At 43.2% G+C, this 120,080-nt stretch overlaps 1 protein-coding gene across 1 annotated transcript; it reads left to right on the forward strand.

The window, feature by feature from the left end:
• Positions 1–2,173: 2,173 nt before the first annotated feature.
• Positions 2,174–79,439, forward strand: ERCC6 (ERCC excision repair 6, chromatin remodeling factor). The gene is made up of 21 exons (XM_080822439.1): positions 2,174–2,268; positions 5,684–6,120; positions 7,972–8,092; positions 10,213–10,324; positions 14,127–14,844; positions 29,679–29,804; positions 34,886–35,044; positions 41,932–42,067; positions 51,906–52,076; positions 52,526–52,702; positions 56,978–57,094; positions 60,819–60,914; positions 63,517–63,729; positions 64,206–64,316; positions 64,703–64,822; positions 65,247–65,341; positions 71,616–71,761; positions 71,847–72,548; positions 74,092–74,296; positions 74,887–74,965; positions 76,103–79,439. Exons 2-21 carry the CDS (start codon positions 5,699–5,701, stop codon positions 76,520–76,522), a joined length of 4,446 nt encoding a protein of 1,481 aa, XP_080678565.1. The 5' UTR covers positions 2,174–2,268; positions 5,684–5,698; the 3' UTR covers positions 76,523–79,439.
• Positions 79,440–120,080: the final 40,641 nt, after the last annotated feature.

Raw genomic sequence — 120,080 nt, forward strand, 5'->3', positions numbered from 1 at the left:
AGACAGGATGGCTTAAAAAACAGAAATGCATTTTCTCACAGTCTGGAGACTCTAAGTCTGAGACCCAGGGTTGACAGGGCTGGTCTCTTCTGAGGCCTTTCTTCTTGAATTGTAGATGGCTGTTGTTTCCGTGTGTCTTCACATGGTCTTTCCTCTGTGCATGTCCATGCCCTAATCTCCTCTTCTTATAAGGATACCAGTTATACTGGATTAGAGCCTGCCCCAATAGCCTCATTTTAACTTAATAAAAGATTTTTAGTGTCTTTAGAGATCCTATATCCAAATACAGTCCCATTTGAGGTACTGGGATTAGGATTTCAACTGAATTTGGAGGGATGCAATCCAGCTCATAATATATGGGAACAGCTCCTAAAGTCTTGCTAGGCCCGGGGGTACTGTGCTATCTGGGTTGTTTTCCTAATCCTGCCCACACCTTTATAAAAGTTGTTAATTCTTGGGGCGCCTGGGTGGCTCAGTGGGTTAAAGCCTCTGCCTTCGGCTCAGGTCATGATCCCAGGGTGCTGGGATCGAGTCCCACATGGGGCTCTCTGCTCGGCAGGGAGACTGCTTCCCTTCCTCTCTCTCTGTCTGCCTCTCTGCCTACTTGTGACCTCTGTCAAATAAATAAATAAAATCTTTAAAAAAAAAAAGAAAAAAGTTGTTAATTCTCCTCAACTACTTAAGAGTGTACCACCTGCCTCCTGTCCAAATTCTAATTGACACACAGGCACTCACCAAAATAGTGCACATTGAAAAGGGGACCTCATTTTCTTTCTTTTTTTTTTTTTTTAAGATTTTATTTATTTATTTGACAGAGAGAGAGAGATCACAAGTAGGCAGAGAGGCAGGTAGAGAGAGAAGGGAGGAAGCAGGCTCCCTACTGAGCAGAGAGTCTGATGATGCCAATGCCAGGCCGGATCCCAGGACTCTGAGATCATGACCTGAGCGGAAGGCAGAGGCTTAACCCACTGAGCCACCCACGGGCCCCAGGACCTCATTTTCAAAATGGTTGGAAAGCACTGAATATCTGGGAGAAACAGCTTTCATATTCAAGCATTGAAACTAATATCTTACTAATGCCTTTCTGTTCACAATTATTGTACTCAGGAGATCACCAGAATCCTTTATTCCTTTAAAAAATAAAACCAAACATTTTTATGTGAGATGACTTGAGGCAAATGTAGATTGGTGCTGCTAACAAGAGAGATATGGTGGTATTACTATTACCAAGTAGCTTCCAAGCCCCTTTTCCTACTGTCTGACTTCAGGCTTCAAAATGAGGAAGGCACTTCCCTACCCAGGACCAAAGATCCTTTCCTAAAAAACCAAACCAAACCAAACTAAACAGAAGTGCCCCCCCCCCAACACAAAGGTCCTTCCCTCAGTCACTGCTACTCGCAGAGGACTTTCCGGCGCCGGCCCTGGAAAATCCACCCTCTTAGAGAGCTGGAAGCCCTGAGAAGCTGCCTTTTTGGTGAGGCTGACACCTATCATGGGCTACTGCTTCCCCAGGAGTAGCTCAGTTTCCTCCCTCCGTTCTGAACCTAGGTGTGGATGGATAGTTTGTTTCTTCAAAAGCTCCAAGCAAAAATTCTCATTTGGCTCAAAATCCTTCTTACCGCTTTGATGTGAGGACAGGTATTAAATGACTCACCAGTGCAATCAAGACATTCATGTGGGTCCACTATACACACACATCCTCCCCTCCCAGATGTGTGTGTAGGAGTTGGAAGGGCAACAGGCATAAACAAGGCCTCTCCCTCTTCTTTGCGTGCTAACAGCCGTGCCAGATGACCAAGAGGGAGCAACAACGTCCGCCGCGAGAGGCTACTGAAATGTGACATCCCAGCCGGCTCCCCTCCCCAAGCTTATTTTCTTTGGGGTTCACGGCACACAGTACCTCTCTCTCCCTCTCTCTCTTTCTTCCTGAAAACATGTCCTTTAATTCTTATGATTGTCCTACTAAAGAGGTACTTTTTCACCAGGACTGAAGCGCGGGACCCAAGCCACACAGCAGATCACCAGCCCATACAACCTTCACACACAAAACGCAGAGAGAAAGGCGGGGCTACACGCATCCGTCCAATCACGTGGCCGCGCACGCTCTTCGAGGGCCTTCCGGCCCTTGCGCCGTGGTTAGGTCACGCTTGGAGGCGGTGCTTACGACGGACAAAAGACGCATGCGCCGCGGCTACCCGGGTCGGGCTTCCACGGCTGCGGGCGTCGGTGGCATCTGCGTTTCCGTACTGGTGGCCGCGGGGCCCTGGGGTGAGTGTTGGGGCGGCCGGGCTGAACCTCGAGCTTGGACTCTCAGGAGCCCATGGCCTCGCCTTGGGCATCTGACTGCCTTGAGGGAGCCCATCCGCGGGGCTGGCCAGGAACTGGCCCTTGAGTCGGGCGCGCGCCTTCCTTGCCCGCGCACCTGCGGCCGGAAGTGACGAAGTAGCGCTCTCACCTGGGGCGACGGTGGGTCCCAGCCTCGGGCCGGCGGTAGGCTAGCGGGCCGGCCCCGAAACTTGAGCTTCTGGGCTTTGCGTCTGCCCCGGAGCGCGGGATCAGCGCGGCCCTGTTCGATTTCGATGAAAAAACTGGAGTTGTTACTTGAAAGAAAGCATCGGGGTAAATACAAGTCAGGCGCTTTGGGCATTGATACTGTCAAGTGGGATTGTGTAAGGGATTGAGCAGTTCATATACGAATGCTGTGTAGCATCCATCTTCAGCCTGTTCCAAGCTGCAGTCGTTTTTCACCCGTGTGTCTCCCGTCATATCCTTGTACTGTTTCTTCCAGTCCGTTATCCATACAGTAGCCCAGGTGGTCTGTTAGGAAATTCAAATAGGTCATGACATCATCATCCTGTTTAAAAGTCTTCAAAATCATTCCACTGCCATTGGAATGAAATCCAAGTTCATGTTTTACCAGGTCCTTTTTGATCTTGGCTACCCCTCCATCTTATCTTCACTTATGCCCCACTCCCTCCCCAGCTAGGCATGTTTACAACCGAATGCAAACCAGAATCCAGTTCCTCCCACAGAAGTCCCAGTGCTCAAAGGAGAGAACAGTGAAGATACTCTTTTCCCAGATGATTACTCCTTGCAGAGTGTTAGAGGATAATCTGTAAGATTTATACAATGAATGGAGTCCTTATCAGCAACTTTAACTCAGTTATGCACATAGTGTAAAGTAAAAAATTCTCACTGTGTTCCATCCTCCTTTCATTTTCCAAGTGCACCAGCTCTTACCAGCCTTAGAAATTACACGTTTCTTTGCAAAATGTTCGTTCCAGTTTTGGCCTGTTTAATCCTTTTCATCCTTCAGACACTGGCTCAGGTATCACATTATCAGAGAGGTCTCCCTCCTTATCCCCAACTCTGCACTGTCAATTAGGTTCCTCTATTACTTTGTCCTAAAGAATCCTGTACTTTTATAGCGGTTACCATAATTACATTTGTGGGTATAATTTATGTATGAACATGTTTAAATGTATAAATATGTGTATGTGTATATAATTCTTAAAATGTATGTTTTTCCCAAGAGACTAAGCTCTAATGGTGACAGAACCTAGTACACTGTCTGGTATAATTGACTATCAAGTATTTGTTAAATGGATGATTTATTTCACTTCTGAAACTGTTTAGTTTCTGCTGAGAACTTCCTGATTTTCAGCTTTCATTCTCAGGAAACTTGGCCCTTTGGTCCATAGTCACTCTCCAAGTGGCTTCTTGATGTCTCCCTTTCTTCTTCCCTCCCTTCCTATCCCAGTACCTTCTGGCTTCTTCTTCTTCTTTTTTTTTTAATCTATCCCCCTAGGACCCCAAGTTCAGTTACTTGAACTACTCTTCTCTTCAGCATCTGTACCCATGCGCTTTGGTCCTTCTGCTGCTGCTGCTCTGAAAACTCTGAACAGTGACATTTCCCTGGACTGTTAATTACCGAAGGAGGAAATTGTACAGCCTTGGGGATTGTTGGCAATCTGGTTTTGGGGGGCCCTCCACACATGTCACCAGTGTTTGTTCCCCATCAGCTTTTCCCTTGTATAGGACATTTTTTCCAGATTTTTATTCTTCTCCATCCCCTCCTTCTGTTTCCCATCTGCTTCCTTTTTGAGATTCTTATTTTTATGGCTGAATTCACCAGTGACTCAATTGTCCACATTAGACTTGTTATTTTAGACTTCTCTCTGAACAGTACTTCCCTTCAGGATATATGGGGTGTCTTCAGTGGATCAGACCCTGGATCAGGGGTTCACATCTTAGCTTGTATAAGTTTCTTTAGTTCCAGGTGGCCTCTTGTTGGTGCCTCTTCTACAGACCTGCCCTGCTTTGTTGTTATTGACATGTTTCTCCTCCCCTAGAGAATGAGCTACTCTGGAAGGGATGGTGCTAAGTTCCTGGTGTCTTTGTATCCTAGTGCTTGGCTGCCAGGTTGGTTTTATTTAATGAGAAATCATTGGGGCTTATTGGGAGAACTTCTGGTATATTTATATAAACAAAATTTCCGTGGTGAAAGAAACCTTAGTTTATTCAGTTAAATAAAAAGCAAGGCTGTCTCTTGGTTATTGCGTTGCTTTTTAATGTATTTATTAGAGTTACACAGGCAACGTAGTGAATACATTTTACTGAAGGAGATCCTGAGTATGTGGAGTGAAATGTGAAGTCTTCCTTTATTCTCCCCTATCCTGCTTCCTCCTCCCTAATGGTTGGAGGTTTAGTGTGTCTCTCCAGATCACTTTGAATGCATTCCATACACACAGATGCAGATAGAAGTTTTTTTATCCAACATAAATGTGTTCATACTCCGTGATTTCTTTTCAGTTTACAAGCCTTTTGAATCATTGTCACTGAAAATACTTAATGCTTATATGCTTATATTAAACTGTTGACATGCTACAGTGAACAGCCTTGCGTGTATGTGAGTATTTCTTTGGAATACATACCTGGTCATGTGCATTTTAAATCTTGATAGATATTGTTAAATTGCCTTCCAAAAAAGCTTTAGTAATTCATATTGCCTCCAGCATTGTGTGAGGGTGGATCTTCCCTGTCTGCTGGACATAATCAGGCCTAACCTGTTTTTGCCAACCTGATTGGCAAGAAATTGTGTTGCACGTTGGAATAGGGTTATTTTTGAGAATTTTCTCAGATGCCAGATTTTAGTGGTGATACTATATCTCGTTCAGAGTTTCTGCGTATTAAGTAGCCTAAGTTTCTAGTGGTCAGATTCGTAGAGAAGCTTGTTGCTTACTTCACTAAATTTGTGTATCACAGTTCATCATGCCACTGTATTTTGAAACTTTCATGCCACAATGCAGTGAAGATGCTAACTTGGAAAGTAGCAGTCAAATAACGTCACTTGATTTGGAAAAGACTCTTAGGGTGCCAGTCAAGATTTTGGTTGCCAGTTTTCTTACATGGCTCTCCAAATGTCTTTTATTGTTGATGCTGTGTATTTTCCTTCTTGTCTTTTTTTTTGGTTAATATTTCTTATTATCAGAACTCAAGAAGCTGTATAGCTTTTGCCCTTTTTAAGAGAAGTAATACTTGCAAACTCGAATTTATCTAATTGGAGGATTATTACTTGATCTTTTGAAAAGTCAATGTTCTTTAATTATAAAAATGTTAAGAAACTATATAAATATCAATTCTTTATAACCAAAAAGGTTTATTACATTTTTTTTCCCTTTAGGTATTCTTGTGGAGGATGCAAAATACGAGAATCCCCAACTCAAGTCCAACTCAGGAGCAAGACTGTTTGCAAAGTCAGTATGTCAGTGATAAACAAGAAATAACAATCAAGCAAGAGAATGATGGCAACGTGGAGGTGGAGGAAAGCCTCCCCTCTTGTTCCTCTGCTAATGGACCATCCAGTTCTGCCGAGGGGTGTTCATCGGAAGTTTCGAGGAGGGGGCCGTCCCTGCTGCACATCAACAGACATCACATACAGACGGTGGAGCCGAGTGCGCAGGCCCTTGAACTGCAGGGGTTGGGTGTGGATGTGTATGACCAGGACGTGCTGGAACAGGGAGTGCTTCGGCAAGTGGACAGTGCCATTCACGAGGCCAGCCGTGCGGCCCAGCTTGCCGATGCAGAGAAGGAGTACCGATCAGTCCTGGATGACCTCACGTGAGTGTGGACCGTCTTCTCTGATTGCAGATTTTGTGTTTACATGTGATGGAGAAATGCAGGTAATAGCCATGGTATTCCAGAAATATGGGAGATTTATAGAACCTCTTATTTGGAGGATGGAGTCAGTTAGGGCAGTCCTTGACCATGTGTGTGTGAGCTTTAGTCCTTTCCCTCAGGAGCAACATTGAATGTGGTAGTCAGGGTCTCAGGCTAGCTCACAACAACCTGTTTATGCATAACATCCTAGAGAGAAACACTGCTCTGAGTAGCCCAGAACTCACAACCATGTGCCCAGACTGGTTTTCAGGAGAAGGTAACCTAAAGGTGTGATGTGTGCAACTTGAGACACCAGGAGCACATCACGCCCTTCCCCCTCACATTTTTCTCTTGCCCTTTAGTTTCTTTTCAGTTTCCTGTGTCTAAACCCAGTGTCCGTCTTTTGATAATTTTTCAGATTTGCATTTCGAGAAATAATGTGAAACAACTCCTTGCTTTTCCTTTCTTCTGTCCTACTTTTGACTCAGTAGAAAAGATGAAGTCCCATGGAAACTTCATTTGTGTGTTAGAGGAGAAGCAGCTCTGGACTTGGGCTGGAAGGGTGGGGCAGGTGACGGTTGAGCTTCTTCACTATTGCCGGTCTGCCCTGTCTTGGCCAGTGGTCCAGGCTGTGTCAGGCAAGCATGAAAGAGAAAACGAGTGGGGGGAGGAATGGTGCAGTCTCAGATGGGGATGGCTGGGGAAGGGGAGAGGAGGGAAGAATGAGGAGCTATTGGCTACCCTTGGTCGGGGAGACTGTGGTGCAGATGGCTGTTGGAACTTCAAGGACATATTTTCTGCTAGTGGCTTCCTCGTGTGTTCTCTTGGCCTCCTGAGTGGCAGGTACTCTGGAGTACTTACGGTATTCCCGGTGTCAGGAGCTCGATTCCTGATAAGGAACACACCTTTACATTTGACTTTGGAAATGTGCCTCCTGCTTGCTTCGGTGACATCTGAGTGCTGCAGAATTACCACACGGGTGAACACGAGATCCATGGTGACATGTGGTTAGACTGCCAGTAACTTGCATTGATAACATCTTTAGTCCTGATATCCACAAAGGATACAAATAGCAAAGTATACAAATGTCAAGATTAAATTTGTGTTTTGAAAACTGGGAGTTACCATTCTACTGTGTCTGTTTTAGAAGCGTCATATTAGAGATTGGTTTTTTCCCCCTTCACACTATAATATATTATGCTATAACAAATAAGTATTCGAGTAGTATGAAAAAAATATTGTCACAGGTATCTGACTTTATAAAAAAGTGTCAGCATTTTTAGTACTTTTGCAGACTTGGGGTGACTTCCAAAATGGGCTTTAAAAACCCATATATGGGTAGTTGATAATGAAGAAGCTTGTGTATGTTTGGGGAAGGGATATATGGGAGTCTCTATACCTTCCTTTCAATTTTGTTGTGAACCTAAAACTGCTCTAAAAAACTAAAATCTTAAAGAATCAAACAACGTATATGCATTTTATTTTTATTTAAAAGGACAACTATTGAACATTGTTTTAGCACAGTCTCTTGAATTGGATAGACACTTAAAATGCTTGTAGAATGAATGAAACAGCTTACAAATGGGAATGTGCCTGATTTTAATCAGCCAGATCAAAGAAAACACTAGCAATTACCTTAAACTTCTAATAACCTTTTAAGTATGTGGCAACAAGAACATGCATTCTGGTTTAGTTTCTTTTATCTGTCAGTTAATAAGAAGTAAAAGGACATCTTTGTAGCATTTCTGTCTTCACTTACACTATAAAAAATGTTACCAGAGTGGAAAATAGACATTTTATTTTATTTTTCAGGTCATGTACAACATCCCTAAGGCAAATCAATAAAATTATTGAACAACTTAGCCCTCAAGCTGCCACCAACAGAGACATCAACAGGAAACTAGATTCTGTAAAACGACAGAAGTATAATAAGGTGATTCCAAATAACATTAAGTATTACATTTTTGAAAAAGTCATCATTGCTATTCATTTAAATTTGGGAAGTGTTCTGAAAAGGAGATGTGAAGGAAATAGCTATGATAGAAAATATTGAGTTCCTTTTTCATGTTTAATATTTCAGCTGTTTCAGTTTAATATGTTAAAGAATATCTTTTAAAATACACACATACAGGGGCACCTGAGTGGCTTAGTGGGTTAAAGCCTCTGCCTTCAGCTCAGGTCATGATCCCAGGGTCCTGGGATCGAGCCCCACATCGGGCTCTCCGCTCAGCGGGAAGCCTGCTTCCCTTCCTCTCTCTCTGCCTGCCTCTCTGCCTACTTGTGATCTCTGTCTGTCAAATAAATAAAAATCTTAAAAAAAAAAATAAAATACACACATACATCACACATACTTGAGAGAAGTTTCTCTTGCTGGCTTTGCATGCTGCCTTGTTGATGTTGATGATGATAGTCTTCCTTGCTGTGCCATTTTCTTTTACCTAGCTTAGGCACCTGTTTGGCACATGGGCCTCACATCCATCTCCTTGTGTTGTGTGAATTTTCTTTTTGTTTTTTGGGGGTTTTTTTTTGCTTGGCTCCTGGTTGTCCTGATTATCGTGTTTCCTGTGGCCACAGCCATCACCCCTCACACACTCATTCATGGTCACTGCTCTTAGGTATTATGGTCACCACCCAGACACACGGGTCTGCACTTAGGGTTGTACAACCTCAAGGTAAGGAATATCTGTTACTTATGACACTGTTTTTTTGAGGTTTGTAACATTTTTTGGAATTTATGCTTTGTGAAAATAGATCAGAGTAGAGAGGAATGACTGGTTTTGATCATTTGATTTCGGCCATCCAAAATGATGAGCAGATATCCTTGTGCTGGCAGTTGACCCACTGTCGTGAGTGAAGTCCTTGCATCTTTTATTTAAACTTCACTAATGATGTCTACAGACTCAGTGCTTCCTTTTGCTTTCCACTCACCAGTCTGTTATCTTCACCATCCCATCTTCTATCACCTACCTCCAGAATAGCAGCCCAAAAATCAGAGTTAGCAGTGGCCTCAGGCAGCTGAGGTCTCCCCAAAGCAGAGAGAGGACATCTGGCCTCTTGTGGGAGCATGTGAATGGATGTGCAGAGACCTCTGACCTTGGGCTTCTGGTGGGCTGAGGTTTCAAGGAGCAGTGAGGACAAGACTTTGGGCCGTTTTACTTCTAAGTCAACTGTAGATTCCTATCTTTCTAAAATAGCTCTTTGATGGTTAGAGATAGACTATTCAGAGAGAAAGGCTCTGTTTGTTTCTTTTTAGAAAGGCTGTTTAAATGAGATTAAATGAGGGAAAACTGAAGGAAAAGGAATTGTAGTTTAGTATAACGTGGCATTTATACTCAGCATTTCTCCTCATCCCACTCTCATATTTGGTGTTTAAACATTCTTGACCTTGGGAAGAACAACCAGGTACCATAGGCCTAGTTAATTGAAGAGGCCCTAGGAATGCTGCATAGCTGAGCTCTGGTGATAGAGAGGGAGACAAGACAAAGGGGCCTGGGGTGGGTAGGGTAAAAGAGTATATTCAAATGTATATTCCTTTTAAAGTCTAGTAATTGGATAGAATACTGTAAAAGACTGTAAAGGACAGTTGTAAATACGGTAGATGATCAAAGGTGCTTTTTTAGGCATTTGAACATTTGTGTTTGTTTCATCTGCCTACAGCCTATTGACCTCATAGCCTGTCCATTGCTAAGGTCAGAAACAGAAGTTTAGTCATTTACCCAGTGTGCAGTGGGGAAACCTAAGTAGAGCAGTTCCACCTCCTAGAGCAGTGTCAGTGCACATGAACTTCAGTGCTCAGGCACATAGAAAGCTGGGCCGCCCACAAATGGGAATGTGCCCCCAGTGGGTGGGGACAGGGATGCCTGCCCGATGGGAGTGCTTTCAGGCCTACGTCCTACGTCCTTTGGCAGTTGCTCAAATAAGGTTCTTTATAATAATAGTAATATATGGAATTTCTGTTTTATTTGCCTTGATTAAAGTTTTTAAATTTATCTTTTGTATTTAACAATAAATCACTTCATTGCTGTTTTCTATATTCAATATTTACCACTCAAGGAACAACAGCTAAAGAAGATCACAGCAAAACAAAAACGTCTCCAGGCCATCCTTGGAGGAGCGGAGGTACAAGTTGAAGTAGACCATGCCAGTCTGGAGGAGGAGGATATAGGTGAGGCTACTGGGAACAATGTCTCCTTGTTCTTGAATTGGTGCCTGATGCCTGTAGCGGTGAGGGTATCTCCTCAGTCCTGGCCCGGGTTTCAGGAAAAATCCCTTTCTTTGCCTTACTGTTAAAACAGATGAGGAAGATTTTATTCTCTACACCTGCAGAACCAAATCTCTTAAGTTATAAGGGGGTATTTGGAGAATGAAAGTAAATGCTCAGCTCCATCTACTAGAGGCTGCTGGTGTACATTTGGTATTAGTTTAATAAATTAGGGAGCTTAGCATTCTTGTGTAGTTAATTTTGTAGAGACAACTGACTTCTTGATTGAGTTACGTTTTTAAGCTCAGCATCATTAGTCAGCATTCATAGACTTGCTTTTACATATGTTTTTGGGTTGTATTTGGCAAGCTTTCCAAGCGTCATCACTTCTTTTAAGAAAAGCTATCTTCCTTTAGGTTATACTATGGCTCCGATTTTGTTTTTATTACTGCCCAGAATGGGTGTCTTCTGGAGAACGTTTTGAGAAAATGCATAAGCTCCGAAATGAAATATCTTTGTGGTCTGTGCGTGTGTATGTGTAGGTGTGTGTTTAGAAATTGTTGGTAGCTGCTCAGTCATTTAATATTTGAAATATAGATTAAGGCTTCTTAGCATTTAAGCTTTTCAAGCAGATATTTTCTACTAGTTCTTGAAGTTTATTCTGTAACATGGGAGAATTATTATGAAGAATTAATTGAGGCAATAGAAAAAATATCAGTGAGATGAACTTTTACATTTCAGTCTCTCAGAATTTGTTGGGCCTGCGACCAAGGCTTTCTGCTGCTGAGAGGCCGTGTTTCTTGTTCCTGTCTGGCTGCCTAAAACCTGCTACTGCATTTTACCTCCTCTTGCTTCCTTGGTAAAACTTTGTCCAGGATTAGTGGTTGCTTCCCCAATTCCAGAAGCTCCTTTTCACCCTTGCGCCACTTGGCCTGGCTGTAACAGCAGATACTTCTGCGCCTTCCAGGATCCCAATCTCTCCTGGTTTTCCTTTTGGCCCTCTGACCATTTCAGTGGGTGGTTTTGTTTGTTTTTCTTTTCTGAGGGAGAAAGTCTGGGGTGGAAAGTAGAGGGTGAGGGTGGGGCATCAACAAGCTGATTCTGAAATTGATGTAAAAATGTGTTGGGCCAAGAAAAGTTAATCTTGAAGAGGAACAAAATATCGAGACCTGTTATCAAGCTGCAGTGATTAAGACAGGTATGGGCACAAGGAAAGACAAATAGACCAGTGGGACAGAATATAGGGACCGGCAAACAGACCCACCCCCATGTGGTTACTTGGTTTATGACAGATGCAGCAGTGCAGTGCTGTGAAGAGGTATCATCTTTTCAGTAAGTGGTGCTGGGTTCATTCACACCAAGGTAAAATGAACCTTGGGCCATTACACCATGTACAGAAGTAAATGAAAAATAGATTTTAAATATAAGTGTGAGTGGTAAAACAAGGCTTTTAGAATATAGCATAGGAAAGTATTTCTGTGATCTTGGGGCAAAGACTTAATGAGACATAAAAATGCTCATGGTAAAGGAAAAGTTGTGAGTGAGCTATCTCACAGCTCCTGTTGAAAAGAGAGCACTGAGAGAGTGAAAAGGCAAGCCGAAGAGTGGGAGAAGATTCTTGCAACACGTGTATTAATTGAAGGACAGGAATCCGGAGTGTATTAAAGAACTCTTGGGAAAGGGCTAAAGACCTGAACATTTTCTTCAAAAGAGGCTATTCAGAAGGTCAGTGAATCTATGAAGAGGTGCCCTAGTCCATTAGTTCGTAGGGAAATACAAATGACAACCACAAACTGGTACCGTTGCATACGCACTAGAATAGCTACAATGCCAAGAATGTAGACCCATCGAAACTCTCAAACATTGTTGGTGGAACTTAAAATTAATAGGACCATTTTGAAAAACTGTTTGGCAGTGTCTGCTAAAGCTTAACATACCCAAAGAATTACGTATACACGCATTACTGATGGATGTGTATTGGAATATTCATAGCAATGTAATTCATAGTAACTAAAACCTGGAAACTACCCAAATGTCCATTAACAGTGGAATGGAAAAATTACAGTGTAGCTATGTGATAGAATACTAATAGCAGTGAAAACCAGCAACTGCAGCTATATTCAAGAATGGGGATGGATCTTAAGTGTAATGTTGAGCCAAATAAGGTGACGCGAGTATACAAACATTTCCATTTACATAAAGCTCAAAGCCAGGGACAGCTTGTTTGTAGTGTTAATAGTGTGGTCGGTCATTATTCTGGGGGTGGAGTAGAGACTGGGACGTGCCATCACAGGTGCATCTGGTGGTGCTAGCAGGTTCTGTTTCTTGATCTGGAGATGGGTGTGCAGTGTGTTTTTTTGTGAAAAGTCACTGAGCTGTACACTTGGCATTTGTGCACTTCCTGACGTGTATTTTTCTTCACTGCAAGTTTAGTGAAGAACCGGCTGCGGTGTTACTGCACCGCGAGAAACGTAGATTGTGGAATGTGGATTCCTCATGCTCAGCCCTACTTACGTTGGCATTTCGGCTCTGGGTGAAGTAGTGCTGCCAGAGATGAAGTTCAGAGATTTCCGGGTGACTTTATGTTATTAAGACTGAACTTCCCATTTACACCCTCCGTTCTGTCAGGCGCACATCTAACAGTGCTGTCCCGTAGACCTGCTGGCAGTGATGGCAGTGCTGTCTGTGCTGTCCATTGTGGTCGTCCTTAGCCCCACCCGGCTCATCGAGCACTTGAAATATGGCAAGTGTGTCTGAGGATCTGAGTTTTCAATTTAAATTTAAATAGCCACATTGTGTGGAGCAAACATTTAATTTTTACCTGTTCAGGTGCCTGTTGATTCTTTATACATTTGCAGTTTTGCTGTTTCTTGCATTTTAAGTCTGTGCGGGTCCTGGTATTCGAAGTGGCATGGAAACTTGGGAGAGTGCTTCCTTGGGGGCTGTTCTTCGATAAGGAAACAGACACATTTGTCTGAACGTTACATATAGGTAGGTCTGTCTCTGGCTGCATAGAGAGTATATTTATAATGCATTATTTTAGAAAAAGTTATTGAGAGGGGCAACTTAACCCACTGAACCAATAACTTTACCAACTTTACCAATAACTTTTTATTGGTTCAGTGGGTTAAGCCTCTGCCTTTGGCTCAGGTCATGATCTCAGGGTCCTGGGATCGAGCCCTGCATTGGGCTCTCTGCCCAGTGGGGAGCCTGCTTCCTCCTCTCTCTCTGCCTGCCTTTCTGCCTACTAGTGATCTCTCTCTTAAATAAATAAATAAAATCTTAAAAAAAAAAAAAAAAGAAAAAAGTTATTGAGGATTCAGCTTTTTGACTCAGAGTATATTGAATTTGGCGTGACGAATGCTATAATAAATTTTGTTCTCTTCTTTATATACAATATGCTTTTGTACATCCATGGTATGTTTTAATTTTTTAAAAATTTTTATTTTTTTTAGAGAGAGAGCACACATGTGAGTGGGGTGCGGAGTAGAAGGGGAGGGAGAAGGAGGGGGGAAAGAATCTTAAGCAGACTGCACTGAGCGCAGAGCCCGCTGAGGGGCTCAATCTCACAGCCCTGAGACCATGACCTGAGCTGAAACCCAGAGTTGCAGGCCCAAAAGACTGAGCCACCCGGGTGCCCCCATCCATGGTATGTTTTTAAAATGTGAGTTAATCATAGTTGCTGTTTGTTGGAGACGTGACTATTTGTGTTGTGCTCTTGGAAAGGTTTACGCTAGTGCCCAATGCCCTGTCATCCCTCTTTCAGAACCGGGGCCATCCTGTCTCGGCAGCATGCTTATGCCTGTCCAGGAGACAGCTTGGGAAGAGCTCATCCGCACGGGCCAGATGACACCTTTTGGAACCCAGATCCCTCAGAAACAGGAGAAAAAGCCTAGAAAACTAATGCTCAATGAAGCATCAGGTTTTGAAAAGTATTTGGCAGATCAAGCAAAATTATCTTTTGAAAGGAAGAAGCAAGCTTGTAATAAAAGAGCACCTAGAAAAACCCCAGCCTCGGTCACTTCGGAACTGAGCACAGCACTCCATGAAAACAAACCAAATGAGCAAAGCAAAGTTCTCTCGAAAACAGATAAGCGCTTGAAAAAGCACATGAAGAAGCTCCAGAAAAGGGCTCTTCATTTCCAGGGGAAAGTGGGCTTGCCAAAAGGAAAGAAACCTTTGGAGTCTGACGTGAGGCCGAAGGTGGAGGGCAACTCTGAGGGCGAAGAGTCCGAGTACTTGCCCACGGAGGAGGAGCTGGAGGAGGCAGAGGGGGCCGAGCTGACGGCAGAGGGCACGGACTATGAACTGAAGCCCGTGCTCAAGCACCGGAAACGGCCCAAAAAAGTCACGGGGCAGGAGATCGAGGATGACTTCCTTCCAAGTTCTGGGGAAGAAGCAGAAGCTGCCTGTGGAGGAAGAAGTCGGAAAGTAGTGAGATGCCGAGATGATGGAGATGAAGATTATTATAAGCAGCGGTTAAGGTCAGTCTGCAGGTTGTAAACAGATTGTGCTCTTTGCTTTCTCTTAGGCTGCAGGTTTATTGAATAAGAATTCTAGATTTGGCTTAATGTATTAGACCCTCATTTATCCAAAGGTTGGACTTCTGCAGCCTTAGCCTCCTCAAACCAGCAGAGCCCTTGAATCCCCAATGGAGCTAATCCCCAATGCCTCTAACTTTTGTATCTTCGTTCAGATTTGGGGCAAGTCTCAGAAGAAGAGCTTAGGGGAAGGGCCCAGGCAGGAGGCATGCAGAGGACTGAAGCATGAGCCGTATGCCTTCACGCTCAAAGAGGACCCCGAAGGCAGGGTCAGGAAAAGGAAAACACTGCCTGTGTCGTGCATGTTGCGTGGTTGGTTTTTTTCTTTTGATGCAGGAAAGTAATTGTCCAGGACTTTCTTCCAAAAAGGAGCTGAAATTTAAGCTTTAGTGTATGAAAGAATAAACTTGTTTTCTTAAATCCCTCCTTCCTTGTCTTGAGAAAGTAGTCCCCTGCAGAATTACAAACTCCCATCATGCTGCCAGAAAGGCATTTCACGTGCAATCGCCTACCCTTCCTTTTCACTTTTCATTTTTGATGCTGGACACTGACTTTGGCTTTTCTTTCCGTGACTCAGTAGATGATGCAAATAAGATGAAAGGGAAGGTGATCATGTTCCTTCAGGAAGTCAGTTGCCACATATTTTTTGTGAGCCCTGAAAAATGGTCTGGATGCTGTGGGTACCTGGTGTGCCCACCAAGCACGACCCTGCCCCCTCCCCGGCCTCCTATGTGAGCTTACTCAGCACTAAGAAGGTCCAAGGGAAAGGGAATCTGTTTAGTGGATTCATTTTTAAGTATTTGCTCCTGGGCTGGCCTTTTTCCAGTCCTCAGTAGTTTTTTCTTGTTTTCTATGTAGGGAGACCTCATTTATCATGTTCCTTGTAGCTTTGAATGCAGACTATCCTGATAATTTTTTTCCTTCTGTTTAGAACTGATTACCCACACCCAGACTATCACATACATTACCTAGTCTTTTAAAAGCAGATGTGGCATAGTTCTTTTCACAAAGAGGTTGAGGACCTGTGACATGAATCCGGTTCTTGAGAGCTGTTACACTCACACTGTGGTAGACCACGTGTAGCATAGTTGAGGAGTGACTTACATTTGTTACTTCTCATTGCAACTTTAACTTTATTTTGCACATTTAATATCTGTAGAGCTGTTTGAGGGATATGGCTGGATACTCTTGAACCTTGAGCACTGTCATTCTCTTAACTAACCGTAGAATTAATAAAAGTGTTAATCTCAATATATTGATTGTAAATGGAACAATATTTTCTTCTCATTCAATATTTATTTTAAATGTATTAGTATCTTGAGCAGAAGTGGTTTATTTTGATTGAATTTTAAATACGAGTTTAGTTTAAATTCATGGCAACACGTTTTTCTTAATAATCTCAAGACTGTAGAACAGTTATTTCCAAAGCCATATCAAAGCCAGTTTTTTGCTGAAGTTACAGTAAAATCTCAAATGAATTTCAGAAATATCAATAACTGTAATTGCCACCAAAATACTATAGCTTTTAAAATTTTATGGCTACAGTTATTAAGGCTGTTAAACTGCAGATAACACATTGAAATGTTTGTATGACATCTCCTTTGGTACTCTATGGTTTGGGGGATGGTAAAAGAAAAGACTGGGTCTAAGAAGCATTAAGAACATTTTAGAACTGCCAGTTGCTTTTTTATTTTGTTGCTTGTTGTTGCTGATCTTTGTGTACATATTGAAATTGTAATGAACAACAGTAAAACAAAAACAAACAAAAAAGACTTATCTTAGCAGTGGTTTGATGACAGATGATCAGAATAAAGCCCCATAGAGTTTGCAACATAGAAAATGAGTTTTCTTTTATGGTTAGAACTTAGGAATATGTACCTAGGCCAGGCGCTTTCTTGTATTGGTTATAGCCCTATTAATTATAATGCTCATTTAGAGCATTGTGGTGTTTAGAAGTGAAAGTAAGTCATTCCTAGAGATCTTAACCCCTTTATTCTCTCAGCTTGAGCATCAGAGTTCTTTCCTTAGCTCTAGCTTAGTCCCAACTATGTATCATTGTTTTTAGCTATTGCCAAGTGGGAATTTCCTATCAAGCCTTCTCTAGAGCTTAACCTTTTCTGGAATAGGATAATAGCACTTAGGATACTACTTTCTCTGACTTAGCCCAAGACCTCAGAACAGTCTTGGAAGTGTTATCCATTGTTTTAAACTGCCCATATATTTTTCCCTTTCCACATTTGTATCCTGCTTCTCTTTACTGAGTTGCATTTGGAGGCTGTCTGTGTCCTTAGTGGTGTTCCCTGATTTTCATACCTCTGATAATGTACCAGGACAGATGAGCCAGTTCTTAGAAGTACATATTCTGTTGGTTCTTACTCATGTCCTTAGTATGCATAGCCTAGAAAACATCCATGATTTTCTAATTTTCATTTTGTAGCAGCAGAGTATCTATTAGGGTATTGCTTTTAGTTGTGAGGTTCAGCTTTTCTTAAAATACATTGCTGCTTTACAAAACTAGGGTCCAGGAGCTCCAGGAGCCAAATGATAGGAATGACACACATTCAGTGTTTGAGCGGTGGGTGTCTCTGGTGAACACTTACATGTCACTTACCTCATCCAGTCTGTACAGCCAGAACAGGTCAGGGTGGCCTAGAAGACCAGACATCTGTGCACCTTTCCCCTCAAGGTGATCAAAGATCAGCAGTCCTTGTTACCTCAGTGTTCCTGATTGATTTCCAGATGAGATAGGAGGTAACTCTCATTGCTTCCTCCTTGTTCTCGCTGCATGAATGCGTATGTGTGCTCTAGGACCAGGACTAGGGTTTCCAACAAGGAATTTGTGATCTTTTATTAGGGGACACAGGCACCAGTAGGCCCAGTGTGAAGGGAATAATGAATTCAGACAGGGAAGACTTTGGGGAGGAGATTCATTCCGGCACAGGGCCTTGTCTATTGAGTAGTTCAGATATTTTGAAATAGACCTTAGGGTGCAGGTTACAAGAGGGAAAATACTTGCTTTGCTTTGGAGGCACATTATTTCTCATTTGGATTGGTGGGATGGTTGCCGTGGTGTGCAGAGATGCCTGGCTTCTAAGCCATCCGCTGCAGGCCAGGCACAGGCCCTCGCCTTACCGAACAATTCCCATCTTGGGTAGTGGCAGTCTCTTGGCGGAGGGGGTGGATCTGAGACCCTGTTTGGACTCTTCAGGAAAGAGTGGTGAAGTCCATTAGTGGTCTCTGCCATGGGCATGGGGGCCTGGGGGAAGCAGCAGCCTTCATGCCAGCTGTTTGCCATCCTTGAGATACAGCACAAACAAAAAATGCCACCAACTCTGGCCTCCTTCTCTGGCAGCACTGCTTGGGTCAGGCTTGGGCTGTAGGTCAGGTTCCATCCTGAGTGAGAGGATGCATTTCCAAATACGCGTTGTCTCCTGCTGGCACAAGTAGGGCTAGTGTTTAGCCTTTGACTTAAACCCATACCCTGAAGCTCTTCTTTCTGTTTCTGTTTGCCAGACGTTATTATTTAAGTTGCTGACCTGATGGGCTGTATTTCCTTGGCAGTGAGTGTAGACTAAAGTAGGAGTTCCCGGCCTGAATCTGCAGAATCACCTGGGAGCCCTGCCGTTGGAGGTGCTAATTCAAGAAGGCTAGCGTGGGGCTACCAAGCAGTAATATTTAAAAGCTTTTCTAGGTGGTTTGATGCACTGTCAAGTTTGGGAAGTACATGTTGTGTATAAATAGATTTTATATACTGTTTTCCTTTTTGAGGTTGTGGCTTTTGGCAGATTCAGTTTGCATTTGTTTCTCTAAAATCCTTTATATATACCCTGCACAAGTTTGTTTATATAAGGGAGGGCTTGAAGGGGAACTTTGAGGTTAGTTCATTCAGCTACTTGCTGTACGTAATAGATCATTTCCTTCCTATCAGAGCATATGCTTCAGAATCACGTGGAAAGCATCTTCCAGACTCAGCCTGGAGCGTCTGAGGCTGCAGGTCAGGGGTGGGAGGAGCTGGGCACTACGTGGGTACGTTGACTGAGCTCCCGCTGGTTCTGAGGTGAGGTTGGTGGCATTCCTCATCATTACAGGCCCTTACTGTGTTCCCACTGAGGAAGCCCTTGAGGCTGTTGGAAAGAACTGTGGGTAAGGATGTTGGGGTTTGAAAATGAAATGCTTTTTTTCCCTACTCTAGCCCAGAGTCAGTTTGGTATTGCTGCTGGAATAAATCTGCCCCCTCCTGCATTCCACTGCCACCTCGGTGAGTGGCAGTAGATTTCCCAGACTCTTGAGTAGGTGGTGCCCAAGTCTTCTCAGTTATCAGGTCCCCGGGACCAAGCTGCAGAGATCACAGCCTGAAACCAATTTGAGTTGCTCCCTGTGAATGGTTTAAAGGCTTTCCACGCTCCCCAACTTGCACTTCTGATGATTCCTCCTTGTTTTTTTTAAATAGTGAACTTACGATAACATTAAGATGAAATAACTACTTACATCTCTGTTTTTCGTGTTATTTGTCTACATTTCATTCCAGGCTTTGATCCTGTGCATACATATCTTTCAGTTATTAAAGTTATAGTAAGTGGTTCAAACATTTGATCATGTCCTGTTCAAGTTGATCAACTTGCCTGTGATCTCACTGTTAAGAGATAGAGCTGGGATTTGAAGCCAGGACAGAGTTGTGTAAATGTCATTTTCCTTCCGTTTGTGGGATTGGGTGGAATGTGCTATATCTAGATGTGACCACAAGGTGGCGCCAAGAATCAGTACATAGCTGCCTTCACCTCCCTGTGATGGAAACAACCAAAAACCTTAGCCACTTGGATGGGGACTTGGGGAGATTGTAGGGAGTCTAGAAGACTTGACAGATATGGTGTCGATGGGGATAGCATTTGTGTCATATCTTGTATAACCTGCGTCTGTAGTCATGATACCCGTTGGTGTAACTGGATTCTAATCCATTTAATAAAATGTCTTTAAACCTTAAAGATTTTTCTTTTTAGCCCCCCTTTTTTAAATTTTACTTTATCTTATGTGACTAACTTTGAATGGCTTCATTCATTATGTAAATCTTACACAGTGTCTTCACACTGCAAGGCTTAATCATCTGAGTAAACAGTATCTCCGTTGTCCTTCCTCTTGAGCACTGGGCCCCTGTGGCCAGGGGTGAGTTGGATCCTGGTTTGGAGGGTTTGGCTGTATATACATGAAGAGAAAAAGAAAAAGAGACTGAGAAGAGAAAGGCTGTCAGCGTTTTCAGATGCTTACTGGGTTCAAGCCAAGTGGGATAAATGTTGAAAAAAGTCTCTTGGGTTTGGAAATTTGGAGGCTTTGATGGCCTGAGCAAGGGTGGCATGTGGGGGATGGAAGGAGGTTCTCTGAGAACAACTATAGCTAGCATCACTGAATGCATAGTACTTGGCAGTGCTTCATGTCAAGTGGGCTCGTTGGTTTAATCCTCACAACCCCGAGGAACTAGGAACCTGAGCCCAGAAAGCTCACATAATTTGCCCAAGAGAGCATAGATAGAGAAGGCTGGGGGAAGGGGAGGGGGTCTGAAGGGGATTGGGGCAGGCGGGAGTGATTATCGGCTTGGTCAGTACAGTGGACTGAGAAGAGCATTGCTTCAGCAGCAGGGTTCTGCCATCACTTGATGGGGACCACCTCCACATTTTTTGTGGGTCCCGTTCCTAGGAGGCCATGCCTCCTAGAACCACTCTGCTAGCTGCGTGTCTCCATCTTACTGTCCTCCCAGAGCTGCCTTCTCTTTGCCCAGAGCTGGCTCCCTTTGCACTGCGATTGTCTCATTTATTCTTTAATTGGATCTTTGTTTGCCTTGGATGATGATTTAGCACATACGGGAAGGAAGGCCAAATTGCATTGTAGAGCTTGTAACTTTAAAAAAAAAAATCATTTGTTCTCTAAAATCTGAATTTATTAGAAGTTTAATCTAAATTTGATCAAGACACCTAAACCTAATTTGATCAAGAAACCTAATGATTTGAAGGTTGTTCTTATCATCAGTTTCTGGGAGTTAATTTCTCAGGAAATAAACCCATGTCCCTCTCCCCCCTGCCCCAGGAGTCTGTATTTTAAAGAGAGAAGAAAAAGTTACTCCCTTACAGAGTTTTCTCAGAGAGAATCTTGGCTTCTTTTAAATGACGAAGCTGAGACACAAATGAAGACTAATTCTGCTTCGTGTTCTGCACACACCTCTCATTCCCAGCTCCAGCGCCTAATTGTGTGCATCAGTCTTAATTTACTCTGTGAGATCTGGACTCCTAACTGAGGGTATTTCATCTGCTCACATGTGCCAATTAAGTCCACCCAGATAGACCATAAAAAGGCAGATAAGAAAAGTAAAACACTGAGTATCTCAATTTAGCAAATTAGACTAATCTGTAAGGGATTCTTAGCTGTCTGAAATAGAAAACCTACCGCACTACAGAAAAGCAAACAATATTAAATACCCAGCTTGGTGCCTTGAATATATTTTCAAAAATCAAATTGTGCTCATTGTGCTTCTGTTGTAGAATTTCTTTCTTGGATATTGCAATAGTGGAGAATGAGCCCGAGATTGAAATTTCACCCCATACTGAGAATGATTTAACTATACGGTGTGTGACTTTTTCCTCACAGTGCAGATCCAAACTCTGAGCCTGGTGGCCTTTCCAATGTGAAGATGGAGGCAGAGCAGTTAGGTCACTCTTGAGTTTCAAGCAGCTCAATATATGACTTCCTTGGAGCTTTGGAACGGGCACGTTCATTTTATTACTGTATGACCTGAAGCTACTGATAATTGACAGTTCTTATTGTTCGGTGTATTTTGCCCCTTTTGTGAGTTGGTATAGACACTGTTTTGTCTGTTTATTAAATGTATCCTGTGAGTTTGTTCAGCCCAGGTTATTTGTAGTGAAAGGAATCGCTAAGCTGACTTTAGTGTTACTTGACAGAGTTGGCAGGTGTGCCGTGAAGAATGAGTTTTGACTCGCTCTGTGCAGTACTGAGGTAGGGAAGGACATCTTTTGAGACAAATTTGAATTGAAGCTTTAGAAATTGGTTTGCTCTTGTACAGTTGTTTTCCTTGTATAGTGCTTAAAGAGGCGAGTATTGATTCTTTAGCTCACACTATAAGAAAAGTGGTTTGAGGTAGTTTGAAAAAATATTTTTGAGAGGCAAGATATGTAACAGGAGTACAGACTCTGGGGGCCAATTATCTGGGTTTGAATCTTCATGTTGGTGATCTTGGCCAGGCTACTTCACCCTTTCCCTGCCTACTTCAACTGTGAAAAAGAGATTAAAAATAGTATCTGCTTCATAGGCTTTGTAAGGATTAAATGAATTAATACTGGTAAATTGCTTAAAACAGTGCCCAGCACACAGTGAACATTGGTAACTATTCTTGTTATGACTTAGTATTTGTTTTCTGACTCTAAATTAAAAATACACACACACACACACACACACACACACACACACACACACACACACACATATATATGGTATGGATGTTTGTATGTGTAATTTCCCAAAACACAGCTGGTCCAGAGCCAGCAAATGTTACTTAGAAGGTGGTATGTCACATAGGGGTTAGAAATTACAGGCTGTGGAATCAAATGCCAGAGTCTTACCTAGTAGCCGTGAGATTTTCTACATCTCTTCATCTGCAAAATGGGGATCGTAACAGTACTTTGTTCAGGGGTGGTGTGAGGATTGTAAAAGATAGTATATCTAAGCTATTGGGCATATGTCAGGCACTCAGTAAGCACTAGCTATTCTTATTTGCATGCCCACTAGCTAAAACATTTGCTACAAGGATTTCTTCAAGCCAGTAACAGGGTCTGTGAGAATCATGAAGAGCCCATATATATTGATATATACGAAAAGGTGTCCTCTTTCCAAAGTAAAAGGCAGTTTACAGTTAGTATTAGTATGCATAGCCAGATCATTAGCTATTATAATACTTAAGTTTTGTTAATGTCAGGCTTTTCTTACCTCTTTCACATTTTTTTATTAACACGATAAGGTCCACTTTGTGATAAAATATCTGTACAAATAGGAGCACATTATCCATAGTTTGGGGAGAAATAAAAAAAAAATATTTCTCCTTTGAGTGCACTAGGGGGCACTAGACCTCTGCCCAGGGGGCACTCTTCAAGTTTCTTAGCCTGCTGGTCGGTTCTAAGTGTGTGTAAGTCAGGCTTACACTTGGGTTCCTCACGGTGTTCTCTGTTCTCAGGTCAGTGTTCTGGATTATTCTGTTGTGTCTTGTAAGTCTTGATTTCCATACTCCTTGCTGACCTAGATGAGCAGGACATCGTTTCCCAAGTGGTCTGTGATAATCTTATTCTTGGCTGATGGCATAGGTGGACTAGCACAAGGGCCTTCTAGACTTGGGGGCTACATCTGACTCCTGCCTGCCCAAGATTGCAGTAGGTGTTTTCACAGTCGTTATTTTTTATTCCTATTTAACCTATAATTAACTAAAATGTTTCAGTTTTACCTTTTTGTATAATCTCCTGCCAATAATTAATTGTGAGATGGGGTCTGGCATGTATGCAGTGTAAAAAAATAAGTAGTTTCCAAAGGGTGTAGTACATATATTATCATGTAGTGCTGTGAGAACCTCTTATTTGGCTCCTTTCTTGGCTGAGGAGACAAATGCAATGATGTTGAATGATACTTCTTTCTTTTCTTTTTTTTTTTTTTTTTAAGATTTTATTTATTTATTTGACAGAAATCACAAGCAGGCAGAGAGGCAGGCAGAGAGGGAGAGGAAGGGAAGCAGGCTCCCTGCTGAGCAGTGACCCCAACTCGGGGCTCTATCCCAGGACCCTGGGATCATGACCCAAGCCGAAGGCAGAGGCTTTAACCCACTGAGCCACCCAGGCGACCCTGAATGATATTTCTAAAGTTTAGATCGCCCCTTGCCAGTTATAGACCTGAAATTTAGCTCTCGACCCACATCTAGTTTTCACTTCTTAGTGGGACTCTGAAATCTGAGTTTTTTTTACTGGGTTCTCCTCCAGTGGCTGCCACCGAAGTCTGAGAAACTATCAGAGTTAGAAAATCTCCCCAGTGACTAACATACTTCATTTTATTTGGTTGCAGCTGTGACAATTACATGTGTGGATTAAAGAAAAACATGAAGGTGGGACCATCAAAAGCATTATTTCTTTTCTAGTAATGTCACTGTAGTTTAGGGCTAGTTAAACTTTTTTCCCCCTCTGTCAGAAGATGAATTCTTTCATTAAAAAAAGTTGAGGGGCGTCTGGGTGGCTCAGTGGGTTGAAGCCTCTGCCCTTGGCTCAGGTAATGATCTCAGGGTCCTGGGATCGAGCCCCACATCCAGCTCTCTGCTCAGCGGGGAGCCTGCTTCCCTCCTTCTCTCTGCCTGCCTCTCTGCCTACTTGTAATCTCTGTCTGTTGAATAAATAAATAAAATCTAAAAAAAAAGAAGAAGTTGAATCTTTTGCCCTCCCTTTCACACCCATCCTAGGGAAGCTTGGACCCCAGCTCAGGGTTCCTGATTCTTCCCAAGGACTAGAGTGTAGAAACAGTGTTGTTGCAAAGTAAATCTGCTCGAAAACCTAAAAAACAGAACTCAGGACTTGAAAATAACTTAAAAAATTTTTATTACTCAATATAATGAGCTTCTTCTCTTGTTCTTTTTTTTTTTTTTATAAAATTGAGAATTTATCTGATTTTGCCCTTGCTATGTCTTATTCTTTTTTGTGGACCTTAACCATGTTTGTCCAGTGGATTAATCTTAGAGTAGTACCTTAACATACGTGTGGAAAGAGGAGGAATGCAGCAGGAGGTAGGCTGTAAATGAGACAGAACAGGAGCATTCTTGAACCCATTTTTAAATGACCTACTTCCACCATTCTCAAGCCATGCTCCTGTCCCTGGTATCTTCCTTATCTTCCTTATCTCCACCCCAGTTCTGAACCTCATTCATTGATTCATGCAGCATTCACTGAGTATCTGTGTTAAGGTGAACCATTGTACTGGTCTCTGGAGGTATGAAAATGACCAAAACAGTCTCTGGGCTCATGTGGCTCCTGGTCTAATGGAGGAGATAGATATGGTTTTCAAATGATGCTGAACACTTGGTGAGTGCTCTAGTAGAAACACTAGGTGTGTCCGTGGTGCCGAGGGGTTGAGAAGAACCTGGAGGACAGGTCACCTTACTCGGGCTGGTCAGAGAAAGGTTCCTCCTCTGAAGGGACTGCCTGAGCAGAGCTCTGAAGACCCCGTGGGGGGTGTGGATGTGTGTGTTTGCGGGAGGGAGGCTGGGGACAGTACAAGAATACAGATGGCACAGGAAGGAGGAAACCACGAGGCAGTGGCATAATGACAGCTAGCTGTGTTTTCCCACTTAGGTATTTTGAACATCCTTGGCATTCTGGAAATTTTCCTTCGAAAATAAGTTGAAATGGTGGCAGCTAGCTGCCAGGTGTATTCTTAAGGTTTCATTGATAAGGTGGTGTGGCACCTGGAGGAAGTGTTGTTCCTGGTATGGTTCAACTGGTTATGCTAAGCATTGTTGCCGGCGGCCCGGCCCTAGGTCTGAGTTGCTTCTAACAGATCATTATTGTGGTCTCAGCCCCAGGCCCCATAGCCTGGGCCAGGTTCTCATTCTTGCATGAATGTAGCCGAGCCGGGAGCAGTTTCTCTGCCTGCATCTGATTGGAATTGTAAGTTTATGTTTATTGCTGGGTTCTTTTCTAAGTGGCTGCCAGTGGAGTCGCTAGCGGGCTGATGATGGCAGGCATGTGAAGTTAGAGACGCTGCCAGGGAACACCGGGCCCACTTGCTTTTATGTGGCTGCAGCTGTGATGATGACATGTGTGGAGGTCTTTAAGTGAGAGCACAGAAAATATGAAGTTGTTCTTTCTTTTCCAAAATGTAAATATTGACTGTCCCCTTCCACTTTTAAAATCCATTATCTGGCTTATTTGTTGAAATAACAGAATTTAGACATTTTGGGACCGTATCTGATTTTTATGATTTTCAATCACTGGGGTCCAGATCTTAATCTTCACCCACCCCCAACCAATTTTAAGTCTTTCTGTATCTGTTTTTTTGTTGCTGTCAGTTTGAAGGCAGCCATACTTCATGACAGCTCCCTGTTTACACACCTACTACAGAATTTTTTAAAATGGAGGTGTTCCAGCAGGGACCTTCTGATGGGAAGGTGTGTTTACTCACAGTGATCAGTGATCACATTATTCATAACAATTTTCTGAGCATCCATTTGATTCACAAGATTGGTTTTTGCTCAAATGTACGTGTTCAGGTCGTTCTGTCAAGGCTTATGGTGCATTGGTTTATCGCGGGCAGATTGTATTGTATGCATACTGCCTCCGCTTCCTTCTCTTCTCGGGAACAGAGTAACAGTACCAGCCTCTGAGGGTCATGTGTGAGCTTGGGTGAGGATTTCAGTGAACAGATGTGATTATGCAGAACAGTGTGTTTATTCGTTGAGTACTTATAGTCTAGGCTCATGCTAAGTGCTTTCATGTGACACCTCATTTAATCCTCCCTAAATCTGGGGAAGTACATGCCATTGTTCTCCCCCCCTCACACGTGAGGAAAGGTAGGTGCCATAGAGGCTGAGTGACTTGCTGAGGGTTAAAGAACTGTAAGAAGCAGTCAGGACTTGATTCTAGACCGTCCGGGTACCGTCTTTGCGGGCTTTGGCTTGTGCCGATGCCATGTGGCAGACCCAGTTTGTCCATAGCGCAGAGATCTCTGCACACCTGCTGGCCAGACAGATTGCTCAGCCCGCCAGGCTGCAGGACAAGCGGTTAAGCATACAAAAGAGAGCAACTTTAAGACCCTTGATGGCATCTTGGATGGGAAGGGCATATGTTTCTCTCAGTTCAGGTGAATCTGGCGCTCCTCCACCTCCCTGGTCTGCCATGGCGTCCTAATTGTCCGTCGGCACTCAGTGCTGCACTGCCTTGGTGGACGTTGTTTAGGTGGTCAGAGGTCTGTTTTGGCTACAAGCCACACGAGGAATTACTGCTTTATATAACAGAAGGATGTCTTAGCCCGAGCCGCATATGCATGTGGTTTTATAACCCTGGTATTTTCTGTCTCTAATATGTGTATATGATTCTACTGGGGCGATTTGTCTTCACAGTGGTACAGATGCTTGTAGGCAATAATGATTTTTCCCTACCACCTTTAGTCATCCTTTAGCCAGACTGAATAAATGTTCGGCTTCTTCTCATCTTTAAGAAGCGGAAAGCACTGGAATGCAATCATTTCTGCAGTGGCTTATGTGGTTTCCTAGGTGCTGTGTTCTGTGGTGACATGATGCCTAAAGATTTTAGAAGGGAGAAGAAGGAGGAAGCTGAAACCCTGTTGACTCAGAGTGATGCAGTGGGAAATTGAACAGCCACAAAGACTTACTGGCTGAGTCTGAAGAAATAGCTATCATCTATCAATGGAGTTTAATATGTGATACTCTTTATGCAAAATATTTACTGACTTTATGCTAAACTTCTAACACCAGTATCTTCTGGTGTTTTTCTTTTTCTTCCTGTAAAATCATCTTTGCATAATTGCAAAATGGAGTATTTTTAAGTGGATAATGGTAGTTTTTGTGATTCTTCTGAGTTTTGTATTAGTCATAAAATTGCTAAATACAAGTATCTTTTGTTTTGCAGATGTTTGGTTTTGAGTTCTGATGGTAAGGAGTTTGGATACTAAGGAATATCTTATTATGTGAAATTGCTTGCTTACTAAATCAGATAGAAGGTAGCAAGAATCCAGATATATACACCAGGAAAATTTATGTACATCATTTTGGTTTCTAAGTTTCAGGAGCGGGTCTACTTACACACCAGGGTTTTTCAGCCTTGGCACTATGGACATCTGAGAACAGATAACATTTTGTTGTGGAGGCCTGGCTTGTACATTGTAGGGTGTTTAGCAGCATCCCTGGCCTCCACCTGCTGGAGGCTACTAGCATATCTCCCTCCCCACAGCTGTTGTAACAACCGAATATGTCTCTAGACATGGTCAGATGACCCTGGGGGTGGGGAGGATGGCCAGACTGCCCCTGGTTGAGAACCACGGCTGTGTACCATCGCATGTAACTCAATTTGGAGATAATACGAAACTCAGAAGAATAGTAAAGACAGTTATAGCCACCAAGAGGTACTTCATTTCATCAGTTGCAGAGATAATTTTTAAGGAAGGAAAAAAAAGGGAGGAAGAGATTGCCTTTAGAAGTTAAGCACAGAAAGGTCATTAAATATTTTATACAAAAAGACTATCTCATGGTTATATGACAGCTATTTTCTTAGGCTTGGTTATGTACTGTCTCTTACATTAGCTGTTCTTCTCTGGAAATTACCAACAGTGCTTATTTATAGGGACTCTTAGTAGCCTGAGAAGCATCTGCAGATCACCAGCGACTTCTCTCTTATCGATTACAGTTAGACCTCAGGTAACCCTTCCTTTTGTTCCTGTAAAGAGCTGACATTCTCAAGGCAAGACTCTATCGGAGGACGTGCTTTAAGGTCCTCCGGCAACTACCCCGATGGGGTTGCCTGTTGCTCTTGTAGTTGGCCTCTGTGCTGGTGTGGTCATTGATACTGGAAAACACCATTGGTCTAACCAGGCAGCATGTATGACACTATCCTTCCATTTTCTCATTTTACCTTCCCCCACACATTCTCTTAGTGTTCTTTTATGTAATCAGTGGCAGTTACATGTCTTCTCATACATGTTGCTATTCTCATTCCCCTCCTGTGAGATTTTTACTTAGAGGGCATTTATCTGTATTGCTTTATTCCCTTACCACCATTTTGTGAAATTCACACTGTGAGCTGCATGCATCCTGAGAAAGGTCATCCTTTTATTTTGGAAGGAAATGGAAGGTGAGGCTCTTGAGTTTGTGTGTGTGTGTGTGTAAGTTGTACACACAGCACACACATACACACACACACATATTAACTGATGACACCGGTGTCCATTATGTAGTTATTTGGATGCAGAATTAGTCTGTTTAAATGACTATATCTTCCCAAAGCCTCAGTGTGTCATTATTAAGACTTTCAGATCTTTAGACATTTCTTCTGGTATACATACATGGCATCACCTCTCTGAAATGTAAACTCTCATTTTATATCTGAAAAGCATCATATTACTAAATTTATAACTTAGATTTAATTTAGTGAACACATTTTTTTCTAAGTTGTTTACTTATCAGTCCTTTGATATTGGTGATGCCCTCCATTAAGTAAACAGTATGTTAATCTGATATATAGCAATTTTGATACAAAATTTGCTTTATGTTCAAGGTACTATGCTGTTTTATGCTATGACTATCATATCTTTAGCACAGAAATAATAATGATAAATAAAATCTATTTTTTGTTATATTGCCATTTTGGAGATAGTTATATTGAAATTTTCACTGAATCTTTTCTAGAATTAAATTCATATATCTTAGGAAGTAGCAGAGAAATTTCCCCTCAGGGTAAAGTCAGAAGAGGCACAAGTAGTTTTGATAATGAAATGGGACCTTACAGAAATATTTCTAAAGCAGATGTAATAATTCAAAGAAGAATTGAGTTGAAAAGGAAGGAAGGAAGGAAAAGAGAATTTTTTTTCTTTGACTATCAGTGTTTCGGGTAATGACAGTAGCAGAAAGCTAAGAGACCATTCTAATTTCCTTCTTTTTCCTGTGCATTATCTAGAACTATATTTTAATCTGTCTTGTAACCAAAGTAATGGAAATATGATTTTTATTTTTATGGTAGGAGATGGAATAAGCTGAGGCTGCGGGACAAAGAGAAGTCTCTGAAGCTGGAAGACGATTCTGAGGAGAGCGATGCAGAGTTTGATGATTTTAAAATGCCGGGTTTTCTGTTCAAAAAGCTTTTTAAGTATGTGCCTGTGTTCTTTCCTTTATATCTGTCATCAAGCCATTGTGTACAAATTGGTATTTTAGATATGACACGGTAGTTACCTATGGGCCCTTAAGGTACTTGCAGCAGTTCATTGCAAATATAGATACTGTCAAATGAAATTTTAGCCACGTGCTGCTCATTAAAAGTAGATGATAATAAATTGACTGAAGTGCGCATGGGGCACGTTTGGAAGCTGGTGAGTCTATGTGGACCTGTCTCGGCCGGCTAAAGCAACACGTTTAAAAGCCATCTACACTGAATTATTTTTTTGTTCTTAGTGATTCTAAGGGACCAAACCTCTTAATTTCTTAAGTCAGATGAATTAACTCAGAAGAGCTGTATATTAAAATCAATATTGGGGTGTTTTTTTTTTCTTCCGTGTAGAAATAAAAACTATTGAGAGTAGTTTGAGTGTTTTATATTGTACCTAAGGGTATAATACTTTTGAGCTGACCAAATGTGCATCTAAATATTTTATGTAGATCTTGTTCTAATGTCAAAAGAGAAGATCAAGGCAAACACCTTCAGTATTAAGTTGTTATTTGAAACTGACTATTTCATATGTGAAGTGGCTGAGTGTTCCAGATAACCGGAAGCTGTGTGATAGATGCCGCTAGCCTGCGTGGCCTGGGCCAGTCCCCCGTGATGAATGAAAATACTGAGGCACGGCTTCAGTCTCATCACTCCTGGGATTTACTTAACAAGATACTTTAGGAAGGCTTCTTGATGCATGCATATAGGAAGTTAAACCATTAAAGAGCTACTTTCCGTTTAGTAGCATCACTTGGTAATTGGCTGGAGGATGTTTAACTTCTTTCTTTGAGACGATTATGCTTATTCTCCTTCATAGATTCGGTTGTCTGCCATCCCTTAAATTCGTGCAAGATGTCTATTTAAAAATAACATGCTTTTTATATTTCCCCTCAGAGGGCTTATATTACAGTTTTAATTTTTACCTCAGTAAGGGGAGGGTGGGCAAAAGGAGTTGGGAGTAGTTAGTTTATCCCGCTAAATATACAGGAAAGCTGAAATCCTAAAAATGTGAAGTATCTTGGCGGGGTTGCCATCACGGGACAGAAGCCGACCTATGTAGAAGCTCAAATCTGAATCGCTCTAGTAATTTTTGCAGACAAATCACTTTGTAGCCCAGAGAGGTGGCTACCTTGTTTACTGCTTCTTCCCAATGAAAATTAATTATGGAAGGGTATGTAAACAACATTTATTGACAATTCTTTTTATCATCTCTAAAGTGATTGCTTGTTAAGGAGCAGTCCAAATAGTATCAGTGTTGTACTAGCAAAAGGAATATTCACATTATAAATTAAATTGATTTAACGAAGATGGATACTTCCGCATATGTAGTAAGTTGGTATGTATCCTCAAGAGTCAAGTTGAATGTGCATTGTTGTATAAGTGTGAGATTTTCTGCTAAAGAAATTTCGGTTATTAGAACCAAACTTTGCTTATTAAGAGTATATAGGATTCAGCATATTGACTATTAACTTTTAGTGTAGTTATATTTATATAGTTGTATAAATATGTAGTTTATATAGAGGTGTATATATATATAAATATATTGCTTATATAGTTGTATTTATATAAACATAAATATAAATACATGTCAGTTTGTTTTAATTAGTCTTAATTACACATTTCTGGAAACTATTTTGTGTTTATTTCTCAAAAATGGGTTTTTAAATATTTCATAAGTGTTATTAAACTTCTGTTCCTTTTCTTTCGTGGTATGAAAAAAATTAATAGGATTGATAAGTTTCCATTTTTCTTTTATGATTAAGTTTTAGCCAGGCCAGTTTAATGTTAAACCATAGATATATTTTTTGCTGTATTTATTGCACTCTGTGGAATTAAATTAACAGAGTATAGTTGTACACAAGGGAGTCAGAAGGTACAATTATCCATTTAAGTGCTATTTTCTGCAAGGTCATGTTTAACTTTTAAAATTCTATTTTGAAAGTTTGCCCAGCAAATGCATTCATCTGTGTAATTTAGCAATCAGATGACAAACTTCAATCTTTGACCTTACATTTAGCCACACTAGCAAATGCAATCTTGGGTTAGTATGACAATGCCAAGATATACCAATTATTTGTGGTTATTTTGTGTACTTTAGTCTCATGGGGGAAGCAGAGTATCGTCATTTTTTAACTATTGTACAATAGCTTGTAAAAAAATCTTTACAAGGAGTAATTTTTTACATGCTTTCCAAATTTTCTGAAAACTGTGTTCTGTAACCTGCATTTCATTGTTTACAGTATTTATTAGGAAATTAATGCAGCAAAACCTAAGTCAGTCAGTGGCACTGCTAAAACCAGAACCCAGGCCCCCTAACGCCTCCTCCTCTAGTGACACACACCTGCCAGCCAGTGTGCTGATGCAGTTTGAGGGCCATTGTAGAGAGAAAGAGCCGCTCTTTACCATCTTTGTACAATGCCCCAGTTATTGGGAATTTCTGTGTAGTGATGTGATTTACAGGGCCACTTAGTAGATAATTTTCCTTAAACCATTTCTTTAGTGTTAATCATTTTATAAACATACAATCATATGCCCTTGGAGATTACATTTATAGAGGAGGAGACACCCATCACACTATTATTGCCTCTCCTGGGTCACATAGGATGCAGCCGTCTTAAAGCCCTTCTAAGCTCCCTTTGGGATACTGTGCAGGTTGCTACTTTTTATTCCTTTCATGGTTTCTCAAGTGCTCCTCTGGATTTTCCCCGCCTTCAGTTGATTGGCTTCAAACAAAAAGAGGCATTGGACCCATGTTGGGGAAGCAGTGTGCTGTAGTGGTGGAACACTAGAATGATCTCTGGGAGATTTTGGTCCTTACTCTGCCTGGAGGAGCTGATCCCATAGTTGTTCTCCACTTCAGTAAAAGGAGGTTGATTAACTAGTATTTAGTGCTTCTGATCATACATCAGTTTGTTGCACTATATCGTTATCTACAGCTGAGATTGGTCTAGTGTAGTGGTTCACAATCAGCTTTTAGTCTAGATCAGGCGTTCTCACCCTCAGCACAGCTGAAATTTTGGACAGAATAATAATTTTGTTGTGAGGACTAGTCTTTGAACAGCATCTCTAGACTCTACCTGCTAGATAACAATTGTACTTTACCAGTTTGAACGACCAAAAATGACTCCAGGGATTGTGTGATGTCCCCCAGGGAGCAAAATAATTCCCCATCAAGAACTGCTGGTCAAGATTATCTCCAAAGTAGAGTCACTTTGGAAGGAGAGGCTCTGGATTTCAGTTCTGGCTTGCTCATTTTTTCCTAACAGTGTGACTTTTGGCAGGTTACTTAACCTCTGTCTGCTTTCATATCCTAACTGTAAAATGGGTTGCTCATCTTTATGTAGGGTGGTTTTGAGGCTCTATCCAAACCATGTGGCCATTTGTTTCCCCAGCAGTTGCCTTCTTAAGGAGTTGGTTAGCCATTATTCTCTGATTATGTACCATGTGTTAATAGAACTTGTACTTCTTCCTCGATTTAATGATCTTTTATCCATACTAGACTTTACTGTGTTTTGATTTTTAATCCTCTTCTTCAGGATGCATAGTCAGTGTGTATAATAGCAAACTTAATAAGCAGCAACATTCTTTTTTTTTTTTAAAGATTTTATTTATTTATTTGCACAGAGAGAGAGATCACAAGTAGGCAGAGCAGCAGGCAGAGAGAGAGGAGGAAGCAGGCTACCTGCTGAGCAGAGAGCCCGATGTGGGGCTTGATCCCAGGACCCTGAGATCATGACCTGAGCGGAAGGTAGAGACTTAAACCACTGAGCAGCAACATTCTTATTCAAAGTTTTCCTTATATAATAGTAATAGCAACAGCTAGAGGTAAACTTTTGGAATTGATTCTGGGGAAACTACTGGGGGAAATTAATTATAACACATAATTAAGAGATGAAATAAAACTAGTTCAACAAGGACTAGAGTTCACAGTGAGATTTTAGGTTGACATACCACACAGACTGGAGCAAATATCAGGCCAGTAAACCAACAACAAAACCACCTGTGTTTAAGATGGGAAGCTCATCAGCCTTGATATTTTCTTTGGAAGAAAAAACATCTTTAGATTTCATGGTCTTTTAAATATTTGTTGCCTTAGATTTGTTTTTAAACTGGGCATATAATTTTCATACCATTCTGTGATATTGTCTTGCCTTCATTCTCAAAATGTTTCTTGCATTATTCCTTTTTTTACCTTCACTTTTTGATTATAGATTAAATATGCCATTGATGGAGAAAGGAAAACACCAACTTTGTTTTTAGAGGGGAAAATACTATTTTTCTTTGTCTTGTACTCCTTATTTAAAGTTTTAATAGCTCTAATCTTTCTGTATCTGTGATAAAGCCCCTGAATCAAGTTCTGCTTTAAAATATTAAAAAGGCTTTTTGTATTGTTGAGTCTTTAAACTGTTCTTTTTTGCATCTGCTAATAATATGAGAGAATCATCTGTCATATACTAATTTTGTGAGCAACCCTTTTATTCAAACTTGTTTATGGCCTTAAAATTCAATTAAATTTTTCCTATAAAGGATAATATAATTGTCAAGTGACTTTTCTACAGTATAGGCTGTAAATTGCGTTCTGTCTTTTGCTTTTTGATGCTGCTGAGATAGAAAAACTTAATGCTTCTTTTTCATAGAAAAAATGTTGGAACTTTATATAACTAAAAATATTTGAGATTTTTTTCCGGGAAAGATACTGAATAAAAGATAATAAATTTATGCTTGTTTACCACGCTATTTCTAATGTTGAAAAAGAAATGAAATAGTCCTTAATTACCCCATCTATCAGTTTAATTAGAAATGTGTTAACATGTTCTATAAAGAAAAATTTGTGATTTTATGCCTAGGTAATCAAAAATGTATGACCTTATAAATATAATACTCATGTAAAACACACATCCGGCATGTTTCTCTGACTGGTACTAGAACCTAGCCAAATGATTAATTCATGAGTACTTTCTGTTATGATCTGTATTATCCACCATTTGCCATTTTCTCTTTCTTGTTGGTGTTTGTTGTTGTAGGTACCAGCAGACAGGTGTTAGGTGGCTGTGGGAATTGCACTGCCAGCAGGCAGGAGGAATTCTGGGAGATGAAATGGGATTGGGCAAGACCATCCAGATAATTGCCTTCTTGGCAGGTCTGAGCTACAGCAAGATCAGGACTCGTGGTTCAAATTACAGGCAAGTGCTCCTCTGCAGACTGTCAGTCTGTGGAGCTCAATTAATATTTCATCAGATGTATTGCTGTGGAGGAGGGTCTTGTGAATTATTGATGACATTTCAATTACAATATTCCTTTAATTCTTTTAGTGGGGGACATCAAAGGAAAATTTTTACGAGACAATGGAGCTGTAGGGCAGGAGAAATTAAACATGTAACACTTTTAATGAATTCCAGGCACTGATGCTTCATTTTGCAGATGAGCCCCACTAGATATTTTGGGTCAATACAGTGTCTAAGGTTAGCTTCTACAAATGGATTGTTTACAAACTCAATTATGTTAATATCGATAGTTTACACAATATGGAATTTTAAATTGGGCATAATACCTTTAGTTCCATTTATTAAATTTTACATTAAAATATTTGTTCTGGCAGGAGACCAGGTAAGCATTACAGTAAGTACAAAGTCTCTTCCTGGGGAAAGTTGGAACTCTGGAGAAGCCATTCTCCTGAATTTCTTTTATAATCATTATGTGTGATAGCATTTATAGATAGTGGTAGTGGCTTTTTTTTTTTTTTTTTTGTAACATGAAATTGTCTGCTCGCTATGCTTCTCTCTCCCTCTCCAGTCTTCAAGAATTTTATATCAATCTTAAAGCCAGAGCCTAAATGATTGCCTAAAATGATGGAAAATTATGTTTAGATTGTGATCTTTGTTCTCTTTAGGAATTTAGTTGAACTATTAAAGCTGTGGTATTCAGAAAGAATAGCATTTAGATTGTGTAAGTTCAGTATGTTGGGACTGAAGTATTTTATCGTGAAGTACAGTGAGCATTTATTTCCATACTGAAGCTGTAAATCGGCTTTATGTAAGTCAGCATTGGTAAAACTAATATGAGGTGAATTATACAGGTTATTTAATCTTGAACCCAGATAATCTGAGAGCTCCTTGGATTCCAGTAGGTTTATCTAATGAATAACAGCAGTATATTTACCAGGTGGTTATGTTGTAACAACCTCAGATACTCACTAAATAGGGTTTGGAGATCTTTAACAGTGTGATGTGCCTGAAGTCAGCAACTGCAGAAAGTGACTGTCCTGTAACATGGGTTTAGCCCCAGAGAAATGTTTAGTATGGAGCCAAATGCAAACCATAAACTATTGAGTTAAAGAATTTTTTTTTGATCTTTAATAGTGCTCTGTTTTAATTCCTTACTTTTCCATTAATTTAAAAGATCACAATTCTCATGAGTATTTAAAGTTCTAGACTATTTTGGGAATATTTTACATGATGTAGGAAAGGGAAAAAAGCATTTGAAGCTTTTAAAATACCATATTTTTTGTTATTACATGGAAGTTGTATTGAAGCAGAGGTTTTCCTTGAAATATTAGAATTCTATTGTATATTTTGTTTGGAACTGTGAAAACAGCCCAGCTCAAGGGAAAAGTCAGAGCTGAAAATGAGCATTTAGTGTTTTCTTACCTATGAGTGTCATTAGTTTAGCATTTTAAAAAGTGCTTTCTCTGTTCTACATAAGCTCTTTGATTGGCTTGGCTCTGCATCTCTACCTGGGTATTTTTTGTTTGTTTGTTTGTTTTCTTTTTGGATAACTGGAATGCCCCAGGCTGCCCCAGATGGTTTCTAGGACTGTCTTTCTTTCCTTAAATGATTTCTGGGATTTTCTTATTTCCCATCTCTTATCTTCCCTTCCCTTCCTATTATCATGAAACTTGTGCGGATTCTATTACTCTGGGCCTATGAAAACTCAAGTCATCCCTGCAGTGTAGTTTTGATCTAAAAATTAAAACATGCTCTCCAGAGTGGTGGCAATCCTACTAGGAGTGAAGGCAGGGCTAATAATGAGCAGCAGCTGTAATCAATTAACCATCAATGCTCATATCCTCTTTTCCATAATGAAATAGTGTGGCATGTTGGACAATAGCCCAGATTGTCTTTATTAAAATAGTACTGGTAGAAGTGGCTTCCCAGAATGCAGTTATGTACCAGCCAAACAACCAGGTTCTTTATGAATAGAGGTGTGCTGGGGGAGCTTGGTCCCCTCCACTTCCATGTGCCAGAGCACATTTTGTAATCAGTTTTCTCACAATTTTATAACCTGTCCACCTCTGCAACTAGATGAACTTGGAGTTCTTGTCTGTGTTTATGTCCTAAAGAAAAATAGATGAATGGTCAAATGAAGTTCTCAGTGGGCTGACGTGGCTCATTTTGGCTGTTTACATTTCTCTGAACACCTGTGAGCTTTAGATTTGGGGGTCCTAACTTGTGTTGCAATTTTATGGTCCATGATCACTGAAACGGTTTAAGTCTCTGGGATACCAAAAAGAAACTTCACTTTAAAGAAGTTTTTTTGGTTTTGTTTTTTAATGTGTTTTGCATGTGTGTTTTTAAAAGAGAGAGAAGCATATTACAATGTACCTGTAAAAGTCTATACTGGTTTTTGTGCTCTCAGTTCATCATGTGTATACTGCCTTCTCTTCCCTTGGCCATTCTTATTATAATGCTAGGTCCCCTGAATTTCATGATGAAATAAATTATTTACCTTTCAAACTTCAGTTGATAATTTACTAAATGATATCCAAGACTTTAAATTCCTGGTTACAAATAAAGTGGCTTGAAAAAATTAATGAACTTTCAGAGGTTAATATTTTACTTTGTAATTCCTGGTAAGTCCTAGCCTGTGGATAGCAGGATTTCCATACTGTAGATTGAGGTATTTGACCGTTGGAGCTAGTGGCTTGTCCTAAACTCATTAGATAATCAATGCTAACCAAAGATGAAAGGAATTTTAGCCAGTTTGGTAATTGATGCTAATCACTCTAGTACATTTAGCCATTTCTTATCCTCATCTCACTGGTTTTGAGGGTTGGAAAAGGGTGGTTCAGTTGATGTGACTGTTAATGGATTTGATTGCCCCTCCTGTGGTTCAGGAACAATCTAGGTCTGCTCCTAGATTTCCACTCAGTGTGAAAACCTCCATAGTCTTCTAATAGGGGGAGAATGGCACAGTGAAAGGGCATCGTAATGACAGATACGTGTTCAGCTAGGATAAAGTGTTGGCCCTAGATGACACAGTGTGAGTCATCAGTGTAGCAGTTTGCAGAAAGCATGTAATAAAAAGGAAAAAAAATGCTATGTAGCTGAATAAAGCATGTATATATATTTATGCTTATTTGAAAGTGACTTTGTTTGTAAATATTTTAAACAGGTTTTGATTGGTTGTTTCCTAATCCCTGCTAAGTGCGTATTGATAATAACTCTTGTTCCCCGTGGAGGGTATAAAGAAGCTGGTGCATTTAATCCTTTCAGAAAGAAATATTGTCATGGAAGGGGCCAGACCAGAGTTATGCCATCCCCAGGGAGCTTGAGGGGGCGCCTGCCTGGGCCCTGTCCTTAGTTAGGAGCAGGGCCTCCTTGGGAATTCTTTGGGAAGTGTCAAAGTCTGCTGTAGTCCTTACTTCTTGAGCCCTTAACATGGAGCAGTGGGCTGGGGCAGTAGCTGTAGTTGAAGGGTGAGAGGCTTTAGAAGTGGGTGGAGGCTTGTGTCACGTTGGAATATAAAGGTAGCCTCATTTCAGTTATGGCTTGTTTCTGTATTAGAACCTCAGGTATTTTTGAGTTGTGCGGAAGATTATTCTTAATATTTCAAGCACTGTGTGATTTACTCTGCTTGACTTACAAAAAATTTTTTAAGCTCAGAATTTACTAAGCTGTAGCAAAAAAATAAAAATTACCCATGATTCCCTAACTCAGAAATAATCTCTTTGAACATTATTTTCTAACAACCTTTAAGAAAATGTCTTCATTTAATAAAGTTCATGAATAAATATTAATGAACTACATCTTGTGGTCCAGGCATCTGAAGAAAAAGCTACTCCTACCCTTGGGGCTTAGAAAGGATCTAACACACAATTACAATACAAGTGATATGTGTATGGTAGGGTTAGTATGGGGTCCTAACTAGTGTGGGTATGCCAAGGAAGGATCCTTAAACCATTTGGAGAGAAAAAGGAAGACTCTGTAAGAGAAGCTAGGGGCTAATGCTCAAGTAGATGGCGGCTCGGATAAAGGGTAAGAAGGGACAAGGGGAATGCCAAGACATGAGAGAAATATGCACTTTGCAGGGACTGAAGACAGTGTTGGCAGGTGGAGTGCCGAACCACAGAAGCAGATGTTGGGATGGGGGCAGTGAGACAGGTGAGGCTGAAGAGGTGAGCAGAGGTCAGTCCTTTTGGTTTCATAGGCCAGTTTAAGGTGTGTAGATTATTCAAGAGCAGTGGGCAAACATTAAAGCCTTTCAAGCAAAGGGATGAGGCATTCAGATATTGCATTTTTGAAATGTCTGTGCTAAAAGGTGCAGTAACCTAGGTAAGATGTGATAGGGGCCAGACCTGGAGTATCAACAGTGTAGATGGAGAGACAGGGTGCCTTTTGGAGGAGGTAGACGTGATATGAACTCAGTGTAGGTTGAGTAGGTAGAGAACAAGAGGGACAGATCAGTGAGGAAGCATGGATTTCGAATTTGGGCCCCTGGACAGTGGGTGACAGTGCTTTCCATTGGGTTTGGAAACCTGGGAAGAGGGTAAGGTTGGGGAGGGTGATGTGTGATGCTGTGGGTACATCTAAGTGGAAAGCCAGCAATTAGACATCCAAGCATTTGGTGCTTTGGAGTTTGAGAAAGAGATCTGGGCTGGGGACCTGGATTTGGTGTCATGTGTGTAGAGAGAGTAATTGCTACTATGGAAATTAATGAGGTAGCATGGGGAAAGTATGTGCAGTGTGCATCTAGCTTCAGATATTCAGCAACCCTGTTGGGCAGAGAAAGGTGGAGCAGGGGGTGAGTGGCAGTGATTGTGCCCCAGAATGAGTGAAAGGTAGGCCACATGGCCTCAGTGTCCTCAGTCACTCTTGGCTCTCAGTTGCCCCCTGTAACATGAGCTGAGTGTGAGTCTAGTACTGAACAGATTCCTGTAGTTAGTCTGACTTTTGCTTAATTTTTCATCTTATGCACCAGCTGGGACCCAACTCCCAGCAGAACTGAAGATGAATTGGCCCCAGTAATGGGAGCCTGGATGTAGTGGGGTGTGGGCTCCTAGGCACAGGCAGAGGGATTAGTTACACAAGAAGGGCATGTGTTCCACTGTAATGGGGGGAAGGAGGGCAGGATGGTGCAGTTTCAGTCAGTTACCTGTGGTATGCAGTGTATCAGGATCTTTTGGCTGCAAGTAGGCAAAACCTTACACTGAGTCAGATATTCCCAAATGTGTGATACACTTAGGAACCTCCAGAGGAGGTAGGCAGTCGACAGCGTGATCTGCAGCTCAGTGCTGTCATCAGGGACCCAGAGACTTCCGTTTTCTCCCAAGGTCAGTTCCCCTTATAGTATCAGATGTCCTTGCACTGTAGCCTAACTGCCCCGCAGCCACTGGGTGATGTTTTCTTGTTCATGGAGAGACCTCGAGAGAAAACTCTCCTCCAGCCTGCAGTGGAAGTCCTTCCTTCCCTACACTGAAGGAACCGGTCTTACCAGGCCGTAAGTGGGAGAGTGAGTGGTACCAGGCCACGGTGGGGAGAAGGGGTACTGTGCTCTGACAGCTGTGGATGACCCGAGTTCCTGCTTCTCCCATCTCACCGCCGCAGCCAGGCAGTGGGCAGAGTCCCATCAAGTACAAGTGTGGGACGGAAGAGGGGACACCTACACAAAGTCGTGGCTCTGTTAGGTAGGAGGGAGAGAGAGGGAGGGAGGGATGTTGAGATAGTGGCCACCACGACCAATCTCCCAGCCCTCTGTGAAAGTGAGTTGGAGTGATTCTGTAAAGTTTTGTTTTTTAAGACTTCTAAGGAGCATTTCTCCAGGTTTTTAAATATTCTTCAAAAGTGATTTTAATGGTTCTGTGATATTCCATCTTATTTAACAAGCCCTTATATTATTTGCTATATGGCACTGTTGTTCTGAGCACTTTATAGGTATTAACTGAATTAATCTTCATTTAATCCTGTGTGATCAGTACTATTATTATTCCCATTTTAGGATGGGAAGCTGAGGTTCAGAGAGGTTAAGTAATGTGCCCAAGATCATGCAGTTAATGTGGGCAGAGCTAGAATTCAGACCCAGGCAGTGCTCCTAACGACGAGCTTGTGCTGAATTAAAGAAATGGAATGGTTTATCCAACTCTTGTCTTCATGGATGTTTAGGTAGCGCCCATTTTTCCACAGTGTAGATAATGCTGCAGTGGGTATCCCGGTACATCAGTGTGTGTTTGGGACTGCTGGGTCAGTGGGAGACTGCCCTTAAGACTCTTGCTGTGTTGTGCTCTGCTGCTTTCCACAAGAACAGCACAGCTGCACTCTTGGTGTGGGCTTTCCAGGGGAAGTGGTCACTGTGATCACCCCCTTCCCCCCGCCCCTGACACACACACACCATGGAGAAGCGAGCCATACGGTGTCAGGAAAGCAGGCCGTGGCAGTTCGAAGACTGACTGTAGACATTGCGGCGTCCACTGGTAACCACGTCACCTTGGGCCTGCCAACCTTCAGAGCACTTCTGTCCTGCTTACCTCCCACAGCTGGGAGGTTGGTTGAAATTGTGTGGGTGGAAACTCCTCTAAGATTCTCCTAGGTTTGAAGAGCTATGTAATACCTTCCCTCACTTGGAATTTGTTAAGTAATTTTTGCTTCATTTTCTTTTATTTTACTCTGGATTTCATTTACTGGGTGTTAACTTCAACAGCTTTTTCTTTACAGAAGATATCAATAAGTTTCCACAGCTAGGCTTTTTTTTTTTTCAAGCTGTTACCTTTCTATTTATTTCCTTTTTTGTTTTTTGGTGGTTACTCATCCATATGCTGTCATTCATGGTTGTGTTTTCTTGGACGTTTTGGGTGCAGGTTCAAGGGATTGGGTCCGACTATAATTGTCTGTCCAACGACAGTGATGCATCAGTGGGTGAAGGAATTTCACACGTGGTGGCCTCCATTCCGAGTGGCAATTCTACACGAAACTGGCTCCTATGCGCACAAAAAGGTAACGCTACAATACTTCAGTACCTATTGGTTTGCTTAGTTTTAAATTTCTCCACTTTACGTATTTTTCCTTTGATCCCTGTATTTCTCAAGTGTATGTTCCTGTGTGCTTTTACGCATTAACTTACTGTTACTGATTTAATTTAGAGCTCTGTGTTTTCAAAACAATACGTGAATGTAGGCTTTATCATTCTAACAGTTCATAGCGCCTTGAGACGTGTTTGTTGTCCAACAAAACACAACTGGGCACAGACTGGGCACCACAAGCCTGCTAGCATGAGTGGGACCATACACTGGGGGCTTCCAGAATGGTTAAGTAGTCAGATTTGGGCCATTAGCAGCTTTCCACAGTTTTAGGAAAGTAATGTAATAACTCATCATTGGTAAGTACATGCATTTAACATGGTTTTCAACATATTTTTAATGAACAAAGGAACAACCTCTACAATAATGAGAATTTCTTAATTTGTATTGTTTTTTAATTAAATTGCTTTGTGTTCTCTGAATCCTTGGTCATTATGTAAGCCTAACGACTATATTTTGAAAGTTGGATTTCTTCACTTATTTGTAGTTTTATCACATGATTAAAAAGGAGGTTTATTTGTGCTCAGATGGGTAGCATGGAGAGATTGTATTATGCTTTTTGAATTTTCAGCTTTGACCATCCGGACTGTGTGCTGTATGAAGTGCCCATAAGCGTTTGCTGTTCCTGTGGGTTTGCAGGTTACTTTTTTGAGATGAAGTGGTAGTTTGTTATGAGTTCTTTCTTTCCTAAGTCTTTGGAGCTCTTGAGTGAGCCTTGTGTACCCCCATGAGAGCAGTGTGCCTGAAAAAGCTGCTGAATGTTTGGCTCACTGAGTTAGACACACGTGAGCCCCTGAACTCCATTGTTTCTGGAGTTTGACCCAGTACCCCTTTCCTCCAAACTCCCATTTTATTCACGATTATGAGTAAGTGGAACTTTCGATAGTAGTGAATCAGGAGTGTCTGTAATTGGGTAGCTGAAGTTTGGTGAGGTGGAATCTTGCTTATACTAGCTGCTGTTAAAGCCAAGTGACTTTGTCCCGAATTTTAAATGATAAATGAAGAACAAACTGAGTTAAAGTAATGAAGTAGGGTTAATGCTGTGATCAAAACGAAACAAAACAGTGATTTTTAACAGCATGAAAATAACCATTTTGATTGTTTTTCTAGTCAAACTAAATGGTTGTAACTATCTTTTTGATACCCTTATTAAACGTTTTTGATGCCTTTTTTCACTTCCATCATCTGTTGACATTTCTTAATGTTTTGTGTTGCAAAATCCAGCAGGATTCCTTATTTGATGTTTCTCTTGAAACGCACATTTTTCATAGGTTCTCTTTATCTTTTTATTTTCTTTTGGGCTACTGAAGGGTACATATTCAATTTCACCTTTATCATAGATTACCTACATTTCTTCTTTTATTATAACCTGAAAAACTATCTTCATGTAAACCAAATGTCTCTCTTGGTGCCTTGCTTCCTTGTTTGGAGGGTAGAGCTTTGGAGAAGAGATGCTTCACTTGTTCGCAGGGAGTCCATCTTCTGAGGTTGTTTCATGCACACAAGCGCATGTATACATGTGATTTTTCATAATTTTGTTTGATGCTTTACAGTTTGCTAGGACCTTAACTTGAAGTTTCTTATTTAACTTTTGAGGAAAAGCAGTAGACGTGTGTTTTTCCTCTGACCCTTAATTAACTCTACTGTTTCTTTTTTCTTTTTCTTTTTTTATTAACATATAATGTATTATTAGCCCTAGGGGTACAGGTCTGTGAATCGCCAGGTTTACACACTTCACAGCACTCACCATAGCACACACCCTCCCTAATGTCCATAACCCAACCACCCTCTCCAACCACCGCCCCCAACCCTCTTGTTTCTTTTCCATTATAAAGAATCCCAGATCTCTAAATACTTAAGTTGTTATGCAAAAGACCAAAAAGATGTTTGTTTGCATCTTAAAAATCATACTCTCAACTTAGAAACACAGTTTATTATTTATTATTGTTAATATCAGTTTATTATTTGTGATGAGGATATTGAAAATACATTAAATCTTTTGCATAGACCTTGTTAGTAACACTTTCAAGATCAGAATTCCAGCTGCTAGATTAAAAAACCAAAGTGACATTTGATACTTTTTCTCATTCCTTTTAATATTTGTTCATGAAGATCTTTGTCACGACCCCTGCACACCTGTTGACTTGCAGGTAATGTGTTAGATTGCAGTTAAATATGTTTTTTATATTCATATCTCAAATATTCTGTCAGTGTCTGTCTGATCTCCAACCCAGCATCTAATGCCTGACTTCCTTTCTATCCTTATCAGCTAGGATTCTTTTTCTCCATGGGGGAGCTTTCTGTGCCAATGGGCCTGTCCAGATAACGGTGCTCTGGCATAGGGACATTCAGTGATGGAGAAAATATGGAAGTAAAGAGAATTTTTCTTTAGAAAACTTGAAAGTACTGATTCAAGAATTGTTCTGCTATCATTCAAGTAGATTGTCTTTATTTTCCTAATGATTTGTTGTAACTGATATGACATAAAATTTTGAAAATTAAAGTTTCCATTTAGAGCACAGTCATCAGATGATCAGTTTCTGAAGGGAGCGCATCCGTCATTCTTCTTCCTTACATTGCCTTTTAGCTTCCCACCTCTCGCCACGTGACCCTGTATTATCTTTGTTAATACTCTCTTTGATTGACAACATAATTTAGAATTATCAAATGCGAACCCAGCAACCATGCAGAAAAATATGTGGCTGGTATTTCAACCAAACAATCAAATCAGATACAGACATTTTCAGTCTTCTGGATCTTCTTTTAATGGTCAATTGAAATCTCATTTCATAGGAATCTAAGATTTTTCTTTTTCTCATGTTTTGTGATCCCTTTTTTCTAACACAGAGAAACTTGATATGTGAGTTGATTAACACTTATTTGTTGAGTAACTATAAACATGACATTGCATTTTTATTGTCATTGCATTGCATTGTATTTGAGGCTGTTAGGGCTCCAAAAAATGGATATGGTGTTTTTAACTGACCTTGAAAATCTAGCCATTTTCTTGGGGAAAGAAAATGCCTGAAAAGATAATAAAAGAAGGAAGTTTTGTGGTACTTATGCCATAACTCACAGTGGGTGGTGGCATCTTTAGCTACTGTGTTATGACGTTTATTTAATTATTAAGGACCCTTTTTTCAATTTTTTGGAAGATGTTTAATGAGAAATGTCTTGCTTATATTTTCAAACAGTTGTCACTTTGTCTCTCCCACCTTTCCCTGCTGTATCCTACAGATATAGTAATTCTGTGGAATATTTGTGATAATTCAAAGAGTTTTATCTCATTTTGACAAACTCATGGCATTTAGAGGGAATCGCAACAATAGCATAAAGGTTTCAAAGCATAGCTTTTGTCATGACCAGACCAGGGTTTGAATCTTACAGCTTTGTGACCTTGGGCAAATCACTTAGCTTCTCTGAGCCTAGATTGGTCTCCCCAAAAATGAGTATTTTTGGTAATTTTGTGCAGAGTTGTTGAGGTAATAGGTATGCACGAGAAGCTTAGTGTCTCAGGTAATTCTTTTACTCCTTCATTTACTCAGGTAATTCTTACTGTTAGAAACAAAGAATGTTGTAGACCCATTCTTCTGTGGTGGTCAGAAGAGAAGATGCTCTGCTCTTGCTGACTGATTCAGTATAAATACTTGCTAGACTGAAGGTTCACACTTGCTTTATCAAACATGTTCGCAGGCATTCCCGTTAGACCTTTTTTCCTCACATCCAGATGCGTTTGGCCCCAAATGGAAACAATGAAATAGCATGTTAAAGTTCTTTTGGTGAAACACAAGTTGTGATTAAAGAACAAACCATGGAAAACATGGCTGTTTGATGAAAATGCCATCATGTGTTCTTTAAAAAGGCCCGTTTTTCTGGAACACCAGAGTCAAAGGACTTGGCTTTTTAAAGAGCTGGAAGGGAGTCAGGAAAAAACATAAAAATTAAAGTAGAAAAGGGCCACATGGTCCCTCAAGCATCCTAAATATTTCAAACCCATTCCAAGTACACAAATTATAACACAAAGTGATGTAATTCCTATTAACTTCAGAGACGGTGTATACACCTGATACAAGAAATGATAGATGCTATGCTTGTTCTGTGAGGTATATTGTAAAATTATGTTGCTGGAGCCCTTTTTTTCTTCATTGTCAGCACAAATCCTTGTTTATTAAAGATTTAGCTTGAAGGAAATTTTAATTAATTACAGGTGCAGTAAATCCTGCCTGGGAAGCTGCCGTGCTGTGTTTACCGTGAATGGCCTTCATGTGCCTGTGCTCCACTCCGCTCTCCCCGCTGCCTGACAGTGTGATTTATGGCTGTTGTTTTCTACCAGTCCACTGTTTGCCCTCTAGGAGGGATTGGTCTCCTGAGCCTCCATAATAACAGCAGCACTTTCACAGACATCTTTTAATGACAACAGCACTGCATTCAGTAAGTCAGGCTAATTGCAGATGTACCCTATTAATTGCAAAAACTAGGAGAGGTTACATATTTTACAAGCTTTTAATTTGAAACCGCCCGAGATGATTTGTCTTAAGTGTTTGGATAGAGACGTCCATAATATTCAACAATTCGCCATTATTGAAACTCTAGTCTAGGCAGTTATAGAATTCTGAGATTGAATCAGGTGAAAACAAAAAGTCTTACATGGTGTTTTTTACCCAGTGGCTGTTAAGTGGAAGTTACATTTTCAATAGGACATTTAAAAAAAATTTCTTACGCTTCTTATAAAAGTCTTTTTGATTTTTACTCATCATCATACATCTTTCTGAGTATGGTAGAAATTTTGTATTTCTGTGGCTTAACATTGTAGAATTTTCCAAATGAACTTTAGTCCTTATTGAACATGCAGAAGAAGGTGACCACAGTGCCAGTGCTGTGTATTTGAGAGGGTTGGCATCTCATTTGTTCTCCTGTGGTGAAGTAACATCCAGAATCCAGCTTGGGGTGGCATTCCTTGGCTGGGTTTAAGGGAATGGCCATGGCGAGTCTTTGCATCCAGCAGTTACAGGAGTTCAGGGTCCCAAGCAAGTGGACCCACATTTGTAGGGCTTGTCTATGACCCAGTGGACATTTTATAAACGTGGGTGGTAATTTGACCCCCTTTGGTTGTGAAGCCCCAAACATTGGTAGTTGTTTTCATCCCCCTCTTGTCTCTGTGTATGCACAGGGTTCCAGGTCTAGAGGGGAGTTGGGCATGGACATTCTCGGTTTCAGTCTGCTGCCTTCTCGGGTCCTAAGTGCTTCATGAGTTCTAGTAGCCACTGCTCTTTTGGTGGGGAAAATGGGGTTAGAGTTGGTGGCAGCTGCCTGTCCCCAGTCTCAGTGGAAAATTGAAATGCAGAAGAGCTCTTAGGATCAGCTCTGGCTTCTAAAAGTCACGGGACTTGTGGAATGAGGCGATCGAGGTGGAGCAGTTTGTCTTTGGACAGCCCACTTTTCTACATGGGCACTGGTAGCTGTGGCGGGCCGGTGGTGGTGGTGGATAAGCAGTGTAGTCAGGGCAAAAGGGAGAGAGGCGAGTCCTAGGAGAAACCTGTCTGTGGGTTTGGAAAGCTGTGAGCCCTGAGGTTTTTACTGTGCATTCACCATAAGGTACAGAGTTGGGAAATGGTTGGTCAGGTGTGGTCTTCAGTGTAGGACTGTGCAGGCATTGAAAACCGTGAATAGGACAGCAAAGTAGTAGTCAAAGTAGTAGTAGATAATACAGCTCTCCCTGTTGAACCTTTGATGTGTACTGGGTATCGTAGTTTCATGAACTGGGAAGTTTTAAGTGTGTTACGACATGAGAAAGTCATTTTTCCCACTTTGTTTATCTCTTTCAAAATTTTTTTGGCTCTTATTATACCCTTTTATAACTCTGTTGAGTTAAAAATATTTCAGTCCTAGTTTATTAACATATTAAAATCATTTTTGAAGATGTTGAATTTTTTAAAATTTGTATAATTGTGATTACATGAACTACTGCGTTAGGTTTCTTGATATTTCGCTCTTATATTACTGTGATGGGCCTTATTAGGTTAATATACAGCTAGGTTTCATTTATAAGTAACGGATCTCTGCTAGGGAGTACACGTGTGTGTTGTGTCTGTTAGTTTTGAAAACGGGGTTCTAGGGGCGCCTGGGTGGCTCAGTGGGTTAAGCCTCTGCCTTCGGCTCGGGTCATGGTCCCATGGTCATGGTCCTGGGATCGAGCCCCGCATCAGGCTCTCTGCTCCATGGGGAGCCTGCTTCCTCCTCTCTCTCTGCCTGCCTCTCTGACTACTTGTGAGCTCTGTCTGTCAAGTGAATGAATAGAATCTTTAAAAAAAAAAAAAAAGAAAGAAGAAAACAGGGTTCTGTTGGCCTTATAGTAATGAATTGAAATGCGTCCTGTCTTTTCCTGCATTTTGAGATAGGTTAAACAACGGGATGGATTTCTACTTTGCTCATGAAACCCTTTGGGTCTGGTTGGCTTTTGGTGAGAAGAACATACCGTCTTTTTCAAGTTCTTCAGTAATTGGTCTGATTGGTTTGTCTCATTTTTCTTGGTACTTTATTTTGGTACTTTATTATTATTTTTTTTAACAGTTGTCCTCTGTCAAAGTGTTCGGGGTTTTGGCATTAGCTCACTAGTGGTGGTGGAGAGAAGACACATTTGTGTAGTGTCTCCATCTGGGTTCTGCTCTTTCGACATTCTCAGGCTCTGTGTCTGAGTCTGCTCTTTGGGCTGACTTGACAGATCTTTGTCTGTTTTGTTTGATTTTTTTCAGTGGGCTATTTCATTTTATGGTTTTTCAGTTCTGCCAGTTTTGTTTTTTTAGGGTCCCCTGAGTTTTGTTTTTATCTTATTCTCTCATTTTCCTTTTTTAGCAGGTTGCGCTGACTGACTGCTCCGCCTGAGTTTAGCGTCAGTGGCGTGTGAAGAATGAGTATTCTTTGTGTGGTCAGAAACTGCTGATACTATTAAAAGGAGCTCGGGAATGGTGGTGCTCACATCATTTGTATCTTAATTTTTGACCTCTTGTTTTCTTTAATCTTACTTTCTCTCTTCTGGTCTGTCAAACTCTGGGAGGCTGTGCCGGGTTCCCTGCTGGCTGTGGATATCCTGCTTCATCAGCACAGCTCTGACGGCTTTGCGCCCCGGGTTTGGTGCGGGGCTCCTTCTCCGGTGTGCACTGTCTCCTTTAAAATTTAAAATATCCCTCTTTTTTTCTGTTCAATTCTTTCTGTCAGCTATTTGTATTTCTAGTCCTGCCCCCTTTCTGTTTGCATTTCTTAGGTAATCCCCATATTTTCAGCTTTCAGTGCCAGGTTCGTTTGGGTCTAAGGGTTGGGCCGTGTTTACCTGCTGGAAAGTCTCGCTGCTAATAACCCACTGTCATTGTGGAGACTCCTGGTACATTTCGTCTGAAACCAGCAATTATATTTTCTATTTTCCTGATTTTTTTCTATTTTCTATTACTTTTTTCCCCTAGAGTGGTTTGACAGTTCTACAGTCTGTTTCTTTTCTTGTATTCATGTGGAAGTAGCAGCTGTGGATCAGTAGATGGGCTTGTTTTTTTACAAATATAATCCAACCTGTTTTTCTTTCACAGTTAAAAAGTAGACAGTGTCTGTCATCTCTACCCTTGGACAGGGTGGGATTTTTAGTACACGTATTTCTCCTGTTGTTATTCAAGATTTTGTTATACTAAACTAGAATTATAGTGACAATTAAAAATATGTCCCCCCCCTTTTTTTTAAAGATTTTATTTATTTGAGAGAGAATGAGTGAGAGCGAGCACAAGCTGGGGAAGGGGCAGAGGGAGCGCAGACTCCCATCTGAGCTGGAGCCTGATGTGGGGATCAGTCCCAGGACCCTGGGATCATGACCTGAGCCGATGGTGGACGCTTAACCAACTGAGCCACCCGTGCGTCCCCAAATATATCCCTCCTTATATTTTAGATTTATTATTAATGGTTTCATTAATATTTAAAGCAATGTTTAAACATTTACTTACTGTTTTAAAACAGATTTCCTTGCTGTCCAAAAGTGGAGCATTCCTACAAAACCTTCTCGTACCCTGAAACGGCTTGAAGTGAAGAAGCACTTACCATTAATTTATATGGAAAAGTTCTTGAGCGTTCCCTACCCAAACAGTAACCTCTCTTAGGGTTTTCTGATACTTTAGGATACATCTTGCTAACACGCACAAAATAAATCGAGATAATGGATAGATGCTTATAGATCTGGTTCAAAGCTACGGCGCTTGCTGCCCAGATGCTGAGTGTAGTTCTCAGGGAAGGAGCTTGGTGGCGCCCCTCTCGTGCTCTGGGCGTGGGCTGCCTCTATAAAGGCTCGCTGCACAACAAAGACGGAACGCTGCTTTTGCTTTTCACCTTTTTTATAAAAGTGAAAATCCTCTTTGGCTTTCTTTGGGTCAGCAAAAACGGGCACTAATGTAGGTCTTTTGTAACAGCGAAGAAGCTAACTGAACTTTGGAAAGCAGAGGATACCTGTAATATTTGAAAGAACTGGTGTACATATTACATGTAATTTACCCTTAAATTTTTTTTTCTTTCACCGTTAGGTATGAGGCAGCATTGCCTGATACTTAGTTAATACTAGCTTTGCAGTTAGCTGCCCGTCTACGTTCACATCATGACTCTACCACTTACCAGCTGTGTGACCTGGTATATTATTATAGTCTCTCCCCATAAACCAGGGGTTCATAAGGACTCTGTCCTTTTTCAGGGAGTTGCTGGGAGTGCTCTGTCTGCAGTGAGCATTCTGGGCCTGGGAGCTCTGCCGTCCGCTGTTCTGCAGAGTGCTGTGTGTTCTGGGCACACTTTCTTCTGCCCTTGGAAAGGGACCGTGTTCTTTCAGTGACCACACCTGGCTGGATATATTGTGTACTATACCTGGCCTCTCTCTGGCTGCTTTATTTTCTGTTTTTGCCTGTCTGGAGGTAGAATTTATTTTTTCTGTCGAGCGTGACTGCTAGTTTGGATCAGTGCAGAATTCCAGGGTCAGAGTGTTTCCCCTACAATTATGGAAAGTCTCTCTCTTTGCTTTCTGACAGTTTAGTGTAACAGAAGAGGTGTCCAGCTCAGGTGGAGTCTTTTTCCTCTGAAGGGAATCTTCTGTTTTGTTCTGACTAGAAGCTACAGCATTTTCTCTTTACTTTTGGAATTCTAGTAGGTATATTCCTAGGGATAGGTCTCTTTTCAGTGTTTCTCCCTGACACTCCATTACTTTTTGCTCTATAGACTCCTGTTTCTCCTCAGAATTTTTTTCTGTCTTTCAAAAAAAATTATTGTTTTTATATCCTTTTCTGTTCTCTCCTCCTGGAATTCATGTTCTGCATTGGTAAAGCGCCTGAATTTGTCTTTCTGGTCTCTCTGGCTTTTCTCTCATTTTCTTTTTCTGGTTTTAAACTAATAAATCACTTCCCATCTATCTTGTTGTTTTAAGTTTAACAAGAATTGACACAAAGGATATTTTAGAAAAATAAATATTGGATAAGTGTTTACTTATTGTAACTTTTTCTAGTTTTCTTTTGAGGGCCCTCCTCCTTAAGTAGATCTAGTAGTCAGTGTTTACAGAGTAATGAAACATAAACTTCCAGTGCTGATAATGTATAGTTGTAATTGTATGTATTGTGATTGTATACATATTTTAAAAGTGCATTAGATTACATCATTGAAAGATTACCATTTAAAGAATCATGCTCATTTAGTTTATTTAAATGAGCTTATTTAAAACTGGTTTTACCATTTTATCATCATTTTAGGAGAAACTAATTCGAGATATTGCTCATTGTCATGGCATTTTGATCACTTCCTACTCCTACATTCGGCTGATGCAAGATGACATTAGTAGGCATGACTGGCACTACGTGATCTTGGATGAGGGACACAAAATTCGAAATCCAAACGCTGCTGTCACCCTTGCTTGCAAACAGGTATGAGCTTTTATAACAAGGGAGATTTCCAGGTGGAAAATAGTATTTAATTGAGAATAAACTCCGGTAACACATTTATTGACTCTTTTGCCTCTGCATAAGGAATTTGAAATACATGTTTTGCCTTAATGCAGAAAATTCTTTATTCTTGCCCATAATCATGGTTTTAAAAAATTCAAATTACTCACATTACTGACTGTGTCTCGTGGGGATCAGTTGTTAGACTGTAATCCAATCCAACTCTCATTCCTAGTATTCAGCTTGAACAATAAGAAATAGTCTTCCCTCTTTATTTTTTCTATATTGCGTAAAATGTCTACATTTTGGAGATTAAATTGATATGTAAAAAAGTTAAATAACCAGGATTGTGTGGACATATTTTGGGGTAGGGATGGTGATCATCTCTTGAAAAACGGATTTAACAAAAAGTGTTTTCTTTCCCCAAATAGTTCCGCACCCCTCATCGCATCATCTTGTCTGGCTCACCAATGCAAAATAACCTCCGGGAGCTGTGGTCGCTCTTTGACTTCATCTTCCCGGGAAAGTTAGGCACATTGCCTGTGTTCATGGAACAGTTCTCAGTCCCCATCACCATGGGGGGGTATTCAAATGCCTCTCCGGTGCAGGTAATGTAGTAGGCAGCTGACACTTCTAGGCGTTTTAATATTTAAACTGTTCCTACTTAATACTGTACTTTGTAGCAAAGTCATTCATAATATAAGGGAAATGGCCAAGCTTATAAACTGTTATCTGCCCCAAATCACAAAATTATTTTTGCTTGAGAGCTCCTGTTTTTCCAGATGAGTTTTAAAAAATGACCTAACGTATTCAAAACCGGTCAGAAAGTGTGAAACAAGAATGAATCAGTTCTGGACACTGTATATATAATTTAGTATATCTCATAAGATAGTGTAAAAGCTTAGAGAAGGGAAAGCCAGGGAGGATTGAGTTCAGAGAGGACTTAGTGCAACACTTAAATGCCCCTTAACCCAGTTCTGGGAAAACAGGCCAAGAAGAGTGAGGGCATTCTACATCAGGGCAGTGGTGTGAACACAGCCATATTGTGTGGCCATGGGCTACAGTGAAGAGACATGCCTGATTGCCCTGGAGATGCTTGTGAGGTAGCTGGGAAGGTGTGGGTGCCAGAGATGGGGGCCTTGAAAGGGAGGCAGAGGCTCTCAGGCAGCGAAGAGCCACGGAAGGTGTCTGAGCAGGAGGCTGAAAGATGGCTGCTCTTCCAGGGTCACTCAGGCTGCAGGTGGTGATGGGACCAAGGCTGGCTTTGAGGGACCTCTGGGAATTGTTAGGGGTCAGGGTGGTAAGGGTGGTGAGGACCTGGACCTGAACTTGGGTGGTGGTTCTGAGAAAGAAGGTGGGGAGCAAAAGTTCCAAATGACATCTTTTCCCATAAAACAAACAAGACGTGGGGCCCCCTAAGATAAAGGAAATGGGGTAGAAATTATAAAATTTGGAAAAATTATAAAAAGAACTCCTGTACTCTTTTACTAGATCCACCAGTTATTAGCATCTGCTAACATTTTGCCACATTTGTTTTATCTTTCCTTCCTTCCCTACTTCTGTGTACCCATACACACAAATTTATACTGTTTGTTTTTCCTGACTCATCTGAGAGCAAGTTGTAGACATTATGTCCCTTTATTCTAAATCCTTCAGTGTGTATTTCCTAAGAACAAGGACAGCCCCCTACATAACCACAGTAAAAACATCCAAGTCAGGAGGAAATTTAACACAATACAACTCTGAGGTCTAGTCTGTAAGTCACCCACATTTTATCAGTTCTTCCAGTAGTTTCCTTGTCTCTTTAGTCTTCCTTTAATCTGCAACAGTTCCTCTGTCTTTGTTTTGCCTTCCATGACTTTCCAGATGACAGGCCTCGTATTTTGTAGAATGTGCCTCCCTTTGGGTTTGTCTTCCACTCTCTGTGACTTGTCTTTCTTGGTGTTTCACTTTAGGAGGCACGTGCTGTTGGTTTATCCTTCATGGGTAGTGACAATTGGTGGTGTCTGATTACTTGGGTGAGGTGGTATTTACCAGATTTCTAAACTCTTCGAATCAACCACTTCCTTTGGAATTAGTAAATCATTTGTACAGAGAGACTTGGAAACCCTCTAAACATTATCTCTTTTTCCTTGACGTCCTTGTGTTAGAAGTCTGTGTACTTACCTGTTTTCCCTTTGTAGGTTATAAGGTCTTTGGGAGCAGAACTTTTGTTTTTTTGTTTTTTAAAGATTTTATTTATTTGAGAGAGTGAGACAGACAGAAATGAACCTGAGCAGGGGGAGTGGCAGGCAGAGGGAGAAGCAGGCTCCCGACTGAGCAGGGAGCCCGACATGGGGCTTGATCCCAAGACACTGAGATCATGACCTGAGCTGAAGGCAGATGCTTAACTGACTGAGCCACCCAGGCGCCCCAGAGCTGTTGTTTTTGTATTTGCTTTTTTGTTTAAGTCCGTGGTTGCCATGAGTTACTGAATCCCAAGAAGATCATCTGTCAGCAGTTATTTATTGTGTCAGGCTGGGGCTAAAATGATGAGAGGTAGCTGGCAACCAGAATCTTCCCTCAAATTGTGTTCTCAGTCCAGCAGGATGATTGTAGTACAGAATAATGAGGACTATGATCAGGGAAGATATCTAATATCAGAGCTTGTGGGAGTCAAGAAAGGATTCCTGGAGGAGAGATGACTGTGCTAGGCTGAGGAAGGTGAGGGGGGAGAACATTAATTACCAAGAATATGGCCTGCTTCTTGGCTTTGCATGTTAAGCTTAGATTTTAGAACCGAAAAGAACCTCCTCATTTCTTGCTCAAGGTTTATTGAGATTCCCTGGTTTGGTGACTGGCCTAAGGTAAGGTCTCTCAGCTCTGGAAAACGCAAAACTGGTGAGTAATATCACTCTGCCTTGTCAGGAATAGGAAGGAAACATAGATGTTCAGTTGGTCTCCATTTTCCATGGCACTGGGAAGTTGGTAGTGATAGTTAAGAGAAATACAGTTTTGGATCCCTACCATGTGTGTAGTCAGAGAGACAGGGAGGCAGATGGGAAAGGAATGTAGAATCCACGTTATTGCCTAAAGCACAGGACTGCCTAGGAAGGTTGGACTGAGAACGTGGCTGAACATCAAAGTTAAAACTAGGTTTCTTAGTCTTCCTTGCTCTCCTATCCCCACCACATTCCAGAGTTTCAGTTCTTCCTCTGAGGAGAGTTGGGTGTGAAAAACAGACCCATCCCCAGCCCCTGTGAGGTCTGACCCCTGTGAGTTTACCACAGTGGTCCAAGAACAGGGAGGGGTGGTGGAAGGAGAACTCTCCAGAGGGGTGGACAGGCAGGAGAAAGTGAGAATGAGTGGCCAGGTACTCACCAACCCAGCCCTGGTTTTCCCAGCTCACTCGTGCTTCTGGAGGAGATATACGTGAGTAGAGGTGGGGATATGGAGATGGTTTCCTTAACATATTGTATATATTTTTAGGAAGAATTTTAACAGTATACTTGCTTCCTTGGTGGGACTGTAATGTCACGTTAAATTTTGAAATTTATTATCTTTGTATTCCAAACCATAATATGTACCTGATCATCCTCTTAAGGATAATTTGTAATCAGTGGCTGAATGATAGTTATGAGATTACCTGTAACTAAAAGTTGTTGATTAATTGAACTTATTTGTTATTGTCTGCTATTCCAAGTAAATCCTGTTTTTTTTCTCTGTACGTGCTCACATACACACAGGGTGAACACACATATGTGTGTATACATGTATACGTACTTGAGTGGGGGTATTCTTAGGGTTTTTTAAAATATTTTTCACTTTTTTTTAAGATTTTATTTATTTATTTGAGAGAAAGAGAAAGAGCATAAGGGGGGCAGGGAGGGACAAAGGGAAAGGGAGAAGTAGGCTCCCCGCTGAGCAGGGAAACTGATGTGGGGCTCTGTCCCAGGACCCCGGGATCATGACCTGAGCCAAAGGCAGACATTTAACTGACTGAGCCACCCAGGCACCCCTATGTTAATTTTTTAACATGAATTTTTCTGTATGTGTTACATTCAAACTCTTTATTTTCATTCATTTTGCAGCTAATTTTGTTACACTTTGGTTAGAATTTTTCTTGATCCGTTAAATAGTAATTTACTAGGTTGTTAAGCCTATTCAGAATTTTTTTTTAAGTATCAATAATTTACTGAATTCTTTGTTTGCCTTTAAGTGAATTGCAGAGGGAGTGTTTCCAGAGCTGTGGGTCTTTGTTTTTCTACATACAGTTAATACCCATCTCATGTGGCTATGCTCCATTACAGAACCATATGCTCCATCTCAGGCTAGAGTGACCTTTCATTTCTGGGATCATAGGGCTTTTCTTGAACTTACTCTCCTAAGTCCCCAGTGGGCAGTAATCTCTGCTTATTATCTGGTTGCTCCCATAGCTGCAGCTTTCCCCCAGAGTTAGCTTTTGATCTTCAGTCTTGCAGAGCAGCACTTCGCTTGTAGCTTTAGTAGAATGCAAGATTATAAACAGAGATTCATTTGAAGGCCGTTTTTTTCCCTAGAGGGTAGTTGAGAACCGAAGAAATCTCTACTGTAGGGTCTAGCAATATAATAATAATAATTAAAGCAAAGTATGGAGGAGGAATTGGATACAAGATTACTAGTTCTTTTGTTGTACATTTTGGTAATAAGTTTTTTTAACTGATGATACCTTTGGAAAGGTACCACCTTCTGGAGTATATGGAACTTATCCTAATTTTTCCAAACTGTTTTCAACCATTTCCAGCCAATTATGTAAAACCATGGGTCTTTGGAAATTTTTTTTTAAACATTGGAATCAGTTGAGGGGTAAGAACAAATGCATTTGTTAAACATAAGTAATTGTTTGCCCTTTTCTCTTTTTAAAGGTTAAAACTGCTTATAAATGTGCATGTGTCTTACGAGATACCATAAATCCATACCTGTTGCGGAGAATGAAGTCAGATGTCAAAATGAGCCTTTCTTTGCCAGATAAAAATGAACAGGTCTGTAAATCCAGGAGTTACCAACCCACTCCTAATGTGTGGGTATACCTGTCTGTTTATTCTGCTTTTCACATGCAGAATTGGTAAGGCTAACAGGTGTGGTTGCTGTGCTCAGGGCAGCTGGTTTCTATCCGTATACACCTGTATGGGACAAGTGAGCCTGCTGTGGCACCTGCCCTCAGCAAGACTCTTCCTTAGTCCACAGGCTGTGATCTCTGTCCTATTTACACACAGGTTCCTGCGGCTGCACTTTTGAATTTCTCCGTTTTCTTCAAGCCCCAACTCATTCATGCCATAAATTGGAGGTGCTAGGCCTGTTCCTGGGAGATAGCAGTGAACAGAGAAACTGCTTACTCTCCTGGAGCTCACCTTCATTCTTAAGGAGAGGAGACAGTCACAGACACACATGCCACCTGGCAGGCAGCAGTAATGTGGAGGAAACCCTGAGCAGAGTCAGGGGGATAGGGCATACAGGGTGAGGATTTGGGGAAGTGGGCTGCTGCTGCTTTTTTTTTTTTTTTTAATATTTTATTTTATTTATTTGAGAGACAGAGATTTCAAGTAGGCAGAGAGAGAGGGGGAAGCCGGCTCCCTGCTAAGCAGAGAGCCCGATGAAGGGCTTTATCCCAGGACCCTGGGATCATGACCTGAGCTGAAGGCAGAGGCTTTAACCCACTGAGCCACCCAGGCGCCCCAGAAGTGGGCTTCTTAAAAGGGACGGTGAGATGTCTTCTCTCTGATAAACAGACCTTTGAGCAGAAGCCTAAAGAAGGTAAAGAAAGCGAATCATGGGGTTCTTAGAAGAACATTCCAGGTTGATGGAAGTGGAAGGGTGTTGGTACCTCCAAGGACCAGCAGGGAGGGCATTGTGGCCTGAGGGCAGGAAGAAGGATGAGAGTACTTGGAGGGAGAAGTCAGTTAGTTGGCCAGGTCACCAGGGCCTGCTGGTCGTGGTGAAGACTTCAGATTCTACTCTGAGTGAGGAAGCGGTTCACAGGTAGAGATGGAGCCAAGGAGTGACGTTATCTGACTCAGGTTGTAGAAGGGGCATCCTTTAAAGCCCATCATAGTGTTCTGTTATTGCAACAGATGACTGCACCCTCTTTTCAACATCGAACAGTAAATACATTGTAGATTCTCAGTGTTGAAACTATAAAGGATCTCGGAGATCTGTCACCAACGTTGGTTTCATCCCCACCTATTTTTCCCCCAAAACTCATTTCCAAAGTCAACCCTTGATCTCAGCATTCCCCTGACAGGTCTCCCTTTGCCACCAGTGTCTTAGGCCACAGTGCTCTGTGCCGTGGCCAGTTGGAATCCGTCAGTTGTTGTGCTGTTTTGTCCTTTTTCACACGCTCACTTTGTACCGCATCCTCTTAAATTAGTGCGGCCGGCGTCTGACGGTCTTACTGGCCTCCAGCTGTGGACACTCTCCACCTCACTCTGTATCGCACAGCATCGCTAGCTTTGTTTTCCCAGGCTCGTCTTCCTGCTGACATACCTTCATGACCCTCTTCCCATCAAGAATCCTGATTTAGCTTCTTTGCGCCAATTTATTTTCACTATGGGGTCCCAGAATGTCTCTTCTTTGTAATCCATGTGGCAGCCAAGGCAAATGGCTTGGAAACAGTTCCTGTTTTCCAGACTTGTGCCACTTGTCTTTCCATTTGCATGTGATGTTCCCTCTTCCTGGAGGTTTTTCCACCCCGCCCTCCAGCTTTCCCACACACAGAAGTTGTAAGATCCCACTAGGCTCTTGACTAGATCTCCTTGAGATCGGGACTTTGTGTCACCCACCTTAAAGTGCCACATAACACCTAAAACAGTGATTTGCAGACACTAAGCATCTGGTGAATGATTAGTTCAGTTAACCTTGTGGCTAACAGAGAAAAGGCTTTTCTCTGTTGGCGTTGTATTTAAAGACTGAAATACAAAATTTAAGAAGTGAGGAATTAGAAATACTCAGATTCATATTTTCAAAAGATGACTCAGGCAGCATAAGAAAGCATTGGAGGGGAAGGAAAGTGGAGGCAAAGGGATGAGTTAGGTGGTCCTTCCAGAGTCCACAGCGGGGTCGGGAGGGACTGGAGGGGATGGGCCTGAGCCGTGGAGGGTGTGGGGCTGGCAGGTGCTTCCCAGGTTCTTGTTTAGATGCTGGGATGGATCTGCTGACAGACACTTCAAAAGGACAGAACATAGAGGAGATAGTTGTGAGTTGATTCGGGTCGTTTGAAGTGTCCACAGAACATCTGCCTGCCCAAAAGGCAGTTATAGGTGGGTCTCGGGTTCTGAGGAGAGTTCTAGGCAGGGATGTAGTTGTGACCTCAGAGCTGGGAAGGTGTGGAAGTTATGAGCAGGGGTGAGGTTGCCCGAGGCACATACATAGAACAAGAAGAAAGAAGTTACAGCGGAGCCGGTATCTGGAGGGGCTAGCTGGGAAGACAGGAGGCCTAGGCAGAAAGACAGGAGGGAGTTGGGGGAAGTGGAAGCATGAGGCCTAGGGACTTGGTGTGGGTGGCTGCTAGGAAATCATTAGTGAGCTCGTTCATAGCACTTTCTCAGTGGATATGCCCTCCAGGCTTGTCCTGGGACCAGAAGAGGCTGGAAGGTGAGGATGTGGGGATGGTGAGCACACATCATCCTTTTAGGGAGTTTTCCCCCATCAGTTTTTGGAGAGAGTAAGGTGGTGGAGCACTGTCCAGAGGAAGAGGAGAGGGTTTTTAGATCTGGTGTGAAGGTCAGAGGGTTGTCCCAGTTCCCAAACAGGGAACTAGCTGTTCCCCTGAAAATAAAAAAAAAACCACAAAGTGAGGTAGATAAAGTAGATAAATTTTAGGGTGTGAAAATTAGGGAATCATGACTGATAGCTTTGATTTCTGTCTTCGTTGTTTGGTCCATTTTTTTGGTCTTGTTTTGTTTTTAAGAGTTTTATTGATTTGACAGGGAGGGAGAGTGTGAGAGAGACCACATGAGCACGGTGGGGGTGCTGGTAGGGGCAGATGGAGAGGGAGGCAGACTCCTGGTTGAGCGGGGAGCGCGATGAGGAGCTTGATCCCAGGACCCTGGGATTATGACCTAAAGGCAGGAGTTTGAGTCAGTCTTCATGTGGAAGTTTACAAGGCAGAAGTAGTAGGTGGCAGAGGGGTAGCTGAAGGAAAACGTCTTGGGTTTATGACTAGCCAAGGAACAGAGTGGACATGAAGAAGGAGAGGAGGATTGAGAGGCAGAAGGGAACATTCTGGCATGGAATAACAGGCAAAGTTGGGCTGGGAGGATGGACAGGTCTGGTAAACTCGTGGACCTGTGCTTTGACCTCTAGGAAAGGGGGCAGGTCAAGTGAGGGTAGGGTCCCTGGTCAGGTGTGCTGAAGTGAAGTGTGAGCGAGGGGCATGGGCTGTCTGAGCACTTGGAGGCTATAATGGAGGAGGGCTTGTGCACCTGGTCCTGAACTTTGTTGTGGGAGGGAAGCCATTCTTCAGGGACTATTGGGATAGTGGTGGGGACCAAGAGGTTGATGGATGATAGAAGTGGAGGGGCTGATGAGAAAGGGTGACTGTGTCTTTGTTTAGCTCTGGGATGGGGCACCATTTTGGCTTTTTAAAAAAAGAGGTACATTGTTAATATTGCATAGGTTGTGCTTTTTTGATTAGAAAACTTTGTTGATGTTTTAATTATTTTTTTTAATTCTCTGTTTTTGTTTTTTTTTTTTTTCTCTTCCCCATAGGTCTTATTTTGCCGTCTTACAGAGGAGCAACATAAAGTCTACCAAAATTTTATTGATTCCAAAGAAGTTTACAGAATTCTCAATGGAGATATGCAGGTCAGAAGTGAATTATAGAGCAGGGAAGTGGGGAGGAAAGGAAGCTAGTACTAGTCCTGTTTCACAGTTTCCTCTTGGGGAAAACTTGGGTGTGAACCATCCCTTAATTCAGAGCTGTTGCAGAAGTAAGACAACGTGCAGTTACATTTGAGCATACTTGCTTTTGTCTATATTGCAGCACCATTACACTTGAACCCCACATCATGTGGTCTAGCAGAAGCGTAGTGCTAGGTACAGGGTCTGTAATGGTGAGTCCTGCAGGGATGTCTGGTCCTAGCAGAACACATGGAAGTGGCCCTGGACTGCTGGGGTTAGCAGGGACCTGAAGGAAGAATTACTATCATAAGTGTTTGTGTAAGTAATAACATTTTAGTTATTGGCAATATTCAGTAATAGATGTTGGTAAAGGTCTGTTCAGTAAGCATATGTAGTGAGTTTATAATCAGCATATACTTTGAAGTTCCATATGAACTAATCAGTTTCTTTGTGCCTCAGCGTCCTAAAGTGTGAATTGTATTTTATTTATTAGACATATAAAACTTCTTAGTCTTGGGTCTGTCCTCACGGGAGGTATAGCTGAGTAGCAAGCATTTTACTCTCTGAAACACACTTCCTGCTTATACACAGAGGTTGCTAAAGAGATGAGTGTGGTGTCGTGGCTGCCTGTGTCCCATCATGTCTGCATGCTTTTTCTTACAGAGGAAGTCATTTCAGTTCTTTTGGCCATAGTTCACTGTTTCTCTTCTTTCATCTATGGTTGGCCTCTATGAGAGGTTCTTATATCATTCACATTTATTCATCTCTCCTAAGTCTGCCCTTATCTTCATGTGCCTTCAAGTTGTGAAGCTTCAGGTGGTCTAGATTAGCACTGACCTGTAGATACAGAATGTGAGCCGCATATGTGATTTTAAATTGTGCTAACAGTCACATTCGAAAAGGTAAAGAGAAAAACAGGTGAAATCAATTTTGGTGATGAATTTTATTTAATTTGATCTAAAATGTCATTTTTAATATATAATCAGAAAATTTTAGATTATTCGTGAGATATTTTACCCTTTTTTTTCCCTAAAACTATGTCTCCCAAATTGGCTATTTTACATTTGCAGCACACTTCAGTTTAGACTGACTTTCTGTGGCTTGTGGCCGCTGTACTGGAAGCATCGATCTGGAGGCAGAAAGAGGAGTTACAGATGACTCTTCAGGGGAGTTCTGAAATATTCCTGATTTATTCAGATTTTTAATTACTGGTTTAACTGTTGTTTGCCAGTAGAACTACCTTGGCTTAAGTTATGGTTTATCTTTTTCTCCTTGAGCTTTTGTACTTATGAGGTGGATTTGGGTCACACTTGGAAAGCTATGAAGGATGGCTTCCTGCTGGGGCCTGGAGGGCAGGCACCCCCAGTCTCCTGTGCCCTTCTGCTGCGTGAACCACCCCCATATGTTTCCCATTTGTGTATTTCCCACGCAGATATGTTTTCTGATATTCTAATGTACAAGTAGGTGGAACTTCAGCCTCTGACTCTTATGTTAAACTATAGAACCTTTGATGAGGGGTACTTAGTGGAGTATCTGAATGCATTTGCTAAGTCATTTGCCTGATTTCTCCAAATGTAGATGGGCATGACATTTATTTTTTTAAAGATTTTATGTATTTATTTGACAGACAGAGAGATCACAAGTAGGCAGAGAGGGAGGCAGAGAGAGAGGGGAAGCAGGCTTCCCGCTGAGCAGAGAGCCCTGATGCAGGGCTCGATCCCAGGACCCGGAGATCATGACCCGAGCTGAAGGCAGAGGCTCAACCCACTGAGCCACCCAGGCACCCCGACATTTTTTTATTCACATAAAAGATGAGTCATTTTTTTTATATACTGTGAATTACATACCTTTTTTCCTAATGAGAGAAAATAAGTCATTAGCAATTAAATATGACCGGTAGATGTTTGATTGATCCAATAGAATGTTTTTGTTTCTAAAGAACTTGCCTTGTCAAGAAAAGATGAGTGAAGCTTGATTTTCTTCTAGCTCCTAATATGCTGTGAATAGGGAGGAAGCTAAGAAGCTGGTGAAGAATTACTTTTTTTTTTTTTTAAGATTTTTAAAAGTATTTATTAATTTTAGAGAGAGAGAGAGTGGGTGGGGGGAGGAGGAGAGGGAGAGAGACAAGCAGACACCATGCTGAGTGCAGAGCCTGTTGTGGGGCTGGTTCCCATGACCCTGAGATCATGACCTGAGCCCAAGTCAGGAATGGATGCTTAACTAACTGAGCCACCCAGACACCCCAAGAATTACTTTTTTTTTTTTTTTAAGATTTTATTTATTTATTTGACAGAGATCACAAGTAGGCAGAGAGGCAGGCAGAGAGAGAGCGGGGAGGAAACAGGCTCCTTGTGGAGCAGAAAGCCCTATGTGGGGCTCGATTCCAGGACCCTGGGGTCATGATCCGAGCCGAAGGCAAAGGCTTTAACCCACTGAGCCACCCAGGTGCCCCAAGAATTACTTTTTAATCTGTGTTACATGTCAAATAGTTTCTTTCCCTTCCTTCCCAAGTGAATGTTATTTTATATGGCGTAATCCAAATGCACATAATTCTTTTATACCATAGATTTTCTCTGGACTTGTAGCCCTAAGAAAAATCTGCAACCACCCTGATCTCTTTTCTGGAGGCCCAAAGAATGCTAAAGGTATTCCAGATGATGAACTAGAAGATCAGTTTGGATACTGGAAACGTTCTGGGAAAATGATAGTAGTTGAGTCCTTGTTGAAGATATGGCACAAGCAGGGTCAACGAGTATTGCTATTTTCTCAGTCAAGACAAGTGAGTATACAGACGTCATACAAGAAACAGTTTGGTTCTTTTTTAGTATATGTGCAAGCACGAAACAGTTTGTCTCTTTAAGACTTATAACCAGTTATGAAGAAAATGTGTTATGATCTAAAATAATGATTCTAAAAGCAAATTCACTGCTGATACTGAGGTGGCAGCCTGCAAATCTCTCTGGGAGCTTGGATCTTTCTCTAGAGTTGGTGCCCAGTAGTTGACTTTTTTAAGGCTTACCGTGTGGTTCTAGGGTGTGAGCAAGTCTTGATCTAAACTCAGGTAGATGGCCTATAAGAATGAACAGTAGGGAAAAACCAGATACTCTTGTAGTAGTTATATTTCTCTGCCTCACAGCAAGAAGCCCCTTTTAATTTAAGCCTGTTGGGGAAGGTGTGACTGTTGAGACAAAGGTGGACCTCACTGAAGGTGTGTATTTGATTTTTAAACTCTTACCCCACCCCCCTCCCAAACAGATGTTGGACATCCTTGAAGTATTCCTTAGAGCTCAAAAGTATTCTTATCTCAAGATGGATGGTACCACTGCAATCGCTTCAAGACAGCCACTGATTACAAGATACAATGAGGTGACAAGGGAATTGAACAGTAGAGCCCAGTACTACTCCGTGCAGAGGAAGGAAGAGCAGCCTCACCCACCTGAGCCTGCTTACCCTGGGGATGGGCAGCGGGTAGAGGGGGACTTTTTGCTTTTACCCCTGGGCATTGCTGGATTCTGTGTGTGTAAACAAAGAATGTATTCCTTCTTGAAAAGCCAACTCTGAGCTATTGCCAGTATAATTGGTATTAAAAGCAGAAGCGGTGAGATGGCGTCTTGACTGACCAGCGGTCTCTAGGATGTAACCCGTCCTTTTTTTTGGGAGGAGGTTTCAGTGTGTTGAATGTGTAAAGACAGAGGTGAAGAGCTGAAACTAATCCCAGCTGTGCGTGCTCAGTGTTGTGTGTCTTACTCTAGGACACATCCATATTTGTGTTTCTTCTGACTACGCGGGTGGGTGGCATAGGAGTCAACCTGACAGGGGCAAACAGAGTCATCATCTACGATCCTGACTGGAACCCAAGCACAGACACACAGGTAAAGGGGTGTACGAGTGACAGATAGTTGAGTGGCCAGCCCTTGGGAGGGGCCCTTGGTGCCCCTGTCAGCTTGCGCACGGAGCCTCCGTCTTGGTTGTTGCCTAGTCCTGAGCATGGAGGAAGGCACCCTCAGCCTCACAGGCGGGCAGCGTCACCAGCAGTTTTATCTGTAGCATTCATCACCATGTCGGGTACAAACAGAGAGGGCAAAGTTACAGACACACATTGTTTTTCAGCTAGAGGTGGCTCAGCCTGTCTTTATCATTTGCCTGTTTTATCTTCCTTAATGGGCCTGAGGTGTATTTAGTGGCATTAGGCAGAATTTGGGCTTTGGCAGGGGGAGGAAGCGGCCAGCTCTGTTTCTTTTAGTAAGCGCTTGTCGTCGGGAAGGGCATTTGTTGAAGTGCATCTCTCTGCCCTAGGCCCGGGAGCGAGCATGGAGGATTGGCCAGAAGAAGCAAGTGACTGTGTACAGGCTTCTGACTGCCGGCACTATTGAAGAAAAGATTTACCACCGGTCAGTACAGGTGTCGGCTGTGACTGGAGACGGCTCTCCTGGCTGCCGCGCGGTCAGGGTATAGCTATAGAAGTACGCCGCCAGGGGGCACCTGGGTGGCTCAGTGGGTTAAGCCGAGGCCTTCGGCTCAGGTCTTGATCTCAGGGTCCTGGGATCGAGCCCCGCATCGGGCTCTCTGCTCAGCAGGGAGCCTGTTTCCCCCTCTCTCTGTCTGCCTACTGGTGATCTCTCTCTCTCTGTCCAAAAAAAAAAAAAAAAAAATCTTAAAAAAAAAAAGAAGTACTCTGCCAGGGTTGAGCTGGGAATTTTTAAATGTATTACTTTAAAAAAGTGTTCTGTTCTTAGAGCAATAGTTACTGTAATTTAAAAGATATGTGGGGGTGTTTTGTTATTTCATTTTTGTGTTTTTTTCTTTCTCATTAAAGTAAGCTTAGATGGCTTATTGTGAGTTTTTTTTTTTTTAATTTTTTTATTTTAATAAACATATAATGTATTTTTATCCCCAGGGGTACAGGTCTGTGAATCGTCTGGTTTACACATTTCACAGCACTCATCATAGCACATACCCTCCCCAATGTCCATTTCCCCACCACCCTCTCCCATCCCCCTTCCCCCCCGCAACCCTCAGTCTGTTTCTTGAGATTGAGTCTTTTATGGTTTGTCTCCCTCCCAATCCCATCTTTCCTTTTTTTCTTTTCCTACCTCCCCCCAAACCCCCCCACCTTGCATCTCCACTTCCTCATATCAAAGAGATCATATGATAGTTATATTTCTCCGATTGACTTATTTCGCTAAGCATGATACCCTCTAGTTCCATCCACGTCGTCGCAAATGGCAAGATTTCATGTCTTTTGATGGCTGCATAGTATTCCATTGTGTATATATACCACATCTTCTTTATCCATTCATCTGTTGATGGACATCTAGGCGCTTTCCACAGTTTGGCTATTGTGGACATTGCTGCTATAAACATTCGGGTGCACGTGCCCCTTCGGAGCACCACGTTTGTATCTTTAGGATATATACCCAGGAGTGCAATTGCTGGGTCGTAGGGTAGCTCTATTTTCAGTTTTTTGAGGAACCTCCACACTGTTTTCCAGAGTGGTTGCACCAGCTTGCATTCCCACCAACAGTGTAGGAGGGTTCCCCTCTCTCCGCATCCTCGCCAGCATCTGTCATTTCTTGACTTGTTAATTTTAGCCATTCTGACTGGTGTGAGGTGGTATCTCATTGTGGTTTTGATTTGTATTTCCCTGATGCCGAGTGATGTGGAGCATTTTTTCATGTGTCTGTTGGCCATCTGGATGTCTTCCTTGCAGAAATGTCTGTTCATGTCCTCTGCCCATTTCTTGACTGGATTATTTGTTCTTTGGGTATTGAGTTTGATAAGCTCTTTATAGATTTTGGATACGAGCCCTTTATCTGATATGTCGTTTGCAAATATCTTCTCCCATTCTGTCAGTTGTCTTTTGGTTTTGTTAACTGTTTCCTTTGCTGTGTGCAAAAGCTTTTGATCTTGATGAAATCCCAATAGTTCATTTTTGCCCTTGCTTCTGTTGCCTTTGGCGATGTTCCTAGGAAGAAGTTACTGCGGTGGAGGTCAAAGAGGTTGCTGCCTGCATTCTCCTCAAGGATTTTGATAGATTCCTTTTGCACATTGAGGTCCTTCATCCACTTTGAGTCTATTTTCGTGTGTGGTGTAAGGAAATAGTCCAATTTCATTTTTCTGCATGTGGCTGTCCAATTTTCCCAGCACCATTTGTTGAAGAGGCTGTCTTTTTTCCATTGGATATTCTTTCCTGCTTTGTCGAAGATTAGTTGACCATAGAGTTGAGGGTCTATTTCTGGGCTCTCTATTCTGTTCCATTGGTCTATATGTCTGTTTTTGTGCCAGTACCATACTGTCTTGATGATGACAGCTTTGTAATAGAGCTTGAAGTCTGGAATTGTGATACCACCGACTTTGGCTTTCTTTTTCAATATTCCTTTGGCTATTCGAGGTCTTTTCTGGTTCCATATAAATTTTAGGATTATTTGTTCTATTTCTTTAAAAAAAATGGATGGGATTTTGATAGGGATTGCATTAAATGTGTAGATTGCTTTAGGTAAAATAGACATTTTCACAATATTTGTTCTTCCAATCCATGAGCATGGAATATTTTTCCATTTCTTTGTGTCTTCCTCAATTTCTTTCATGAGTACTTTATAGTTTTCTGAGTATAGATTCTTTGCCTCTTTGGTTAGATTTATTCCTAGGTATCTTATGGTTTTGGGTACGATTGTAAATGGGACTGACTCCTCAATTTCTCTTTCTTCTGTCTTGTTGTTAGTGTAAAGAAATGCGACTGATTTCTGTGCATTGACTTTATATCCTGACACTTTACTGAATTCCTGTATAAGTTCTAGCAGTTTTGGAGTGGAGCCTTTTGGGTTTTCCACATATAGTATCATATCATCTGCAAAGAGTGATAGTTTGACTTCTTCTTTGCCGATTTGGATGCCTTTAATTTCTTTTTGTTGTCTGATTGCTGAGGCTAGGACTTCTAGTACTATGTTGAACAGCAGTGGTGATAACGGACATCCCTGCCGTGTTCCTGACCTTAGCGGAAAAGCTTTCAGTTTTTCTCCATTGAGAATGATATTTGCGGTGGGTTTTTCATAGATGGCTTTGATAATATTGAGGTATGTGCCTTCTATCCCTACACTTTGAAGAGTTTTAATCAGGAAGGGATGCTGCACTTTGTCAAATGCTTTTTCAGCATCTATTGAGAGTATCATATGGTTCTTACTCTTTCTTTTATTAATGTATTGTATCACATTGATGGATTTGCGGATGTTGAACCAACCTTGCAGCCCTGGAATAAATCCCACTTGGTCGTGGTGAATAATCCTTTTAATGTACTGTTGGATCCTATTGGCCAGTATTTTGGTGAGAATTTTCGCATCTGTGTTCATCAAGGATATTGGTCTGTAATTCTCTTTTTTGGTGGGATCCTTGTCTGGTTTTGGGATCAAGGTGATGCTGGCCTCATAGAATGAGTTTGGAAGTTTTCCTTCCATTTCTATTTTTTGGAACAGTTTCAGGAGAATAGGAATTAATTCTTCTTTAAATGTTTGGTAGAATTCCCCTGGGAAGCCGTCTGGTCCTGGACTTTTGTTTGTTTGGAGATTTTTGATGACTGTTTCAATCTCCTTACTGGTTATGGGTCTGTTCAGGTTATCTATTTCTTCCTGGTTCAGTTGTGGTAGTTTATACATCTCTAGAAATGTATCCATTTCTTCCAGGTTGTCAAATTTGTTGCCATAGAGTTGCTCGTAGTATGTTCTTATAATTGTTTGTATTTCTTTGGTGTTGGTTGTGATCTCTCCTCTTTCATTCATGATTTTATTTATTTGCGTCCTTTCTCTTTTCTTTTTGATAAGTCTGGCCAGGGGCTTATCAATCTTATTAATTCTTTCAAAGAACCAGCTCCTAGTTTTGTTGATTTGTTCTATTGTTTTTTTAGTTTCTATTTCATTGATTTCTGCTCTGATCTTTATGATTTCTCTTCTCCTGCTGGGTTTAGGCTTTCTTTGTTGTTCTCTCTCCAGCTCCTTTAGGTGTAAGGTTAGGTTGTGTATTTGAGACCTTTCTTGTTTCTTGAGAAAGGCTTGCACTGCTATATATTTTCCTCTCAGGACTGCCTTTGTTGTGTCCCACAGATTTTGAACTGTTGTGTTTTCATTATCATTTGTTTCCATGAATTTTTTCAATTCTTCTTTAATTTCCTGGTTGACCCATTCATTTTTTAGAAGGATGCTGTTTAGTCTCCATGTATTTGCGTTCTTTCCAAATTTCCTCTTGTGATTGAGTTCGAGCTTCAGAGCATTGTGGTCTGAAAATATGCAGGGAATGATCTCGATCTTTTGGTACCGATTGAGACCTGATTTATGACCCAGGATGTGGTCTATTCTGGAGAATGTTCCATGTGCACTAGAGAAGAATGTATATTCTGTTGCTTTGGGATGGAATGTTCTGAATAGATCTGTGATGTCCATCTGGTCCAGTGTGTCATTTAAGGCCTTTATTTCCTTGTTGATCTTTTGCTTAGATGATCTGTCCATTTCAGTGAGGGGAGTGTTAAAGTCCCCTGCTATTATTGTATTACTGTCGATGTATTTCTTTGATTTTGTTATTAATTGGTTTATATAGTTGGCTGCTCCCATGTTAGGGGCATAGATATTTAAGATTGTTAGATCTTCTTGTTGGACAGACCCTTTGAGTATGATATAGTGTCCTTCCTCATCTCTTATTATAGTCTTTGGCTTAAAATCTAATTGATCTGATATAAGGATTGCCACCCCAGCTTTCTTCTGATGTCCATTAGCATGGTACATTGTTTTCCACCCCCTCACTTTAAATCTGGAGGTGTCTTCGGGTCTAAAATGAGTTTCTTGTAGGCAGCATATGGATGGGTTTTGTTTTTTTATCCATTCTGATACCCTGTGTCTTTTGATTGGGGCATTGAGCCCATTAACATTCAGGGTAACTATTGAGAGATATGAATTTAGTGCCATTGTATTGCCTGCCTGTAAGATGATTGTTACTGTATATTGTTTCTGTTTCTTTCTGATCTACTACTTTTAGGGTCTCTCTTTGCTTAGAGGACCCCTTTCAATATTTCCTGTAGAGCTGGTTTGGTGTTTGCAAATTCTTTCAGCTTTTGTTTGTCCTGGAAGCTCTTTATCTCTCCTTCTATTTTCAATGATAGCCTAGCCGGATATAGTATTCTTGGCTGCATGTTTTTCTCGTTTAGTGCTCTGAATATATCATGCCAGTTCTTTCTGGCCTGCCAGGTCTCTGTGGATAGGTCCGCTGCCAATCTAATGTTTTTACCCTTGTATGTTACAGACTTCTTTTCCCTGGCTGCTTTCAGGATTTTCTCTTTGTCGCTAAGACTTGTAAATTTTACTATCAGGTGACGAGGTGTGGACCTATTTTTATTGATTTTGAGGGGCGTTCTTTATTGTGAGTTTTTAAAAAATGTCTTTGAACTTGATCATTCTTTTACCTTATAAAACTCAAGGACTGCTTGTGTGTCAGCTTCATTTTAATTATTCTTTAAGAGAATGTACATACCTATTATAGTGTACCATCTTTTTTTTTTCATAAAAAAATTTTTTTTAAGATTTTATTTATTTATTTGACAGAGATCACAAGTAGGCAGAGACAGGCAGAGAGAGGTGGGGAAGCAGGCTCCCTGCTGAGCAGAGAGTCCGATGTGGGACTCAATCCCAGGACCGTGAGATCATGACCTGAGCTGAAGGCAGAGGCTTAACCCAGTGAGCCACACAAGCACCCTTTTTCATAAAAATTTTAAGAAGCAACAAAGTTGAAATACATCCTGGAATTTGCAATTGTGATCAGCATGGGTCTTTGGCTCAAGTGCTCCCGAGGGGGAGGTTGACCAGGCCACCTGTTTCTTTTCCCATCTCTCTGTACTAGTAGGGGTTTAGACAAGGGGCTCTTTAACAATGGGGTGGAGATACGGCCACCTTCTCCCCCTCCTCTGCCGGGACTTTATTCTTGAACTGCACCCCAGCTCTTAAAGGGAGGCTCCCTGCTTTCCACTAGGCACTGGGGAACTCCCAGATAGCTGTGTGTTCTTCCAGGCCTTATTCTGAGAGGGCAGGAGACGAGCTGTGTCCTGTGAGGGAGAGCGTCCTTTCAGATGTGCTTTCACCTCAGGGTAGGAGGGGTGCAGGAGGGGCAGAAACTGCTTTGTGCTGGGTCTGGGAAAGAGTGACGATGGTGTGGAGCTTCAGCATGCAGTGTGAATCAGCAGGCGGAAGGTGGGTGAGATGGCTCCCAGGGAAAGCTTCGCAGAGGCCGGTAAGGGAGTACCCTGAATCCCATCACAGAGGGGTCCTGAGGAGGGCAGGGCAGGGGAGTCTTGGTCCAGGAGTCCTGGAATCCAGCTCTTTCCAGCTGGAGAGGCTGTGAGTCATGTGATTGTATGTAGAAAGGTGATTCCTGGCATGTGATGTTAGAGACTGAAAAAGCTCACTGGGTATAAATAATAAGATACTCTTTGTAATTTAAATTCCGTCAAGCACAGGAGACCACCCGATATTTTATGAACTTTCTGAATTGTAATTTTCCAAGGCGGAAAGCTTGGGGATGATGTACACATTTGTCCAGCTACACTTACCCTATAACTCATGTTGTTTATAGCTGGAATTTCGAGCTGCAACCAAACATTGTTTTATACCAGTTTAATTTTTATCTTTTTAGACAAATTTTCAAACAGTTTCTGACAAACAGAGTGCTAAAAGATCCAAAGCAAAGGCGATTTTTCAAGTCCAATGATCTTTATGAGCTGTTCACTCTGACGAGTCCTGACCCTTCCCAGAGCACTGAAACAAGCGCGATTTTTGCAGGTATTACATAAAATTATTTCACTTAAAATCGTAAAGTATAGGAGAATTATGTCATGTAACTTGAGCATGTTTTTCCTCTTTACAGGAACTGGCTCAGAAGTTCAGGCTTCCAAGCTCCATTTAAAAAGAAAACTTCCGCCAGCTTTTGGTGCAGACCATGATGTTCCAATATGCAAAAAGTTTCCTGATTCTACTGCATCCACAAATGAGGCCCTATCAACTGAAGAGAAATCTACAGCGACAAGAGCCAAAGTAAATGCAGTAACTTCTGATCCAGGTGATCCTTTGAAAGATGCCCCCCAAACACCTTGGAATCTCGCTGGCAGTGACGAGCCTGGAGAAGGGACGAACGCAGTGTCTAGACTGGAGGAGTCATCCGTGATTAACGGACAGGGGGATTGTCCAGATTCTACGAGAATCAGCAAAGCGGACGGGCTCTCTAGTGAGGAAAGCATCAATGAAAAGCAGGGTCTTTCTGACAGACGAGAAAGCTGCCAGGCTCAGACAGAGCCTCTTTGGGAGAAAAAGCAATCCGAAGGTAATTTTTGTAAGCACAAGTCAAAAACGAAACATAGTGCGCCAGAGGAGGAGCCCCTGGAGCAGCCTCTGAGGCCCGCGCAGAAGCTGAAGAGCTCTAAGCATCGCAGAGATGCCAAGTTTGAAGGAACTCGGATTCCACACCTTGTGAAGAAAAGGCGGTACCACAAGCGGGACAGTGAAAATGAGAATGAGACCAGCGAACAGAGCAATGATGATTATGTCTTGGAAAAGCTTTTCAAAAAGTCAGGTAATCTTTTTGCTGACTTTGCCACGGGTCAACAGAAGAGGAGTAGGCTGGTTCTAGCAGCACAGCCTTGACTCGCAGGGCAGAGTGGGTTCGCAACTGGAAGTATCTGTTCTTCTAAAATTCAGATTTGAAATGTATCGACATTTTGAAAATCCTATTTACCTCTCTCTTCTGAAGACCTAGAGGAATTTGAAACTCTGGAGCACAACAGTACTTGACTTACAGCCACACACAGGAGGGGTGCAGTGCTCTGAGTAGGTTTGTACTACTGACCAGTGATAGGAAGTTTCTGTACGTGCTGTCTTCACCTGATTTTCCAGCCACAGATTAAAGTAACAGCCATGGGGGAGAGGCAGGGCAGGCTTCCTGGAAGTAGGAACGCTTGATTGCTCCTGTCAAAGGAGAAAACTCAGGAAAGCAGACTCAACAGTTGCTCAGAACTGGGGAGGACAGGCAGTCCTGCACAGCATTGTCATCCCTGGGTTGTCATCCTGTTCAGGCCTTGGCAGTCACTATGTTCACAGCATGATGGCCCCAAGTTACCAGAGATCACTGTCTGTCGTTCTTGGTGCAGGAGGGCCAGGTTTCTGTATGACATTTCAGGAAAAACCATTTGGGCCTGAAACTTTTTTGTAAGGTAGTTTACTGGAGACTTTCTGTTTTTTTTTCTATAATTCCTGGTCTGTTTTCCTAGGAAATGATCTCTTTTGCCTAATTTTCAAGTTTATTTGCTCAGAAGCATTGAAAATATTCTTGTAATAGTTTTTTTAAAATATGTTCCTGTCTCAAGATATTTTCTCCCTTGTCATTTCTAATTTTGTATATTTCCTCCACCCCTTTTTTGGTCGGGTTAAGCTAGTGGTTTGACTATTTTGTGATTTTTTTTTAAACATAAACCAGCATTTTAATTTATTAATTAGGTCTATGGTTGTTCTCTACCTCATTAGTTTTTGCTTTTATCTTTATTACTTTCTTCCTTGTGCTTTTGTTTTTGTTGTGTTTTGGTGAGGGTTTTTTTGGCTGAACTTTTATAAGACTCTTTGACTTGGAAATTTAATTCATTTGTTTTTATTCTTTCATTTCTATTGATATATAAATATTTAAGGCTGTGAATTTTCCACTGGTGCCTGCATTAAGTTCTGCTGATAAGTAGCACTTTCACGATCATTACTTTTTAAAAATTCCATAATTCTGGTTTATATTTTTATATTTTTCCTTTCAATAAAGAACTGATTGATTAATAGGAGGCTTTAAAATTTTCCAGATAGCAGGGATGTTGAAGTTGTGGCAAATGTGGCAAAGGCATTATACTTCGGTTATTACAAAACAGGGATAGTGACTGGTCCCTACCTTGTAGGGTAGTGATGAAGGTGAGTGGCAGTGGCATTTGTAAAGTCCCTGCGTCATGAGAGTCACCTCGGCAAATAGCTGAAAGTGTTCGTTGTTTTTTCTCTACCCACAACATACTATACTATACCGAGGAAAAAAATGTGACTGTGTACAAACTGAAACAACATGTCACTGTTCCCTTTGTTCTTGCTAGTCGGAGTGCACAGTGTCATGAAACATGATGCCATCATGGACGGAGCCAATCCAGATTATGTGCTGGTGGAGGCGGAGGCCAACCGCGTAGCCCAGGACGCCCTGAAAGCTCTGAGGCTCTCTCGCCAGCGGTGTCTGGGGGCAGCGTCTGGTGTTCCCACCTGGACGGGCCACCGGGGCATTTCTGGTGCGCCAACAGGAATCAAGTAAGAGATGACTGCCTTGCCATGACATGAGGAGGCCAGACCACCTAGGCTAGGAGTACAGCCAGAGCAGGCGTGGTAGAAAATTGCTCAGGGAGCAATGGGGTCACCCAGATTTGGAGGACATGGGGAACGACATATAATCTTACATTTTGCCTTACATTGTCCCCTGCTTTCCAAAGCTGAGTTTTCAGGGGAAGGAGACATGGTCTGTTTTGTTTAAGAGAAGATGTTAAGAATAAGGTAACAGAATAGCGATTACACTTTAATGAGATGGTTAGCCAGTGTTCAGCAGTCAGTAACCACTGTGCTATTCGGTATATTCGTTTAGAATAATCTTCCTACCTAGAATCTGAGGATAGTCTCCATCCTGTGTTGAACAAGATATTGAGTGGTTCTTACTTGAAATGCAGCAGTTACTTCCTAGGAGGGTAAAGTAGAAAAATTAAAGGGGATGAGCATGATGGCTATCAAAGAATAATCTTACAGAAGAAAACTTTTCCAGGAAAAGATTAAGTTGTCGAAAGGGCATTTTCGTCTCTTAAGTCACAAAAGCAAACGTTTTATCTACTGTGATTCTTTTCCTTATTTAGGAGTAGATTTGGTCAGAAAAGGAATTCCAACATCTCTGTGCAGCACCCTTCTTCAACAGGCTCAAAGGAGAAATGCCAGGTAATACGATAGCCTAGCTGCTTCTCTTGTCCGAGATTTACCTGACTGAATTGCCATGAAGACTTCACCTGAGTCAGATGTGAGGAAAAACACTGGCATAATGACACCTGGTGTGTGTGTTGTAGGCTCTGATTAATGAAGCACTTACACTTGAAGCTAAAAGGACCAGCCGACTTTGTAAAAGACAAAGTATTAAACTCAAATCTATAGCAGAATCTGTGTTTTGGCCTGAGAAAATTAACACAGGGGATAGGTGATGTGTGAGTTGCTGCCCATTCTGCCTGCTCCATCCAGAGGTGAAGTACCAGCTCCAGAGAACACTGCCCTCTAAAACGAAGGTGGAGAAAAGCCCTTCGAATGTTGTGTGTAATGTACTAGCTGCTGGAGCCTGGTGCCCGTCTCTCCTGGTCCTGTAACCCCTGGATGCCTTGAGTGCTTCACTGAGTAAAGATTAGACCAAACCCTGTCATTCAGTGCTCTCGCTTTTGTCTTTTCTAGTCAAGGGCTATGTTGCTGATAAAAGTTGAAGACTCCCAAGTTGAGACTCCTATTTTAGATTAACATGAACACATCTGGAATAGCAAACCCTTTTTGACTTCCCACGTTAGGTTCTTTTGGCAATAGGGATGTGGAAAGAAGTTAGGTTTGTGTTGTTCTAGGGCAACTCACATGAGGCGCAAAGAGGGAAAGAGTCAAAAGATTGAAAAGTGAGGAGAAGGAAGCGCAGCTGTGTAACCGCTCCTTGTCCCACAGTGCCACGGTCAGGGTAGATTTGGGAGTAAGAGCAGGAGAAGCCTGCAGAACCCACCCGTCCTGGAACCGGCTTTCCCGCCAAAGGGAGGCTCGGTGCCGCCACCTCCCCTCCCCCTTCTCACCACACAGAATGATGATGAAGTGAAGAGTATAGTTTGGGGGATTTGGGTTTTTTCCAGAAATGTTCTTTAATGTTGGGTGGATTTCAGTGCTTGTCTTTCGCCCCTCCCTTTTTGTTTGATGATCTCTCATTCTTTGCTGTCAGCCTCATTGCTTGGGGCTCCAGTGTTCATCTATGGTCTATGGCTCCTCAGGGCCTTTGGGGAAATAGTGGGAGCATGAACTAGAAGCTGGCGCATCACTGCAGTGGTATTCTTTCTCCAGGACGCTGTCACAAGAAAGGATGGGAAGGATAATGCTTCTGAGCACTTCAGTGGGAAAGTAGAAGATGCAGAGTCTTCACCCGCGGCCCTCTCTTCGTCTTCACTGTTGGCTAAAATGAGAGCTAGGAACCACCTGATTCTGCCAGAGCGGCTGGAAAGTGAAAATACACACCACGAGGCATCTGCGCCACCTCCCTCCACCACCGAACACGATGACCTGCTGGTGGACATGAGAAACTTCATCGCTTTTCAGGCCCACGTGGATGGCCAGGCCAGCACTCGCGAGATACTGCAGGAGTTTGAATCCAAGTTATCAGCCTCACAGTCTTGTGTCTTCCGAGAACTGTTGCGAAATCTTTGCACTTTTCATAGAACTTCTAGTGGTGAAGGAATTTGGAAACTTAAGCCAGAATACTGCTGATCAACATTACTTTTTAAACTTTCAATTTCCTAATGGAAATGATTAATAATCATGTTCGTCAACAGAAGTTGGCTGCGTCTGATGTTTACTTTGATATCTACCTCATAATTTAAAACTTTAAGGAAGAAGAAATTCATCTCTAAAACTGAAGTTTTAAAAATACTTGGGTTGATTTTTTTATTTTGGCACTATGAATTATGTTACAAAATCAGGGACCTAACAGTTAATACTTGGATCACATTTGTTCCTTCACCCAAAAGATGCCATCAGGGAGCCCATTACTACTCATTTAGATGTTTGTAGACAAGAAATCTCAAGAATTCTTTTTACTGGTGCTAAAAACATGTCTTACATTCAGTCAGACCTATTCAATAAATTAGCTCACCAATATCTGATAACAGATACTTATTTTTGGTGCATAGCTTTTAAATGTTTAAATTTATCATTTGCCACCCATAAACAAATGAGACTTACTGTCTTTTGAATATATTAATTGCCTTTAAAAAGTCTTCCTTTTAAGGTACTGTAAATCAGCAGGTATTTTCACTAGCAAAGCATGAAATAGCTTGGTAATAAATAATGGGGCCTGTCCTTGCAAAAGGTTGTAGTGTACTCAGCTTACATTGGCTTAACTTAAAGCAAAGGACATCTTTTTCCCCTCTATGGGGACTGTTGGTTTTAGGAAAATAAAATATATTATCTTAAAAAAATACACAAATCTTAAGCAGAATCAAAAGTGAGTGCAAATAAAAACACACACAGGCATTACAAACGTCACTCCGGACCACAGCTGGTGTGCCACCATTACCATATCGTGACCACTGTTGTGGCCCCCTCTCTCTGCTTATGTGCTGGGAGGGGACTTGGAGCATTTTTTACTTTATTTTCTGTTTGCTTCTCTAAGGATGCTGATTACTTTGTATTGGGCACCATCGCTCTCCTTACGTGTTATCTTCTGTCCAGTTGTGTCCACCTCTCTTTGTCCTTTGCCTTCCCTGCGACGCTCCTGTTCTAGATGTTTGGTTTTCAGCTGTTTCCTGGCTATTGCTTATGCATTTATAGTTCTGTGACGGTGTTGTTTTGATCCTCAGTTTGTTTTCTTAGCTTTGATTTTCTTGTTTCCCTCTCTCTGTTGTTTTATCATCTCAGCCCTGAAGTCTTGTTTTCTTAAATTCATTACATTACTTAAATTTCTTCTCGAGCTGTCACAGTGGAGTTCTTTCTTGGGCTTGTTCTCTGTGGCAGACTGTTTTTCCTCTCTGCTTTCTCCATATCGTGCTCGTCTTCCTCCCATGCCGTTTCTTTACACCTTGTTTATGTTGCAAGTGAGCAGCTCCGTCCATATCTGTATGCCCTTCCCCGTGACCCAGACAGAAGGGGTTTGGGTTTGGGAGTGGGAAAGAGCCTCTGCTGGGCTCCACGCAGCTCTGGTTGGAGGATTTGCGTTTTACCCCGCCGTTCCGGAGATTTTGTTAAATAGCTCGGGCCAAAGAATCCTAGAGGTATGGAGGAGATGTCCTAGAGTCATGATTCCCACCAGGATTTTCTGCTGCTCTTTAAAAAATTCTGGCTTATTCATCTTGTTCTGTTTTTAGAGTGATTTACGTATTAGGGGAAGAGGATTCTATTATTTTCTTCGGTCTCCTGTCATTATCTAGAAGTCATAGAAAAGATTTTTAAACAGCTCAATAAATCCTAAACTTGAGAATTTGGCTCGGAAGGGAGTCAAAACTCATGACTTTTGTTTCTGGGAAGTTCTTTTTTTATTTTCATTTTTGTAATCATTAGCCTGTAAGGAAATCGCTTCCCCCTTATTCTCAGATTGAATGCAGTTCATTTTCTCTTTCTTTCTGAAATCCAAACTCTACTAGAGTAAGAGGTTTATCTTTGTATTTTTTTTTAAGGATATTATTTATTTATTTGAGAGAGATTGAGAGCATGAGCAGGGGAGAGGGAGAGGAAGACTCCCCACTGAGCAAGGAGCTCAATGCAGGGCTGGATCCCAGGACTCTGGGACCATGACCTGCCCAGCACCCTGGGATCATGACCTGAGCCGAAGGCAGGTGCTTAACCGACTGAGCCACCCAGGTGCCCCAAGAATGAGAGAAGTTGTAACCTTCTCATCAAATAGAAAATGCCATCAAAAGTTATGCAGTAAAAGCAGGGTGGTCCTCACTCTCATTCTTAGCTCTGCCACCAGCATGCTGGGACCTTGGGTAGGTCACCATCCTGCCTGTGTCTCAGTGTGGACATCTATAAGCATTGTCATCATGCCTCCCAGGTGGAGAGGCTTAGAGGAAGATACTCTTAAGTGTAATGTTTTTAACAATACAGAGTAACTTATTCGTTTAGGTAGAATCTACTTTTTGGAACTTAAAAAGCTTCGTACGATATAGACAGATTTAATGTATTTAACGTGTTATATTGGTATCAAGCAACAATAAAGGATTTTAAAATTTTGTGAAATTTTAAAACTTCCTAGTTCATACATAAATATACTATCACCGTTAAAACAATTTCAGGCAATTAGTGTATATTTATTCCAGGTTGTTTTTCCATGTATTGCAAATACATGTGGCAGAGATGGCTGCTGTCATGTGTTTCCCCCTTCCTCTACTGATGAGTTTCTGGAGTTTTGCTAGGACGCCTGCTGCTTTGCTGAAGACTTGGCTTCCCCACCTCCCTTGCAGTTAAATTGTGGCCTCGTGACTGGGCAGTGGGATGTGAGTGGAACTTACAGATTGGGCCCTTAAATAAGGGATTGGGTGTATATTCTTCTGCTGGCTGAGATTCTGGGGGACCTTGAGCAGTGATATGGGAGCTGTGGAGCTTGTGTGTTGAGGCTGGAGAAGCTGGCCTGCCAGCCTTGAACTGCTTTCCTTCTACCTGTTACTTAAAAGCAAAATAAATTACTGACTTGCTTAAACCACTGTCTTTTGGAGTCTCTTTATTATAGAACCAGCTTTGTCATATAGGTATGATTTAACGTAGATGCGATTATATTATCCTTACTGCTTTGCAGCTAACTTTTCATTTAATGTTACATGCAAGACATCTTTTCTTCCTTGCAATTAATAGTTCTACCTTCGTGGAACTGCTGGATTAAAAATGACATAGATTTTTAAATTTAAAAAAATTTTTTTAAATTTAAATTCAATTTAATTAACATATACTGTCTTATTAGTTTCAGAGGTAGAAATCAGTGGTTCATCATTTGAATATAATACCCAGCTTTGCCCGTTACTTCAAGTGTCCTCCTTAATACCCATCACCCAGTTACCCATCCTCCCACACCCCTCCTCTCCAGCAGTCCTCAGTTTGTTCCCTCTTGTTAAGTCTCTTATGGTTTGCCTCCTTCGCTGTTTTCGCCTTATTTTTCCTTCCCTTCCCCTATTTTCATCTGTTTTGTTTCTTAAATTCCACATAATTGAAAAGAATGATATTTTTAGGGTTTTTTTTTCTTTTTTTTTCTTTAAATGTATTCGACAGAGAGAGAGATCACAAGTAGGCAGAGAGGCAGTCAGAGAGAGGGAGAAGCAGGCTCCCTGCAGAGCAGAGAGCCCGACATGGGCCTCAATCCCAGGACCCTGAGATCGTGACCTGAGCCCAAGGCAGAGGCTCAACCCACTGAGCCACCCAGGCACCCCAGATTTTTAGTTTCAATTGATGTAGTGAAACTACTTCCTTCCATTTATACCCCATAAGAGGACCCATTCTCCACAATCAGTCTCGGGAGGTTTTTGTTTATGTTTTGTTTTTAACCAATCTTATGGTTGAAAATACCTTGTTTGAACTTCAGTTACCCTGATTACTTAGACAACCAAACATTTCCATGTTCGTTGACCCTTTGTAGATCTTGAGTATTGCCTGCTCACATCACATTTGTCTGGTTTTACAATTGGTTATAAATCTTATAGGGTCCCTCCCCCCAAACAAAAATGAAAAGGTGATCACCCCCAATTATTATTGAAGTTTTTCATGCTTCATTCTTTTTTTTTTTAATTTCTTTTCAGCGTAACAGAATTCATTGTTTTTGCCCCACACCCAGTCATTCTTCATTCTTTTCTCTGTTCATTCTTTCTACCCATCTGAAATGCCAAGTTTATTGTATGCTAAGTTGTCTTATTCCTGGACCAATGGATCCAGATGTCTATTCTACCAACCACACTCTTCACTGTTCACTTTGTACTATGTTTTGCTATCTACAGGCAAGTTCCTAGTCCTTCCGGTCCTCTGCCCCACCTTGTCTTGTGTATTTCCTGTTCCAGGTAAATCTTAGAATCAGTTTATTATGTCACTAAGATTGTGTTGCTCTTTTGATTGAGATTGCATTAGTGTATTCATTGATTTGAGGATAATAGGCTTCTTCAAATTAATACAGTTTTTCACATTAGGATCATGATAGGTCTCATTTTCTTAGTTAAAGTATTTTATATTCTTGGATAAAATTTTAATAAATTTCTTCATAAAGGTCTTGCCACATTTCATATTAGGCTTATTCTTAGGTCTTGAAGATTTTTTAGTTTTGGTTGGGGATCTTTCTTACACAAAAATGTGGAGAATTAGAACATCCATGTATCTACTTTGCACATGATGTCATTTAAAGTACAGAAGTTTTAAATTTAAGTATAGTCAAATTCAGTCTTTCTCCTTTTTTTGTTTCCTTATGTAAGAGTCCCTTTCCTAATCTGAGGTCATGATTACATTCTCATAAATTTTCTTGTAAATTCATATAGATAGTTACTTTTCCTAACACCTCTAAAAAAAAAAGCCCATTCTTTCCTTCTGATTTGTGAAGCTATCTCTATGATTATATCAAATTTTCATATAATTATGGGAATATTTCTGGGCTCTGTATTCTGTCAAATTGGTCCACTTAGCTACCTTTGCCAATAACCCACTGTTTTATTCATTGTAGCCTTAGAATTGTTTATCATATGGTAGAATGATTCCTCTCATCTTCCAAAGATGCCGTAGTTCATGACTCCATGTAAATTTGAGGATCAGGTTGCCACATTTAGATTCTTGTTATCAAAATTGTAATGATTTATACAGATTATTTGGGGAGGACTATTTATGATCTTGAGTTTCTTATCTACAAATAGGAGATATTACTCCATTTTTAACACATTTATTATGAAGTCATAATTGCACTATTATCTTCCATTTATAATAAGGTCATACACGTCTTACATTTATGCCTAATTATCCTATGGTTTTGGTTGCTATAGTAAATGACATTAAGAAAAGATGTTTTCTAGTTCATAAGAATACTGTTGATTTTACATATTGGTGTGTATCTAGCAATCTTGCTGACATATTTTACTAGTTTACAGCTGATTCTTTTATATATTCTAGGTACTCTAAATACCATCTACAAATAATGTCAGGATTGTCTCTTGCTTTTCAATACTATTACCTCTTTTTTTTTTTTTTTTCTCTCTTACTTAACTAGTTCTGCTAGCCAGGAATGGTGAATAGTGTGGCCACCTATGTCTTGTTCCTACTTGAATGAAGGTAATACTTCCCATGTGTCAAGTATATTTGCACTGTTTCGGTTGATAGCTTTTATTTTTACTAAGTTTTTATTTATTTGAGAGAGAGAGAAAGCCCAAATGGGAGAGGGAGAAGCAGGCTCCCTGCCAAGCAGAGAGTGCGACACAGGGCAAGATCCCAGGACTCTGGGCTCATGACCTGCGCTGAAGGTAGAGGCTTAACCCACTGAATCACCCAGGCACCCTGGTTGATACTTTTTAATGAGTTAAGAATTTTTATTCCTATTCCTAGCTTGCAAATTATTTTTTATTAAGAACAAATGTTTAGTTTTTCAGTTGCATTTTCTGCATTTACTAAGATGATAACTTTAATTAAAGATTAAAGATAATCTTTAATCTGCTAATGTTCCGAATTGGTTTAGTATAGTAGATCTAGTTTTTATTGAGTCAACTCATTCAGTCATTCCCGGGATGTTCTCAATACTGGGTTGGAGATCCCTATTGGGTCATGATATATTTTGCTTTTAATATATTGCTGGTTTCAGCTGGCTAGTATTTTGATTTTAACCTTTGGTTCATAAAGGAATTTGCTCTATAGATTTTTTTTCTCTCACTTTTTTTAAAAAAGAATTTATTTATTCATTTGAGAGACAGAGATCACGAGTAAGCAGAGAGGCAGGCAGAGAGAGAGGAGGAAGCAGGCTCCCCGCGGAGCAGAGAGCCTGATGCGGGGCTCAATCCCAGGACCCTGGGATCCATGACCTGAGCTGAAGGCAGAGGCTTAACCCGCTGAGCCACCCAGGTGCCCCTTTTTCTCTCATTTTTTGACGTGCTCTGTGTGTGTGGAGGGGTAGTTATTCGGTTATTCTACTTTTGGAAAATGAGCTGGGACACTTCTCACCTTGTTCTAAGAAGAGTTCGTACCACATGGGTGTGATATGAACCTTTGACAGAATGCTTGTAAAGCTCTGGGTTTGGTGCCTTTGGGTGAATGCTTCAGCTTGATCCTTAGGCTCATTGAATTGATTTTTTAACAGTGTCCATTCTGTTCCTCTGTCTACGCCTTCCTGTGATTCTTTTAATTTCACAATATATTGTTCGTCTCTAAGACTTGTCGTAGGTCCTTCTTTCCTAATAGTCTTTTCCTTTGTCAGGGGTGCGGTAGGCTCTCTCGTCCCTCAGGTGTGTTTGTAAGGACCTATTTTATATTTTTATATTTTAGCCAGAGGCTTTCATTGAGGTTAAACAAAAACCTTGTTGTTTAACCCTTAAACTGTCCCTGCTCCCTTCCCCCAGGGGATTCACTTAAAAACAAGTCCCGGAAACCAGCTCCAGGTAACAAAGCCCAGATACAAGGGTGGGTCAGGCCAGGTGGAGACATCGATCAGTGGGGGGATGCTTACTGTCTCCCTGGCTACCAAGGAGTAGGGGCCCCCACCCTTTGGGAACCCTTTTGGCACCAATCCTAATCAAGGTGTAATAGGCTGGTTCAAATGTCTGCTAGGGTAAATTGTAATTCAATTGGTCACCTAGCATCACTGTGGAGTTTCCTGTGTGTGTTACAATCTCATTGGTCACCTGTGCGTGGCCAGGCCCCACCGCATGGCCTTTGTCCTTAAAAGCTAGTCTGTGAAACAGAGAAGGGTCTCCCTCTCTTGTAAGAGGTGCGGCCCCGAACGTTCAGTTCGATTCTTGATGCTTGGCGCGAGATAAAGCTTTGCTTGACCTTCGCTTTGTATCAGTCTCGCTCCTTTAATCATGGACCCATTATTGGGACATAACATGTTCATTACCTTTAAAGGTTTTTATCTATTTATTTATTTATTTATTTGACAGACGGAGATCACACGTAGGCAGAGAGGCAGACAGAGAGAGAGGAGGAAGCAGGCTCCCTGCTGAGCAGATAACCCGACGCAGGGCTCAATCCCAGGACCCTGGGATCATGACCTGAGCCGAAGGCAGAGGCTTTAACCCACTGAGCCACCCAGGTGCCCCTGTTCATTACCTTTAATACCTCCTTTCATTTCCTCTAGTCAGTTTGTTTCTGGGAACTCCAGTGCTGCAGCTGGTTGTTTCCATACTTCCTTTTTGTGGTGTTGGTTTCCCTCTTTGGTGATTGATTCTTAGTTATGTTTGCATGGATATGTGTGAGCTCCTCTGTGGTTCTGCTCAGAGATGCTCTTGTTGATCTGAACCTGCCTGGAGAGGGAGGGACCCAGGCTCTGCTGCTGGGGAGAGAGTTCCAAAGCAAGTCTCAGGTGTGGGAGGGCACCCCATTTCTCCTCACTGCTTCTAGCAGAGGGCATGGTAAAGCCCTGTCCAAGTGCCTGCCCACATGGCTGCAGTGACAGTGGACAAAGGCAGGGGAGAGAGGGCCCAACCTCTGGCTGATCCTAGGAAGATGACCTCCTGCTGCCTCTGGGCTCAACACCCAGCAGCTGCCACAATGGCAGCCACCGCCTCTTCATCCGAGCTTGCCTTCTCGTCCCATGGGGTCTGCCCTTCAGGGATGCTTCATGATTTCTGATTCACAGTGGCCCTCCTTTATTCGTCTTCCAACACTTACTGATATTGATTATGTGTATATATCACACAACTATATATGACTGTTTTTATATGTGTATATATATTTTGTCTGGAAGGGGTGTCAAGCATTTATGCTCAGTCTACCATTGGACCAGTCTTCCTATAATGACTCTGATTTAACTTCTTTAACCTAAATGTATTAACACTTAATTCATGAGAGTAATTTTAGAACATATTTTTTATCTGAATCTTAATTTACTGCCCAAGTGGGAAAGGTTCTTTTAGAAGTTGAGTTTCACTTTCGCATTCAGTGTCCTCTGCTGTTAAATCTCTGGGAACTTCATTTATGCAGAGAGGGACGGGAAGGTAACCTCCTGATGATCCAGTCACGCCAAGGGGACATTTTATACCTGCACTGGCACAAGTGTATGAAGTGAATGCAAACAAAGGAACGACAGGCGAAGAACATCACTAATATTCTTAGTCGATTGGATATGGTTTCATCCTCAAATTAATGGAGCATAATTTTGAATTTTTTTTTTGAGGAGAATAAAAATTCCATTTTGCTGAGCAAGTAGTCTGAGATTAAATGGAAAATATTTTTCAGTAAATATAGAAATGAAATTTTGGAGGCGAAGCATGTAACAGCATCGTAATCTCAGTCCCTCTTAACAGAAGAAATTCTTCATAGTTCTGTGACCACCTGTCCCTTAGCAAGACCAACCCAGCAAGAGTGCTGGAGACCCTTTGCCCCAAACCTTATGTTTTGCATATTTCCCCTTTTGTGTATTCAGATTTCAGATCTGAAAACCTTCGTTCTGCATATTTCCTTTACCTGTGTTGTGGATTTCGGATTTGAAGAAAAGGCTGGACCCCAGCTTCTAAAATTTAGCTTATTACTTTGGATAGCCCCGAGTTCAAGACAAATGCATCTCTGCAACTGACTACTGCATCTCATTAGTATTGTCGCCCTTCAAGAACTGCTAAATTGCTTGTTAGAACCCTCTGCTTTGGAGAGGGAGAAAGGTCAGCACTTTAACTTGTACCCTAGTTTGAGAAACTGTGTATCTGATTATTGGCCACTGCCCTTTATCGTTTTCTTTTGGACAGTGAATTTGGTGCCCTCAACCTTGTAAGTATTACAGGAGGAAGTCTACAAATGTGCTTTCTTCTTGTTTTTCTCAGCAATCAGGGTAGACCAGGCCACTCCTGCTCAGCATGGGGACTCCCACGGAGCAGGCAGAGGGAGGAGGCCTGGAGAGGGGCATAGTGCACAGTCTCCGGTAACCTAGACCACAGTGATGCAAACTAGGAAAACTGGAGTTTAACTCTTCTGCCTCAGGGGTGGGGGAGGGTGGCAAGTGTGGGGCGGGGAGGAAGTTGTACATTTGCAACTGTGGCTATTCACTTAGTCCGTGTTCCCCCTCTTCCCCCTCCTGGGGCCAGAGGGGGATGCTTCTAGGGCAGGAGTCCTGTAACACCCTGGAGTGGGAGAAGATCTCCCTGAAAGGGACCTAGGTGCCCCAGGTTTCCCTGGCTCCTGGGAGCCTTTCCTGGCTTATCTCACAAGATGAAGTTTTACTTTAAATTTGAAGCACCAGCTCTCCCTCTCTTCACCTGTTCCTTCCTCATTGTCTCACATTCCCGTCTCATCTCCTTTTGGTTTTTAGTGGCTCATAACCAGTAATCAAAATAACCAAAGCTCCAGTTTTAAACCAACGAAACTGGGAAAACAGCTTTGCAAAGCTGCACTAGGGTTGGACAGGCTGCTGGTGCTGTGGGTGGGACTCAGCTCTGGGGCACCCAGGGGTGGAAAATGCAAGCCCTGGGAGACACCAGCAGCACACAGAAAACACCGCCACCCCCATCACCCCCGCACCGCACCCTCCGTGGGACAACACATTTACTGTTAAGAAACCAGGATGCAGAATTGTACACTGTGTAAAATGAGTTTGTATCTTGTAAAGATACAAAGGAACAGGGAAAGATGTAAACAACTGTTCTGCCTTTAAGAGGACAAAGTGGGTTTACAATTCTTTTTCATTAGTCCTCCTTCTATAATAGTTACATTTTAGAATAATTTTAATTTGCATTAAAAAAGAGGTGCCCTCCTTCATTTAATAACCACCTCTTGGAACCTCAAACACCCTGAGATGTCAAGGCAGGAAGGTAATATTTTAATAAGGTTTCTAACTGCTTCCCCCTCTCTCCAGGCCTGTAACTCCCCGCCTTACTGCTCACCTCTTTCTTCAGCCGTTTCAGCACCCCACCCCTCTTCAAGCTTCTCATTCCTGAGGATAAATCTTCATTTGTAAGGTGCTTTTCTCTCCTATATTTCCCCTATTTCTAAGTTACTAGTTTTCAATGAAGTGCCTTTGAAATTATGCTCTTTCATGAAAGCAGACTTAAATGATATTTTGCCCAGCTTTCAAAATATGAAGGTTATGCAAAATTTTTTTCTGATCTTTTTTCTTAAAGAAATAATTGTGACAAAATGAACCAACCATCTCCAGTCCTTTTCGCTTCCTCTCCCTGAGGTAACTAGCTACCTAATGTTGACAGACGTTAATATTCTAAAGCTGACATATGTTATTCTAGGCATTTTATTCGTTGACTCTATACCTAGCCATACACTAAATAGAGTATTTTTTAGAAAAAAAAATTTAACAGAATAGTGTCATTCTGTGCATATTTTTTGCAACTTACTTCTTAACATACCGTATGCTCTTGAGATATGTTCCTTGTTGGTAATACATTGCTCTTGGTTGTTCATTTTTTAAAAATTTTTATACCACAATATCTTTTTTTAATTAACTTATAGTGTATTATTTTGGTTGCTCATTTTTACTGCTGTATAATATCTATTGTGATCGAATTCTTTACAGATAGACATTTTTGCTATTATTAGGAATAATATTGTGAATAGCTCTATTCCAGGTTTCTTGCGCACAAGGCAAGGGCTTCTCTCTGATGGGCATCTGGCTGTGGGGTTGCATTTTCAGCTTATCTTTGGAACTAACAAATTGCTCTCTGTAGACATACTGATTTACTTTCCTGCCAACAGTTTATGAGAGCTACACCCTTACCAATACTTGTTAGATTTTGAGAACCTTTATACATTCAAAAAAGTATTTATTTGTTTTTACTTTGATATTAAAACATTAAAAGATGTCTTAGTTTTTCCAGTAGAACTTTAATATGTCAAAAGCCATATTGTCTAAATGTGATTCTTAAGCAAATACCAAATAATGTTTTTTTTCCAAAGATTTTATTTATTTGAGAGAGACAGAGTGAGCACAAGTGGGGGGAGGGGCAGAGAAGAGGGAGAAGCAGGCTCCCCACTGAGCAGGGAGCCTGATGCGGGCTCAATCCTGGGACCCTGGGATCATGACCTGAGATGTTTAACCAACTGAGCCACCCAGACGCACCCAAATAATGTTTTAAATTCAGAAATAGAGCTTTATGATGAACACATAGAAATGATTAATATTCTTTTTAAAGACTTTTTTCCTTTTAATTATACAGTCAGGAAATATCTTCATTTCATTGTTACAGAATGGTGATAACTAATATCTGTTCCTTTCTCTTCTTCTCTTATAACTCAAAGGAGATACATTTCATTTGTTGTAGCAAACACCTAAGTGAAAGTTAGGCAAATAATATCACATGGGGCCAGCTCCAACCTCCTGCCTTGACCTGGGTGCTCAGGGTTTCTTTGTTGCTAAGACTCTTGATTATGTGGCCTTGGGGTCATTTTTGCTAGTCACCAGCCAATTCACTTGTCTGGCATTACTGCCAAATGCAAAGGCAGTTGAATTACTGTGAATGATTTTGTTGTGGGAGGGTTGTTGGTGAAAACCTTACGTTTGTGGACATTTACCTATGTTCATTGAATTCATCTTGTTAAGTGTAATGCATATTTAAAATGTATTTTAAATGGGTAGATAGTGAAATTATATCTCATTGTTTTATTTTCATTTCTCCGATTACTAAAAAAGTTGAACATCTTTTTATTTGCTCAAAAGGCTGTTCATCATGTTCCTTTTCTGTGAATTGCCTGCCTATATCATTTGCTTATTTCTATTACCTTTCCCCCCAATTTTTTTTTTTACTGATTTTATGACTTACACAAGTCTAGATATCAGTCTTTTATCTGTATGTTGCAAAAATTGCCTCTGAGTAGCTTGTGTTTTTACCTTGTATAACTTATCTCTTATCAGAGAAGTTTTCAGCTCTCAGTCTCTTTATTTATGGTTTGAGCATATTGTGCTATGTTTATGAAATCGTTCCCTCTCCCCAGTCTCATAAAGATCATCTGTATTTTCCTTTAAAGTTTTATTTTTCATATTCATGTTTTCAGTCTGTGAGGAATCTGTTTTTGTGGAGGATGTGAACTAGGAATCTAATTTTATCTTTTCCCATATAGATAGCTGATTGACCCAGCACTATTCATTTATTTCTTCTCTGACTTACAATTTTACCTCTGTCAGACAACAGGTTTTGCGTGCGCGCGCACACACACACACACACACACACACACACGCATGCAATGTATGTGTATATGGTATTATATATATGACATGTATATTTATCATATTGTCTCAATTTCTGCAGCATTATGGTAAGATTTGACATGTGAAGTGGAGAGTCTATCATCTCAGTCTTAAGAACAGGCTTGGCTTTTCTTTTTTTCCCTCATTGGAACTTTATTTTTTTATTTTTTATTTTTTTAAAGATTTATTTATTTATTTATTTGACAGAGAGAGATCACAAGTAGGCAGATAGGCAGGCAAAGAGAGAGAGAGAGGGAAGCAGGCTCCCTGCTGAGCAGAGAGCCCGATATGGGACTCGATCCCAGGACCCTGAGATCACGACCCGAGCCGAAGGCAGCGGCTTAACCCACTGAGCCACCCAGGCGCCCCCCTCATTGGAACTTTAAATCAGCTCTTCAGGTTCTATGAAAAATCTTGTTTGTTTTTAAATTAGAATTGCACGGAATTCGTAGATTATTTTAGGGAGAAGTGCTATATTTATGATTTGAATAGTCTATTCAAACTCCATTTTTGTAGGTCCTTTATATCCTACTATGGAGTTTTATACTTTTAACAATAAAAGTTCATACACATCTTTTGTTAGATTTAAAGATATCTACAGATTTTGTTGCTATTGGGATACATACCTTTTAATAATTCACATTTTCTTGTTTTCTGTTAATGTATTTGTCAGGTGATTAAATCCTCTGATTAGACCTATTAGTTCTTTTTAAAGAAATTTTTATTTATTTTTTAAATTTCTTTTCAGTGTTCCAGAATTCATTGTTTATGTACCACACCCAGTGCTCCATGCAATATGTGCCCTCCATAATACCCACCACCAGGCTCACCCAACCTCCCACGCCCCGCCCCTCTAAAACCCTCAGATTTTTTTTCAGAGTCCATGGTCTCTCACGGTTTGTCTCCCCCTCCGATTTCCCCCAACTCACTTCTCCTCTCCATCTTCCCATGTCCTCCGTGTTATTTCTTACGCTCTACAAATAAGCGAAACCATATGATAACTGACTCTCTCTGCTTGACTTATTTTACTCAGCATAATCTCTTCCAGTCCCATCCATGTTGATACAAAGTTGGGTATTCACCCTTTCTGATGGAGGCATAATACCCCATAGTGTATATGGACCACATCTTCCTTATCCATTCGTCCATTGAAGGGCATCTTGGTTCTTTCCACAGTTTGGTGACTGTGGCCATTGCTGCTGTGAACATTGGGGTACAGATGGCCCTTCTTTTCGCTACATCTGTATCTTTGGGGTAAATACCCAGTAGTGCAATTGCAGGGTCATGGGGAAGCTCTATTTTTAATTTCTTAAGAAATATACACACTGTTTTCCAAAGTGGCTGTACCAACTTGCATTCCCAACAACAGTGTAAGAGGGTTCCCCTTTCTCCACATCCTCTCCAACACATGTTGTTTACTGTCTTGTTAATTTTGGCCATTCTAACTGGTGTAAGGTGGTATGTCAATGTGGTTTTGATTTGAATCTCCCTGATGGCTAGTGATGATGAACATTTTTTCATGTTAGACCTATTAGTTCTATCCGTTAAGTTCTCTTGCTTTTTCCTTAGCAGAAAATTCTTAATCCTTGTTTAAAAGGTAATAGTATTATGTATGGTTTTTGCTTTAGGTTCTGATAGCTGGCCTTTATCAGACTAAGGAAATTTCCTTCACTGATTTTACTAAGAATCATAATCACAAATGGTGTTAAATGTTATCAAATGCTCTTTCTGCATCTATTGAGATGATGATTTTATTTCATTCTTTGATCTTTTCATGTGATGAAGCACACTGCTCTGTTGTCATTGTGTTCCTGTGATAAATCCTACTTTGCTACTATTTTTGAATATATTATTAGATTCCATTTGCCTCTGCTTTATCAGGGTAGTTGCATCTGTGTTCATAAATGAATTTGGAGTACGACTTTCCTTTTGCATACTGTTCTTTTTCTTTTTGAAGATTTTATTTACTTATTTGACAGAGAGAGAGAGAGCGCACAAGCAGGGAGAGCAGCAGGAAGAGGGAGAAGCAGGCTCCCCACTGAGCAGGGAGCCCAATGCGTGGGGCTGGATCCCAGGACCCTGGGATCATGACCTGAGACGAAGGAAGACACTTAACTGACTGAGCCCCCCAGGCACCCCTTTTGTATACTATCCTTGTTTAGAATATATGTTGAGTTAGGAGAGTTTTCCTGCTCTTCCAGCATTTTGGAGAAATTTGCATAAAGTTATCTGTGCCTAGAAATTTTGGAAGAACCCACCTGTTTCACTGTGTGTATCTGTATTTATGGAGGAGTTTTAACTATTGATTCTACTTAAAGAAATAGACATGAATCTATTCTGCGTTTTCATTCCTTTAGTGTTATTTTTATAGTATGTGTTCATAAATGAATCTGGAGTATGACTTTCCTTATATTTCTGTAGAAAATGCTTCATTTTATCCAGGTTTTCTAATTTATTGGCATAAACTGACTCATCTTATTTTCAGATGGTTATTTCAATATTGACTGTGTCTGTAATTTTGTTCCTTTATGTTTCCAAGATTGTTTTGTGTTTTTTCCTTCTTTTCGCTCACTATCATGCTGGAGGTTTGTCTCTTTTATGAGTCTCTTCGAAGAACCAGCTTTTAGGTTTTGTCATTCTCTCTATTATTTCTTTGATTACTATGTTATTAACTTTCTAACGGACCTCAGGTGCTCAGAATGGGATAAGCGAGAATTCTTGGCTCAGGATTCTCATCATTATGCTGTCATGGCCTGTTTTATTGGCTCATGTATGTAATAATAACCACGTGGGAGCCCACTGCTCAACATGAGAGAAAGGACAACCACAACTGATCACATCTACCCGTTCATTCCTCCCTCTTCCCTCAGCTTTCTCCTCCAACTATCACTATTCTGAATCTTGTGCTTTTCATTTCCTTGCTTCTGTATTTGTGGGTATTTCTGAACATACATTGTTTATTTTTTGGTATTCTTAATATAATAAAAGACATTCTGTACTACGTGATATTCCGAGATCTGTCTGTTTGTTTGTTTAGAGAGAGAGCGTGAACAAGTGGTGGGGGTGGGGGGAAGGGGCAGAGGGGGAGGGAGAGAGAATCTTAAGAAGGTTTCACACTCAGTGTGGAGCCCAACATGGGGCTCAATCTCCGACCTTGAGATCATGACCTGAGCCAAAATCAAGAGTTGGGTGCTTAAGCGACTGAGCCACCCAGGTGCCCCCAGGACTTGTTTTGTAAAGTCAGTATCATGCTGCTGTGTCTCATTCATGTTGCTGCATGTAGCTCTACTTCTTCCATTTTCACCATTGTATGATATGCCATTTGGTGAATATTCTGTAAGTTATCTATTTATTTACTTCTTGAAAAGCATTCGGTTCTTTCCATGTTTTTGCATTATCAACATTCTGATATATGCTCCCTGGTATTCCATGAGTAAGACCATCTCTGGGACATATTTTACTGGACATAACCAGGAATGCAATTATACCGGTTGTTCCAAAAATCACCCTTTCAAGCAAGTGATAAGAAATCCTGTTGATTCATATTCTTTTCAACAGCTGATGCTATTGACTTCATAGTTTTTGTGGATCAAATGAGTAAAATCTCCCCCTAATCTTTCTTTTTAAGTTTTATTACATAATCTCTACATCCCACATGGAGCTCAAACTCACAACCCTGAGATCAAGAGTCACATGCCTTTTGGACTGAGCCAGCCAGGCACTGTTCTCCTCCTAATCTTAATTTGCTTTTCCCTTGATCATTGATTCACAAATGCTATGGTACATTTCTCAATATCTGTTTTCTTCTTCATTTTCTCCTGTTCATTTTTATGGGGTTGTTTGTCCTGCTCATCGATCTGTAGGGGTTCTTGATACTAATCTGGTGTAGGTTTTCCATGTTGCAAATATACTCTCCCAGTGTGCAACTTGTCTTTGCTCTTTCTTTAAGGTGTTAATTGAACATAAATTCTTAGTTTGATACAGTCAAATTTATCATAATTTGAATGCCAGTACTTGCTGTCTCCTATTTTAAAAAATATTTTCCTACTGTAAATTCAGAAAGATGTTTACTTATATTTTCTACTAAAAATTTCACTTCACCATTTAAGTACTTAATCCACCTGGAATTCATTTTTATGTACAGTGTGAGGTAGAGGTTCAATTTTATTTATTTCTCCAAGTGAACATGTTTTTAAAAATCATTTTCTTCCCTCTATGGTTTTGGAGTTTTAGCTTGTTATTCTTTTAATAATGTCTGGAGTTGGGTTCTTGTTTCATGATCCTTCAATCTTCCTTGTATTTTAATACATGCATTTAAAGCTAGAAATTTCCCTTTAAATACTTCTTTGGTGGATCTGATAGTTTCTAAGCTTATGTAGTCATCATTACTTGGTTATAATTTCTAATTTTCAGTGTGATTTCTTCTTCACCTCATAAACCATTTCTAGTGTTGAGTTTTCTTTCTTTCTTTCTTTCAAAGATTTTGTTTATTTTTTGAGAGAGAGACAGATCATAAACAGAAGGGGAAAGGGGAGCAGCAGAAGAAGAGGGAGAAGTAGGCTCTCCGGTGAGCAGGAAGCCTGAGGCAGAGCTCGATCCCAGGACCCTAGGGTCCTGACCTAAGCCAAAGGCAGACACTTAACGAGGAAGCCACCCAGGCACCCTCTCCTTTTACTTTCTAAAAATGTGGCTACCAGAAAATCTATAATTCAATCCATGGCTCAGATTATATTTTTGAGAGCCTTCCGAGTCAGAGTGAAGTCCTTGGACCAGCAGCGTCAGCATCACCTGGGAGCGTGTGAGAAGTGCAGGGCCTTAGGCCTCAGAACCTGCATTTTGACAAGATCTCTATGATTTGTGTGTTAGAGATCAGTGGTTCTGAACTTGGGTGGGCATCGTGATGTCCTGGAGGGCTCCCTAAATCAATGGACCCCACCTCTGGAAGTCCAGATTCAGTAGATTTGGGGTGGGACCTTAAATCTGCTTCTTTCACAAGATCCTGGGTGGTGCTGAGGCTTTTAAGGACCTCACTCTGGGAGCCACCTACTCTCTTTATATTCTGGAAGGTAACAACCAGATATGTCCCTAGGACCTAAATTTAGGGCTTAGAGCTAAGTTCTGGGGATTACTTATTTTGGAACTTATCTTCCAGGAGTGGGATGTTGTCTTCTTTCTGCTCCTTCCTATCAGGCCCTCTGAGAGCCAACTTCAAATCCCTACTCTTTCCAATGGATTGGAGAAAAAAATCTTTTGAAAGTGGATATGAAAATTATAGGAATGTGAAAAAGTCTTCCATTTGCTCAGAGATGGGAAAGAGCTTCCCAGACTCCATTCATCATCTACCACTCACCTCCATTCTCCACCCACCTCCTCTCCCGCCCACCATCCACCTCCATTCAATACACATCATTCACCTCCACTCACCATCCACCGCCATCCACCTCCACTTTCTTTCTTTCTTTTTTTTTTTTTTTTTAAGATTTATTTATTTGACAGAGAGAGAGAGAGTGAGAGAGGGAACACAAGCAGGGGGAGTGGGAGAGGGAGAAGCAGGCTTCCTGCTGAGCAGGGAGCCCGATTCGGGGCTCGACCCCAGGACCCCGAGATCATGTCCTGAGCTGAAGGCAGAGACTTAACGATGGAGCCACCCAGTCTCCCCACCTCCACTCATTTTTATTTACCTCCATTTCCTATCTACCACCATCCACCTCCATTTACCTCCATTCACTTCCACTCACTATCTGTCATCCACTTCCACTCACCATTCTCCATTCATCATTGATGTCCCTTCACTCTCTTGATCCTTACAGCCTGCATATAGGTTTTCTTCTTAACAGAAGGATTTAGAAGCTGAGGCTATAGGAGGGAAGTGACTCACCTAGTGCTGGGGCAGAATGTACATGCTTTCCTTCCCTCTTTTTAGGGCCTCCATTCAGCATCATCATCAAACAGTGCAGCAAGTTCGCCCTATGCTGCCATTTCCTAAGCCTTGTTCCATGATGAGTGAGGAGTTGCTGTTCCAAAGACAGAGCTGAATCCTGGCTATACCACACACCCAGGCACTTGGGTCATCAAGCGGTCTGCGATCTTGAAGATGCCGGAAGTCATCATTCCTGGCTTTCAAAGGTGGTTACTCATGCCCAGAGAAGTTAAGAAACTTCAAAGCAATATAACAACTTAGAAAACGGACCAGAGTCCTCTAGCTAGAAAGTGTGGTTGAGGTCACAGCTATCTCCCTTCCTTCCTGAACCACGGTGTAGGTCCACAAGGGCATGAGAACAGAAGAGAAAAGAGTGGATGAGAATACCAAAAATATTTTCAAAAGACAATGCAGATGAAGGAGGGTAAGTAATCTAGCAGAATAAATCTGAAGGGGGAGGAAGACAACATGCTGAGGAAGGCCAGAAAGCCTCAGAATTAGAGACACAAGGGCTCGCTGGAGGCTGAAAGCAGAAGCTCCTCCAAGTCTGGAAATGCCAGATCCCTTCTGCTTCCCAGGCAGTGCAGGAAAGCGCATTCTCTGCAGAAGTGAACTGGGGGAGCTCTGGGCTTTGGGCAGCAGGCACAGCAGAGAGTAGGGGTACAGAGACATCGGCAAGATAGAAATCAAGTGGACGCCTGTAGAGATGGTGAGAGCCAAGTCACTTTCTCCATCCTGGGCCCAGAATCCCAGGGACCAGATTTCATCCCCTAGTTAAGAAATGGGCAGATTCTTTTGGAAAAACTGAATGACCAAGAGAAAAGACTTCACTCTTTAGGCCCTTCAGGATGGAGGGGACTCCAAACAGTGGGGGACCCCCAGGAAGGTCATCAAGCAGCCGGCTCTGTCCTTGCACATGGAGCTTTCACATTTGATGCCTCTTTATGCAATAAGAACAGGGAGGGAAGGATCCAGCATTTGAGGGCAATGTGTACACCTGTGTAGTAGTCCCACCCCAGTCAAGGCATAGGGTACAGCTGGTTAATGACTGGCTTTGGAATAGCATTTGATTGGATTTTTAAAACATATTTGTATTGCTTTGTTAAAAAATAAAAGAAAGATAAAAGAGCCCAATTGCTCTGAGGAACTTTCATCTCCTCCAATCACACACAGACTCCCTCGAATGAGGGGCTCCAACACAGCTTCAGAGCCATGTCACATACCCTTGGGGCTCCGCCCAAGTGTGCCTGGAGGACGGAGAAAGGATGGGGTGTCTGCAGTCGCACTTCCTGGGGCACCCGGGCTGGGTCTCGTGACTTTGGCTGGGCTAGTGGTGAGGGTTGTAAGGGAAACCCAGGGCCCAGGGGCTTGTTGGTTTGGTTACATTCCCAAATGGGGGCTGATGGTGCATGGAGAAGCCAAGAGAGGCCCCAGAAGACTGACCTTCAGGTGCCCCCGGGGTTGCTTGGTTTCCTCATCAACAGGCCCCTTCCACCTGCAGTGAGTAGGGCCTGCGCTGGGCTCCTGGGAAGAGGTGAGAGGCTGAGCGTGTTTCTCTTCCTCTGGAGCTTGCGGTGAGGTGGTCGGGTGAGGGATAGGGTGGACAGGAAGGGGCCCAGGCTGACTTCCGGGGTCCCTCTTGTGTAGCACACTAGGTCTGGGTGAGGGTATCTGTGAGGGTTTCCTTATGAAAGAGTGTGGCCTGGAAACAGTCATGAGAGGAGCAAGGTGAGGAGAACCATTATCACAGGGTGAGCAGGGTCTTTGGGCAGCCACCCACAGTGACAGGCTGGGAGACAGCTTGCTTCTTGGCACTGGTCCCAGCTGAGCCAGAGGGAGCATGTCTAGGGAGGGACAGCCAGCCTTGGCCCCTCCGAATACAGTTCCCTGAGCTCTCAAATTGCCCACAGCCCATGGGCCCACATGTTGGGACTGAGGTTTCTGGTCCTAAGCCTGTCTAGGGAATGCCCTCACTCTCAGGTGACTGGGGAGGCCTCTGGGGGACATTGCAGGGGGAAAGAAGCCATGGAGGGGCTCCTGAAGCGGACAGGATGGGCATCCTCGACAGCAGAAATCAAGGTGGCACAGGGTGGGCTCTCTGTGTTTCTGGGCTGAATTTAGCAAACCCCCAAATGCACCTTTTCTTTCCTTCCTTATTCCCCCTCTCTCCTCCTTCCTCTCATTTGGTTATGTTTATTGTGTGTCAACTGTATATACCATTGTAAAACTCTGTTCTCAGAGACCCTAATTCTAGGGGAGACAGGCTCTCAATGAACTATCAAGAAGTTGGACGAACCAACACCCTGGTAAGGGTCTCAAGAGACAGATGGATGGATCTCAGCAGGGATGTCAAGGGAGCTGGTTGAAGCTGGCATTGTACTCATGCAACCCGCAGTCCTCTATCAGGCAGAGGCCCTAGAGAAGTTCCTGCCCTCTGGGCTCCCGGAGGTATGCACAGGGGCTGCTGGGCAGGAAAGGGAAGGTCTTGTAGGTGGGGGTGAGGGGTGCAGGAAAGATTGTGTGGGAACCTGAGTGGTGGGGGTGGGTTGGAAGTAATCATAGAAAGCCTGGAATGAGAAGAACGCACTGGACTTTATTCCATAGGTAACAAGGAGGAACTTGGAGGAACTTGGGAAGTTATGTGAAGTACAAAGTGAAGTACAAAGAACTAGTAATCAGGATCATACTTCTCATGGGGAACTACAACTTCTAGATGTATTCATATGCAGTCCTTTTCTCTCCTGACTTTTCTGATGTCGGATTCTGATGTCACATTCAGATGGCAGATTATATTTTATAAATATATTTTTCATTCGATGTTTTCTTTAAATTATTTTCCGATGGTAAGGTCTCTTTTGGTCACATAATGTTGTATCATGCAGATGGGTCGTAATTAACATCACTTTCCCAGTTTCTCCTGTTACAAATAATACTGATGGACCTTTCCAGGCATGAAGGTTTTTTTCTCCCCTTTCATTCTGGATTAGTTTCTTGGAAGGATTCCCAGGTCAGCGGCCCTTCAACTTCCCCAGAAAGGAGCTGGACAGCTCCCTGCTGGTCCGTGCTGTGGCGTTTCTTGGCATCTGGGTCTTATTTCTTAATGGCACTGAGGGCAGCTTTCCTCCTTCTCTTTTGGGACTGTGAGTACCGCTCACGGCGGGATGCCACATTCTCACACGTAAGACCACGAAATCCTGAGATCCACCCCAGAGTTGGAGCTAGGGGGCCTCCTTTCAGCCTGCGACCTGCCTCTGACACCAGCTGGTGCTTGAAGTCCCCTGGACGGGAAGGGGACAGGGCTTCCTCTCTCCAGGTTAGAGGGGCTTGGGGCAAAGGAGGCAGCACTATTGAGTGTCTGCTGTGTGTGGGACCCCACACCCAGTCTCCTGTATGCATTGGCTCAGATGCGTCTCCCCCAGCCCTCTCCAGCCTGAAGCCCAGGCTTTTCTGGCTCCAGTGCCCAGGCCGTGCGGTCAGGCGTGGGGGTGCCCGGTCACGGGTGCTGGGCCGCAGGGTGTCTGTCAGCCACACCCCCTTTTCATTCTTTCAAGGGTGCCCAATGCCGAGAATCTGGGTCAGTACATAAATACCTTTAATTTAAAAATATTTCTGTTTTGGGGCACCTGGGTGGCTCAGTTGTTAAGCGTCTGCCTTCGGCTCAGGTCTTGATCCCGGGGTCCTGGGATTGAGCCCCGCATTGGGCTCCCTGCTCAGCAGCAAGCCTGCTTCTCCCTCTCCCTCTTCCCTGGCTTGTGTTCCCTCTCTCACCGTCTCTCTCTCTCTGTCAAATAAAATCTTTAAAAAAAAACTTCTGTTCTGAAATAATTTCCAACTGACTGAAAAGTTATGAGAATGACAGAAAACTCCCATGGATCTTTGACCCAGATTCACCAACTGTTGACATTTTGGCCCCATTTGCTATGTGCACTCTCCGCACGTAGGCACGCACGCACGCACGTGCGCGCCCACACACACACACACACACACACACTTTTGCTCCTGAACATTTGAGAGTAAGTTGCAGGCTCATGCCTCTTTACCCCTAAACACATCTGTGTGTTCTTCCCAGGGAAAAGGAAAATCTCTCAGTTACCGTCAGTATACTTATCAAGGTCACGAAGTGTCCTATTGCTAGACTACTGTCACCCGAGGGAAAGTTCATCTTCAAATCTTGTCGGCTGCCCCACACTGTCCCCTGCAGCTTCCCTGCCCACCTGTCCAGGACCATACCCTGCCCTGGGTCCTCCAGCCTTTTAATTTCCTTCAACTGGGAAGTCCTGTTTTTCCTCTGCCTCCGTGACCTCCCCAGCCCGAACTCGGCAGGGCTTCTCTCCACCGGAGACCGTGGGGTATTTCCTCATGGTTAGGGGCAGGTGAAGCACTATTAGCCGAGCTGGTGTGGTGTCCCCTCAGGGCACGGCAGGGGCAAGCACAAGGAGCCTCTGGCCCCACGGGGGTTGTGCTGACCTTGACTGCCTTGGGGCGGTGGGCTCCTCCATTCTGCTTTACTCTTTCTTTCCCTCTTTGGGCTCAGTAAGTAATTTGTGAAGAAATCCTTTCAGATTATGCAGCCGTTTCTCATCAAATTTTGCCCTGTATTTTTACCTTCATTGATGGCATTTGCCTGGGTCCATGATGGCTCTGACGGTTGCCAGGTGTTCTAACTCTGTCATTCCCTCCACATTTGTTACTGGCATTTACTGGAAGGAAGAGCCGTCACTGTTTACGTATTTATTCACGGTAGAACGGACTCCTAGAATTTTACTTCGTTCAGTAGATTATAATCCATTAGTATCCTGATTCAGTTTGATGCTCAGGTAGTCCCTGTCCTGGCCAGGAGCTGCTCTAAGTGAGGTTGTGTGGCCTTTGACATGCTCCCAACATTTCTGGCCAATTCCTTACCTCCTGGCACAACAAGAGGGTTCAGGCTCACTGTGTATTCTCCCTGCCTAGCTGGAACCAGCCACTTCTCTGAAGAGATCTGCTCCTCTCTCTTTTTCTCTCTTTTGTTTCTTTCCTTCTTTCTCTCTGTCTTTTTAGAGAGAGAGTGAGAGAGGGAGCACACGAGCATGAGGTGGGCTGATGAGCTGATGAGTGAGGCTCGATCTCACACCCCTGAGATCATGACCTGAGCTGAGATCAAGAGTCGGACGCTTAACTGACTGAACCACCCAGGCACCTCTCTCTTTCTCTCTTTTATTTTTTACTTCTTATTCTGAAACAACTTCAAACTTACATAAGCATTTGCAAGTCGGAATGCTATTTAGAAACCAAGTACTATATTTGCTATAGAAAAAAAAAAAAGACATCAATAGTAAGCCCTGTATTTGTTGTGCCACATTATAAAGGTGAGATATGAATCAGTGAAGTTAGAAACACCCAAGACCGTATTGCCATGGACTTGGCTTTGAACACCAAGGGGCACTTTGGAGTACAACCCCCCCAAAACACTGAATACTGAGAAGGCCCCACTCAAGGGAAAGTTGGCTTAGGCTAAGAAAATCAGCTCCTTTATACCAAGTCATACAAGTTAATTCTTCTAACAGACCATTAATGCGTACACCATTCTTATTGCTATTGTACAGATGGAAAAACTGAGGCACGAAAGTGAAGCAGGGCTCCTTGGTGTTGCAGTAATCCAAGTCTATAATGGTGACCAGGGATGCTGAACTCTGCTTTCCTAACCTGGGGTGCGACTGGATGAATTTAAGGTCTTTTCTGTTGCTCATATTCAAAGATAAAATGTTCATTGGGATTGTCTTTCCATTAAAATCACACGCTGGCTTGGGTCTGTTTAAGCAGAAAACCATGACTTGCCTTCTCGGTTTGTCTTAAGGGGAATTGGTACATAATAAGGGCTTTTTACTTATCTCTGCATACCTTGTAAGTCTCAGCTTCTTCATATATAAAATGGGGATAAATATAGTTCCTACTTCTGAGGCTGTTAGGGGAGATTGTTTTCAGATAATGCACATAAAATACCAAGTGTCTGACACATAGATCTCAGTAAATGTTAGTCATTAAAAAAAAAAAATTAGGGGCTCCTGGGTGGCTCAGTGGGTTAAAGCCTCTGCCTTCAGCTCAGGTCATGATCCCAGGGTCCTGGAGTTGAGCCCCACATCGGGCTCCCTGCTCAGCAGGGAACCTGCTTCCTCCTCTATCTCTGCCTGCCTCTCTGCCTACTTGTGATCTTTGTCTGTCAAATAAATAAATAAAATCTTTAAAAAAAAAATCACTCTGCTAATAAGGGCCAGAGTCGGAGTTTGGACTCCCAGCGGTGTGGCTGAAGGACCATCCTGTTTAACTCCTACCTGTTTGGCCCCTGGCACTTGGATGTTGACCCCTGGAGACTGCCTGGACCCAGCGGAAAGCCTCAGCCAGAAGCTCTCTGGTCCTGGGCACAGAGAATGTGCAAGCTGCAGGGCAGCGAAGGCGAGATTGACCAGGAGGGACAGGAAAGGGAATGGGGCCTTTTTGCAGGCTGCCTACACCAACAGTAGTGGCAAGAAGCCCCTTGGGGGAGACGGCCAGCCCCTGCCCCTGCCGGCTCGTGAGGACAAACCATGCTCAGCCTGAGCAAGGGAGAATTCTGTTGACAGTGCTTTGGGTGTCTCGGGGCCCCTCTGACAGGAAGGGGAGAAATCCGATGGGAAGGGGCCTGGGTGAGCCAGGAAGGGGCCCCGGGATGCTGTCCGGCCGCGGTCCATGGGCCGCAATGCACATTCACGAGGTCCTTCAAGAACCCCTCTTGGATCACACCAGCATGGAAACTGCCAAGAGGTGGTGCTGTCTGCATTTTACACATCTGAAGCAGAGGCACCAGGAGGCCAGTGGGAGGACGGAGTGGTCAAGAACATGGGGTCTGAAGCTTCACTGCCTAGGTTCAAGCTCTAACTCTGCCATTGACCTCCTGACAATATGGTTAATCTACTCACCTGCTCTAACCTTCATTTCCTTTTGCATGAACTGGGGTCAGGTTGGGGTCTTGTAGGGTTGAAGGAGTTATTTAATTAAGCTCACCCATACCAAGTCAAGTGACTTTAATGTTCTTGGCAGGCCGATGAGGTGTATGCTATTATTATTCCTATTATACAGTGGGGGAAACTGAGGCACAAAACACCACTCAGCCAGTAAGAGCCAGAGCCAGAATGTGAACCCAGGCTGTGTGGCTGTAGGAAGAGCCTATTTAACTCTTACCCAACTGGACCCCAGCCTGTGGGTCAATCACAGGGATCATGTCTGACACTTGACCATTATTCACAGCTGCCCAGCCAGCAAGAGGTGGGCCAGCACCTGGGTAGGGGTCCCAGATAAAGCCCTGCTGTACTTACCATCCCCTGGCGAATGGAGGCACAGGCTGAGGGGTAGGCACAGGGAGGTGGCTCACACCTCCATCTCTTGGCTGGTGCCCAGTGGGAGCCACCGTCTCAGGTCACCTGTGGCCACCCGGGTGGCTGTGGAGTGTGAGGGGCAGCTCAGAGGGACCTGTGGCCTGCCAGAATCCCCTCCTCCACACGGACCCCCAGGATGTCAGCAAGTAGGGGCTGGATCATGCTGCCCTCCAGCTACCAGGTCAACTACCACAAGGTACAGTCCCTACCTACCAAGATGAATGCGTCTCATCACTCTGCCTTTGTGTCCTTCCCCTCCTGTTATAAGGTGAACCCCGATGCCTCCAGCCCCTCCTGCAACTCCCACAAGCTCAATGCTGTCAGATTCCTCTGCGTCAAGGAGCAGAAGACACAGGTGCGCTGCGGCAGTACGCAGACATGCTTTTGGAGAGTTGTGGTTGCCAGTAAGACAGGCGTGGGTGGCAGTTCTTCCTGGGGCCTCGCCCTGGCACAAACTTGGCTCCATGGAGTAGAGGAAGCAGGAAGCTGGGAGGGGGAGAAAAAATCCACTTGGAAGCCCAGAGCATCAGATCTGGTCTAAGGATGCATCGAACTCCCTTTGTGACCGATGAGGCGCAGACGCTCCGTAGGCTTCAGTTTCTCCATCTGCAAAGTGATGCTGAATCTTGATTGACCTCACAGGCTGAGTGGAGGACTTAGGAATGGCACTGGCTGGGGAGGAAAGGGTGGCTGGTTTCGTTCTGCGAGGGGCTGTTACTGCTCGTGTCATCCTCTCCAGCAGGGTCATTTGCTGCTGGGTCCCTGGGGGCCACACAGGCTGGGCACAGAGTCAGCCCTTGATAGTACTGAATCAATAATAAATGAACTGGAAGCTTCTGTAGTCATTCTTCTCACAAGGCCACGTCTGGAAGAAGCAGGAGGAAGAGTTTCATGTCTTCCATCTCCCCCACAGCGTGGGTCTTGAGTCTCAGTTTGGGGCTTTCCCCTCTCCCAGCTGGCTGGACGGTGGATGGTGGCAGCAGTCAGCCTTAGGAGGTGACTGAGCAGTGGTGCTGATCAACCTTAGGGAGGTAGGTTCCTGGCACACCTGAGACCTTGCATAGCCGGTGAGCCAGGGGCACCTGCATCCCCATGCAGCTGAGACACTGTAGTAAAGCAGAAGGTGTCTCTGATCCTCACTTTTCTCCTTGACACACTCACCTGGATCCCAGGTGAGATCACCAGAGGTGTGATGAAATCAGAACAAGAACTTTGCCTTGCTAGTAAGCTACACTGTCAAGCAGGTAATGGAAAGAGAAGGAAGTCCTTCTGTGGTCCACTGTGGATGCATTACGCTGCCTAGATAAAATTGAACCAAACAAGAAAGAAGAGATTCCTGCCAGCAAATTCTTTAGTGTGTTGTCAAGGAGAAATCATTTATTTGAAAATTTAAGAATAGGTGTGAACTAGATGTCCATCTATAGGGAACTAACTGGTGAAAGGATGACCGTCCGTCCTTCCTTCCTTCCTTCCTTCCTACCTTGCTCCCTCCCCCCTCCTTTTTTTCCTTCCTTCCTTTCTTCCTTCCTCCATCCATCCATCTTCCATCCATTTTTCTGTCCAAGTTATGGAGAAGACATTGAAGATGATGCCCATAACAAGATGTTCACAACATCATTGGATGAAAAAGAATTGCTTATAAAACTGGTTACAAACATTGGTTACAAAATTGGTTCATGAGATCTTGTGTGCTTTTTGTTTTCTTTTCTACCTTTTCTACAATGAAGATATTAGTGAAAGAAAAAATAACTATTCTTAAAACCAAGCAAATGTGCTGTCGATTCGGGCAGCATGGAACACTGACCAGGGGAGATGCGTGTCTTGGCAGGGAGAAGCAGGGAGGGCCAGGGAAACAGCGACATCCTAAGGCCTTGCCTGCAAGCCTGTTGTGGGCTCCTGCCTGGTACAGATAAGGTTCTGGTAACCTCCGAGGTCTGTCACAACTTGGGGTTCCCAGATCAAATTAAGGTCCCATTCAAGGATTATTTCTCGGTGTCCTGCAGACTTACAGGTGAAGGCTGTTGGCTTCCAGTCCTTTGCACACTGAGAATGTGGTCAAAGTCCTATATTTGAACCTGGGTTTTCCCCTGGCCAGCTGGCTGTGTGACTTTAAGAGAGTCCTCCAAGTTTTCTGAATGGCAGACTCCTTATTCATAAAGAGCAGAAATGCCACATCTCTCAGGGTCAGTGGAGGAGTAAATGCACTGTAAGGAAATTAAAAGTAGAGAGACACTCTAGCGAGGGAGACAAAATAAACACTATTTGCATAAAAGGTGGCAGAGAAGATGGTGCTGGGCCAGGCTAGAAGCATCTAGCTCTTTCCCTGGGCCCTCTTCTGAAGGACCAAGCCTGGCCCAGACCTGGGGTTTGGGACATGTCTGCTACTTAATGAAGATGTGGGGAGACCATGGGATGGGGAGGAGACCTCTGTGTGCCTGGGGGAAGGGAGGCTCTTCAACAGAGAGATCATTAAGGCTGGTCCCTCTTAGCACTCCGTGACTGCGTACATGCTGGAGGGATGGGTGAGCAAGCTGGGTCTGGAACAGGGTCTGGAACAGGGTCTGGAACAGGGTCTCTCAATTTCAGTACTGTTGACCCTTGGGGCCAGATGGATGATTTTTGGTTGTGTGTTGTGGGGAGTCCTCTGCATCGCAAGAAGTTTAACAGTAGCTTTGGCCTCTCCCACTAGATGCCAGCAGCAAACTCTCCCCCCAACAGGTTGCGACAACCAGAATCATCTCCAGAGGTTTCCAAATGACCCCTGGGGATAAAGTTGCCCCAGTTGAAAACTACAGGTCTAGAGGGATGAAGAGGAACTCCCAAAGGTGAGAGGGGAGTGGGTGCCATGGAAGGAGTGCTCAGATGCTTCCTCCCACACCCCTGGGCTTAGTCCCTCCCTGCTCTCCCAATCACCTCCACCCCCCACCTGACTCAGTCCTGCCTTCAGGGCTCACTGGAGATCCAGCATTCCAGTCCCGGCTGCTTTCCTGCCAGTCCATCCTGACCGGGTTGGAGGCCACTGGCGGTGCCTCACGCTGGCCCAGCTTGGTCTGTCCCTCCCTAGTCCTGTGCTCTTACCCTCCTGTCCTGCCTTCTGTGAGTCTGGGGCCAACCACCAGCGTCCCTGAGCCTCCATCCCAAACAGAAGCTTCTTGATCCTGCAGCGAAAGCTCAGCTGCTAGGAAGGGAGTCTTGGGGCGCACCGGCCATTTGCAGAACATGATAGGCACGGACCTCCCGAGCCTGCTGCTGCTTCATCCCACTGGTACCAGGACAGTGGGACACCTCTGGGCGTGTCTCGGCCCCTCTGGCTTGGTCCAGATATGCATCTGGTTAGATGGCAGGACTCATACCACCCACTGTCTTCAAATAATTCCCTGGCCGTGGTTGGAAGCCAGACAAGCCCCCGACTTACCTCAGTGCCCCTTCGAGGTTTTGTGTGCTCTGGACCAGTGGAGGGCTGCCCCTGGAAATCCTGGGTGAGGGGGGCCTGCCCTTTCCTCTAGGACTCCAGCTCCAGGACCCGGTGTGGCTCTGGAGATCCCAGTGTCCCCTGAGGCCTTGGCTGTTTCCACAGTTTCCCCAGCTCCTCTGCAGCTGGCGGCCCCACACCCCAACCCAGATCTCACCTTTGAACACTGCCCTGTGGGACGGCAAGAACGGAAAGGGGGCCCCCCTCTTCCATTTGCTGACTGGCCGCAGGGTGGGGAGACTCTTTCTGTGAGCACACAGCGAGGACCAGCCATGATCACGCAGAGTGCTTCCAGGGCTCCTTGCTGTCCTTTCCCTGGATGTTTCCTTTCCCCTTAATTCTCTCACAGAGCAGTTGGTTGGGATTTTGAGTGGACACACTGCCTGCCACTGGCTCATGATAAATGAAGAAAAATGTTTGCAAAGTGGATACCGAGCAGAAGAGTAAAATCTTAATTGCATCTAGAGTTCTTACAAATCATTAATCCTCCAGGACAAATTATGAACCCTCCAACAAAAAAGCAGGCACCTATCAGAAGACCCCCATAAAAAGAACCCCAAAAGAAATACAATAGAGTATAAGCGATATGGGTATGGTAAATTGTTTAACCCCATAAAATGATTAAAAGAGAGAGATAGAGAGAGAGGGACGCCTGGTTGGCTCAGTCAGCTGAGCGTCTGGCTTCCGCTCAGGTCCTGACCCCAGGGTCCTGGGATCGAGCCCTGCATCAGGCTCCCTGCTCACCGGGGAGTCAGCTTCTCCCTCTGCCTGCAGCTCCCCCTGCTTGTGCTCTCTCTCTCTCTCCCTGATGAATAAATAAACTCTTTAAAAAGAGAGAGAGAACACAGAAAAAGACGTCTTTTGTGTGTGGCTTGTCATACTGTCAGAAATTATTTTGAGAGTTGCCTGCTGCCTCCCTGAGTATGGGGAACACGCCCAGGCACCCGGCCCAGGGTGAACTTCCATTGTGCCCTTGGTCCCCGTGTTCCTGGTCGCTCTCCACGAGGGCGGACATCCTGCTGGGGTGGCGGGCTCAGAGCCAAAGGCAGAGAGGGATGAATAAGTGATGGGTTTCTGGGCACAGGGAGGCGGTCGGGATTACAGTAAATGAAACCAGAGCAGCAAGGCCCTCACTCCCCAGCAGCTCCGTACCGGCGCCTGCTCTGAATGGTCTCCTTTCGTGCACCCTCGCCATGGTTTCATTATGGCCCATTAAACAGCAATAATTAAAACAAAATATATTGGATTTGTTTATCTTGGACTTCATAAGGCTCTGAGGTTTGCCAAGGTGGTGGTGCAGAGCTAGGCCTGCGAGGGCTTATCATTAGCAGGATAATTAAGGAGATTTGTCTTTGTGGGAAGAAGGTACACTTCTCAGGGACAACAAACTTCTGATGGTGGAGAGTTCTGCCTGGGGGTGGCCGAGGGGCCCGGGAGCTGCCGGCGGCTGGTCCAGCCCGGGGACGAGCGGGGTTTGTTCAGTCAGCAAAATGCTGTGTGCCCGGTACTGTGCCAGAGGCCGGCGGTGCCATTAAGCTCTCGTGCTCGCAGGGAGAAGACACTAGGCACGTGCCATTAAAACTTGTGAGAAGGGGTTGATGGCTAAAGAAGGAAATTAAAGTGGGAGATGGGCAGAGAGTTGGGGAGAGTGGGGTGGCGGGGCTCTGGTGACCCTGGACATCTCTTGAAGAGATGACTTTGCGTTGAAGCTGGATGAAGTGTGGCTCAGAGTCCAAAGCCTTCCCACACAGAGAGAAGGGCAACGACGAGGGCCGGAAGACGGCTAGCGGGGGTGGGGCTGGGAGGGTTTTGGAAAGGGCTCTGCTGACGGACCAGGAAGCTGAGTCGGGACTCTTTCCCGCCCGAGAGGAAGGAGCTACCCTCCTCTGCGGTTTGGTGCCACCTGATGGCCACCGTTGGCTCTGGCTGACATGGCCGGGCGATTCTGGGTTGGGGGCTCCATGTGATTTCAGGACAGCAGTCATTTCAGAAGTCGGCCAGTTGCTTGGTAATTCTTTCTCAAGGGAAGCCAAAACCTGAGAAAATTGGGCTGGAAGAACTGGGCATGCAGAGACGTTCCCCACTCCTTCCCTGCTTCCCAAGGTGGGCTGCCAGGATTTCCTCCACCCTCCTTCCTTCCACCTCCCCAGTCTTCTTTTGGGGCACCAGGAGCTAATCTGACTTTATTTTTTTTTAATTAAATTTTTTATTTATTTTCAGCGTAACAGTATTCATTGTTTTTTCACCACACCCAGTGCTCCATGCAATCTGTGCCCTCCCTAATACCCACCACCTGGTTCCCCCACCCTCCCACCCCCGCCCCTTCAAAACCCTCAGGTTGTTTTTCAGAGTCCATAGTCTCTCATGGTTCACCTCCCCTTCCAATTTCCCTCAACTCCCTTCTCCTCTCCATCTACCCTTGTCCTCTATATTATTTGTTATGCTCCACCAATAAGTGAAACCATATGATACTTGACTTTCTCTGTTTGACTTATTTCACTCAGCATAATCTCTTCCAGCCCCGTCCATGTTGCTACAAAAGTTGGGTATTCGTCCTTTCTGATGGAGGCATAATACTCCATAGTGTATATGGACCACATCTTCCTTATCCATTCACCCGTTGAAGGGCATCTTGGTTCTTTCCACAGTTTGGCGACCGTGGCCATTGCTGCTATAAACATTGGGGTACAGATGGCCCTTCTTTTCACTACATCTGTATCTTTGGGGTAAATACCCAGCAGTGCAATTGCAGGGTCATAGGGAAGATCTATTTTTAATTTCCTGACTTTAGATTTTCATAGAGTTTGCTGTGCTGACCAGTGACCCAGGATGTAGGGGTGTAAATAGAGAGCCCCATCTGCTGGTGGCAGCCCCTCTAAGACCCACCAGAGTTGTGCAGTGGACTTAGGGGTGGTCCTCAGGACCACTGCTAGATGAACCTGTCTTGGGGAGAAATGGAACGGCGGCCTGGCATCTGGACTCCCCTGGTATTTGATCTTGTAAATATTTCTCGCCCCAGCCCTGGGAAAAAAAGCTCTAACTTCCTGCCTGTTCCAGGACCTGCCTCTCTAGCATTCCAGCCCACATCCCACTGTCCTTTTGCCTAAGGTTTCCTGCTTGTGACCTCTGCCTCCAACCAGCCTCTTTACCTAAGAGCCTGTCCAGGGGATCAGGGGCTCCGTCCAGACTTCCAGCCCTTGGCCTAGGACTTTTCACCAGAAGTGCCTGACATTCCAGACTGCACTTGAGACCCTGTAGGCCTCCAACTTCACCACCCCCATCTAGAGGGGGACTGATGGATGTGGTTTTCAGTTGGGGGCTATGCTCACTGATGTTTACCACCCATGTAGGCTGGTCTCCTTTTAAAGGATGGAGACCTGAAGTGTGCTCAAGGTCGAAGGGAAGCCAGAAAGCAAAATATTTATGAGTATGATCTTTCGCAGAAATGGGAAGAAGTGTGAATGACTCTTATGAAATTTAAATATGCTTATTCTTTGATCGAAATAGTTTGTCTACTGAAAATTTATCATGGGTGTGGATATCCTGTAATAGTCCCCAAAGTAAAATAGTAGCAGTAATGGACAGTTGTCCCCCAATATCTATGCCCCATAATGACAGAACCCGTGATATTTATCGGGCACATAGATGTCAAGATAAGAACTGTTTCTAAGTCTCTGATCAGCAGGGTGTGGCCACAGTTCTGGCCAATGGGTTGGGAGCAGAGGTAACAGGTGCGATCTGTAGGCCCTGAGCCTCCAGTGAAGGCTGTGTTATCTACCCTCCCTGGTGGCTGCACTGCTGATGTGGGGAGGGGTCCTCCTGGGCCATGCGGACAAAGGCCACACCAAAGTGACAGTGGAGAAAGCAGATTAAGGGAAGTCTTGCTTATCTCCTGGAGCACAGCCACTATACCAGACTGGCTGTCCACATGGAAGGGAAATAAACTGTCTTGTTTCAGCCACTATTTTGGGTTTCTATTACAGCACCTGGACATAAGTCCTAAATATGTATAGAACCTCAAAGAATATTGTGAAACATACAGTGACATGGAAAGATATTCACGATAGATCGCTAGGTGAGTAAGAATCTAAAAAACCAGATAATGGTATGATCCCATCTTTTTTTCTTTAAAAATTATGCATACAGGAAATTCAGGTAAAATATCACAAGCTATAGAATAACATATTAATAGTGGTTATGCTTAGGTTGTGTGATTATTGATGGTTTGTGTTTATTGTCTTATGTGCTATTTAGAAAACATTTTAACATTTAATTTATTGATGGATTGATTTTTTCCCTTTAGACAACTTTTTCTGAAGAATACAGTAAAAGGCAAGTCAGCCATAAGCCCGCTATTAAAAAAAAAAAAATCTATCCAGGGGCTGTAAATTCAGATGCCTTCAGAGGTCAGACAGAAATCATCACTGTGTGAAGGGGTGAGATGCTACGAAGGGGCAGGGTCTGGACCTTGGCCAGTTGGATTCTGTACAGTTGTTTTCACATTTTAAATAGTATAAAGTGTAATATAAAATAAAGCCAATATCAATTCTGGTCAAACACAGAAACTCTTCCAGTGATAGACAGGTGGCAACCTCTGCATCAAGTAAGACATGAGGGTTCCCCTCCCCTAAACTCATTCTCCATTTCCATCTCCTCCACCTCACCACTCATTGCAGCTGAGAGGGGAGGAGGTAGGCATCCCTTCCTTGGACAGGGCAGGGTTCAGCCTCGGCATTGCCAGGGGGAGGCAGGACTTGGGGGGGGGGGCAGGAGGTGGGTGCAAAGTCAGGCTTGTAGGGATCTTGGCAGAAGAGCGGGAGGGGAAGGTTGTGACTTGCTTCCCTCCCCACCCCCCTTTAGCTTTATGAGAGGGAGACCATGTGTGCTGCCATCACCACATTCACAAGGCGCTTTACCACTTCATAAATGACTTCTGTGATGGGAATCATTTTCTTTTGCAGACGAGAACACGGATGTTCAAAAAGTTCAGGTGAGGGGTGCCTGGGTGGCTCAATGGGTTAAAGCCTCTGCCTTCGGCTCGGGTCATGATTCCAGGGTCCTGGGATAGAGCCCCACATCAGGCTCTCTGCTCAGTGGGGAGCCTGCTTCCCTTCCTCTCTCTCTGCCTGCCTGTGATCCCTGTCTGTCAAATAAATAAATAAAATCTTAAAAAAAAAAGTTCAGGTGACTCAAGAGCTGGAAAGTAGCAACAGGGATTTTGGACACAGGATGCCGTGTCCCTTCTACTTCAGGCTGCACGGTGGAGAGACGGAAGGCTCTAGCAGCAGGGGTGTGAGTGAAGGTTGGCAACACAGCCTAGGAGAGCGCTCCCATATCGTCATAGCTGCTCCTGCAAGACTGGACAACACATCCGCCTTGCTCTGCAAACAGTGAGTCACTTCTGACCACCTTGGAGGTGACCGCTGGGACTGCTGAGAGGTTTGCAGCATCATCTGGTAAGAGATATGAGAGAGAAGAGACGATTGATTGGCTCTTGATTCATGTACTTATTTATGCTCCGACTTGTCCCAGAGAGCATCGAAGGACGTAAGACTGCACTGCAGGGAGAGGCATTGATCGCCAAATGTCTGTTCATGTCTCTGCCCTCTAGACTTGAGCCCGCAGATCTTGCCTTATTCATTTATGCACCCAACAGATCTTTCCTGCCTGTCTGCTAGGTGCCTGGCATTGGGCTAAGTGCTTAGGATATCATGACGAGCCCACGCTGACCTGCTCTCTACCTTCACAGCATCTACTTGATTACTATATTACTATTACTATATTAGCAAATAAAACAACAACAACCACAACCACATATATCATATTAAAAGTTTTTAAGAATGGTGAAAGAAAAGACATTTATTTTCTCTCGTTCCTAGCATCAGGTTGACACAAGCATGGATTTCAGTGAGCATCTGTTGGAGAAGAACAGGAGTGTTCAGGCTATAGGAGGGACACTGGGAGGTGAAGTGCTGTGCTGGGGACCACCGCCTTCCCAGCAAAGGGGACGCCCATCCGTCTCTGCACCAGCTGCCCTTCTGCAGCTGCCTGAGCTCATTCCTCCTGGCTGGGACTTCCTGGGCTGAGCCGCTGGGAATGGCAGGGGCAGTTGTGGACACCTAGGGACCTTTTCAGGGGTGCAGCCTGTCTCCTGGAGACCTGGCTTTGGCAAGCTCTGCTATAGGGCTTATGAGAGGCTTTCCTGACATGCTAATCTCCTAGGTCTCTGGGGTCTTGTTTACAGGTGCCTTCCCTGAAGGCTACTTGGCACAAGACTGGTTTGCTACAGTTATTCGTGAGATGAATGAAGAAATGAGTGACTAGACAGGTAAACAGGGAAGGTTCCTAGTGTGTCTCAGTGTGTGGTGCTGAGCTTTGCCCCTTACCTGGTTGGCCTGTGGGGCAGTGTGGGCTACACTCCTCCTGAGGCTGAGAGGTGGAAACAGCTGGCACCAGCCTTGCTCAGACATCGGTCAATTTCATTCAATAAATATTTATGTTGGGATTTAAATATACCCTGAGAGCCTGCAGTTGGATGAAACTGAGGCCGGCAAGAGAAAAGGGAGACCTTATTAGTGTGTGCAGAGAAGTGCACCGGCATGCATGCACATGGCCTGGCCGTGCTAGGCAAGGTGATGGCAAACCAAATCACGATGAGAGAACCAGACAGCACAAATGGAACAGTGGGACCGGTAGGTTGGGGGACCAGCATCCTGGAGGCATGGGTTCTGATCGTGGGTAGGAGTGGGCTGGTCGAAGGGAAGTGGTAGGGTCCAGGTTTGCAAAGGTATCGCAGGGAAGTCACAATGATGAGGTACCTACTTTGTGTGTGGGGTGCTGGTGGAAAGTGGAGAAGAAGCTACGGATGGTTGGGATGGATAACTGCAGGGTAGACCTGGGCAATCCCACTTTGTAGATGAGGAAAGGGGGGTTTAGGAAGAAGCCAGATTTGACACCCAGCCCACCTGATCAAAAACCCACTCCCCTCCCACTGGAGGTGTTTACATAATTCAAATCTTTTAGAAACTGGAAGGTTTTCATTGTGTTTACTAATCATTCATATAGCTAACTTATTTCATTTCTTTGATATAACGCTACAAAATTACATTCTGCACATGTTTTGAGCACTTAGCATGGGCAATTGACTGTGTGTTTTGTTTCAAGAGAAGCCTGTCTTTTTAAAGAGAATGTAGCGACCAGTGCTGGGGCTTGGGCTGTGAGTGTGGCCTCCAGTAGTGTTTCTGCTGGTTGCTACCTGCACATCGTTCACTCTCTGCTCCCACTCTTCTCCTTCTACAGCTCTGTTATTCATTCTTATGGGGAATTGTTTTGCACCAAAGAGCTGACCTTGAAAGTTATTTTTCCTAGGTTTATTGGTGAGATAATGTAGACTTGGAGACTGAGATTGTTCTTCTATTTTTGGCTGGATCTTATTTGAGATTTCCTTGGATTGGTTTCATTTTCTTGTTTGCAATTCATTATTACATTTTTAATAATAGTCAGCTAGGCTTACCAACCAAATGTTTATTAAATGATTTTGCTCCAAGCCAGGAACTCCAGGAGATCCATCAAAATAGTCTTGGATGTTGGGATCTTAGAAATTGAAACTGTAGGTGCACTTGTAGGACATATCCCAGACAGATATGTGATCTAGTCCCCCAGGGTTCTCACTGCAGCTGGAACTGGGAAGCAGGGGGCTGATGCTGAGGTTTGGCAAGACTTCTGGGTCCCCTGAGGACAGAGGGGAGACTATCTGTGGGCCTTGGGGGAAGGAGGGCACCTCTCCATCGGAAGCTGCATGAGGATACATGAATGTTAGGATCCTTCCCCCAGTGAGGGTTAGGGTTAGGGTTAGGGGGTAACCTGTATTCTGAGAGCTGCCCTTCTGGAAAGGTTTCTAGGGCAGGGGAAAGAGAGCCCAGGGAATCCAGTGGCTTTTCCTGTGGTACCAGATAGTGCCAGATTCCTTTCTTCCTGCTATCTCATCTCCTTTCCTAGCCAGAATCTCTGGGGGCTGGCTCCCAAGGCCAAAAGTTCCTGTCTGTGTTGTTTGCGGCTAGCACAAAATAAATGCTAGATGTAGGCTTGTCAAATTGGACTGAATTAAACTCTGGAACTCAAGAGGCTACGGACTTTGTGTCCCCTCCCATCCTAACACTCGACAAGAAGTCATCATCAGTCTGAAAATCATGATAGACTCATGCAGAATTTTTGTGAGGGGTAAGAAAGTCAGATGCCTACAGGAACCAGGTGGGCCACACAAATGCAAAAAGTGACATGGAGGACATGTGGAAGAGTAGGGATTGTGGCTAAGCAGGGTTGACATGTTCAGTCTAAGGCAATCCACAGGAATTTCTTTCTTTTTTTTTTTTTAAAGATTTTTATTTATGTATTTGACAGACAGAGATCACAAGTAGGCAGAGAGGCAGGCAGAGGGAGAGGGGGAAACAGACTTCCCACCGAACAGAGAGCCTGATGCGGGGCTCGATCCCAGAACCCTGAGACCATGACCTGAGCTAAAGGCAGAGGCTTAACCCACTGAGCTACCCAGGTGCCCTCCATTGGAATTTCTAAAAAAAATTTCTGTTGGCCAAATAAAATACCCTTGATCCAGTTTAAAGGCCCTTGGCTTAAGTTTTCTAGTCAAATAGCTTTGTACTGAGTGCAACTCAACAAACCTGACAATGAGGCATGAAGAAGGAAAAAAATACAAGGAAGCAAGTGTGGCCAACTGCCAGGTAGGTAGGATGGGGAGCTGCAGAGAAGATCTCCCCAAGGTGGTGCTTTTTGGCCCAACATGGGCCCATCCTGGAGACAGCCAGAGAAGGCATGTGCCATCTGTAAGTACTCAAAGCAGCACCGGCGAGCCCCTCTCCAAGCTCGTGTCCCCTAGTGGGCTATAAGGAGTGGCAGGGCAATAACAATAATGATAGTAGAACCATCATAGCTGGTGTTTACTGAGTGCTTACTACATGCTGGGCATTGTTTTCAGCACTCTCTTTTTTTCCTTTATTAAAAAAAAAAACAGACTTTATTTTTTGGAGCAGTTTTAAACACACAGCCAAACTGAGCGGAAAGTATAGAGAGTTCCCATCTACTCCTTGCCCTACACGTGCACAGCCTCCCAACTATCAGCACCCCTCACCAGAGCTGTGCGTTGACACGTCATAGTCGTCCAGAGCCTATAGTCTGTATTAAGTTTCCTTGCTGGTGTTGTCCATTCGATGTGTTTTGACAAAAGTATAATGGCATATACCCACCGCCGTAGTATCACTCAGGATGGTTTCACTGTCCTGAACATCATCTAGCGCTGTTTTGAACCCTCTCACCAGCACTTGATGTAGACATTTTCAAAGTCCTTTCTCAGAGGAAGTCAAGGAGTTCCTGCAAGAATGAGCAGCCTTCTCAAGTGCGCCCTGTTTATGAAGTTCTGCAGGGACCCTGCAGGTGGGTAGGTGGTGGGGCTGAGTCAGGTACAGTGCTTTGTTACCTTGGGAGGATTAGACAGCTTTGAGCTGAGCAGAAAGACTCCCTGGGAACCACATGGGAATACACTTGGTCCTGTGGCCATCGTGGATGAAGCTATTGGAAGTTGGCTTGCATTTTAGTGGCTGCTATTACTTTTACATGACAGTAAAACTAATGAATGATAGGAAATTTCCAAGATAATAAAATGCATATCTATCCCTTGTTATATATATATTTTTTCTGTTCATAGTTCCCTGTTCATCTGGAATTTCAATTAGCTGCTGTTTTTCCCCCCTACCCCCCCCCCCCACATATCCTATCATGTTTAGCTAACTCAAGTGTTCTTGGCAATTTCCAAAACTACAAAATGACAATAGATTAGCTGACAAGTAGAGAATATGTGATGTCCATACCGAGCACGCTTATGCTTCACGTTCTGCCTTGGGAGAGCTGGGTGACCACGGGGGATTACACCAGGTAGGCTTTAAAAAAATGTAATAATAAAACAACATTACAAATCACCCAGACCCTTCCAAATCACATAATTAGGAATTCAGTGTGGTTTTCACCCTCCCCTCCCTGAAAATAGAGATATTGTTATGGGTTTAAACCATGTTTACTGAGATTGTTTCTGCTAAACCAAATTTAAAAGGAAGGTTGGGGAAAATCTTTTCTGAGCATAACTGAGATGTCAAATCCAACATATGTTCATGTATCCAGCTCAAAAGATGTTGACAGTGGCATCTTGAAGTGTTTCTCCAGTTTCCCCAAAACAGAACAATGGTAAGAAATGAGTACCATGTGTGATGGTTGAGACGTAACCTGGAGTCTTAAATCTCTGCATTTTCTAAGGATTTGGGGTTCTTTTCAGGAATCAATTTAAAATAACTCATCATTGAACTGAAAGACAATTTAGGGCTTTCAGGTATAGATACTCTAATTTCTAACATTTTATTGCTGCTCTCAGTGTTTTTGAGATGACAGTTTTCCCTTCACAGAACAAGCTTAAAATTAGAAAAATCAAACACCCATTAGAGAAAGCAGATTTACTCTGCTATTAATTGATGTAAAGATGTAAAATTTCCATCACCCAGGCGGGAGCCTAGTACATCCCCTGCAGATATTTTCAGGGGGCAGTGGGTCAGCAGCAGCCCACTTGGCCTAAAGGGGAGCTGCCTGCTTTTAGGAGTGGAGGCTTGAATTTTCAGTGGTAGAGACGCACTGGGAAGGGGGAGCGCGGAAACCACATCTGTACACACATCTTAGGGAGTGTGTGACACTATCTTCCCACTTTGTTTTATTTTTTAAAAAGTGAACAACCTTGAAAGTTGAGCAATCCACCCTATTCTGGCTTCTCGGTGCTCTGCTGGACAGGAGTAGCTTGCCTGTTTAGTAACCAGAAAATGACTCAGAAGGAAGGGAGACTCTGTGGCTGTTGTGAATTAAAAAGGGAGAAGAAGAAGCGTTGAGGACCAACCACAGAATTGTCTCCTTCCAGAGGCTGGAAGCAAACCAGGTGGGGGTGGGGAGGGCCAGCGGTGTAAGAATCTGTTGAAATATGACCCGTGGTTTTAACTTTAAATAAGCATTTCCGTCCTAATAGAAGCCCCATCTAATGTCTCCTGCAGCTTTGATTTTGGAACACGTCACATTCCTCATTAAAGCAATCACTGTTAAAACATAAAGCAACACAGGATTTATTTCTTCATTAAACTGATGATCCGTATATGAAGCCAATTAACATTATGAGTCTGGTGAACATCAAGTGTAAAGAGGTTAGAGAAAATTAAAAGCAGTCACCTTGGTCTTTAGATAAAGAAAGTACACTTTTAGGTTGTAAATTATCAGAGTGTCCAAGCGGGACAGATCGGTGAATTTGGTTAATTGAAAAATACATTTTACCGCACAAGAATTAAGGAAAAATAACCTTTTCGTTTCGAACGCCCTTTTTGGTGGGGGAGGGGGACCGTAGCGAATACATATTAGTCACCTTTGGAGGCCGAGTGTCGGAGACAATCGGAATCAAAAAGGGGGCTCGCGTCATCAAAGTTTGCAGTAGGCTTTCGTTTCTACCTTGCTTGGCTGTTTGTTTATTCGCTGTTTTGCCAACAGAAAGGAGCCGGTCTCCCGGCTCAGGAGAGGGAAGTTGGGCGAGGCGAGGCGGACGGTCCCGAGCTGAATACAAGTCCCGCGCGAGGTGGGTGTTTTCCCGGAGCCTGGCTAGTTGTCCCTCCAGGGGGACGGCCAGGCTCGCGTCGGGGACGCTGGTAAGACTAGGGTCAGGCGGCGACTCGCGGCCGGCCGCTTCCCGGCTGGAGCCGCGGGGCAGGAGCAGCGCGTGGGGCTGCGGCGCCCAGAGTTCGGTCCTTCTCTGAGCGCGGAGAGCGCGTCCCAAGTTAACTTCCTCAGGTTTGACTCAGGACAGGATTGGGATCAGTCCCCCGAAGCCTAGGATCCGGCAGGGCGGGACCCACTGCTGCGTAGCCCAGAGCCCCGGGGGCCTTGGGGACCCGCCTCTTTTCCCTCCGCAGCCCTGGAGGGTCCGGTGCCGCTGTCCAGAGTTCTGACTGGTCCGTAGGCGCGGGGAATGTGCTGCCCGCAGATCCGGGATGAGCGTGTCCTGTTCCCGGGACATCTCTGAGACTTGACGGGAATCTGCTCCGGCGGATGTGAGGGACGGAGAGCTGAGACTGGGGCTTGGACTTCGTTAGCTTTTGGGGCCAATGCGGCGTCCCGGGCGCCTGGTGCTGCGGGTTCCCGCACAGATACCCAGGTGCGACCGGGGAGCATCCTGGCCAAGCCCTCCGGGATACCTTCCTCAATTCGCCTGAAAAGCACCCGCTCTTGGAGCGCACAGGGTGCGCAGGCGGGGAGCTGCCGCCTAGGGCAGATGGGAACCTGAGGGAGATTTGGCAGACCCGGGCACGCCAGGGTAGCCTCAGGCTCTTTGAAATAGCTCCAGAGGGTAGGGTCCTCTGAGTGGCACAGGGAGGGACACAGATAGCGCGCGGAGCCTCTTGGCCTGGGTTGACACAGGGTCCGCACTTGGGGCTCCAGCTCTCTCTGGATGAAGTGGAAACGGCGCTCTCTGCTGCCCGACCAGACCCTCCTGCTACCGCACGGGCCTCCTAGACCTGCAGGCGTGTTCCCCGGGGCTCGCCGCCTGGACTGCCGGAGTCGGTCACCCTGGCGGAACTGGCGGTGCGGGCTCTCTCCGCCTTGAACTCAGCCAGAGTTTCCAGCGGTTTCTTCCCTGTGTGGCGGCCGACTCGCGCGGGGACTGGCTGAGCCCAGAAAGGACAGCTGAAGCGCCCCGGGCCCTCACTTGCCTCTGCTGGAGCAGTGCCCCGTCTTCCTCTCACTGGTTTCCGGAGGGGTGTCCATCGGCCTCCCAGTTCCCGGGCACCCTGCCTTTCAGCTCCACAAGCCTCGCCGGCGGCGGTGTCCACGTGTGGGCCCGCCAGGCCTTTTGTTTCCAACACGCTGTGTCTTTAAGATCAAGGCTGGATCTCAGGCGGTGCAGGGACCCGACCCACCGCCTCGCCAGGGCTCCCGAACGCAGCATTAGAATGTTTATAAAATATTCAATTTATGCAGTCTGTCCAAGAAGCCATCGTCCCAAAATAAAATCAGCAGTCTAGACGGAACACAGACACCAGAACTTATCAACAGTTGTCTGACTTGCATCTTCTGATGCATCTTGAGTGGGTCATAATACCAACTTTATTTTCAGTGGTGCATAAATTAATTACACGCATTTAATAACCAAAATATCATTATATTCCCCCTTTAATATCATAAAGGCTTTCCGCCAGGGAAGCACTTAATAGTGCAGGGGGCCGTAACGGGCTATTATCCTGGTGTAATGCTATTACAGAACCAATTATGCGCCATTAGACTTGCTTTTTTTTGCAGTTTATGTGATTTGATCCAATCCCGCGCCCCTGACTTGAAAATTTCAGCCCGGTACTTTAGAGTTTAATTTTCACCCAGGCAGAGGGAAGGGCGGTCTCTCTCCGCTGAGTGTCTGCCTCGGATGCATTTTAAAAGTAATTGCGAAGGGTCCCACCGCATATCATTTGCATTGAGAAACGAACATAAATTCAGGGACCCCTTGCTGAGAACAAAATCAAACTTTCCTTTTGTACAGTCGCCTGGAAAGGGAAGCCGTGTGCAAAGAGTCCCCCCAAAAACCCATCCGCTGGCTACAATTAGCAGCGCTTTGTCAATTCGCAGCCCGGGAGACGCGGGGCCTCTGACAAGGGTGAGCCCAAATCCAAGCTTTCACGGAGAGAGAAGGTTTGAGTCATATGGGACGAGGGGTGGGTGTGGGTGGCGTGTTGAAAAAATAACGCCTTTTTTGGGGTGGTGGCAATGGTGGTTGTTTCTATCCTCTTTTAAAAGAAGAAAAACATTTCTGATGTTTGCTGAGAAATGATGGATTTTTTTTTTTACACCACGTGGGCCATTTGTAAGGCCCAATAGACCTATCCAAGTTACTCGCTGTAGACAGCGCTGGAAATAATCAGATTAAGGCCAATTATGCGTGAGATTATAAAGGCGAGTGCTGAGCGGCGGCGCGCGCTGTAGACAGACAGCAAGACATCTGGCCACTTCCCGAGTCACTTTCTGGTCCTGCGGGCGCCAGCCGCGCCGAGCCCCGCCCGCTTCCAGCCGATCCCGGCGTGAGGACCGGAGGCGGTCACGCTTCGGCCTTCCTCGTCCGCAGCCCG

The sequence above is a fragment of the Martes martes genome (assembly GCF_963455335.1).
Source record: "Martes martes genome assembly, chromosome: 14".
NCBI classification, from domain to species: Eukaryota; Metazoa; Chordata; class Mammalia; order Carnivora; family Mustelidae; genus Martes; species Martes martes.

What these genes read in the sequence shown, in the direction of transcription:
- ERCC6 (XM_080822439.1), top strand. Translation starts at nt 5,699, where the DNA reads ATGCAAAATACGAGAATCCCCAACTCAAGTCCAACTCAGGAGCAAGAC. An exon ending in ACTCGTGGTTCAAATTACAG is followed by an intron (nt 35,045 to 41,931) that starts GCAAGTGCTCCT and finishes TTTTGGGTGCAG; the next exon opens with GTTCAAGGGATTGGGTCCGA. An exon ending in GGTGCGCCAACAGGAATCAA is followed by an intron (nt 74,297 to 74,886) that starts GTAAGAGATGAC and finishes TTCCTTATTTAG; the next exon opens with GAGTAGATTTGGTCAGAAAA.